The sequence below is a fragment of the Lissotriton vulgaris genome, chromosome 11, assembly GCF_964263255.1.
Source record: "Lissotriton vulgaris chromosome 11, aLisVul1.2, whole genome shotgun sequence".
NCBI classification, from domain to species: Eukaryota; Metazoa; Chordata; class Amphibia; order Caudata; family Salamandridae; genus Lissotriton; species Lissotriton vulgaris.
In genome coordinates this window covers 994,668,345-994,812,523 of record NC_141699.1, presented here as the reverse complement: position 1 = coordinate 994,812,523, position 144,179 = coordinate 994,668,345, and the positions used below count along the sequence as shown (strand labels likewise).

General features: G+C 45.8%; 1 protein-coding gene across 2 annotated transcripts; it reads left to right on the top strand.

Moving 5' to 3' along the window:
• Positions 1–49,447: 49,447 nt before the first annotated feature.
• PIGZ (phosphatidylinositol glycan anchor biosynthesis class Z (Gwada blood group)) lies at positions 49,448–128,936 on the top strand. Of its 2 annotated transcripts, XR_015300973.1 has the most exons (4): positions 60,650–60,754; positions 61,259–61,450; positions 125,479–127,922; positions 128,292–128,936. XR_015300973.1 is itself a non-coding variant. In XM_086944247.1 (3 exons), the coding sequence occupies exons 2-3, from the start codon at positions 61,330–61,332 to the stop codon at positions 127,116–127,118; spliced, it is 1,761 nt and encodes a 586-aa protein (XP_086800373.1). In that variant the 5' UTR covers positions 49,448–49,747; positions 61,259–61,329; the 3' UTR covers positions 127,119–128,936. The 2 variants fall into 2 exon arrangements, 1 of the variants encoding a protein (XP_086800373.1); XM_086944247.1 differs by lacking the exon at positions 60,650–60,754 and adding an exon at positions 49,448–49,747 and having other exon boundaries at positions 125,479–128,936.
• The last annotated feature ends 15,243 nt before the right edge of the window (positions 128,937–144,179 follow it).

Below are 144,179 nucleotides of genomic sequence, written 5' to 3'. Positions count from 1 at the left end.
TGTTTCCGGTCCAGGGAAGACATGGCTTGGCAGTTTGGGCTGGACTGTTCCCTTGAGGCACAGGGTCAGACTGATTTGCATATGGCCATGTCTGAACTGGGGTGGCTGAGTGAGCTAAAGAATGGTGATGGATTAAACCCAGATCAGTTGACTGGGGGTGAGTGCTTGATTTGCTCAAACGCTCCGTCCATCATCCCCTTTTGTATCGCTTTGTTCGCCCTAAGTTGGCAGGGTATGCTCAGACGTGAGTCCCTTGCTCACTTGGCCACTGGATTCAAGATAGCCTGGCTGATGAGGATTATGAATCCGAAACCGGTCCCAGGATGCTTGTTTCCGGTCCAGGGAAGACATGGCTTGGCAGTTTGGGCTGGACTGTTCCCATGAGGCACAGGGTCAGACTGATTTGCATATGGCCATGTCTGAACTGGGGTGGCTGAATGAGCTAAAGAATGGTGATGGATTAAACCCAGATCAGTTGACTGGGAGTGAGTGTTTGATTTGCTCAAACGCTCTGTCCATCACCCCCTTTTGTATCGCTTTGTTCGCCCTAAATTGGCAGGGTATGCTCAGACGTGAGTCCCTTGCTCACTTGGCCACTGGATTCAAGATAGCCTGGCTGATGAGGATTATGAATCCGAAACCGGTCCAAGGATGCTTGTTTCTGGTCCAGGGAAGACATGGCTTGGCAGTTCGGGCTGGACTGTTCCCATGAGGCACAGGGTCAGACTGATTTGCATATGGCCATGTCTGAACTGGGGTGGCTGAGTGAGCTAAAGAATGGTGATGGATTAAACCCAGATCAGTTGACTGGGGGTGAGTGTTTGATTTGCTCAAACGCTCCGTCTATCATCCCCTTTTGTATCGCTTTGTTCGCCCTAAGTTGGCAGGGTATGCTCAGACGTGAGCCCCTTGCTCACTTGGCCACTGGATTCAAGATAGCCTGGCTGATGAGGATTATGAATCCGAAACCGGTCCCAGGATGCTTGTTTCGGGTCCAGGGAAGACATGGCTTGGCAGTTCGGGCTGGACTGTTCCCATGAGGCACAGGGTCAGACTGGTTTGCATATGGCCAGGTCTGAACTGGGGTGGCTGAGTGAGCTAAAGAATGGTGATGGATTAAACCCAGATCAGTTGACTGGGGGTGAGTGTTTGATTTGCTCAAACGCTCCGTCCATTATCCCCTTTTGTATCGCTTTGTTCGCCCTAAGTTGGCAGGGTATGCTCAGACGTGAGTCCCTTGCTCACTTGGCCACCGGATTCAAGATAGCCTGGCTGATGAGGATTATGAATCGGAAACCGGTCCCAGGATGCTTGTTTCCGGTCCAGGGAAGACATGGCTTGGCAGTTTGGGCTGGACTGTTCCCATGAGGCACAGGGTCAGACTGATTTGCATATGGCCATGTCTGAACTGGGGTGGCTGAGTGAGCTAAAGAATGGTGATGGATTAAACCCAGATCAGTTGACTGGGAGTGAGTGTTTGATTTGCTCAAACGCTCCGTCCATCATCCCCTTTTGTATTGCTTTGTTCGCCCTAAATTGGCAGGGTATGCTCAGACGTGAGTCCCTTGCTCACTTGGCCACTGGATTCAAGATAGCCTGGCTGATGAGGATTATGAATCCGAAACCGGTTCCAGGATGCTTGTTTCCGGTCCAGGGAAGACATGGCTTGGCAGTTCGGGCTGGACTGTTCCCATGAGGCACAGGGTCAGACTGATTTGCATATGGCCATGTCTGAACTGGGGTGGCTGAGTGAGCTAAAGAATGGTGATGGATGAAACCCAGATCAGTTGACTGGGGGTGAGTGTTTGATTTGCTCAAACGCTCCGTCCATCATCCCCTTTTGTATCGCTTTGTTCGGCCTATGTTGGCAGGGTATGCTCAGACGTGAGTCCCTTGCTCACTTGGCCACGCGATTCAAGATAGCCTGGCTGATGAGGAGTATGAATCCGAAACCGGTTCCAGGATGCTTGTTTCCGGTCCAGGGAAGACATGGCTTGGCAGTTTGGGCTGGACTGTTCCCATGTGGTACAGGGTCAGACTGATTTGCATATGGCCATGTTTGAACTGGTGTGGCTGAGTGAGCTAAAGAATGGTGATGGATTAAACCCAGATCAGTTGACTGGGGGTGAGTGTTTGATTTGCTCAAACGCTCCGTCCATCACCCCCTTTTTTATCGATTAGCAGAGATGTGCCAGAAGTTGTAAATTTGCCCCTGTATAATTATGGTGTACATTTCGTCATTCTTGTATGTAATAATCTAGTGGTGCCATGTCACTAGTACACTTATATAGTACACGTCGCTGTCAAAGATTTTGTGCATTTGCTGGTTCAGGTGGCCAGATCAGTATGGGTTGATGGATCTACAGCCACCTAAGAGTTAAAGAAGCCCACTCACCAGGTCGAAGAGTCATGCATTGCTGTGAGACATGGTCACTTGCAGTTTCGTCCATGGCTTGCCAGTAGCAGCTACACTTGACTGTCCAAAGTCGGTGAGTGCCCCAAGCAGCAAGTTATATGTTTAGCAGGCAGCAAATTGCTTGAGGCGTGGCCAGGTCAATAGTGACAGTGACTATCAGTTACTAGTCGAATTGAAGTTCCCATTTCCTGACACAAAACCCTTTCTTTCTTTGAAGAGACTTTTCCTTATGGTAGCTTGGCAGCACCATTTATGAACTCACTCCTCTGGCTGTACTTCTCAGATGGTGGATACTTTCCTTCCTAAAAAGGCAGATGCTCCCCTCTTCTGTAGCTATTTTCTCTCACGACTGTCCTATCCATTGGTGGCGGCTGAACAGCACCACATTTGTGGGGCTGGCTCATTGCAGAAACAATTATCAGTTAATCAGTGCCTTATGAAGGAACTACTGTGGTCGCTGTCCAACTGGAGTTGAGCCTTAGACTTAATGCACTGAATCCTAGTAAAATCCTTATAACATCTTTAAGCCCTCCATAATATGTTGTATGGTTATGACTTATTAATGAATTAACATCAATGTTTATAGGAAAAACTATGCCTAACTGTTAATATGTCGAGCTGTTAGCAACATTACATTTGATACATATCATGATTCATGGTTTTATATTATAGAAATGAATATCTGCTACATTTACCATAACATAAGTTTGCGAATAGCTGAGTGGAAAGTCTTTAAGCAAAATTTTTGCATTTTTCTTAAATTGTATGTTAAATATTATGCTACTTTAAATACAAAAACAACTCAGATTTTGATATTTTTTGTATTATATCTTTAACAAATGTATTGTTGGATTAAGTCATCAGTGTATTGTTATATGCATGTAATTTTAGTGTAATATTCCTTACTTAAGATATGTTTAAAAGATGTATTGCTCCTTCCCTGCTCTTGGCAAGCTACCATATGCAGGGGACCCCTTTGTTATTTAAAATATCCTGCCATCACCAGGAAGTGATGTAAGGCTTGAGTCCCACCTATCAAGGTGTATTACTATCCTGCCGGAAATTAGGCGCTGCACCCCCACAAGGCAGGGAGAGAGGAATGCATGGAACCCACTTTGTTTACTCAGCTAGAACTGCGTGACAACCTTCAGTCCTCATGGTGATGTGGGCAAATTAATTAAATGAATTGGTCAAACCCAAGAGGTGTGGCTCACCACTGTGTGTGTTTATGTCACTCCCACAACGCTGCAATAGCTTCCAAGTGTTCACTGTGATTGTGTGTGGCATTTTTATATTTCCATTGTACCTTTGTGATGGCACAACTTCTTACATTCACGCTCTTATTGACACTTTATCACAACAGGAGTGAACAATTGTGAAGAGGAGCATCACAATCACGGATTGCAATTGGGGAGCATTGCATGGGTCTCTGGCAAATGATTGCTGGCACCTAAGTGTGTGCAGGCTACATCCCAAACATGGAAGCAGCCCTGTAGATATATGTTCAATAACTAAAATAGTTTTGTACCTCTTCTAACAACATTATTTTTAATTTGATTATTCCTGAACATATTCTTTAATTGTGCATTTATTGTACTTTTTTTTAGTTGCGTAACATCTCTTCCTGTGGTGTCATGAAAGGTCATGGGATCAAGGATCATTTTCTTTTATGTTGCAAGGTTGGAGATAATGTGATGTCACTTCCTGTGATGTAAACATGCACACAACATACATTTAAAAGCTTTTTTTACTTACCTTAGATGCAAAGGAGAGTCGTACTCCAGCTAATTGTATTCCATTCTTTATTACACTAATAGTGAATATTGTAATATAATATTATTCACTATTAGTGTAATAACAAATTGCCAGAAAACTAGGAAACTGGAGCCCCAAACAACGTCCATGAGGACGAGTTGCCCCTGTCTTCCTACACGGATTTTGCCACCTCTGAGTCCAGGGGTTGCAAAGGCAATGCCAGGGGTCAGATACGTGCTCAATTGATTAAATCAATCTAGAGACGTATTAAGGCTCAGTCAAAGTGGGCAATGGCCTAGGGCCCCCGCCTTCCAGGGGCCCCATGGAAAAGTGAACTTTTTCTCAACCTCACTTATGCATATTTCTGTATTTCAGTCTTTAATGTTTAATTTAATTTTGTTCAGTAACAGAGGGCTTGAACTAGCAGAAAATAGATAATAACATTCTAAGCTGTTCCAAACAGAGAGCCCCCAAAAATATTTTAATTGTGGATCCCAAAATCCTTAATGTGACTGATTGATTCCTGCAGATCTTTATGAACCACTGTTTGAAAGACAGGTGAGAGAAGAGATGCATTAGCCCTCTGAGCTGTTCTAGTTTAGATAAGGGTCAGGTAGGATCTCACGTAAAGGGCCAGGTTATTCTAGAATCTGAGGGGATGGGCATTGAATCCCTTGTCTGCTTTATTGACATATTTGTAAGAGGGTGGGTTAAGAAGGCGATGAATGCCAGAGAGCAGGAATCTGCTGAGAGCACAGAGAGTGATCCTGTTGCTGATGTAGGGGGAGGGGGCCTATGCTTGTCTCTTAGCAGACCATCTGTTACAGCCAGGGACATTAGTACATTGTTAATTTAATACATTTCCTGTGAACAATTTTCGAAGCACCAGCGCATGGACACCCTCATGGGTGACAAGAAGCACTTTACACATCTATTGATTGATTGATTGAAGTTCAAATAACTGTTGCATTGCTTGAAAGGCGTAGGAACAGTTCTGGGTCAGACACTGTCCACCGTCTCTTTGAGGTCAAGGGTATTTTTAGATGAACCTGCGGTTTCAGAGCACAGTTTCCGGTTGGGTGTAAACAGCTACCACAGCAGAGTGGTACTTATGTATGAGGCAGAGACATTCGAGTTTGATTGAGGCTTTAAGTAAGAGCCAATGGAATCAGTTCCATTTTATATTGTGTGACACTATATTGAGGTTGTCTGCCTGCCAGCCTATCTTGTGAAAGTTTTAATGCAAAGACCTCCTTGCTGATTTTCAAGTGTTGATGGTGTTCACTTGTATATGATCACTGATGTATAAGGGCTATTGTCTCAGTCAGGGGCTCTGTCTCGGAATGGTTAAAGTTTCTAAAAATTTTCTCTCTCATGCAAAGCTTGAATCATTTGAAGACACCATGCATTCAGAGCCACCAGTCTCTGACACGATTTAAAGACTTCCCCATCCGCCTAGGAGATCCTGGTTAAAACCTATTTGTGTCCAGTTAGATCTCAAAACGGGTTGTGAGGCAGTCAGGATTTTATGCACTGACAACTGCCAAGCCGTAGTTATAGCCTTAGCTAAATTTCTCCACTGGATGTGGATAATTCGGGCCCGTAAAATGAGCCTACAGTAATTTTGGCCTAATGATACTTGAAACTGTAAAATGTATATAGTGAGTAATACTCCTTGTGATGAATTTTTGAAAACATTTTAAAATACTTATGTCTTCTTTTTAATCCAGTTTATTTGATTGTAATCCATGGATTTTATGACTGGTGGTTGGCCAATATTAATATTAATAATTATAAATTGAGAGACGAAGTGATGAATTGTGGATTATACTAGCTGCCAAGGATTATACTAGTTGTTAAGGAAGGGTAATTTAAAAAACTTTTTCTTCTTCTTTTTTCTTAAATTGTAAAAATGTTTTTTGAAAATGTTTAAGGTTGTAAATGTCTTTTATGATTGAAAAAAATCGAAATAAAGACTTTTTTATTTGATTTGATTTGATTTGACTTCCCCATCTGTCTCGCTAGGCCTTTCTTTCATGCCTCGTGATTCCATCAGCATCCATTCCATAGATCTACCTCTGTGTGCTCTAGGATTTCTGGCTCCCTTTCATTAATATGTCTATTTTGCTTTAACTATTGTGCCTGTCTCTATTCCCTATGTAGGCCCATACAGGAAACCAAATCAGCCCTGGCAAAGATGTTCAAACCAGTGCCACATTACCAGAGATCATGACTAGAATGGGCCAAATGTGCATGTTTGGGTCACAGCATCCCATCCAGCTCTGGAAGCTGCTACTTAGCATATGAAGAAGCAACATTTTAAAAATTATAATACACAACACATTTACTATTTAAAGACACGAAACGCTGAAAGTGCACTTTGCATACGTTGGACACAGTGACACATGAAAATGAGACAAGTGTAGTAGAAGCATCGTAAAAGCGGTAAAAGCGTGCTTAAAACTGCAAGACGAAGGGAACATAAATACAAGGCAATACTAATACATATAAATCAGTTGCACTGATGAGAGTTTCTTATGAACATGTTGTTTGTTAATGTTTACTGATAAAAGTGGCCTAGTGTTTCTACTGCTGTTTGTTAGTCGGCCCATTTAGAAAAGGCGATGCAAAAATGTGTAGAAACTAGGTACGATCTTTAAATTTCACATAGTAATAATAGAGATTCTATAGTTCATGAAAAATGAAAATCTAATTTTATAATATGAACTTAACTCCTTAACCGCGAATTCCACCGCATTGCGGGGGTTTTAATGAGTGGGTGGGGCCACGTCGGCCAACGGACGTGCGCAGCACTAGCCAGGTAGTGCTTGCGACGGCCGTTGGCCGACGCGCGCACGGAACGTGTTAAAGAGTTATACACTTATATGTATGTTGAGAAAAATTGTGGTAGTAGGGTATTTCTAACATTAGCTATTTCCATGTATTAGGGCCCGATGTAGGAGCCCTAATACCGGTCGGAAACGGCCGATTTCGGCCGTTTCCGACCGGTATTAGGGTTTTCTAATGTAGGAGCATGCTTTACAGAATCGGTATTTTACCGAATCTGTATTTACAGATTCGGTAAAATTACCGAATCGGTAAATACAGACTCGGTAAAAATACCGATTCTGTAAAAGCACATGTAGGTAGCACATCTTTGAGTGTCGCAGGCCTTTCAGATTCGGTATTTTACCACCCAATCCAATTGGGTGGTAAAATACAGAATCCAGGTGTGCATGCACATCTGTGCATGCACACCTGTGTAATGTGACACATAGACATGCCCTTAGGGCATGTCTGTGTGCCACATGGCACACAAGTCCGGAATTGGGGTGCCAGAGGGTGTCAAAGTGACACCCCCTGCACCCTTGCAAAAATCGGAATTTACCGAATCGGTAAATACCGAATCGGTATTCACCATTGATTCCTATGGGCTTCAAGGCCCATAGGAATCAATGGGGGATACCGATTCTGTATTTACCGAATCGGTAAATACCGAATCTTACAGATTCGGTATTTACCGATTCTGAAATACCTACATGTGCCCCCTTCTATTTTACCACTTCTTAAATACCGAATCGGTAAAATTCGGTATTTTAGAAGTGGTAAAATAGAATTACCTACATCTAGCCCTTAATCTTTAGTGAAAGTTCTACATATTCTCGATTTTAATTGATTTTATTACAACTATATTTGATATGATCTCGAGTGTATTTAATTTAAAAACGTGTGATGCTAACTGAAAACCTTTTGGAAAAAAAATTCTCTAATGCTGACATTTCCCCAGACCTAATACAACAGACCATTTGAAACTAGTGAAATGTTACTTTATATGTTGTGTACACATATATATCTCAACATTCCTGAAAGTTTCTTCAATGATCACCGAGAAATATTCCAGTGGGAACAGGATTTCAGCTGTAGCTAAAGATGGATACTTAATATTTTTTTCTCCATTCTTTGGCCTATGTGAACTTTTAAATCTTTCGTTTCTCATGAGTAGGGTGGGTAAGCATCTCACTATTACAAGTTTCCTATGTACATTATATGAGAAGGGCTAGAGGGTTGGGGTATCTCTACCCTGCCCCCTTTTCGTGTTTTCCACTCTTGTTTTGGGCTCTCTTGTGCCTCAGTTCTACTGAAAAACAAGATGGTGGCCAACACTTCCTGGTTTGGACAGTTTGGAATGTTGACAGTCGACTGCCAGCCAATCAGAAACTCGCTCGCGCACGTAAGGTACGCGCACCGTACGCGTACGGTGAGCGCATATAGATATATAATTTGCTCGAATTCAATTTTCTCAACAACTACTGGAGGGATTTTCACCAAATATAGAAAAGGCACTACTGCATACCTGTCCCTACCATTTTGACAAGTTTGGTGTAATTCCGTTCAGCCGTTCGGGCTGTAGCCGTGTCTAGAGGTCCCATAGAAAATGCCATTTAAAAAATGTCAAATTCAATTTTCTCAAGAACTACTGGAGGGATTTTCACCAAACATAGCAAAGGCACATCTGCATACCAGGCCCTACCATTTTGCCAAGTTTGGTGTAATTCCATTCAGCCGTTCGGGCTGCAGCCGTGTCTAAAGGTCCCTATGGAAATTAACATGGGGAAAACACGTTTTGGGACCCCCCTTTCAGCCCCCGCTTGACGAATCCCCCCGAAACTTTCAGGGAATGAGCGGAGCGGAGCTGGACAAAATTCTGGAAAATTACACACAGATTCCTCAATTGGCGCCAACGTTATTCACAATAGAATGTTGAGCGCATATAGATATATAATTTGCTCAAATTCAATTTTCTCAACAACTACTGGAGGGATTTTCACCAAATATAGAAAAGGCACTACTGCATACCTGTCCCTACCATTTTGGCAAGTTTGGTGTAATTCCGTTCAGCCGTTCGGGCTGTAGCCGTGTCTAAAGGTCCCATAGAAAATTCTGTTTGAAAAATTTCAAATTCAATTTTCTTAAGAACTACTGGAGGGATTTTCACCAAACATACAAAAGGCACTGCTGCATACCAGGGCCTACAATTTTGCCAAATCTGGTGTAATTCCGTTCAGCCGTTCGAGCTGTAGCCTTGTCAGAATGTCCCCATGGAAATTAACATGGGGAAAACATGTTTTGGGATCCCCCCTTTTTCTCGTCCCCCTCTTGACGAATCCCCCCGAAACTTTCAGGGAAGGAGTGAAGCGCAGCGAGGCAAATTTAAGGAAAATTACAGGCAGATCCCTCAATCGGCGCCAAAGTTATTCCCAATAGAATGTTCGGAATTTCCTATGGTAACTAGGTCCTAACTACATATACCTACTGGCGACCGCCAGTAGGAAATGCGTGGTGGCCCCTGGGGTTTGGTTGCCCTGTGCAGGTGCACAGCTTGCACATGCCTAAGGCCGCCCCTGTTAGTGTTTTTGCAAAAAGTCACCCTGCTCTTACCTCCCACCTTGGAGCTGCTAGAGTGCATTGCAAATTCATATGAACATTTACAAGTTAACTACTGTGGTATGTTATTTGTTATTGGGTTTTAATAAAGAGCACAACTAATCAAAGAGCGTCCTGGCACTAAGAACTTGAAACCCCTAGTCAGAAGAAGCATTTCAGAAGGAAAGTTTGAACAGTCAAGTTTTGAGGCTGTGTTTGAAGGTACCTTCATCGTTGATAGCCCTCAAATTCAAAGGAAGAGCATTCTAACTAGAGGCGGAAAGAGGCGATATAGAGGATCAATGAGACTGTATGTGTGCAGAACATTTCAAGTAACTGTACATTTCCATTCAGTTAAATACTACGCAGTCTGCTAGATATAAGTACCTGACAGCCAGAGCTTAATTTGAACCAGTAGTTTCCGGTGCTCAGCACTGGCACTTTATTCTCATCATTTGCGCTAAAGATGGGTCACCACAAGGTTTCACTGTCTGCCTCCTTTTGAGATGGATTTAACCCAGATCTACTGACTGGGGGTGAATGCTTGATTTGCTCTACATTCCGTCCATCATCTCTGTGTCTTTTGGTTTCTTGCCCTAAGTGTACCGGGTATGCCCAGACGGAGGTCCCGGGCTAACTGTGCCACTGGATTCAAGCTAGCCTGGTTGATGAGGGGTGATGCCCCGAAACTGGTCCCAGGATGCTTGTTTCTGGTCCAGGGAGGACCTGGCTTGGCAGTTCGGTCTGGACTGTTCCCTTGAGGCACAGGGTCAAGAACGATTTGCATATGGCTGGGTCTAAACTGGGGTGGCATGGTGAGCAAAAGAACAATGGATTTAACCCAAATCTATTGGCTAGGGGTGAATGTTTGATTTGCTCTACATTCTGCCCATCATCTGTGTGTCTTTTTCATTTTGGGATGAGCACAAGATTGTTTAATAATTCAATATACATTAAAAAGGTCAATTCCGACTATTCCACTCATTCGTATAGCTTTAGATGGCCTGGAGTAGTCTGAATTGTGACACTTGTAGGAGTGTGATGGTTAATAATTGCGTTGGTACTGTTATTAGCTGTGCTAGTAGGGTGAGTGGATGGTTCAGGCTACAGCAGTCTTCTAAGGAGGGCACTGGCACTTATGATTTTTCTTTTTCCTTTTTTTAAAATTTTTTTTTTTACAAAGTAAGCACTTCTGACATCCAACCACTAACTCGGATTACAGCAGCAGAGATAAAGGAACCAGAAACTGGTCTCAGGAAAAAAGAACCCTGGACATGGGTACAGCCAAACACAGCAATTAGGGGACACAGGACCAGGTGAAATATGGCTCCGACTTGGAGATATGATTTAAAACCCTAATCAAGATACAAAATGCTATTAATCTCATATCTAAGGCAGCCGCAGTCCGTGCAGTTAAGAGCGGTGGGGCCAGGTGAGGGGGAATTTCGACGGACGATGAATAAAGGAAATTAATTATTTATTTAATCCCCCCTCACCTGGCCCCACCGCCCTACTGCTCTTACCTGCATGGCCACCGGCTGATCTAAGGAAAAAACAGATCACTTTACTGCACTGTGAACGCTGGGCCCAGCTAAAGCTTATTATCAAGCCCCTTTATTTAATGCGATTTTATATAGCGTGAACATTACCCGAAGGTGTCAGAGCGCTTTACATAAGAACTAGTTGTGATACATAAGGATTTAGGATTATATGAGTTACATAAAAGATGCAAACAGGAAAAAAATGTCAAATATACAAGTGGTAAAGTCACACAAGGAAGAGATACAAGCAGAAAAAATTGCAAATGTTGCTGCTCCTGAGTTTCAAAAAGAGAAGGCAAATCCAGAGAGAAACGACTCTCTTTAAAAGATTTCCCTTCCTCTACAACGCTCACCACGTACAGATGGATGTGCCTGCTGTCACCGCAGTCCGGGAAAAAAAGACGAACCGCCTGTGATAGAGACCCGTTTCGAGGCCCGCTGAAATACACTGGCGGTGCTCAGACGCGGCCCACTTGCCCTGGATGTACTTTAAATCTCAACCATGTGCTGCCTCGCTTCAATCCATCTGACTGTAAGTCCTAGCTTTGCCAATATTCGTATTGTATCTAACTGTGAATACCTTTGTTGAGAGGCTATGTAAAGCACTATGAAACTGGCGCGCGCCATGTAACACTACAAATACTTAATGGAGAGCGCAAATGCCTTGTGTGGTTCGATTTACGGAAAGACTTTATCCTGGTGCGCCACCACGCGGTCATTTGCAAAAAATGCAGAAGAAAAGTGTATTTTGAAAAGAATGATCAATGAGCCATTGGAATCGGGGCCACCTGGGGAGATTAATTTTGGTAAAGAGGCTTGAAAGCTATTTTGCTGTCTATAACTCCCTATTACTCCAACCCAGTGCTAACCTTTTCTGAGGGACAGCAATATGAAGCAATGTTGCCCCCTTGTGTTTGCAGTCTTCTGCAAAAAAGTAATCCGTGCACAGAGGGAAGTATTAATGCCTGTAATGCCTGCAAGGTTCCCCTTTTTTATTTTGTGGCTCTCTAACTTTCTTTAGTACATGTTGAATTAGGGCTTACGTCATTTCAAAGTGACAAAAATCACTGCCTCTTAGGTGCTGATTCACAGAACTAACTTAAGACAAAGTCCTAAACTTACTACTTTTGGTATTCACAGAAGTTAGGATTTTGTCTTAAGTTTGTCTTAAAACAAACTTAAGACAGACTTAAGACAGACTTAAGACAAAATCCTAACTTAAGTCTGTCTTACGTTTGTCTTAAGACAAAATCCTAACTTCTGTGAATACCAAAAGTAGTAAGTTTAGGATTTTGTCTTAAGTTAGTTCTGTGAATCGGGCCCACAATAACTAAGCTGCCATATGAATGAGTGGTAACAGCTCCCGTGAGAGCTGTGGCGTAGCATGGTGCCATGGGCCCCAGTGCAAGCAAGTAAACTGCATCTCTGGGTAGTAACATACAGAAGTAATCAGGGCTTAGTGGGCCCCTCATGCCTCTGTGCCCTGGTGCCACTGCACCTGCTGCACCACTGGTATCTACGCTCCTCGGGTGTGTGCATGGTGAGGAATCATTAATAGAGTACATGGAAGAGACAGTGAAAGGTGCACGTTTGAAGATGAGGCAGAACATTGAAATGTTTAGGCAATCAGAAATTATAGGTGGACGAACCAGGCAAAGGTTGAGGCTGGCTCCATCCCAATGCCTGGCCGTGGTGTGGCCTGTGTCCCACGTGATCAGCCAGAAAAGCAGAGCCTAATTTAGCATTTCAGACACAGCCCCTTTTGTGCCAAATTTGGCAGGGTCACGCGCTGACATTTTCAAAACGCAGAAATGCGCCGTATTCATAGTGTCAGCGCAGGCACTCTGTCGCCATGTTGCAAGGACGATTGTTAATGTGCAGGAAGGGACACGTAATTAATAATGGCGATTTGCACCTTCTATGTGGGCTGCAGAATGCAGCACTCATGGAAAGAGCAAAAAACAAGGAGAAATTGATCATTTACCCTCATATTGCCATTCTAACGCTTGGTATTCCATGGCATTAGATTTGGCGCTGCCTCAGCCTTGTAAATCTGGGACAGAATCAAAAAGCAATGGGTGTTGCAGTGGAATGCCGACAGCAATACCCATGAGCAGGAAGGGACACCTTCCTGCACATAAACAATCAATGGCGTTTTGCTGATTCTATATTTGCTGTACAACGCAGCACACATGGAAACAGCAAAAACAAGGATACATTAAACCTTTCTCCCCATCGCACCAGGGTAAGACCAGGTTTTCTCTGTATTTAATATTGTCATTACCCTATGTTTACGCCACGCTTGTAAATGTGGGGCAGCACCAAAATTAATGGGTGTTGTGGTGGAACCCCCACCACAACACCTATTCCCAACACCTATTCCCAGCCCCTTTCATGCTAAGTATAGCATGAAAGGGTGTCTTATTTACAAGGTGGCATTAATCCACGTTAAGTGGCTTAACGCTGCCTTATAAATAAGGCGAAGCCCCTATCGCCACCACAACGTTGAGAAAAGTGACGTCATGGTGCGATAGGGTCTAGTATATATGCCCCTGTGTTTCATTCATATGGTAAAAGTGGTAGAGCTCCTTTTCTCTTCTGTTTCTTTACCAACATTTAAGTTGTTTGGTTTTCCTCGGCAGAGGGGTTAGTCAAAGATAAGACATGTGCCATGTCTGGAATTCATCTTCTTTTCTTCCTGGAATGGGAAAAAACACAATGGATTCTAACTGCACCGCTGTGATCCCTTCATATGCTTCTTCCACGATAACCAGATCATAATCATAATCATTCTGGACCCTGTTAGAATTGTGAGTTGTTGTCCCTTGAAGAAGCCACGTGGTCCACAGGTCAAAAGCAACAAGAAGCAAACATCTGGTAAAGGAAAGTAGTACCTTGTCTCAAAAAATGTGAACAAATTATAATGAAGCTTCAACTCTTCAATTAAAGCAAGGGCACTATTTTTTGTGGCGAGAGAATACATATACAGAAATGAATAAAGTTCTCTTTGTGATCCTTGAGCTTCTGCGGATCCAGCACATTACCAGGGGCAGAACTTCCTGTGGGTGAGCGGGTTTGGGGATCCTGCTATCAAATGTGCAGGAGACAATATGGAACGTCCCTCACAGTGGGACATTATCGCTCGTTGCCTCATTGAGGGTCCTGGCCAAAGTTTGAGTCCTGCACACTATCAAAAGCAGTGCTCAATGGGCTGTGACCAAAGGCCAGAACATGTGCCATTCCCATCCCCTCAGTAGTGAAGCGATCCTGACGTCACCTGTGACGTCAGGTGTGAGGTGATGAGCAGTGCATTGAGTGTGAATTATGTTTGTATTCTTAGTTATAACTGGTGAATTTGTGAGATTTTTGGGGTGTAAATTATAACCACAAAGTCGCTTCACCTGTACTTTTTAAATGGGATTTTAATCTATTGTTAATTGCCTATCAATCTATCTATTTACACTGAATTAATGAATAAATTATTAAATGCTATCAGTGATGTCATGTGTGAGATCATGGACAGTGGAGGACGAGATTGAAGATTATGGTTTGCCGGGCTAACAATGTTTTTTTTTTTCTTAACCCAAATTTTTGAACAAACATCAATTGCACAAGTGTAAAAGAACTACACTGTCTGTGTGACAAAATATTCACTTTATTTGGTCAATGAGGAGGGGTGGGGGTGTTAGGGGATGCAGGGGCGGCTCCTCCATATGGGCGGAGGAGCGTTGCCGCACTGCTTTCTCGCAGTGCGAGAAGCAGAAACATAAAATGGTATTATAAATACTACTTTATGTTTCTGCTTCTCGCAGTGCGCGAAAGCAGAAGGGTTTGGTTGGGGGCAGGCGTTCCTGCTTGAAGACAGGGGAGGAGTGGCTTGCCCACTGTTATGGGCAGTGACTGTTTGGTCGGCCCTCTGAGGCCGACCAAACCAGTCATGCGCACTCTGCCATTTTCTCAGAAAATGGCCACCCCTGGGCGCCGTCCCGACCAATCACAATGCTGCCATTGCAGCGTTGTGATTGGCTTAGGGGAGGGGAGGTAGGCTGCCTGCGGCTGCTTCCTGTTGACTACGCGGGACCGGGAGGCAAAGGTACGTTCATTTTTATTTTAAATTAAACCTCCCCCTGCGAGGCCCCACCCACCCGTGAGTCATGCCAGCCGCGACTGAGAGGATGCACTACATACAACTCCAATGTTTTTATACTCAACTATTACCAAACATCCATGCTGCTAATCGTCTGTGCGCCCGCCCCACCTTGAGCCCAACCGCTGCTGCATCCGGCATTGGCCATGCATAGCAGAAGTTGGCCAGAAAGTGTGCCCAACCACGAGTGCATCGAACACCCGCTGCACACAGCCTTTAGCCATTGGCTGGATCGTAGGCTGCAGGGCTTAGGACCCCACCTCTTGAGCAACCAACATCCAGTACATGGTCAAAGGCCCGACCATGTACTCTACACCTATCCTCACTCTACATTCAGTCCCTGGTGCACAAAACCTTACTTGCAGCCAACACACCATGCAGCAAATCCTACTGTGCATCGCAGCCATACTGCGCCTTTGTAGGTGCCTACTTTTTTTAAAATGGCGAATACTTGAAGCTGTAGGGTCATATTTACAAGCCCCTGCCGCCACAGGAATGTCACTTTTAGGGGCGATAGGGGCTTCGCCTTATTCACAAGACAACATTAAGCCACTTAACATGGCTTAATGCCACCTTGTGAATAAAACAACCTTTCACGCTATACTTAGTGTGAAAGGGGCGAGCAATGGGTGTTGTGGTGGGCGTTTCGCATCAACACCCATTGATTTTGGCGCTGCCCATATTTACAAGGGTGGCATAAATATGGGGCAGCACCAAAACCTGGTCTTACCCAGGCGAAATGAGGAGAAATGCTTTATTTCTCCTCGTTTCTGCTGTTTCCATGTGTGCTGCATTGTACAGCACACTTAGAAACAGCAAAACGCCATTGATTGTTTACGTGCAAGAAGATGTCCCGTCCTGCATATAAACAATCCTTAAAAAAAAAAAATTACGAGTTGCACATAGGAGTTACAAATCGCCATTTGCACATAAACAATCCTTCCCCACAATTCAGGCACACTTTCACTAGGATGCAAGTGTGCCTGCATTGGCGCTAGGCAGCTGTAATTAGCGCAGGGGGAAACGCAGGGCTGCTTCGTATGCTTGTAAATACGGTGCAGCCCTGCGTTTCAGAAGTGGCGAAGTGCAGCGTTAAGCCAACAAAGATAACGCCAAGCTCAGCACCATCACTTGTAAATATACCCCTTAGTTTTTTCAGTTCTGCCAATTATATTGCATTGCTAGACACGGCACCATTTATAAGGTCACTAGAATTACTCAAATACAAATAATTATCTTTAGAGTTTATCTTTCTTTTGAAACTTGCTTGGGGCATATTAACAAGGGCTTTAGCTCCGCTTTTGTGGCTTTAAAAGCCAAAGAAGCGGAGATAAAACTATTGCCCTACCAACAACAGGGTGCTAACATGCAAAATCGCCTTTTAGCACCCTTTTTCACTAAGCTTCCCTTTGCATCTCTAATGAGATGCAAAGTGGGCGTTCCAGAGCAAAATAATAGGAGAAATGTCGCTAAGCGACATTTCTTCTATTATCAAGCTTCACGTTGTTGTCTGTTAGAGACAAAAAAAAGCAGCGCTAACCACTGTTAATGCAGCTTTTTTACGTCTGCTAATTTTCAGACTTAGCCATGTAATCCAATGGGAGGTGGATTATATGGCTAAATCCACCATGGGCTATCAACAAGGATATTCCTATCCTTGTAGTTGTTTTGCTGCATTACCAGCGATAACTTCCCAAAATGCCGCTATCGCTGGATTTTTTATCGCCTAGGCGGTTAGCGTTGTTAATAAAGCGATAACCAGGCGATATTATCCAGCGATAGCAGGCGTTAAAAAAATTAATGCTAAGCGCCCTTAGCGTTACTTTTCCCTGTTCCTTGTTAATATGCCCCCTTGTTCGATAACTCAACACACAAGCAGGAATAGGAATCCAGAGTAAATTTTCAGCACACCGCTTTCACACAACAATGAACACTCAATCGATTACATCTACTGATTTTATGTTTTTTCCTTTTGTTCGAATGTTTAAGGTAAATGTAGAAAGTGAAGAAGGACGAATGAGAATGAATACTGTATGGATGTGGCCTGACAGTGTTGTCTTGTGCGTAAGGGAACGTGATGATGATGATGACCTGTTACTTGCCGGTAATATTCATTACACTGAGTCGTAGACATGCCCGTCCCAGTACTTAACTCATGAGCGATAGCTCCTCCACACAAAACTCTCTTAGACCCATCCCTACCCTCCAGGCCACTCCCATGTTGTCCAGTGGCTCATAACCCCTGACCCACTGCAGCACATCCTGTACAACCAAGCACAAGAGGCAGAACAGGGAGGGAGGGATGGGAACCAGGACTGTGACGAGGAGGTCTAGGACTCGGGGTAATGACTATTACCGTAAGTAACTGGTAATTACCTCCTTGTCAGACCTCACAGTCACAGTCCTTAACTCCTAAGCAGATACTAAAGCAAGAATCAATTTCACCACAGAGAAGTAAAAAGACTTTATTATCACAAAGCAGAAAGTCACACCACCTGAACAGAAGGCAACACAGCGTCCGTAAAACCAGCAGACCGTGTCCCACCCACCACCAAATGATAATGGGACATAAAGGCGTGCAGAGTACTCCAAGTAGCGGCCTTGCAAATCTCAGCCATAGATGCCCCCTGAAAACAAGCCCAGGAAGCAGCTGCCTCATAAGTCGATCTCCTGTGAACCGACCCAGGTACCAGCACCCCACTAGACTCATAGGCGACCCCACCTCAGCCACCAACTGAGAGTCGCACCCTAAGGCCTCAGACATTGACCCACCAGGCCAAAGGTCACAAAATGAGAACCCACCTTAAGAAATGGTTTAGTACGAACGAAGTACACCCCAAGAGCCCGTTTAACATCCAAACAGTGCAGTCGCACCTCATCCTCCAAAAGAGGACCAGAACAGAACACGGGCAGAACCAGATCCTCTTAGCAGTGAGACGAGGAAGGGACCTTGGGAACAAAGGAAGGATTAGGCCGGAGAATGACCCTGTGTAATGTGTGTATGTGATATAAAGTATTCCGACACCCTACACTGGTATGAGTAGCGCTATAAAATAAATTAAATGCATGTGAGAGGGCTTATGGAGAGATGAGGCGGAACTGGCGGAGCATGGTAATGAGGGAATTCCTTGAGAAGGAGGTTTTTTGGGGGGCGTCAAAGATTATCACACTGGGCACCACCTGGGCTAAAGCTGGCCCTGAGCGGCACTCTGCTATGTGCCCTTAATATACCACCCCAAAAGTCCATGCAGGGAGTGGACAACATCCAACAACTCATGCAGAGCTGAGTCTGCAGATCAAGCTCTGATAGTACAAGTCTCAGTTTAAAGAGAAGCTTGGCCTTTAGTTTGACCTCCAGGTGCTTCTTGATAAACACAATCATCTGTGCTATATCATGCTGGTAGTCATCCATCTTCAACTCAGCAGAAGCAAACATATCAACTCCAGGCACCCAGTGTAATGAGCTGAATACCTCCTAGCCAATAAGTTCCTACTCTGAAAAGGTGTCTCAGTAACACAAGACAAGGGAATACTTTCAAATAAACTAAAACCAATGAAGCACTAGTCAAATGTCTTTGGAAGAGAAAATACAATGCACCCTGCCTCAGAACACAAGACATTGGCACAAAAAGTATGTATTACCACAATAAACTAAGTGGAAGTAGATTAACTAAACCAAAAAAAAACACATTACTTAGTTTGTCTGTGACTCCACAGTGTACCTAAACTAAGAAACCTCTGTAGGCTATGAGCTGAATAAAAATGCTCCTCCCTGGAACCAGATATGTCTGAAAAAGCACTTTTTAACTGCATTCTCCTCCAGTGCATGGTTGCTTATACTGCCAAAGGGGGTGCTATTAAGACTGTATCAGAACATCATAATGTGAACCTCCTGCTGCAATAATGGAAAAGATACACTCAATGTGACCAGCACTAAGGATTTTGTTTATCTACCCTCTCTAACAGAATCATTTCGGATGATGGTAGCAACAACAAGAAAATACTTCATTATTGTAATCAACTTTAATTTAATAAGGTTAGACAATTACCCACTCTCCTCACTTAAACACTAAAGGGCAAATTTACTAGAAAGACACTCAGGTCAGTAACATTGGTGGTTGAGCTGTATTGAGAGAACAGGAGAGAGCAGGACAGGTGCATATCTAAGATATGATAGTGTTGCTCTCTTCTCTCTCCGCCGGCTCGCTTTGGGCTGCCTTGTGCTGCGCACACACCCCTGGCACCAGAGTTCAAGAGTTTGTGTGTGTTCATACATCACAGCACACATTCAAAGTTAGAAAAGATTTGAGGAAAGAAAATATTTCTCAAACCTTGCACCTGCTTTGAGGCATACATTTTTGGAGCAAAACCTTGTTTCCCTTTTTTTACCAGACCGGGCTTTTCATCAAAATCCATTGGTGGTTGCGTTGGAACACCCATAAACCGTCCTTGGGACGCCCTTCACACAAAGCAATGCAAAGTAGCACAGTGTACCACTTTGCCTTACTTTAGAGCTACATTCTGTCACAAATCAAAGTTTGCACTGGAAAGTAAACCCCAATTCAAGACTTTGCACTGATTTCTGTCCCATTTTGGGACAGAGCACCTGTGGAAACCCCAGATATATGTGGTCCCAAGAACACTACATAATAGACTCAATTATTGTGAAGGTGAGAATCGTGACCTGATACATGGTATCAATAGACTCACTCAATAAAAACATGTAAAGTAACTCAAAGCCATATAACAGAAATCTTCCATCAATTAGAAGAACATAAAAAGGCTGTAAAAAAATTCCCCAAGATTCCAAGATGTAAAAATCCCAGCTCCTGGAGACTAATCAAAAGCATAAAAATGTAAAATGAGGAATAACTTTCGAATGTCTTATCAGAAGGTACTGATAGAGAAGATTTGTGATGCACGCCTCCCTCAAAACATTTCTCTTAGAAGTTATACATCTCCAGCAAGAGTTCATTCTTAGCACCTGCAATCAAAAACAAAACTTAGATGAATCATAATGTCCTTCCAGGAATTTGTGTAAGCAATGGCGAGTCTAAGGGGCAGATGTTTCAAGATTCCATTTTGCGATTTCTAAATAGCGATTTTTAAGGAATCGCTATCTAGAAATCGCAAAGTGGAATGTATGTAGAAAATCGCAATTTTTTAGCGATTTCTTAATCTTCCTTATTTGCGAATTCGCATTTTGCGAATTCGCAATTAAGGAATAATTTCCCATGCATTCCTATGAGCCAGGAGGCTCATATGAATGATTGTGAAAATATTCTCAATTTGCGATTCGCAATTTGCTAATCGCAAATTGAGAATAATTTGAAGGGTGCAGGGGTGTCTCAAAGACATCCTGCTGCACCCCTGAAATCTACATGTGTGTGCATATGGTGCACATACATGCCCTATGGGCATGTATGTGCATCACATGCCACCTTCACAAATGCCAAATAGGGCATTTTTAAAAGAATTCGCAAATTACCACCAACTACAAGTTGGTGGTAATTTGCGATTTCTTAACCCAAATTCGCAATTTCGAAAACCTACATACATCGTATTTAAGGAATCGCAAAATTTGCGATTCCTTAAATGCTTAAGCAAAATAAGGAATCGCAAATTTTTGCGATTCCTTACTTTACGATTTTTTGATACATGTCAAAAAATGCTAATAAGCCTTTTGCAATTCGCAAAGGCCGGAATTCGCAAAAGGCTTGGTACATCTGCCCCAAAGTGTAGCAAAGAAGAAAAAAAACGGAATTCAATGGAACTCTCAACAACTCTTCTCTCATGATTTAGCTGAAGCTGCCCCATCTGCACACACACAATTTCTAGACCTGAGACACATGGACAACACATATTTAATAATTTACCCTACAAGACACATATTCATCTACAAAGAAGAATAACATATCTCTAATAGTCCCCTAGAGCTAAGACATTTTCCAGACACTCCAGGCTATCAAAAGCCTTCTCTAGGTCCACCGATAAGACAACCGGGGACGGGGCATCCACAAACGGTTCCCCTAGCAAACGGAACAACCTGCGAATGTTCATAGTCGTGTTACGCCTTGGGATAAAACCCGCTTGGTCCTCATGCACCAGGGAACTCATGTGTCCCAGCAGCCTCGAGGCCAAGATACTGCTCAGTATTTTATAGTCCACCGTCAGCATCGATAAGGGACGGTAAGACCCCGGGTCTGACGAGTCCCTTCCTGGTTTGAGGAGAGGAACCACCAACGCCTCACACATCGAGCTCGGGAGCCGCCCCAGACTCTTCACCTCTCTGTAGACCACCAATAACCTAGGGGCTAGGAGGTCAGCATAAGCTGCATAAAACTCCACGGGCAGGCCGTCCAGGCCCGGGGTCTTATTTCTCGCCATCCGTTTAATGGCACCGCGGATCTCCCCCAATTCTATGTCGGACCCCAGGGCTTTCGCCACTTCGCGTTCCACTGTTTGGAGCTCCAGTGGGCGTAGATAATTATCGAGCCGGTCAGGGTCTCGGGCGGAGCGACTGCGGTACAAACTTTCGTAATAATGCCGGAAGCAGCTGAGTATCTCCGGTTGAGTGTATACCTCGGTTCCGTCCGCCTTACGCATACTTGTCGTCAATGAGGACTGACGCGTAGGGTTGGCCAGCCATGCCAGCAACGCGCTCGATCTGTCCCCCTCCGCGATGGACCGGACCGTGTAGGCCTTGTAGTCAAAACAGCGAAGCCGTTCGACCTCCGCCGCCACCTTCTCCCTCGCCTCCGCCGTGTGTACCTGCAATTCCGGGCGCCCGGGGCGGCGAATTTCCAGCTCGCGGAGTTTCCGGTCCGCTGCATCTAGGTCAGCTAGGATAACTCGCCTCATGCCCACCTTTTTAGAGATGCAGTAACCCCTCACCACTACCTTAAAAGCGTCCCACTCTAACGCTCTTGTACTCGCGGTGCCGCTGTTGGACGCAAAATATTCCGATACCTTATCCCCCAGGTCCGCCCTGAAAACACTGTCCTCAAGAATCTCGGGTCGTAACTTCCAGGTGGGCACCGCCGGCGCCCCGGGGAGCCAGCGAAGGTCCAGCAGGAGGGGGTTATGGTCTGAAATGGTTCTGGACAAGTACTCAGATCGGACCGCTGCCGAAACCAGTTCGGGCGAGCCAAGAAATCCATCCAGTCTGACATGCAACTCATGTAGGCTCGAGAAGTATGAATAATCCCTAGATGTGGGGTGGTGTGCCCTCCAGACATCCGTCAGACCCCAGTGGGTCTGCCAATCCTTACGACCCTTAGCCGTGCGACGAACCGGAGAATCGGGAAGGGGTGGATGTGAGCGGTCAGTGTCTACGTCCACTACTGAGTTGAAGTCTCCCCCGAGCAAAAGGGGCCCGGAGAAGAAGTGGGCCAGCGAGCCTGATAACCTGGAAAGGAAGGCAGTCTGGTCTATATTAGGAGCGTACACACAGCAAACGTTCAAGTCCCTCCCTCCTAAAGTGCCCGAAATGGCCACGTAACGCCCCTCTGGATCTATCACTGTTTTCGTGACCTGGAAGGGGACCCCAGCTCTAACCCATATTAGCGCCCCCCTGGCATATGCGGAGTACGATGTGTAGAAGACCTGCCCCCTCCATCTACGCTGTAGCGCCGCCCCTTCCGCCTTGTTCAGATGAGTTTCCTGCAGCAGCGCCATTTGCACTCCCCTACGCACTAAATAAGCGTGGACTTTGTGGCGCCTGGACATAGTATGAAGCCCCCTCACGTTCCAAGTAACACATTTCAAGTTAGCAACATCAGCCATTGTCCCATATTGTTCTCGCACAGTCTCCCCATCCGGGTCCCCACAAAAAAAGTACATCATTCATCCCAGCACTGATGGCGGCCATTTTCCCCAACCAAAGCCAAACAACCCAAGAACGAACCAAACCCCCACCCACCCTCCCCAGAACAGGACCCAAACAGCACCATCCAGATCCCATCCAAACCTTGCCCTCCAACAACCCAATAACCCCTACTAATCCTGCGGTCGCCACCGTAGGAAGGCCTTAAGGGCCAGGTGCGGGCCGGGCGGAGGCAGTGGGCCCTCGACGCTCAGGCTACCAGGACTAAAACAAGCCCATAACAGTATCAAAGACCCTCGGGGCAAAAACAGGGGCACCCCACCCTCCCCGCCCTCGTTGTCAGCATCAATTGACGGCAACCGCCTCCCCCCTGCCGGGCCCCCTCCCAAAATGAGGTAGCTCACCCCGTTACCCCTGTCCATCCAGAAGGTCTTCCACCGACTTCGGTGTGATCACCGGTGTATGGGCGCTATCAGTCACTGAGTCCTCGGAGTCCGATGGTGCCCCCTCGTCACCCGGGTCCGCTTCCTCTTCAATGGCATCGTCCCGTGCTCCAGACAACTCAGATAACACCTCCAGCACTCCCCTCCGCTCCGTCGACGTCTCTGCAGTTGAGGGCCCCCCTGAGCGGCCGCGGCGATTCCTAATCCTCCTGGATCGCCGTCTCTGTTCCGCCTCCTCCGCCTGTTGGGATGAGGAGCCGAAGCCATCTTTCCCTGCTCTGTAAAGCTCGAGCCAGGCGCAGACATCTTCCGGGGTGTCGAAGAATTGAGTTTTGTCATCGACAATGATGCGGAGCCTAGCAGGATAAAGTAGCGAATACTGGATGCCCTCGCTCCTGAGCTCGCGCTTGACCGCCAGGAAGGAGAACCGCCTGCGTTGAGTTTCGTAGGTGTAATCCGGGAAGATGTTCACCTGACTGTTCGCCACTTTGAATGGACCATTATGCCTGGCGGCATTGAGGATTAAGTCTCTGTCCCGAAAGTGTAATAACCGCGCCACAACTGGTCTCGGGGCACGTCCCTGCTGCGGCGGCCGCGCCGGGACTCTGTGGGCACGCTCCAAGGTGTAGAAGGAGGATAGCCCCTCCGGGGCCACCGTGTCACGGAGCCAGGCCTCCAAGTATGCCACCATGTCGCCATCCTCGATCTTTTCCGGAAGGCCCACCACACGGATGTTGTTCCTCCTGTTGCGGCCTTCCGCATCTTCCGCTCTCTGCTCTAGGGTCACAATCCGGGATAAGGCATCCTTCGTAGTCGCAGCCAAGGTTCGCTGCGCCGGCTCCAAGGTTTTCACCGAGCTCTCCACTTCCTTGACCCGGTCCGAAAGTTTGCCGTGGTCCGCTCTAAGGAGACCAAGGCTCGTCGCCACCTGGGCAATGTCCTGTTGGAGGGCCGATCGCGTGGTCGCTATCGCCTCCAGGACGCGGTCGAACTGCTGTTGCATCGATGCACCACCAGAACTCCTTGGGTCCCCATGTTCCTCTTTGTCCTGGGTCTCCGAGTCTGAGGCGGTTGGGGTAGTCCCCTTGGCTCCTCTAGGTTTCCCCATGTCGCCGGGGGCACTCCGTGATGGTCCAGGAGCAGGCGTCTCCGGGTGCAGATGCCGACCACGACCCTCCCGGCTACTGGACCTCAAGTCGAGTATCGGAGACCTCCTTCTCCAGGGCCTGTGGGAACTTCTCCGCTTTGGCTCGCGCCACCACCACGGCGTCCGAGGGCACCGATAAGGGGGCGGAGACAACCGCCGCCAGGTCGGGCAGGCCCGCACAGCCGCTAAAGTCCCGGGGTGAGGGTCACCAACTCCACCGGACGATTTGTGGCGCCAGAGTGTCGCGCCTCCCATGGAAGTGGACTGGCCAGGAAAATGTAGCTAGGTGCGGTGTCGTGAGTGGGGCCACCGCCTGGATCACCAGACGTCCGCTCACGGGATCCACTATAACGTGGGCATCCGCCCAGTCACCCAACCGAGTGCATTCTCGTTGAAGAAAGTCCGATCTGCCCGATATCTAGTGCACAAATCAGCAGGGGATGGCAAAGCCGGGGGCGAAACGCCGCTGGCGACGCTCCTCCAGTTCAATGGATCCGGCTAGGGGGACAATGAAGTCCGGGCGCCATGTTGGGTCGCACTCCGCAACTCCGCAAACTTCGGTTTTACGCCGGATCACCACTCGTCCGAGCCACACCAAGGGCCCTGGCAGGTCGTCGTCGGTCCGTTCAGCAGAATGCGGGGTCCGGGGTGCCCCGCAGCCTCCGATTTACAGGATAATCACGGGCTCAGTCCCGGAGCCAAGCTCTCAGGCGACCATCGCCATTGGCGCCCAAGCCACGCCCCCCTGCCTTAATAACTTGATTACGCCTAGAGATTCCCTGAGGGGGCCGGCGACTTTGAATGCCCTAGAGCACCATGCAACACATGATGAGTTTACAAAGTTTTTTGACCAGAAGATGGCTGGGGTAGGCGGGGGGAATTGGGCAACAAGATACCCTTGTCAAATAAACCCTGTACACCTGTGGAACACTACACCGGCTCCCTCGCAATTTTCATCCCTGTCTGCCCCGTTTATGTGGCTCACAGGACCCAACACTGGTCCTGGCAATGACATATTAGCTTTACAAAACTGTATTTGATTATTTAAACTGCCCTCGTTTTTCTAGACATTTACCGACTGCTGCCTCTATCAAAGACTGAACCATAAGGAGTGTCACGTGTGTCGCTAGAGACATTGTTGACATCTTTAAGTTAGCATGAGTCCAGTAGCCATGATGCTGCTTTTGTGCACGTTACTATATGCCTTTATTTTTGCAAGACTGTTTACGCCTTTCACATGAGAACTCTCTGGTGTGCTTGTATTCTGTTTGTTCCTGGAGTTTAGTCTGAACATTGTGAGCAAGGTCGATAAACACTGCCTCGTTATTCTATTCTGGTCAGGCCCTAGCATTTTTTTTTTTTTTTTTTTTAAATATATTTTTATTGCAGGAATTAGCCAAAATTACATATCGGACCAGCAATACAGGCACAATCAGAAAAAATTGAACACATCCCATCCCCCTTTGGAAAACGACATGTGTACACAGCCATTCAGCCCACAACCCGAGGGTCGGGCGGCGAACACCAGAGGGGATCTGATAGAAGGTCGAAGTTGGTCCGGATGATCCAATGGTCTTCATCTGCTTTTCTAAATCATCCTACAAAAGGGCAAAAGAAACCCCCCCCCAACAACCCAATAATTCAACTAGTTCCCCCTCCAACCCCGCCATCAGTGTGTGTTGTAGTGCATGTAGGAAAGCCTATGGAAAACCCCCCAGAGGATTCTATAGGTATCTGAAGTATAATTGACTATCGGGACTCGGGATGTGCTGCATCTTCACTCTCGGAATTGCTGGAAGCGCAATAATCCCTGAGGGCCTGCACTAATGTCTCCCATTCTAGTGCTGATTCCAGCGCTCTCTCGTTATGCTGCCGCCTAGCCAATTGGTATCGCAGAGTGCTCTCCCCCGCCGCCCATTTCAAAAGTTCGCTGTGCCACCTAACCCCTGTTGGACCAACTCTTGCCTTCCAATTCCTGGTCACCTCCCGTTTAGCGAGGAGAAGCCCCAGATCAATAAATTTACTTGAAATGTTATTCTTGGGGGTATGCGGGAACCAGTGTAGGAGCCCCACCGCCGCGTCGACCGATAAGGACCTCCCCGTTACCCTATTCAGGGTGTCTCCTACTCCAAGCCAATAGGAGGACAGCGCCGGGCAAGACCACAACATATGGAGGAGGTCCGCCTCAGGCGCTCGGCACCTGGGGCACTCTGCAGAATCCGTGGCAAAGTACTGTTGGATCTTCGCCGGGGTCAAATAGGCCCTGTGGAGTATGTAGAAGTGGACCAGTTGGAAGCGGGCATGGCTTGCGCCCTTCCAGGCCCGTCTCATGAGTTGTGACCAGGTCGTCTCCGGTATCTCCTTCTCTATGTCTGCCTCCCAGCGGGTTCGTAAAGTGGTGAGGGGGGCCAACCCCTCGTTAACCAATCTGCTATACAGGCACGTGACCGTTTTGACCGTCCCCGCGGACATCATAACATACTGGCACACCGGGGACGTAGGCGGTTCCTCCAACCCGCTTTTCCAGTGCGCCTGAATCGCTCGGACCAGAGCCGTGTGCAAAAGGAAATCGCCTCGAGGAACGTCGAAGCGGTCTATGATCTCTTGAAAGGGCAATAACGCCCCGTCCTCATAAAGGTCCCCCACCAGCTGCAGTCCCGCGTCCTCCCAGTGCCCCAGGCGTGACAAATCTCCCCCGTGAGGTAGGGCCGTCAGCATTCCTAGTGGTATTTCAGGTGTATATGAAAACCTCAACTGTCCCCGGGCGTGGGCGCGATTCCAACATAATCGAATGGTCTTTTCTTCGAGCGTCAGGTCCTGCAAGGCCAAACGTTGTCGCAATGTGATGAAGGAGATAACATGCCTAGGCATCCCCGTGCCCCTCCCGGTCTCCGGGCCACGAAACTCTCTCGCGACCTCCTGGGTGAAGGTCTGTAGTTGCGCCGCCAAATAATATTTCTCAAAATCCGGCACCGCAAGGCCACCCTCAGATTTCGGCCTCATCAGGGTCTTAAGGGCCACTCTCCGGCGGCCCGAACCCCAGAGGAATCCCACCACCATGGATCGCAATAGCCGAAAGGTGGCCGGCGGGATCCAAATCGGCAGCGCTCGAAAGTAGTAGAGCAGCCGGGGGAGTGCCACCATTTTCAACAGAGCGATCCGCCCTGCCACCGAGAGCGGCAAGGTAGCCCAAAGGTCCATGCTACCACGCAACGCGCGAGTACAGCGGGCTATGTTCCCATCCAGGAGGTCAGTTGGGTCGTGGTATATGTATACCCCCAGGTACTTGAAACAGTTAGGTTCCCACCTAATTCCCCCACTGATGTCAGGTCTGGGCGTTCCCCTGCGAACCGGGAACAGACAAATCTTGGCCCAATTTACCCGAAGGCCTGAGACCTCCCCAAAAGCCGTTAGCGCCGACGCAGTCCCATTCAAGGCAGCAATCGGGTCCTCAAGGAAGAGCAACAGGTCATCAGCGTAAAGCGAGATATGATGCGGACCAGATGGTGTCCGCAAACCGTTAAAGGAGACCCCGGACCGGATCAACAGCGCCAGTGGCTCCACCGCTAGCGTGAAGAGTAGCGGGGATAGTGAGCAACCTTTTCTCGTGCCTCTCTCCACCGGATATTGTGAGGAAATCAGCGGGCCTGCCCTTACCCTGGCCGACGCCGAGGCATATAATACCGTGGTCCACCTGACAAAGCCCTCTCCCAGACCGAATCGCAGCAGTACTCTGCGCAGGTAGTCCCATTCCAGACTATCAAAGGCCTTTTCCAAATCCACCGAAAGAACCACCGGGCATGGGGCTTCTATGCGCGGTTCCCCCAGCAAGCGAAACAGCCTGCGAATATTCATGGTTGTGTTTCGCTTGGGAATGAATCCAGCCTGGTCCTCGTGTACTAAAGAGCGCATGTGCCCCAGCAGCCTCGATGCCAATATGCTGCTCAGGATCTTATAATCGACCGTCAGCATTGATAAAGGTCGGTAGGACGCCGGGTCGGTCGATTCTCTTCCAGGCTTGAGGAGGGGAACCACTAAGGCCTCACACATCGAGCCGGGGAGGCGACCCAACCGCTTCGCCTCTCTGTAGACTATCAACAGCCGAGGCGCTAAGAGGTCAGCGTAGGCGGAGTAGAATTCAACCGGGAGGCCATCCAGGCCCGGGGTCTTATTCCTCGCCATCCCTTTAATGGCACTACGAATTTCACCTAGTTCGATGTCGGAGCCCAGAGCCTTCGCTACTTCCGGCTCCAGCGTTGGCAACTCTAGGGGTTGCAGGTATTCGTCAATCAGGTCGGGGTCCCTGGCAGAGTTACTGCGGTACAGTTGTTCATAGTAGCGCAGGTAGCAGCCCAAAATCTCCGGCTGAGTGTGCACCTCAGACCCCTCCGCCGTGCGCATGGACGTCGTCAGAGAGGTCCGGCGCGTAGGATTGGCCAGCCACGCTAACAGCGCGCCCGACCTATCCCCCTCTGTGAGCGACCTAGTAGTGTAGGCCTTATAGTCGAAGCAGCGCAGCCGTTCGACCTCCGCCGCCACTGTCTCTCTCGCCGCCGCTGTGCGCTCCTGGAGTTCAGGATGACCGGGGCGGCGAAGTTCCATCTCGTGGAGCTTCCGATCAGCCGCAGCCAAGTCATCAAGGATGACTCGCCGCATGCTCACTTTTTTAGAAATGCAGTAGCCCCTGATCACCACCTTAAAGGTGTCCCACTCTAACGCTCTCGATCCCGCAGTACCCCCATTGGACGCAAAATACTCCGAGATTTTGTCCTCCAGGTCCGCCTTAAAGACTATGTCCTCTAAGATCTCCGGGCGCATTTTCCAGGTGGGCACATTAGGAACCCCGGGAAACCAACGAAAGTCCATCAGGAGGGGGTTGTGGTCCGAGATGGTCCTGGTCAAATATTCAGAGCGGACCGCTGCGGATACCAACTCCACCGATCCCAGAAACCCATCCAGTCGCACGTGCAACTCATGTAGGCCAGAGAAATAGGAGTAGTCTCTAGTGTCGGGGTGCTGTGCCGTCCAGATATCCATGAGCCCCCAGTGCGTCTGCCATTCCTTCCTCCCTTTTGCCACTCGGCGGACTGGGGAGTCTGGGAGGGGGGGGGGTGCGAGCGGTCGGCCTCTACGTCTACTACTGAATTAAAATCACCACCGAGTAGGAGGGTTCCCGAGAAGAAGTGGGCCAACGAACCCGATATCCCGGAGAGGAAGGCAAGCTGGTCCACATTAGGTGCATAAATGCAGCAAATGTTCAAGTCCCTACCCCCCAGCGTGCCTGAGAGAGCCACGTAGCGACCCTCCGGATCCACCACTGATTTCGTAACCTGAAAGGGAACCCCAGCCCTGATCCATATTAGCGCCCCCCTTGCATACGCTGAGTACGAGGTATAGAAGACCTGCCCTCTCCATCTACGCTGTAGCGCCGCCCCTTCCGCCTTGTTGAGATGAGTCTCCTGCAGCAGCGCTATCTGCACCCCTCTACGCACTAGATAAGTGTGAACTTTGTGTCGTCTAGACATAGTGTGAAGCCCCCGTACATTCCGAGTGATGCATTTCACATTAGCAATATCAACCATTGTCCCATATTGTCCGTTCCGGGTTTCCCCACCAAGGCCCCAACAAAGAACGAGCGACAGTCAATTCAACACTGATGGCGGCCATTTTCCCCAACAAAAAAACAACTCCCGTTTGAAACAAACCCCTACCCACCCTCCCCAGAACAGGACCCAAATAGTGCCATCTAGTTCCCATCCAAACCATATCCCCAACAATCCCACAATCCCCGACTAATCCTGCGGTCGCCACCGCAGGGAGGCCTTAAGGGCTAGGTGCGGGCTGGGCGCCGGTAATGGGCCCTCGATTCTCGGACTGCCGAGACTAATTTGAGCCCAAAACAAAAAGCTACAGCTCGATCGGGCCCCCCCCCCTCTCCACCGGAGTCTGCAACCAATCGCCTTCCCTACCACATCCGCCTCAAACCCCCACCCAAATGGAAGTAGCTCACCCAGTCATCCCTGTCCATCCAGCATGCCCTCAGCCGAGTCTGGAGTAACCACCGGCAAGTGGACACTATCGGTCTCTGATTCCTCCGTGTCTGTTTGCGCCCCCTCGCCTCCAGGTTCCGATTCCTCGACAATGGGGCCACTTTGTGAACCAGATAGAGTAGACACCATCTCCAGCACTCCCTGCCACTCCGCCAATGTCTCCACAGTCGAAGGCCTGCCTGGCTTGCCGCGGCGGCTGCGAAGTCTTTTGGAACAACGTTGTTGCCCAGGTTCCACAGCCAGCTGAGACGACGAGCCGAAACCATCTTTGCCAGCCCTATAGAGTTCGAGCCAGTTGCAGACTTCCTCCGGGGAATCGAAGAACTGGGTTTTGTCGTCAATGATAATGCGGAGCCTTGCAGGGAAAAGGAGCGAATATTGGATGCCCTCGCTCCTGAGCTCGCGCTTGATCGCCAGGAAAGAAGCCCGTTTGCGTTGGGTCTCATATGTGTAGTCCGGGAAAATGTTCACCTGGCTATTCTCCACCTGATAAGGGCCGTTATGCCTGGCGGCATTGAGGATGAGGTCCCTGTCCCGAAAGTGCAGCAAACGGGCCACCACCGGTCGCGGGGCGCGGCCCTGTTGCGGCAGCCTCGCCGGCACTCTGTGTGCCCGTTCCAGGGTGTAGAAGGAGGACAGACCCTCTGGGGCTACTGCGTCCCGGAGCCATGCTTCCAAGTAGGCCACCATGTCGCCATCTTCGATCTTTTCCGGCAGGCCCACCACCCGGATATTGTTCCGCCTATTGCGTCCTTCAGCATCCTCCGCCCGTCTCTCCAAGGCCTCGATCCGGGACAGGGCATCCTTCATTGTCGCGGCCAGAGTCTTCTGTGCCAGCTCCAGGACCTTCACTGAGCTTTCCACCTCCTTAACCCTGTCCGAGAGCTTGCCGTGGTCCGCCCTGAGGAGGCCCAAGCTCGTCGCAACCTGGGCGATGTCTTGCTGTAGGGCCGAGCGCGTGGTTGCGATCGCCTCCAGGACCCGGTCAAATTGTTGTTGTAAGTGGGGACCACCAGAGCTCTCCGGGTCTCCTCGTTCATCCTTATCCGGCGCCTCCGTATCCGAGGCGGCTGGGGTGGTCCCTTTGGGCCCCCTCGGTTTTCCCATGGCGGTTGAGTCCCGTGGAGGAAAGTTCGTCAGAGGCACCACCGAGTGCGGGCGTCGACTATGGCGCTCCTGGCACGCAGTCGTTGTGCCGAGGGTCGTCGATCGTCGTCGCCAGGGCCCGCTGCTCCTCCGAAATCTCGGGCCGTGCCACCGCCGTGTCGTCGGAGGCCAATGAGGGGGAGGCGGGGACGATCGGCGCCAGGTCGGGCAGGCCCGCCTGGCCGATGAGGATCCGGAACGAGAGTCACCAGTGCCGCCGGAGACTCTGTGGCGCCAGGTCGCTGTGCTGCCCATGAAGTTCAGCCACTCGGTGGGGGGCAGTTGGGTGCGGCTCGTGGGACCGTCTTCCCACACAGGGCCTCCGGTCGTCCGTGTTCTGATTCCGACGAAAATTCAGCTAACAGTTCGTCTGGGGACGGCCACTGTGCTCGGATCCTTCCAAATCGTCAACCAGACTAACGTGTCTCGGAGAGATAGGATGTAGAGAGGATGCGCTGAGCCCTGCTATGCTCCCACAGGTCTAGGGTCTCGACAAAGCAATCGAGAAGGTCTGGCGCCATCTTGGGTCCCGCTCCGCGGTCCCCTGAACATTGTTTTTTCGTCGGAACAACCGATTTTCGAGTATCACCGGGCGTCCCAGCAGGTCTCCACTGGTCCGATCGTCGGTTTGCGGGGGCCGGGGTGCCCCGCGGACTCCGATCTGCAGAATCAAAGTGGGCTCAGTCCCGGAGCCGAGCTCTCAGGCGACCATCGCCATCGGCGTCCAAGCCACGCCCCCCCCCCCCCCCCGGTCAGGCCCTAGCATCTAGACAAAACATACCAATGCAGCTGTTTTTTGCTGGAGACTCATACTTTGATATTATGGGGATAACACACACTTGGAGAGGGATCTTTCTAGGCAGAAGAGCAACACGCACCTGTGATGTTGAAATACGATCTATGGACTGATGTATGGGGTCTGCTGACAAAGCCCAGAGATCTTCTAATATATAATAAAACTTATTCTAGCCAAGGGGAGGGAGCATAGGCATTGTAGTCCTTTCTCCATAGTCTGTGTATAATGATGTCTCCCTTTATGATATATGGCCTTACTGCAATGCTAACCATAGTGGTGTTAAGCATCTTTATTTTTGTTGTGGCAAGTATACTGCATTTTAGAGCACGTTAGTTAAAATAAATACTTTGAACTATCTACGTGTCTCTGTCAGATCCTATTTTAGACAAGTAACAGAATGTGAGCGAAAAGGTGTGTCTTTTACCGCGATTTCTGAGAGATCCAGGGGTGTTGTGTTCTAGGGTGTCTAATCATTTGTTCCTGCATGTGTGAGTAGGAGAGTGAGTGAGACTCTATAGTTAGTCGGTCCTGGACTCGTGGGCAATAAGGTGGTAGGAAAGCACAGCCCCTATACACCGAGGTCCCATAATCCTGCGCATAGTTATGTGTATGTGCAGAATCCCTGCAACAGGAGAAGCTCACTGAGATTAGTGCTTATGGCATGATCTCCAGACAATTTCTGACCAATGTCCTTTGTGGAAGACAGGGAGTTAATCTGCCCCTAACTTTAGTCCCAATCTGCATCAGTACTGCATCAACATTTTCACCTTCTTTCTGTTTGGATGCCGGAGGACCACAGTTCACTGGAGAATTCCTAATCAGTGCTTTGTGAACATCCACGATAACAGTTATGTCAATAGCCCCATAGATTGGAACACACAAGTCTCCCGTGTGGGGACATTGTTCCTGGTATCAGAGCCAGTCAGAGGAGAAGCCACAGGGGTAACTACAGGCATCATAGGGGCTGATAGAATACCCACCTTCTACTCCACTCTGCTGATTTCATTGTTAATTGCTCCCACTGCTGTTGTTAAATAAGAAAGAATTGAGGACTTAGAGATGCCTTTGAAGACAGCGGACTGTGAGCTTCCAATGTCTGTTGAGGTGCTTTTTACTCTAGCCCATCCTAATTCAGGTAAATTGTTACAAAGCTAAGAGAGAAAGGAGGGAGCTAGCACAGCTCAACCACAGTCCGGTAATAACAGCAACGTGGTAGGTGCTGGTGCCTCCTGGCATGATGGTTCCTGGGGGCTGGAATCCCCCGCAAACAATGCCACAGACATTAGGGGCCACTCCAGCAGATGTTCAAGCATGCAAGAAGTCTAGACTGGGGAACGAGGTCCCACCCCAACAAATATGCAAAAATGCACAGAAGAAAAACTGGTAAGAAACAGAGCCAATGGGCACTAGGTATGGTCACACAATAGGTTGAAGCCAAGGAATAAGGACCTGTCCCAGCCAATATACAAAGGTGCACAAAATCGTTACGTGCAGTAGCAGGAGACTTGAACATCCTGTATTGTAATTACAGTACCTGACATGAAGTTAAATTGTTGAAGGAGCACCCATTTGCAGAGCCTAGGGGGTGGCCCTGCCCTGGTCTTACTGATGCCACTTTCCAAGGCTTATGGCATGGGACGTTTGCAGCAACCCCGACTACCTAGGCTCGAGCATTTGTGGGAATTCGATTCCCGAAGCAGCAACAGGGCAGCAGGCTATCTCCCAGTATATCCTGTGCTACAGGAGGTGGCATGCGCCTTTCAAGCTTGCAGCGGCTCGTCCTTTCCTGGGGTTAAGGATTTGTGGGACTTTGAGTCCCAAAGCAGCAGCAGGGCAGCAGGGTATCTCCCAGTATATCCTTCACCTGGTTCCATTGCTGCATTGCAGCTGCATCCCCGTGAGAATAGCAGAAATTGAATTTTCCATCTCTTAAAATTTTTAGATGAGCCGTGTGTTTCAGACAGACCTAAGCATCAGCCTTTTTCAAAGACTCATGTGACATAATCGCCAACCCAGTTGTATAATGAATTGACAGAAGTCTGAACATCCAAAAAAGGAGATTGAGCCACTTCTCAAAGGTACAGGTGGGCACACGTTTAAGTAGATAGTCTGAAGTAGCAGATTTTCCTTATAAAAATCATAAAGGGATGCTATCTATTAATATTTCAAGAGACTTGGCTGTCTAACCACAATGTGATATGATGAGCATGTTGAATTTGACTTTCCAGATGCCAAGTAGCAAACTCAGGGAATGTTTGCTGTAATAGTCTATGTATTTACTGCGCTCTCCCCCTTCAAGCCTTCTGGAATCCCTATCAATCTTAGATTATTCAATCACTGATGGTGCTCCATATCCCTGAGCTTATGTTACAAGCTTTGCATTTGATTGCAAATAATGACAAATAACACCAGTCACTTCCTCTTTAAATTCGGTCACCCGAAATTTTTCAAAAAAGTTAAGCTGAAGACTCTAAGAGCAGCTGCAAAATTATGGTACTGCATTAGGTCGACTGTGAATATCCCTCTTCATAGCGATAAAGCCCCTATTTGGGACTCACCTAGTACTCCGGAGTGTCTTAAAGATTCTTTGTCGTTCCCCCTAAAATCAGCAGGAGTAGTAGTATGGGGCAAATTCTATACCAGAATAAAATCTTAGACTGGGAAACATTAAATGAAATCACAAACCTTTCTCTAGCTAAGTTTAAATATTATCACCTTTCAAGTTGGGCAAAATCAGTGAAAGAAACCAGAACAGGCAATACAACCCTAGAAAGCAAAATGTTGGAGAAGCCCTTCAAGAAAGAGATATCATTCTGGTACTGGGCCCTCATAACATCATGGGAGGAAGAACTTTGGATTCCGGAGAAAATTTTGGGGAAAGATCTGCCAATGCTGGATACAAACCTCTTATGGCAAGTATCTATGAGCAAATGCTGGTCAATAGTAACTTCTGCGGCTTTAAAAAGAAACCACTTATATACAACCCACAGGGCTTATTGGACGCCGGAAAAACTGTCAAAATTCAGCGGATCTACGGTGAAGTCCGGTCCAAAATGCGGCTTACCGAAGGCCAATGACCTGCATATGTTCTGGCAGTGCCCCCATCTCGAGGACTTCTGGAAGGCGGTGGGTAAGACCATAGAAGAGGTTTTGGGAAAACAGCTAACAGTGAGTATGGAGATGGTCTTTTTTGGGATTTCCGGGTCTACATCAGCAAACAGATTAACAAAATGGGAAGAGAGTCTGGTGTTTCTTTTAATCTTATTAGCCAGAAGAGAGATATGTGTAAAATGGTTCATGCCAATAGCTCCGCTTCTTGAGGAGTGGCTATCTTCAGTGCTAAGAACCTATAACTTAGATTAAAAAAAAGAAACCATTTTCAAAAAAATTTACTTTCTGGGAACTGTGGGAAAATCACTTTCGGGGTATATAAGTTAAGAATGTCTGATGGTTTTATTCTGTTCTTTCTCCTGGTCTTGTCTTCCTTATAAGTACGTCCTATGATTAAGTGCAAGCAACACATAATAGGATTGAAGGCCTATTAGAGTAGCCATGATGGCTAGCTCAATCCACCCAGAATTAAAACCTTCTACAATAGTAATGGGAAGTAAGGGGCCCCCAAATTTTTTCCAATAAGGTCCACATATGGTGATAGGTACAGATTACATTTCGAAGGGAAAAAAGGGGCAACCCCGATAAACCCTTACTATAAGTGATGCACAATGAGGACTAAAAATAAATAAATAAATAAAGCTTTGCCTTTGATCTGTTTGTCCACTCACTACTTCTGTTACACAAGTGGTTGCCTCTTCAGCATCAGCAATCCTCTTTTCTCACTGTTCTATTTGAACCATCAACATGCAGATATTGCATGCAACTTTAGCCAGAGACCTTTGTGTTAAGATATTATCAACCTTGACATCAGCATAATGAGCAGATGTTTTTGCTGGTGTGTCTGAATTAGTTGAAATGTCTAGGCTAGAAAGGGTCATGAATTACTGTTCTGCATTTTAGTAGTGCAGTATTCATTCTCAGATATCTATGACGAAATGCTCAGAGTTCTCAGTGTTTCTAGTAGCGAGGGAGCTGCGCAAAGGCATGTCATTTTCAGTGTCTACACCAACAGAAGCTTATTGGTATTTGTAGCAGAATTTGAATTTCTAGTTCCCTGTAAATTATAGGACTCCTGCATTTTATTGCCCTTAGATGTTACTGTGCCCACCCATAGTTAAAGGTACAGCTTTAAGAGCTCCATTATATGTACCCCCATTAAATAAATTATATATATAGTATTCAGTTTGTTGTTCCTTTTCTCCCAGGGTGTTATAATCGTCAATTGTTCAATCAGTGTGCCTTTTGGATGACCACCCATAACTTTTGTGCTGGGTTTAGGTGCTTGTGTTTGGTAGAATTGAGTAGCTAGACAGAACATCGAGTTTGTGCTTCCCATATACTTGACCACTTTGATCTAATTCCCAGAATCTTCCATATTTTTCTTTGTTATATAAATATGCTGCAATAGTAAAAGGCAAAACTTTATGAAAATATAGTTCCACCAAAGCACTTGTTAACAGTGTTTCGGTAGCAGGAAACTGATAAGAGAAGCAGATGAGGAGCAAGCATTGGTAAATGCAGGAAAATATGCTACAGCCAATAGAAATGGAGGAAAGGTAAGTGGCATTCACAGGATCCAATGAGAAGCTAGGTAAAAGAGGAGGCGGGAAGTAAGTTCCTTTTAAGTTTATATTAAAAATAATTGATTTCTCAAACAAAGCGCAAGCGCTGTGCAGGCGAAACTAAAAGGCACAAAAAAGGAGCTTTATTGGACAGCAAAAATGTTAAAACTTCACAAAACCAACACTCTGCAGGACTCTAGACAAAAGAAAAGTATAATCAAAGTGCAAGAAAAATACAATCAACTTTAAAAAGTAACTAATATAAATATAACCTTACTTATTAGCAATTAAATAATACTAACTGGTAAACTTTAAACTAAAAACCATTTTAATATATTTATTTCTATTTCCCTTTCATTGAAACAGCACACACAAAAAAGAACACTAAAAGAAAAACTGTACCTTTCCAAACTGCACACTCCACAAAACAAATTAAAAAGTAAGTAAATAATATTAAGTATTACACAAGCAAAATCACATTAAATAATATAAATGAAACATAAATGTAGCCCTAAAATTAGACAAACATTTTTTTACATTTAATTATAACAAACATTTATTTTTTGAACAGGTAAAAATCAATCACAGATCCTTCAACTCGGCACAAATAAAGAAAACCTGAAGAAACAATTCCAGAATATAAAATGGCACCAAATATGAAAATACAATATGAAAAAAAATCCAATGTACATTTAAATACTTACCTAACAATATAATTTTAAAACCATTTTAATAATGTATGTCTCCAAACGTTACAGATAAGATGGAAGAAAGAACCACATACATCACTTCCCAAAAGAAAAACAAATATTGTCACATATAGGAAAATATACAAGGTTAATGTACAAAGTAGTATGCTAATTCTTCTTATGGGGGAGCTACCCCTAAACCACTGTAGTAACTAATGATAGAAAGCATAGTCATGCACTAAACATGACAGAAATAGAAATTAGAAATGTTTTACCAGACCTTAGTTCTGAAGAATCTACAGGAACAATCCTGCAAAAATATCTTACCAAACATTCCTGACTGCATGACTGGATGTCCTTAATTTAAAAATACTCATAGCCTGCAGTTGAGAGGCTGTAACTGTAACCCCTGCTGCTCCTAAAAGCTCTCAAGGCAAAAATGTTCCACAGAGTATAACTACTGAAAATAGTGAAGAGGCCCTTCCTCATGAATGATAACAGGAACAATGACCGGAGAATAATAATTTACACTACATAAAATAACCTGATAAGGCTAACACAAAGCCACTTGTGAATAATGGATGGCAAATTTAGTGTTTTTATTCTCCCCTTACAGCACTGTTCCTTGACTAACTGTAACCTGGTCCTGATGATGGTCTAACATTGTATATAGGCCGAAATACCGTCGACTTTCACAGCGTAATTTATGGCGCCTCTCTCGTGATTGCCTTGAAAATCATTTTGTACTGACTGCCTTCATTGTATGGGCTTCACTATGAATACACACTGTATATATGATTTGCGTTGTTTGTACCTTTTCCACTGTGTATAATCCTTCACTGTCACCCGTGCCGTTCACCCCTTCACGAGCACTTGTGTACAGTATAACACAGGTTACATAACTTCAGTACAACACAATGCCTTTTGACTGATTAATTAATTATTTTTCTTGCCTTTGAATATATGACTAAATATATGAAAAAGTCTTTCCTCTACCACATGTCTCCTGAATTGTTTTGTCTCCCTGCTCCTCCTTCCCTTGTTCACAGCAATTAGTTGTGCTCACTTAGAAATTGCTTTTTAAACAATACCCCTGGAATGTATACGACAGCACTGTGGCTCCACAAGTCAAAACAAACAAAGCTGTTAAACAATGGCACAAAGCCTTCCACACTAGGCCAAAGTCACCCTATCCTCTATCAATTCCTAAAAAGCCAAAATAAGCAAAGCTATCAACAACTTAAAATAGAACAATTTATTAATAAAATAAAACCTAAAATATCCAACCAAAACAAAAGAAATGTATGGAATTCTACAAAGCAATGTACACATGTTTATTAATAGCAAAGGCCTACCTAGCACTAAAAAAAATATATTCCAGCTACAACTAAAAACCAACTACCAATTTTTACTATGCAGTATACTTTATGTATAATATTAAAACCAAAATACCTTAAGACTAATAAATAATAATAAATTAAAATGACATTGCTAAATAAATTATTACATATTAAATATCAACATATACCATTGCAAGAAAACGAAACACCTGCTGACAATTACCGATAAAGACTCACAATACATAACATTTGATCAAGCATTACAATAAAATAAACAACTGGGAAACTAATAAACATTTCCCACAGATTAAAAATATAGTAATATATCTTACAGCTTTGTAGTTGATGTCCATAATCTTCCACGAATCCACAGAAAATAATTCCACACAAATTAATTGAAATAAACCACAAATAATTGTAAAACTTAAATATATGTAATTATAGACACACAAAGAAGCATAGTCCTTGAAAGCAGTAAAAACCCAAAATATCAAATAAAAAAATGCTCCATGAAAACTGAAAAAGTAAGAAAATGAAAAATCAATCAATATAAACTTTATTTCGGCAATTACTGCCATAAAAGCACAATTTCATTAGTGACATCGAAAAATAAAATAACCTACTAAAGTTAAAAGCGGAGGGGATTGGGAACAAAGTGGTAATACATTTTTCATGGGGATCATAAGGTGCAATAGGCAGAGAGGCAAATGTTAGTTTAGGGCAGCAGATCACATCTTGTGGGGGGAGAACATCATGGGGGCCATTTCATTAAAAAATATAAATAGATAAGCTAAAAAGCATGATTGAAACACAAGCATCAGTTAATAACATTTAAGATCTAGGAGAACAGTATTAAATAGGCAGCGTCTTTGCATTTCACAACCTTAACTTTTTACTAAACATCTGCGCTTACACCACATTGCAAAGAGAAAATTTGTTATGGCAGCAACAAAAACTGTGTGTGTATCATACTTAAATAGCCTAAGAACATCACTAAAGTTTCTAATTCCTAAATTCCTCCTGAGTTGAAGGACCCACTTTATTCTTGCTGCCTTATAAGCATGGCAAACAAAGATCACATGGGCCTCTGCCTCTGTTTCTTCGGTCTCATTGTACCCGGGACATAATAGTTTGTTAGCTCCAAACCAATTATTATAAAATGCATATAGCGGGAGCATCCCATGTCGAAATTGGAGAAACAATTTCTTTGCTAGAAATGGTTGAATGAGGTCTAGGGCCGGCTCCATTTTGTAGAGTGACTTAACATCCAGAAACCTTGTAGTTAAACTTTATGTCTGTGTCACCCTGTAAGTAGACATAAGGTGGTTTTCTTTACTAGCAGAGTTTAGGGACTGTTTAGAGGTGGCAGGGCATGATTCCTCAGGTGAAGACCACAAATCACTCCTTCCAATTTGGCGTAAGGTATTCCGAATATAGGATAACCATGGGATTTTCCCCGACCCCAGAGTGAACATGACTGATTTTAATTCCTTTCTATAGTTGGCCAGCTCAGGAGTACTCCATAGCCGTCGCCAGTAAGGTGACGGACGAGAGGCAATCACTTCGGCAATGAGGAGGATACCTAGGTCCATCCGTAAGGGGATTAAAGGGGAACTATTAGGAAGACCTAAGAGTTGCCTTAAAAAGTTATTCTCAATCGCTGTCAGGGTTTTAATCTGGGAATGGCCCCATAATTCTGCATCATACAAAGAGGCACCCTTTGCATGAACTTTAAAAATTTCTACAGGGGGGCCAATAACCTTTACTGCACAACTCCTGTGAATTTTTAAAATCCCCCCGCTGACCTGGATGAGTTTTAGATACGCCTTGCAGATCTGTGGCCACCAGTCCATAGTATCATTTAGGGTAAGCCCCAAATAGTCGAAAACAGGCCCTTTCTCAAGGGCAATTGAATCCATTTAAGGGTGTGGGCAATTTGTAGTATCTGCATGGAAGACCATATACTTAGTTTTCTTTAAGTTCACCTCAAGGTTCCTTTTCTTACAAAACGAGCTGAATGTCTCTAGGACACGCTGCATCCCCATAGGTGTTTTAGATAGGAGCAGTGTGTCATCCGCAAACATTAATGCTGGTATTTTGCGATTTGTAAGTTTAGGAGAATCTATGTCCTTAACTGCTAAGAGATCCGCAATCAGCCCATTTAGAAAAAGGGAAAAGAATGTTGGGGCAAGGACGCAACCTTGTCTTATGCCCTTCTCTATGGGGATCGGAGCTGAGAGTTCCCCTCTATTCCCTAACCTGATTTGAGCAAAAGTGCCTTCATGGAGGTTTTTTAACTGTTGGCAAAGGTAGACAGGTGCCCCCATTTCTTGCAGGAGGCCCCACAGCTGGTCTCTATCTACCAAATCAAATGCCGAATTAAGGTCAACGAATGTTAGGTAGAGTGACCCTCCCTCAAAGATGATCGTTTTCCAATAGATCAGTTGGAGTCTAAACACCTGAGCTAAGGTTGAGGTTTTAGATCTGAATCCGGCTTGAAGAGGGGTCAGTATGTTATGGTCATCCATCCAATTCTGGAGTCTTCCCAAAAGAACGCGTGCAAAAATGTTTGTGATACGTCAATAAGGCTTATAGGCCTGTAATTAGCCTGTTCGAGGGGACAACCTTTTTTAAAAATTGGAATAATCTCAGCCCCCGCCCACATTTGGGGGGCTGTCAAGCCCTGGAGGATTGCTTTAAAAAGGAACCTCAGATAAGGAGCCCAAACTACCTGCTCGGATTTATTTAGATCTCCTGGGACCCTGTCCACCCAGGTGCCTTGTTAGGCAGAACTTTGTCCAAGGTCACTGATATCTCACCCAAACAGTAAGGAGGGATGTCAGCAAATGAAACATGAATAGATTCAATCACTAGTAGCCCCATTACAACAGTTCCCACTTGAGACTTTGAATATAACTTTTCAAAGTGGGAATGCTAGACTTCCTCCCCAAGGTTTCGCTCAATTGCATTCTTACCCTCTGATTTGCCTGTCTTCAACAGGTTCCAGAACCCTGTTGTGTCCCTATCATCTAGGGCTTTCTTAATAGACTGCCACCTCTCAATCTCCCATTCAGATTTTGCATTTAAAATGATTTTCTTAAAAAAAGCTCTAGCCTCCCTAATGGGTGCGACGTCCCCCTCACGTAGTTTGATCAACAGATCAGTCCTTGCTTCTCTACATGCCCTATTGTGCCAAGGACTGTTACCTCTTTCTTCCTTTCTTTTCTTGGTTGAAGAAGTGTAGAAAAACTCTGACAGTGTTCCAACCAAGTCCTGGTGGTTTACCCCCAACTCCTCTAAACGATCATTGTCACTACAACTATCTGAAGTAAAACTAGCCTTTTCCAAAAAGGGTATAATAGAATTATACAAAGAAGCCTTTGCCTCGGGTGTTTGTAAAAATGTTGCCCAGCGGACTCTTCTCCCTCCCTCTGTAGCAATTAAATTAGGGGTAGGCTGAGCAATCTCAGCGTGCCTTGCTGCCAAGTTACACCAATCCAAGGTAATGACTAGAGGATTATGATCGCTTTCAATACGAGACCGGACCAGGAAATTCAGCATCCTGTGCCAGAAGCCCACCTTCACCAAAATAGAATCTATTGTGGACACCTGGCCATTTCTTTCAAATGTATGTTTCCCTGGATTGTCCGCAAACAATCGGCAATTACACGCTCTCAAGAAATGGTTAAGGGTCACTGTGGTCAGCTGCAGAGCTAGAGGGGTCCAACCCCTCAAGGGGTAGTGAATGCACGCTGGGATCCCCCACGAAGCATCCTCATCACTTGTTATGGGGTGGGATAGACCATTTAGGGGTTCAAAGTGGGAGTTGAAATCTCCACCAATAATGGGGAAGATTTGCCAGGGTAACGTAGAAAGAAGGGCGGACAGGCAGTCTAACGTCTGCGCGGTCTGCCCATACTTAACAGGGCGTGAATATACGTTGATAATAGCCATCTTAGGGAAATTATTACGGGAAAGTATAATGCAAAAAATATCGGGAGAGTGGGTGTCTATCGGCTTAACTAAACAACCAAGATGTGTAGCAACCCAGATACCCAACCCCCTGAAAGGCCTGCCCCTTGGCCCCTGAGTGGCCGCTTTGCTATAAGTGGCAAACCCAGCTCTGTTCAACGACTCTAAAGCCCAGGTAGCTTGGAATAGGGAAATCTCGTGGGAGTTGATAAATTCGTCCCACTCAGGGATGTCCATTTTTGCTTTCAGCCCAGCTATATTCCAGGACAATATCCTTAAACCTGGTATTAAGGCTGCGCTGGCTCTCTGCGGACCCGTAGTTTCAGCCTTAGAATTGTGGTGGCTCACTATTTCCCTTTTGTCATTCTCTGTTTGGACCCAATCATTACTTCTCAACAGGGAGTTATAAAACACCACCACTTCCTGACCCTTATTGAATCCTATGGCGTTCGTGGAAAAAAAAAGTTCTCCCTGGGTAGCAGTAGTAGCTTGCAAGCTCTCCGCCCTGCCAGATGGACTGCAGGTTGTAGCCCCCTCAGTGTCATCATTGGCTCCCCTATAGGTATCTTCAATTATTAAACCCCTCTTCAGGATTGATGACTGATCTTTAAACGTGTCTCCCTCAGCAAGTCGAGAAACTTGACTGCAACAAGTCAGTCAGTCAACTTGGTATAGGGTGCTGAATCTATTATTTAGGGGGAGAACAAAGGGGGGAACATCATGGTTAGTATAACTAATGTTTTTGCTTCTCACCTGTGGCATAAATTCCCTGCCTACCCGTTGTTGACCCCAGCAATCTGAAAAGGGATAGAAGGAATAGGGGGGATAGAAGTAGGTTAAGGAAAGTGACCTTATCCGTGATGCCCCCTTATTTGGTGCCAGTCGCATATGTAGTTAACCACCTGGCTATCTCTGAAATTAATCAGGATACAATCACCCTCGATGTCCTTCTTGCTCTGGCCCACCCAGCTAACTGTCCGGGCAAACAAGATTTCACTATGTTCCTGTGGTGGGAGTGGTCTATTGAGGTTTAACCAATGTGAACACTTATTTTTAAGGTCAGAATATAATTCCTCCTTACCATGGTCCAACCCAGGGACACCGGCCAAGACAACAACGTACAGGATTGATTCAGGTGGCAGATCTATACATGGGGTCTAGAGATTTTTAAATCACGGCCTGGCACAGGTCTCTGGAAATTTTCAGCTTTATCATTTCTCGTAGGAACCAACATTAAACCACCCTCCCGGGAAGAGATCGCTTGGTTTGAGGTCACGTTAGGGTCTCCCTCACCATGAGGTGGATTGCCCGAATTCTCTGGGGGCTCAATTCAACTAACCCCCTAGAAGTAGGTAATATCGGGTCGCCTGGAAGTACAAGTGGTAAGCCATTGGAGACTGGAGGATTATATATTGGAGCAGAAGTTGCGTCAACTGACCCAGACTGACCCCACCCTGGCAAGTTACTGGTCAATTTGTTTAGTACCAAACAAGATTCAATATGCACAAGTTTGTCCTCTATTAGAGAGAGTCTGTCAAGAAGAGGCCTAAGAGATGAAGTAAAGAGGGCTCCCATTTTTACCAGTAGATCCTCTCCAGCTCGTAGGGAACAAACCTCTGTTGAATCTAGGTCTGACAGCACCATTGAGCAGGTTGGTGATCAAATCTCCGCCCCTGGTGAAGTGTCAGTGGACTCCCTCACATCAGTTCTAGAATGTTTTTGGATTTTAGGGTTTTTGTGATTTTTGTTCCTCTGCAAAGCCCCACCCCGCTTTCTCTTCGTAGCTGGAACTGGAGGTTGGGCCGCAGTTTGCTGAGCGGGATTGCAAACAGACCTTGTCAAGGGACGGGAAGGTGAACTACTGGCAGGGTCTCTAGAGGGCAAAACAGCAGGCTCAACAGTAAGTGCAAGTCCCAATGAAGAAGGTACATTAACAAGGTTCTTTGGGGCCGGCGGAGGCTGATGGCTTCCTCCTTGCACTGAAGTATAATTATCAGCCATGACAATGTGCTGCTCTGGTGACCTTGCGTGCCTTAGGTCGCCCAGGGATGATTGTTTCGATGCCATGGGATCCAGCGATAAGCGCCGCTCAGTCAGGGCGATTTCATGTGCCAACACCGATGTAGCTCTTATCAAGAACTGGTCCAATGTGCCCACCACTGACCCCCCTATAGCGGGATTCCTCCGCTTTCCTCCATTAGCGGCCATCAAAAGAGATCCTGCAGTGCAATTATATAGCAAAGCCAAACGATACAAATACCAGAGCTGAATGCCAACTCAGGAGATCTGGACGGCTAAACAGCACTAACCTTGTGATGAAGGTCAGGTAAGAGGGGGGGCCCGGCTCGGCCTCTCACGGTCTCGAACGGGCTAAAACGGGCCCGCCCTTGGCCCGGGCTTCGTCCGGCGCGCACCCACATGAGTCCCGCGCAGCGAGTGCCGCGAGGAGCTAAGTAAGGGGGCGGGGAGGGGCTGGTACTCTCGGCGCCGTGGTTGTGGTTCTCATAGTCCGCCCCAACGCTCGGGCTCTTCCCGCAATGCTCCAGCTCTCTCTTGGCAAAGGCTCCCACTACGAAGCGGCATCCGCGCAGCGCATGCTGCGAGGAGCTAAGTAGGCGGCGGGGGGGGCTGGTACTCTCAGCGCTGTGGTTGTGGGTCTCGTAGTCCGCCCCAACACTCGGGCTCTTCCCGCAATGCTTCGTCTCTCTCTCGGCAAAGGCTCCCACTACGAAGCGGTAATGAAAAATTTATGTTGATTCAAATATAACCAGCCTAATTTCCTCTAAAAACAAATGCAAAAGAAAATAGGACAAATCCTCCTCCCTGTTAAAAAACTGGTAAAATAAAATATTATATACCATCCCACATAAACCAAATAACCCATAAACATTAAAATACAATACATTTAATATAAAACAGTAAACATACCATTCAAATAATGAATGTTCTATATTAAACTACACATAATACAATAGGACCTACTGAACTACATTATAAAAACAAAACACAACACTAAACTAATGTAACTCACCCTAAATATATCTGTTGTACCCCCATCACCTAAACATTAACTTTAAAAAGTCTTACCTGGTCTGTAGAATAGCAGCAGAAGACTGTGACAAACAGGAACTAGGGAAATCCCAAAACTAGGTAAATACACTAAAATATAAGGGTAGCATTAAAAAAGTTTGGCTGCTAAATGAAAACTAAGAACAAAAAGCTGCTCATCCATCAAAAACAGTGGTTCTTGAAAAATAAATATTAATATTGTTATCTTTATTTTATAAAAAATTGTTTACATGCTTAACAATCTTATTAAAATGTTACAACATATACAAAAATGAATATATAATATATTAAAAAGTACTATAACATGATATTATTAATTTATAATATTTATTAATATATACTAAGAATGCATGTGCTTACAAAAATGTATTTTTTTATTAAAAATGGTTTTGAAATATTTGGAGAAAATACAACAGATTGAAAAGTAAACTGTCTACATAAAATGTTTTGTAAAAACAAAATAGAAGTAAACCATGCATGGAAAATGTAAAAACAAATGTATAAATGTGAAGTAAATGCAAATAATGTTACAATAATTTGTAGTAAAAAATAAACACTGTAATGCTAAATGTTGAATATTTTCTAAATATTTAGTATTACAGCTCAAATATAAGCTATATTAGAAAATGTGTTGGATATTAAAGGGGTTAGATGTAGTATTTTAGTTCAACCAAAATAAATTTTAAATTAATGAAAAAATAAAGTAAAAATATACTCAAATTTACATTTGAATATTAAATACAAATAAATAAAATGTTATGTATTGTAAAAATTCTTTAAAAATTAAACTGGATACCATAATTCTATTTCAAAATTAAAAAGGTAAAAGTAATATATTTTATAAGATATAGAAACAAACAAAACAAATAAACCAAACTACATACTAAATTCTCCATTTCTTAACAATAAAAAATTAAAATGAACAACTCTATCCATAAAAAATAATTATTTAAGAACTTAAAATAAAAACATACTATTTTAGTAACAAACAAATATATTACATTTGTTTACATTTAATTGTTGTATACATTATTTAAAAAATACAGTCTTTTACATGACAAATAAAATAAAAATGAAATGAGATTGTTAAAATAAAATTTACATTACCATTAACAGTACAGCATATTTTACAGCATATAAAATCTTCAATATAATTTAAAAAAATTGCTACCCACCCTTTTCACTTACAAAACCTACATCCTTCTACTAAAAGAAGCTGAATAACGAAAATATTACAAAAACAACCTAGACTGATGCATAACAAACATTTCACTCCTAAAACATGTAAACATTGTAGGCCAAAAACATTAAACATGACACCTATAATACTACAATATTGAAAAAAACTACTATGTTCTTTTTAACAATTGTTTTTATATCTATATTAACAACACAAAAAATAATAGTTGTACCTGTGATATTTCTGACAATTATATTTTACATGTTAAATTATACATTATATTATGGTAAGATGATATTTCCAACTCAATATTTTTGTCAAACATTTATGAAATACTATGTGGAAAATAGGAACCAAGATATCAGCGCAAAACAATTTCAACCTAATTCCGAATCAGTTGTTTCACTTCCCTTGTTCACAAACAAGATGCATGGGTCATTGCTTCCAAAGTATCCTTTGATGCCAACAAGCATTTTTACAAATGTTGAAATAAATAGGCACATAATTAAACTCAAGGATGCTGTCTTCTATGATGCCCTAAGAAAGGTTGCTCAGAAGTCTAGAAAATCAAATATTACTACTAAGGACTCGATTTCTATGTCGTTAGGAAACTGTCCCAAACAAATCGGTTCCAGAATAGTTTCCAAACGAATTGGGTCCTATGAGACCGGATGACTAATTACGATGCTTCCCAACATCGTTCGGTCGGACTCGTATTGACTTCAATGGGAGCCTGTGTTCTGATCGAGAACACAGGCTCCCATTGAAAAAATGTGTGGTAGGGGAAAACCTTGCACCCTATCGGGGCACCCCATTGTGCCTGCCACATTGTGCATGGTTGGGAAGACGGGTCCCTTGGGTACCCCCACGGGCTACATTCGTTGGTGTCAGTATGAAGGGGGTCCTGCAACGGGCCCCCCAAGACAGATTCTGGCAGCCGCTTAGTCTCGGGCAAACTGAATTAGTCGGGCTGTCTGAATCGGTCATCGTAATTGCACGTCCGGAAATCATATCCATAAAGCTGTACGAATCGGCTCTAAAAGAATTGGGCTGTCTGGATGCCTTTCGGAGCCGATTCAGTCTGCTCGAATGGTTTCTAATCATCGTAATCGGTCGTTGGGAAATCTGTACGATTCGGTAGGAAACAAGTGCTCCAAATCGAATTCTACAATACCGAATCCCATCCTGAGCCTTTCCTAATGACATCGTAATCGTCCCCTAAAAGGGAATCTGCCATAATGATCTCATATGTTGTAAAATCTACCTCCGGTTACCTTAATGCCGCAGGTCACCTTCTACGTCCCAGGCGATAGTCCTTACCAGACACAGTGTCCTTTAGATTTGAAAAGAGGACTTTCTTTGTCTAGAAATGGTTGAAAATACAAAGCCATTAATGCCACAGTTATGCATAGCCGTTTTTAATGCCCTGCCTTCAACAAGGTTCAGTTCCTACAGGCTACAACTTGTTGAATATTTTTTATTTAAGCATCACATCTTGTGTGGTCTCATCTATAGTCATCTCACAGATAAATCACCTCCAATCACCACTAGATATAATGTTAACCAATCATTAACGTTCTAGAGGAGGGTAAGCATAGGTAGCAGTTCTCCCAGAGCAAGACTGAACCACCAAATAAACCCACAACCAATCTTTCTCATTGCACAGGAACATCAAAGCCCCTTCCACCTTTAGCATCATATACCACAGACATAAAAATGTGGTATTTCTTTCATCCGGATGCTTCAGTTCATGGAAATAGACGTAGGACACGCTATAATTAAGCAGGACCAGTCATTCACTGCCGCAGACTGCGTCTGCGTTGGTCGAGGATGCTTTAAAAACAGGCTGCTAAGCTGCCGCGAGGACACCTGTGCGCTACATCCATGTGCGCCAATCAGGGAGGCTGTTTTCTTTTCCATTTATTTTTAAGGACCGCAATAAAAAAAAACGAGTACAGTCGGACAAAGGGGAATTGTTGCGAGAGACCGCAGTAGAAAAATAGATTTGGTGCCATGACCTGTGCAATAAATGTGCCTCGAGTGGAGCGTGACAGCCGTGCAGTGCCAACAGCACTAAAGGAAGGGGAGACCTGACAGGCAGTGCGGTGTGCGTGCGGCGCAGTACACCAAGGTAAGTGCGTGCCTCATTTCAGTGTGCGTGCGTGCGTGTTTGTGGTCATTCACTCGACTTGGATGTCTGCTTCTTGTGCTGTGGAATCCGAAGGTGGTGTCTCGGGGCTGCCGCAAATTATATCGGCGATTTCGCAGGCATTTAAAATAAGCATTTACACAAAAAAGCCGTTTGTGCAGAGAAGTTGCATTCATGCCAGCTGTCATTAACGTGCATAGCCCTTTTCCCCAAGGGGCTCCGAAAAAAAATAATTTGCATTTTCTCTATGATGTCACAAAGGCATGTCTGGTCTGAAATATGCAGCTATTTTTGCAGGCATGATTGCGTCCAGATGCATTAATCGTTGGTGTGCTGCGTAATCCCCTGCTGACCTAGATTGAAACTGCTGCTACCGTACCGCCGTGCGGTTTATTAACTGAATTTCAGACTGAATGGTCATCATATGACAGACTGTGTGATTTTTTATTTATAGATAATGAATTCCATTAGCCAATGTCACCCTCTGAACCCCCACTTACGAGCAAAACGGCAATAAAATATTGCAATTTTATTTTGAAAACCGAGCTGCTTTGTATCGTTTTTTCTTGCCACTCCGACTGGGTTTCAAATGTGTGTGTGTGCTTTTGCTGCTGTACGAAGTGAAACGTTTTACACGCATCGACTTTTAAATCCAGATTAGGCGAGTATAATTCGACCATCTAATCATTGTGTGTAATCAGATTACAGTTTGAAAGTATGTGTGAAGCTAGATTGTCTGACCTGACGTTTTGCTGTAATTAGAGAGGCGTGGATGAATGGTAAAACAACATTGCTGTACACTCTAATCACAGCGTCTCAGTTTGACCAGGTTGTGTGATCTTGCTCAAATCACTTTATGTCCCTGTCTCTGTGAGAGCCTTTGTTTGCTAAAATTGGAGCGCTCACGAACATGAAGCGCTACACAACTTCCAGGCATTTGCATTTTACTGCAGTCCTGTAAATGAAACTGTACTGTCACTGAATAATTTATTTATAATCCGTACATCTTTTATTATTACAGTTGGACACAGTCTATCATTTCAGCGAAACAAACAGCAAAATATTTAGGGGCATATTATCAAGAAACGGCGTTACGATTATCGCCACTTTGGTGATAATGGGCTTGATAATATGCCCTTGTGAATTCCCATACAAGCCCATGTTCTGGTGTGAACCTGGGCTTCTATGGGAATTCTCTTCTCCAGGGCATATTATCAAGCCCATTATCGCCACTTTAGCTGCAGTTTTCTGCCGCTAAAGCGGGGATAGTCGTAACGCCGTGCTTGATGATATGCCCCTTAGTCCCGTACTTTGTATCAATCACATTTTATCCAGTCTACACCGCAGATTGTATTAATGAAATTCCAGACAATACAATTTGTAGCCGAAACGCGTTGACAGTGTCCTCTTGTAAATATAGCTTTTTCACAATAAATCCTTCTGTGTGTCGGCATCTCCATGTAAGTTATTCGTGGTAATGTTGGAGTTAATTTTAAACAGTAGCAACAGTTCCTGTCTTGCTGAGATCCTCTCAAGTTTGGTGCATGTCACCAATCTATTTTGTTGGATTCTGCACAATAAATGTCACGTATATCTGTTAACGTCTTCCAGTCCGACCCACCGCACTATGGGGCATATGTACAAGCCACACAAAAAAGGTAAGATAGGGTCAGAGGCCAGAGTTTAAAGACCAACTGGAATATGCAGCTCCAAACTAACATGTAAATACAGAATATATACCAGCGTCTATATGATAAGAGAACAAAAGAAGAAAAATTCCTAAGAAGACTCAAAAATTTAATATGGCAAGGTGACATAAACGTTTATGTGTGTGGATTCCCATCATTCACCAAGCCTGGTGATTAGCTTCATCATTTGGGTATCCTTTTGTATAAAGTGACATTCCATCTCTATATATATCAGAGCTCTCGAGTGTCAAAAGGTATAGTTACCAAGATGAGCAAGATAGAATATGTGGGAACAAGTTATTAAGTGCAGTGCAAAATGTGAAGTGAAAAATATAAAATTGATGCGTGAACAGACTGCAGTTTTAACAAATAGCTGTCCTCAACAGAAGTGGACCATTTCTGTTGAGGACAGCTATTTGTTAAAACTGGTCCTTGAGTTGTGTTTTTAACCCTTGATCGCGACAGACACTAATAAAATTCACAGTCTGTTTACGCATCCATTTTATATTTTTTAGCGTTTCCTTATTATTCTTTATTTGCGAATTCGCAAATAAAGAATAATTTCCAATGCATTCCTATGGCCCAGGATGCCCATAGGAATGATAGTGCAATAATTCTCAAATTGCGAATTTGCAATTTGCTTATCGCAATTTGAGAATTATTTCAAGGGTGCAGGGGTGTCTCAAAGACACCCTGCTGCACCCCTGAAATCTACATGTGTGTGCATGTGGCAAACATACATGCCCTATGGGCATGTATGTGTGTCACATGCCACCCTCACAAATGCCAAATAGGGCATTTTTAAAAGAAATCGCGAATTACCACCAACTACAAGTTGGTGGTAAATTGCGATTTCTTAACACAAATTCGCAATTCAAAAATGTTTCATACATATCATTTAAGGAATCGCAAAATTTGCGATTCCTTAAATGCTATGGCAAAATAAGGAATCGCAAACTATTGCGATTACTTAAATTGCGATTTTTTGATACATAAGAAAAAATGCAAAAAGGCCATTTGCGAGTCGCAAAAGCCTTGATACATCTGGCCCTTTCTTCTGTTGTTCTCTTATCATATAGACGCTGGTATATATTCTGTATTTGCATATGTACAAGCCCCTATTGCCACCACAACGTCACTTTTATCGACGTTGTGGTGGCGATAGGGGCTGCTCCTTATTTTCAAGGCGGCGTTAAGCCACTTAACGTGGCTTAACGCTGCCTTGTAATTAGGGCCCCCTTTTATGCTGTAGTTAGTGTGAAAGGGGAAAACAATGGGTGTTACAGTGGGCGTTCCTCAGCAACACCCATTGTTTTTGACGTTGCCCCCTATGTACAAGGGTGGTGTACATAGGAGGCATCGCAGTGCCAACACTAAGACCAGGGAAAACCTGGTCTTAAGTTGGCAAAACAAGGAGAAATGCTTTACTTCTCCTCGTTTTTGCTTTTTCCATGTCCGCTGCCTTGTGCAGCACACATAGAAAAAGCAAAATGCCATGGATTGTTTTTGTACAGGACGGTCCTCCTTCCTGTACATAAACAATCCTTTAAAAAAAATCATTTTGTGACTTTCGTGTGTGCTGCAATAAGCTGCACACGTGATAGAATGGCATTTTAGGATTGTTTGTGTGCAGGAAGGGACACCTTCCTACACATAAACAATCCCCCCCTACACGCATAGTGCAAGGGTGCCTGCGTTGGCGCTAAGTTGCTAAACTTAGCGCCATCGCAGGGGTAAACGCAAGGCTGCACCACATTCTTGTAAATATGGTGCAGCCTTGCGTTTCAGAAGTGGCGGAGAGAGGCGTTAAACCATGTTGGCTAACACCAATCTCCTCCACTTTCTTGTACATATCCCCATATGCACCTAATCACAGGAGTCTAAGTTACTAATTCCTTCTATCTTCTACGCATATACCAACAGCACCGATAAGCTTCTTATTGTGTAAAACACTGATAGTGGTGACCACCTCCAACTTTGCCTACTAAAGCAGTCTGCCTCTTGGGCTGCCATATTAACTTTAGGGTGTGCAACAACACATTTCTGGAAGGCATCTGAAGAGGTTTACTACCTGAATATCAACATTTACCTAACATCCTGCCAACACAATAAGGCCAAGATATCTACTACAGTGAAGGTAAGTCTACATAGGTACATTTAGGTTTACTATAAATAACTCCGCATTTAGGTCCCTGATGATACACATATATTCATGGTATGTAGAGGTGCAGTGAAGAATAACAAAGATATACTTACCTTTGTATACTCACATAACAATATTCCGGGAACCGGATATTTTGTCCATGATAATTTGGCTTGTCGACAATATTGTCCTTGTTAGTCTGACATACAACCCTAAAGGTGTATGCCAAGCGGACCTCCCTACACATGTTCTAACCTACCTCCCAATAAATCAGGGTCAAGAGTGATTTGCATGTAGCTGGGTCCAAACTGAGGTGGCATGGTGAGCAAAAGAGCGATGGGTTGGAATGCTACCCCAAGCGATTACTAGTGGTTAGACTTACTACAAGCTGCGTCCCGTCACCTTTTGCGTGTTTCATGTACAGCAAGAACTACTCCAGAGTCACGATTCAAATGTGAAAACGTTTAATCGACCCAATAATGTCTCTTTGACTCTGCGTGCCGCTTACATTGGGAAACCGCCTCGTAAATTGACTTTATGGATTAGCTCTATTGATTGGAGATAGTGAGCTACAAAGTCAAGAAGTGAGCTCTGCTAACATGATCATGTACACATCATGACCTGTATATATATGCACACAATTGAGCATGTTTTCAAATCAGTTTTAGGGGCGTGGTACATAAAGGCCTTTTACAAAAGCACAGGCGTTGTGGCTGCGAAATACTTTTTTGAAATATACAAACCTGGTTTTGCAAGCCAGACAAGTCGTTTTGAATCACAAAAAGCAGTTTTGAAACCCCTTCTGAATCTCAGACAGAAGAGGCTGTGAAAGAGGTGCCCCCTTTTATTTGTGAGTTGCAATGGGATGTATCCATGGTTTGTGGTTGTATTTGACGACACAACCCAGTTATCAGTTTCTGACACCCATGTGGGGTGGTAATTGATTTGCAAAGGTGAAGCTGTTCCCCTGGGACAGCTTCCCCTTTGACAATCCTGTTGGGCTACCTCTATGGGAACAATCAGTGGTCCAGGTCTCCATTGCATACTCACCCTAATGTTTTTCCAGCATATTTAAGGAACTTACACTGGTTTTACATAGTTGGTATGTTGTCCCTCACATGCTTTGTTAACAGTTTGAAAATAATACGATTGTTTGTTACCCCTGAAGAAGGGTCGAAGTAGACCCGAAATGCATTGGGTGTTCTTGAGTTTGTAAATGTTTTAATACCATCTTAATTTGCGATTGCTAGTTGTTTAAGACATATCGCAACAGTATAACTGTATACAAATACATCCTGTTTTCATGTGTTTAAATCTTGGAGAAAAAATGAACTGAAGTGGTTCAAATACAATATTGAAAGTCACACAGTTTGATGTTGATTCTATTTTGGATTTATAATCATTTTTTAAAATATTAGGAGTACATGGTATATTGATTTTTGAGTTCTTGAAACCTTAGGGACAAGGGTTGAGCATCTCATAGACCAGGTGACTCCTGGCCTCGACAGTCCCTCACATGCCTCCATTCCTGCATTCACTGCTATTCGTATAAGGCTGGTAAATGTGTTCTGCCTCATTAGCATTCATGGGTAGAATACAGATTGCATGTGACTAATTACGACACCAGTTGCATCACAAATTATAGATAAGTTTGCAAACGACCCACTGTGCAATTTGCATATCATGGGTTGCAAATTTGGGGGCATATTAATCAATCTTTCAGGCACTCAAGCTCCACCAATGGAACGCCTCCCTGGGGCAGAGTAACTCAAGGCAATGATTTGTGCTGCCTTGCGTTACTCCAGATTATTGAGCCATGCAGGGCCTCGAAAGGTGGCCTTTTATTTGCCACGATAAATCCAACTTAGGTTTCGCATTGCACATTTGGGCCCCCTTGTGTGTTGCAATGGCGATGCAACACATTGCTAAATCTGGCCTTGGAGTTTGTACATCAGGCACATATTTCTGTCACTTTCTTGTTTTTTGAATGCGCCCATGGGCTTTTCTGTGGCATAAACCCAGCTGGGGGCAATGGAACCACTTCAGTTCATTTTTTCTCCAAGATTTAAACACATGAAAACAGGATGTATTTGTATACAGTTATACTGTCGCCATATGTCTTAAACAACTAGCAATTGCAAATTAAGATGTTATTAAAATATTCACAAACTCAAGAACACCCAATGCATTTCGGGTCTACTTCGACCCTTCTTCAGGGGTAAGAAACAATCGTATAATCGTGCTGTATATTAACCCTTTGTGTGCTCGTGACGGAACCGTTCCGTCACGAGCCTCGGGTGGGCTGGGCTGGTGACGGATTTCAGAGCGCTTTACAAGATAGACTTTCTTAAACTAAGGAACCTATCGTAATACAGCAGCTGCTTGTTAACGTACAAGTAACAGAAACAGGAGATTTGACGCCGGGGGTAATGTTTGTGAACAACTAGCTTCTTATTACACCTTTTGTCAGTGGGCTAAACAGTAATGGAAGCTGGCGCTGCAGCCAGACGTCATGACCTAGAAAAGCAGTACCCTATTCAAACATCTGCCTCGGGGAAGCATATAATACATCTTTTTATGTAGTCCTGCTTAAACGTTGTTTCAAACCTCGCCTTTGATAAATATATTAAATTTAAAACAAATATCGTCCAACTAACAAAAGATGCTGAAAATTCATATTTCAAGCACGCCAACATATTCTGCTATAAGATTCTAAGATGTATATTTCAGGAGTTCGCACTTTTGTTGAAGAATTGTTGTTTCGTCTTCAGAGGGGATCTGTTCGATATCTTTTCAACTACAGTATGTCACAATGAAACGTCAAATATTCAAACTAGGATCAGTCTTCCATTGAGCATGAAACTTCACAGTCATTTTTCACGAATTGATGGCAAGCAAAGATTCAAAGGGGCAGATTTGCAACCCCCCTGCGCCACCACTACGTCACTTTTTGTGACGTACTGGTGGCGCGGGGGCTACTCCATATTTACAAGGAGAGAAAAAGCCACCCTCGTGACTTTTCCTCTCCTCGTAAATATGGCCCCTTCACGCGCAGCACTGTGTCTGGAAGGGGCGTTCCGTGGGTGTTGCTGTGGGTGTTCCCACGCAACACCCATGGAACAAGACGCATCTCCAGATTTACAAGAAATCTTAAATCTGGAGATGCGTTGGAATGCTACACCACCCATGTTTTCATTTCTCCTCCTTTTTTCCTCTTTCAATGCGTGCTGCATTTTACAGCACACATTGAAAGAGGAAAAAGCCTCTTGTGATTGTTTTTGTGAAGGATGGTGCCCTTCCTGCACAAATACAATCTCCCCACAACACAGGCATCCTTGCACCATGGTGCAAGGGTTACTGCGCCGGCGATTGGCTGCAGTTTGTACGCCAGCGTAGGGGGAAGCACAGAGTTGCGACATATTTTTTGTTAATATGTCGCATCTCTGCGCTATCCAAACTAACGCTTCAGAATAGGGGGTGGTGATGGACAGAGTATCTGAATTAAGCAGAACACTCCTACCCAGTCAACAGATCAGGGCTTGATCCATCGCCGTTTTTTAGCTCACTGCACCATCCTAGCTCAGAACCTGGCTACATACAAATTAGTCTGTCCCTGGCCCAGTGCATCATGGGAACAGGGCAGACCAAACTACCAAGCCAATTCTTTTACTGGAAAGGAAACAAGCTTCCGGGCACCAGTTTCTGGCATTACAGTCGTCTTCGGCCCGGCTTGCTTTAATCCTGATGGTGCAGTGAGCAAGGGACTCATGTCTGAGCATACCCTTCCACGCCTATGGTGGACAAAACGATTCAGAAAAGGGGGTGGTGATGGACAGAGTATCTGAATTAAGCAGAACACTCCTACCCAGTCAACAGATCAGGGCTTGATCCATCACCGTTTTTTAGCTCACTGCACCATCCCAGCTCAGAACCTGGCTACATGCAAATTAGTCTGTCCCTGGCCCAGTGCATCATGGGAACAGGGCAGACCAAACTACCAAGCCAATTCTTTTACTGGAAAGGAAACAAGCTTCCGGGGACCGGTTTCTGGCATTACAGCCGTCTTCCGCCCGGCTTGCTTGAATCCTGATGGTGCAGTGAGCAAGGGACTCATGTCTGAGCATACCCTTCCACGCTTATGGTGGACAAAACGATTCAGAAACTAACGCAGCACGGCGCAGCAAAATAACTTGCTGCACCGTGCTGCATTACTTTGTTGTAAATCTGCCTTAAAATATGTAAACGTTCATTATACGACTTACAGTCTAACCAAAAGGAAATTTTAAAAAATGACTTATTCCTTCAAAAACACAAACAAGCTTAAATAAAAGCCTTGCAATCAACAATTGTTGTGCAAAAGAAAATGTCAGCGCGATTGTAACAACAAGGAATGTAAGGAAGCTTGAAGGCTGGTGAATGGCATTGCGCTGCATTAACTGATGCACTAAGTCAGATTAGAGTGGTTTGTAAATGGAAACAGAACCTTGAGAAAGGTTATATAGAACAATATTACACGCTACCTAATATCTTTCTTTTATAGTGTATATGTATTTGGAAATAGCTTGAAAAAGCTGCTTATTCCAGATGCAGGTACAAAGGGCTCGTACTGAAATCAGAATGTTTAGGTTTTGTTTACCTTTAATGAATACTTTGTAGTAAAAAAACAAGTGACAATAATGAGAGTGGATTTATGTGGTTCTGTGGCTGTAGTGTTTACTACAGACTAATGCATTTGCTGCATTTGCCCATATGGTTTAGATAATCTGCAGATCATATTTCATGAAAAAGTTTTCTAGACCAAATATATGAAAATAATATTACCAGAAAAGGTAACACGTAATTTTGCTCAAATGGATGCAGCAAGCATGAAGCAGGAAGTCCGTGCAGGCGTGATTTCTTTCAATAAACAAAGCTATACTTGCAGAGTTCAGGTGCAAGGCAACCAACTTAAATTCTACCATTCATCTACATGTGGATAGCAGCTGCAGCAGCCTAGGCATTATCCAATTCTACCACAGTCCATAGGTGTGCTTGCCAATATGTAAAATGGTATAACTATGCTAGTGCCGCACATTCTACCTTCATAAGGAGGCGTGGGATAGTATTCTGCTTGCTTTTGGTGTAAAGCTTCCTACACAAAATCCAAGCCGACTCAGTGCAAGGCAACAACCCAAACCAGCATTGGCCGTGCGCGCCCGTGAGACGCGATATGTGGTGGGGGAGGGGAGAAGTAGGAGTTGTGTGCACACACGGCCAATGCTTGAGAAAACAAAAAGGACGCGAGCTTGAAAAAAAAAAGGATGCAAGTGGTGCGCGCACGTGATGTCGAGTGGTGCACGCGCGCAATGTCGCCTCTGCTCGTACATGGGCACAAAACCAACCACACGCCTCATACCAGCAAAAAGAATGTGGTAGGACTTTTCAAAGCCCACTACTAAATGTCTCTCAGGCAGCGCATGCGCTGGCTCAGCGACACCTAAAAAGTTGTGGGCGGGTGAAGGGGGCACAGGGGGAGCGTGGAACGGGAGCACGGTTGTTTATAATAATTTTAAAAAGGAACTTACCTGAAGCTGCCGGCCGCCTCCCGCCGTGCCTCGGTGTTCTCACTGGTTCCAGCACGCACTGGGACAGCATCACAGACTTCCTGTGCAATCCTGCGCTGCTCTCATGCCATGAGAGCAGTGCGGGGATTGGCCTGAGTCGGCTGCTTTGGCACTCTGCTCAGGACAGGGAGTCTGTGCTGTTTCTCCAACCCGGCTGTTCAATGCAGCTTGGTTGGAGAAACTTAAGTGCGTATGCGTGTTTGGCCGCGTGTTTGGCCGCCCTAAGACAGCTAGCCAAACACACATATCGCACTTAGAAGTAAACAAACCAGTCCACCTCGCCTCTCCCGTGGCTGCTGCCCTGCCCCTTGCTGCACAAGCTGGCTCAGCCAGCAGGTTAAAAACAAAACAATGAAAGAATGTTGTTTAATATTTCAGCTGCTGGCTCTGAGCCAGTGAGGCGATGCACCTCCGCCATTGCAGAGGAGCCGCCCCTGGTACTAAATGCTCACCTGTTAATAAAATAACTCTTCTTTTGTTAATAGACAAAAGGACTGACTGGACATTGAAGTTATTGAGTGTTATCTATTGCGCCACATTGAATTGGGGCCTCTTGACCCATAAACCTCAAAAGCAGGGCTCGAGACAGCTCCCCCCACTTATTTTACCGGGAGCTCGATAACTGGAGCACATGGAGCCACACATTCACTCTTTGGCCTCTCTGGGGCGAGTTCGGAGCTCATTCAGAACGCTGCTCACGCACTGGCTTCTCTGATGCAATCGCATCTAAGGGGTGCGCGAGGGGAGGCAATGAGTCTGATGGTGCAAGCCACCTTTCGTGACGTCACTTCCTGTTGTGACGTCAGCGTCCCCCCACTTCTTTTTTTTTAGTACTCGTGCCCTGCTCCTAGGGGAAGCCAACACTGCTCACTCTCACTACTCTGATAAGAAGTTAAATGTCAAAAGGCAGTGCACAATCACAGCAGTCTTTGGACACCAGGAGGAAACAACATGCGCGATACCGGGCACTGCCCAATAACCGTTGACTGTCTCTGGTCCCCAATAAAAGATATCACCCCCCACCCAGCCATTTTGGAGGCATACCATATATGTTACTCCAATGCATGTGTCCCTTGCTGTCCCCCGTCCCCTGCACTACTGCCACTTTTGACACAGGACCTCTTTCTTACCACTAACTGTCGAAAATTCACCATTTGTGCGAATTTTCTGAAGGCTTAAGTCGAAAGTGCCATCTGTGGCCGAGTTTGTGAAGTAAGAACTGTCTTAGGCGCCCTGGCCACTTTTGGTCTGCCCACGCATAAGTTGGGAGGCCAAAGAATGCGTTTTTTGATGAGTCCAAGGCGTCCGCAGAGCTGAGCAAATGGAAGCGGAATGGTGAGAGCCGGAAGGGCAAAGGCACAGCGCCGAAGGCGGTGAAGAAAGATAAAGAGGGGTGTTGGAGGGGGCGTGGCCTAAACATCATAATGAGAGCCACATTGATTTACTGGCTGCAGATGATAACCAGAACAGCCCAGTTTGTGTACGAGGAACAGACTTCCAGATTCATCTAGAAAAAAGCCTCACACCCCACGCAAGGAGCGACCGTGCAACTCAAGTATGAATCCCTGCGATATTTTTATTTTGCAGAAGTGTGTTTTTTCACTAACGCCGGTTTTTTTTCTTCGGTCGGAATCATTTCAGCTCTTTTTCATTCTCATTCTGTGGATTTATTGTCTGAGTTAGTTTCCTAACTTCAAACTTCACATTTCTTTTTGTTTTGAGAGGATGAGTTTTGCTTGGTTTTGGAATGGTTGAATTCTGTGTTGATTTTGGTCGATTTGATTATTTGCTTTCTAATGCTGCATTATGTGTTCTGCTTTGCGGCGTGTGGCTGCGTGGGTTTTCTATTCTTCTGAAAAAATGTTTAATGAGTTATTATTATTTTTTAATCAGGCTTTCTTTCGCATTGGCGCCAAATTAGAAGAACCCTGTTGTCGGCCTGCCACTGCCTTTCAATAAGAAATAGCTTAACAGAATGCAATAAAGTGAATATTTCGTAGTTTTCCTTAACTGAGTAAATCAACTCATTGCCTTCACTAACCCTATGTCACTCTCGTAGGAGGCTGGTTGGACATCATCCATTGACGCCAATGTCTGCCGGGCTGACTTGGGCCAACTATAGATGAACCCATGGAGACCACACAGATACTCTGGGCAGTGCTGGCCCTTTTCAGAATTGCCTGGTGCCTGTTTCCTCAAACGGGCTACATTCACCCAGATGAGTTCTTCCAGTCACCTGAGGTCATGGCAGGTAAGCATCTTTCTTCTAGTTTGCTACCTTATGTCCCGGTATGTTTTGTTGACTTTTGTTTAATATGGCACTGGTGTGGCTTCCTAGTGCTTGTGTGTTTTGTGCAGTGCTGGAATTAGAAAAGAAAATACTCCGGGAACCCATAAATTGGGGGGGTCAAGGTGTGGCAGTGGAAAGGGGTGGGGTCTCAAGGGGCAGAGCTTGAAAAACGGATGTACGTTGTTACAACGCATGCTTTTACCACGCATGCCTTTACAACGCAGGTTTTTCAACGCAAGTTGTTACAACGACTTGCGTTGGGGGGGCGCTGATAGTGAATAGTTTAATTTACTATTCCAACTCCAGTCCCCGTGGATAGTAGGGAAGGTGTTGGATAGTAAATTAAACTATTACCTATCCTAGAGCGCCCCCCAGCGCAAGTCGTTGTAATGACTTGCGTTGAAAAACCTGCGTTGTAAAGGTACTGCGTGGTAAAAGTTGCGTCGTAAAGGATGTTTCCCTGAAAAACACACACACGTATAATTTTTTATCTGCTGCAAAGAAATTGGCAACAAGGTCATATGTACAAGTAAATCTGTTCTAGATTACTTAATTGATCCTATAGAGGCTGCTTTTTAAAATATCTTACCAGGTTAAGACACCTGCTGCAGAGGTCATTGTTTGCCCAGCAATTTTGGAGGGATTATGTTATGTTATGTTATTTTGATTTGTAGCGCGTGTGGAAACTCACAAGTGTCCCGAGATGCCAGAAAGGGTGGGGATTATAATAGTTGTGATTTAACTCTAGCATTAAACGCAGTTCTAGGAGATTTCTGAGTTTTGCCCAGTCACACTTTTGACTACTAAAGTAAAATAGAGGGTTAATGTGCCTGCTGCAAAGAACATTGTGTAACATGCACATCAAAGACTGATATTTTATTTAGAGAGGTAAGTGGGCTACTGCTTTTGACACTCAGATCATTTTGTTACTACCAGTTCATACGTTGCAAGCCTTCTAATGTAGCACAGTGATCATGGAGCCTCGTGCAAATTGTAAGTCGTGGATTTGGATACATAGGGGCATATTTACAAGTTTAGTGGTGCAGGGCAGCACAGCAACTCACCTTGCTGCACTGCCCTGCATCACAGGGAAAGGGCAGCAATGCGACATATCTTTCCAATACGGCACATTCCTGTCCTTTCCCCTTATTCTGGTGCCATTTTGGCCGCATAGCGCCAAAGCAGATGCAAGGGTGCCTCCGTTGTGTGCAGAATTATTTTTGTGGAGGAAGGGGCACCTTCCTGCACAAAGGGGCTCCTTTCTGCACAAAAACAATCCTAAGAGGCTTTTTCCTTTTTGTATGTGTGCTGCAGAATGCAGCGTTCGTATGAAGAGGAAAAAACAAGGAAAAATGAAGATATTGCTCCTCGTTACGCCTCATCTGGGGAGGCGTAACATTTTGGTGCATTCCCAGGTTTACAAGTCCTTGTAAATCTGGGAATGTGTCAAAAACCACGAGATTTTCTGGGATACACCCACCACAATGCCGATGGAACGCCTCCTATGCGCAGAATAAGGCAATGCAGCGATTTGCGCTTCGTTGCCTTACTCCAAATTTTTTAAAGCCATTCAAAGGAAAGCAAATTGACTCTGTGTCGCTTCATAAATCTGACTTAGAGGCTTGCGTCACGCATGTACCACTTTGCGTGGTGCAAACGTGATGCAAACCTCTCATAAATATGCCCCTTTTGTGTTTCCTCCAGATCTGTTGTTATTCTAAGATTACGAAGAAGGGTTACTTTGAGAAGTAATAACGTCTTGTTATTACAGACAACAGCAATCACGGTTTATATCCTGACTTTGAGTTTCTCCTGACCATTCAGTCTTAACATATAGACCCTCATTACGATTTTGGTCGGAAAGCATTCCAACCGACTCCTTGCCAGAATAGTTTCTGACCGACTCGGGTTTGGGAGAACGGACGACCGATTATGATGGTTCCGAACACTGTTCAGTCGGACTCCCATTGATTTCAATGGGAGCCTGTGTTCCCAACAACACAGGCTCCCTTTGCAAAAAGGGGTGGTTGCAGAAAACCCTCCACCCTGTGGCAGGCACCCCAAGGTGCTTGCCACACTGTGCATGGTTTGAAAGAGGGGTCCCATGGGTACCCCCACGGGCCCCAACCGGAAGCCCTCAGGTGAAGGGGCCCAGTTAGGGGCCCCAAAATCAGTTTCCGACAGCCTTTTTGTGTCGAACAGACCGAGTTGTAAATGCTGTCGGAATCTGACATTGTAATCGGATGAGTGGAAACGCTGTCCTCTGAGCTGTACGAATCACCTCCGACCGACTTGGATTCTCCGAATGCCAGTCAGAACCGAGTCGGAATGACCAACCGATTTCCTTCTATCGTAATTGGTCATTTGGAAATGTTTCTGAATCAGTGGGAAACATGGGTTCCGAGACAGGTTAGGAAAATCCGAGTACCATTCAGAGCCTTTCCCACTGACATCGTAATGAAGCCCATCATAACTAAAAGTATGGATGATATGTGATTCCAGCATCTTATAACCCTCATATTCTTATGTTACATTTCATGTACATTGATTTACACACTTGTATGATTTATTGTACCTCTGTGCATGATGTAAAGTGCCTTGGCATCCTACTCTGAGGTAAGTAACGCTATAAAATAATGAAATAAAAATAGTAGGTGCCATTTAATTAATATTTGTGTAATCACTCACAAAGTCAGATAAATCTTGCATTCTTACAATACAAGCACATCTCTTACATAGGAAGTTGAATAAAGTTAAAAACATAACACCAATAATTTCTTAAGTACTTTCGAAGTGTCAGCAAGCTGTGCTCCTTTGTTTCCCTCCATCACATTGGCATCTAGAACAGTAGTGACTACCACTGAGTAGCACAGGAGAGGGGGTGGGGGGATAGGAAAAAAATGACAAAATTACTTACCTTTCTGCCGGATTACCGCCTCACCTCGTCCTCTTCTGTTCCTGCTTGAAGCTGGAAGCACACCCAGACTCACCTAAGCCAATCACAACGCTGCATTGCAGCGTTGTGATTGGTCTGAGTGCCATGGTTTGGCGCTCAGACAGGCAGTTGGAGCATGTGCATGTTTGGCACCAGGTGGTGTATTACAGGCTGGTGGGGAACATGCAAAGTATGCATGACTGTTTGGCTGGACCAAGTCGGCCGACCAAACATTCATGCGCATTTAAATGCCCACCACTCCTCCCCATGCTGGCTGTGGCGACAGCCAAGCCCCGCCCGCAAAACTGCCTGACAATGCAAAAATAAAATGATAATAACATAGTGTTATTATCATTTTATCATTTTTTTTTCCACTGCGCAAAACTCAGTAGGGAGGCACTCCGCCTTAGCGGAGAAGCCTCCACTGGTCTAGACGTAAGGCTCCAGGTTGCTCCCAGCCAGGATGTTATATGAACAAAAGGAACTCCTATTACTTACAGTTGATTGGCTTCATTGTCATTCTAACTTTCTTGCTTCTTATTAGCCCTCTGCTGTAGGCTTTCTTCCTGTTTGTGTGTTTGTCCATCTGCTGGAGAGTGGGCGCATTACTTGTGTCCTTCAACTGCTCACTTTTTTAGGTGCTACTTTTTTCTTTGTGTTTAAGCACTCTACCAGAGTGTGTCTTTTTAAACTGGCTCCCTCGTGTACTTCTCTTCGGCCATGTTCCCCTCGTCTATGTTGGCTTTGACACCACCCTCCCTTCCACAGTCCATGTTGGCCTTTCAAGCAATCTGTGTTGTCCTTGCTCCCGCGCTTCCTCCCTCTTGCTGTTTGTATTGTCTTTGCCCCTTCCCACCCTCCCTCCTGTCCTATCTCTGTCGCCTTTGCCCCTTCCCACCTGCTGTCTGTGTTGCCTTTGCCCCCTAACACCCTCGCTCCCACTGTCCATGTTACTTTTGCCATCCTGCTGTCTTTGTTGCCTTGCCCCAGCCATCGTCCCTCCCGCTGTCTATTTTGCTTTGCCCCTAATTTGTCCGTGTTACCTTGCCCCTTAGCATTCTCTCTCCCACTGACTGTGTAGCCCTCCCTTCGACTGTCCATGGTGCCTTGCCCCAGCCCGTTCTCCCTCCCACCCATTTGCATTGCCCCCCCACCCAATTAAAAAGCAATATGACACAGACATAGCTGGCAACGTCATAGTGCTTTTTGCCCCTCCACCCGCTCTATATGTTGCCTCTCACCCGCCCTGCCCTCCCTCTTGCCAGCAATAAGAAAAGGGCTAGGAAGAGGCCACGTTATGGTTTTTTAAATTTTATTTTTTACTTTTAGCCATGCTAGATAGCAGCCGTGCAGCTGTACAACATGGAAAAAACATTGACAAAGCCAATACCTTGCGTTGACAAGATATATTGGCTGTGCCAATGCTTGTTTTGTTTTGTTTGTCGAAAGCAGCAATACGTTGCAATTTGTATTGGCCTAGATTCTGTGTTTCTTGTTTGCTTTAGAGTTTAGTGTTGGCCCATCTTGCAAATTCCCACGCACTACTAGTTTTGGGCGTGGAGCTTCAAAGTAGGTTGGTTCAAGCTCTGAATGTGGTTAATGTGGTTACTTTTGGGAGAACTGCATGCCAACGTAGGGACATGTTAATACACCCATACATCAAGGCAGTTTCACAACTGGCACATTTAAAATCATTTTGTTAACATATTTAATTCTATATCTTACCATATGGATGAAATCAGTAGGTTTTAGATTAGTAGGTGGGGCTTTGAGTTACTGCCTGGGCGAGAGAAAGCTTGCTGCAAAGCAGTTTGGAAAGTTAAGGTTGACTAATAAGCAGATGGCATCTTATAGCACTCTGACATGCATCTTTTATTTCTATCCATCCCATCCATCGCCTTTGGCACCCAAGGTCTTTGGGGGCCACAGGCATGTACAAAATGCAATCATGATTTTTCAGGTATTTCATCTACTTATTTATTTAGGGTCCAAAACACACAAACCCAAGGAAGTAGCCAATACCCGCACTTGAAACATACATCTAGTCACACTGAGTGTGCAGAGCAAGCAGACCCAACCCTGCGTAAAAGAGTTCCTTTCAACTTTTCATCTTCCTTCCAGCAGTCTGTCCATGCATTCACCCTTCCATCTATTTATCCATCCATTCCTCTGCTATCCATCCGCCTACCCATCCATCTATCCATCCATCCATCCATCATTTCATATATACATCTACCTGTTCACATATTCACCCATAAATATTTTTTGTATCTGTCCCAGCCATCCATATACTCTCTTCCATATGCCCATTCTTCTGCTCTTTCGTCTTTTCACTTGTCGATCTTTTTTAATACTTCTGCTCAACCGTTAAAACTTCTATCCATCCATCCTTTAAGCCTTCCGCCAATTCTTTCACCTTTTCTTCCTTCCTTTCACCTTTTACCTTCTTTCCTTTCATGTTTTCTTCCTTACTCTCATCCTTCCTTTTTCCTCCCATTGTTTGCCCCTTTCTATCTATTCAACTTTTTTTCTCACCTCCTGGCTGTGTCTTTCTCTCTCATGCCAGTAGCTTTGCTATCTGTTCCTCTCTCTGGGCCCGATTCACAGAACTAACTTAAGACAAAATCCTAAACTTACTACCATTTTGGTATTCAGAGAAGGCACTTACTCATTTTGGTATTCACAGAAGGCACTTACTCATTTTGGTATTCACAGAAGTTAGGAGTCCTAACTTTAGGACTCCTAAATGCCTTCTGTGAATACCGAAAGTCTTAAAATTAGGATTTTTCTCAGTTTAGTAGTAGTAAAGTTAGGACTCCTAACTTTAGAACTCCTAAATGCCTTCTGTGAATACCGTAAGTCTTAAAATTAGGATTTTTCTCAATTTAGTAGTAGTACAGTTAGGACTCCTAACTTTAGAACTCCTAAATGCCTTCTGTGAATACCGAAAGTCTTAAAATTAGGATTTTTCTCAACTTTACTACTACTAAACTGAGAAAAATCCTAATTTTAAGACTTTCGGTATTCACAGAAGGCATTTAGGAGTCCTAAAGTTAGGAGTCTTAACTTTACTACTACTAAACTGAGAAAAATCCTAATTTTAAAACTTTCGGTATTCACAGAAGGCATTTAGGAGTCCTAAAGTTAGGAGTCCTAACTTCTGTGAATACCGAAATGACTAAGGGCCAGATGCATCAGGCGAAATGCGCTCGCAAAAGGGCCAGATTCTCAGAATCTGGCCCTTTGCGAGTGCAATTTTTGCATTTGGGATGCATCATCCCAAATGCAAAAATCGCAAATAGAGAATTCGCTAAATTGCGATTGTTTGCATTTAAGGAATCTCAAATTGAGATTCCTTAAATGCAATGCATGAAAGTATCAAAAATAGCGAATTCGCTAATAGGGCACGCAAATTACCACGAAGTACAACTTCATGGTAATTTGCAAAAACTTTGAAAAATGCACTTTTGTGCATTTTTCAAAGTTTCATGTTGCGCACACACATGCCCTAAGGGCATGTGTGTGCGCAACATATGTGTACAGATCACATTCAGGGGTGTAACAGGGTGTCCTTTGGACACCCCTGCACCCTTGAACTCGCAATCTCAATTTGCGAATCGCTAATTGCGATTCGCAAATTTGAGATTGTCTTCCCATTCATTCCTAAGGGCCTCTAGGCCCATAGGAATTAATGGGGAGGTATTCATTAATTGCGACTCGCAATTTGCGAGTCGCAATTAAGGAATTCTAAGGAATCGCTATTTTTATAGGGATTGCTTGATGCATTCCATTTTGCTATTCCTTATTAGCGATTCCTTATTTTTCGCTAATAAGGAATCGCAAAATGGATGCTTGATGCATCTGGCCCTAAGTGTCTTCTATGAATACCAAAATGAGTAAGTGCCTTCTGTGAATAAGAAAATGGTAGTAAGTTTAGGATTTTGTCTTAAGTTAGTTCTGTGAATCGGGCCCTCTGCATTGCCCTAGTTCAATTAGTCCCCTTTCTGTATTTCCTTCCTATGCCTGACAGCCTACATCCTCTTACGTGATATTTATAAGCACTTTGTCTGTAGACCTGTAGACAGAACAGGAGGCCCACAAACAACTCATCACATTTTAGGTGGAACCCATTTCACCAGTCCATGCATGCTTAATTTGAGCCGGTGGATCCCCGTGCGCTGCACCAGCACTTAATGGGATTCTAGTGCTCAGCACCCGCACTTAACTCTCATCATCACTTATGATACTCTGCCACATGGTGACACTGCTCATCTAATTTAGACATGAGAAGAACAACACTTGTTTATGAATATAATATACAAATATACATAATATAATACTAATACCTGCCCTCCCAGCCATTCCTTTGGCTTTGGGGACCTGGAATAATCTGAACTGTCGCACTTGCAGGTGAGAGAGATGGTAGTTGATTTGGCACCGTCATTAGCAGCAGTGATTGCGCAATAGGTGGTGTAAGCTGCAGTCAGCGCCCTGGTCAAATTAAGCTTAGTCCATGTGCCCAGTGACAGTCTCCCCTCCTCTTTAGCTTCTACATTGGGGGGGTTCTCTATGCCACTGCACAAACCCTAAAGATGTTGCGACCAAGCATGGCTGGCTTTAGCGCTGGCGGTGCTGGTACGACAATCTTTTTTGGTGTCCCCCCAGACCTCCTCCTCAAATTCCCCCACTACCACTGGCAAAAGTGCTCTCATCTCTCAATAGCCCCTTTCTCACATCCATTTTTTTAGGCGATGGTAAAGGCTGGCCTTAAGTGGACATATCACGATCATTGAAAATGGCTAGTAATGTTTTGTTCAATGGATCATTCAAAAGTCAATATTTCATGTCTGTTTTCGATCTATATTATACTCCATCTAAATTAGCGAAATGGCAGGTATCAAAAGGTATTAACTGCAGTCGTTGTGGATACACGGCTGCCAATCTAGTCCATATGCTATTTCTGTGCCCGAAGTTAGCTCAGTTTATATGAGAAGTGCAAAAACTTTTTAAATAATATAATGGAGTCATCACCAATACTATCAGCTGAATTAGTGATATTAGGAGTTCAAGCTGAACAAATGGATGCTGTAACGATTGAAGAGGAAGGTTTTTTATTTATAGCTATGTCCGTCTATAGATATTGCATAACATCTCGACGGCTAGAAACTGATCCTCCAGCTTTTTTGCACTGGCAATCCAAAATATTAAATATATATCAACTAGAAACTGCGCTATACCAATTTAAGGGCCGGAAAAATAAGATGTTTGGACAAAAATTATGGGCACCCATCAGCAACTGGATATAATTATTTAGTCTGGAATTAATTTCATGTATCACAAATATTGTATATTTATATTGCTTCTTTTGCTGTATTATTTCGCTTGTACTTCTTATTGTAATAATCTCAAAAATGTTTTTTTCTTTCTGTGATGAACTAGTCAATGCTGATATAATTCTAATTTTGTACCAAATAATCTTCCACTGACATAAAAACTCAATAAAAATATATTTTTAAAAAAAAGGTAAAGGCTGGCCTTACTAATCCACTCAACTATCCACATAAAATCCAGATCTGTTCTTTGCAACAGCATATTAACCCTCTGCGCTACTTTATGCCAAGTCAAGACTGCCACTAGACAAAACTTGGATCTCTCTCTCTAGCAGGAACATTAATCACAAGAGTTATCTTGGCATTTTCATTGCTTCCTGAAAGCTGGACGCACAAGGAACTACGCAGCAGCTGTTTTTAGGTCGAGCCTGGCCAGCGCATGCGCTGCAAGGCATGCTGTTTTGAGGTAGGGACTTGAAGCTCCGCCCACTCTCTGCCCATATTTCTCATTGAATTGTGTCATTGTCCACTGTAAACTGTGGCTGTTCATTGGGCAAAAGGCTTAGCAGTCACTCCTTAGAACGCCTTGTCTCATTTTGTAACCTCTCATGGCGACACCCCCTGTTACGTGCGTTGTTACTCGGTAGGCTTTAATGACAGCCTCCGAGCACTATTTTCTCAAACAGTTTTGTCCTACCTACTGTTGCAGGCAGGACACGCTCTCTCCTAACGCTTTAAAAAACATTTTATAGCATGCTTTTGGAATGCCATAGGTCTCGCATATACGAGAGTTTAAGCTGTTGGCATTGTAAATGACAATGCCTTTTATTGATGTGTTTTAAAAACAACTCTGGCGGCCACACTGATCACAACACCCTATTAGCATCACCAAGCACCCCAGCTCATGTTTTTTATCATGTTGTTAGAGATTCGATGACAGACACTAAAAACAGATTCGAATTTTATTAACCCCTTCGATGCTGTTGACGGAACGGTTCCGTCATGCACGTCGGGTGAGCTGTGCGGATGACGGAACCGTTCCGTCATGACTCCGCCCGCGCAAGGCGGAGTCAGCATGGGCGGGGAATTCGCGCCGCAGCGATGCGGTTAATCATTTTTGGTCAAACCCGAATAAATGATGTTTGACATTCTTTGTAACAAGCTGGCGGGCATGAATCTTGGTGATATGGCTCTGGCCATGCCTTTTAGGAGTTAAGGCCCCCTCTTCAAGTCAGCAGTGCAAAAAATACTATATTTTTCTGTTCACAGGTACTTCCTTATACACTACAATCTGTATGTGTATTCTGCCTGAACAGTTAACTACTTATGTAGAAAAATAGGACTGTATTTACTCAACTCAATCAATTATTAATCTTCTTTTGGAAATAATAGTACTTTAGATGTCAATTATTAATACATGCTGTGCAATTACAAATGGAGAAGCACTGTTAAAAGCCACAAATGACCCATGCCTCTCCCGATAGAGTAAAATTAAATGACAAGCAAGCCGCACAAGCAGTGAGTGATAGATAGTAAGATGAGCAGGTTAGTTTAATGCAGCGATTGCGCTTTTTATAAGTCTGCAGTCACTTAATATTTCTGCTCAGAACTGACACGCCGGCAACATTTTTGGCACACGGAGACAATCTTGTGTAATTCTGGAAATTTCACATTATGCATGTTTGCGAAATTCCAGAAATTATCCAATTAAGTCACTTTGCGTAAATTTATGCTGTATGTCGCGAAAAATTTACAGCAAACTCACAGGAACAATAGAAATGTCCGAAAAGGCAGAAGTCTGCTGTTTGTGGCGCGGGTGTTTTTTTGCAAGGAGAAATGTGTCATCTTGTTCAAAATGGAAGCAAAGATGCATTTCACACTAAATGTAGCGACAAACACTGGCTTGCATTTTGCATAATTACATGTTATTTCACATGCAAATGCAAATTATGTGTTTTTCGAACACCCCTATCCGTTATCTGTCGCTATACACAATTCATGATACTTGATCAGCTCTTTGCAAAAAGGATGAATATAATTTAACAACACATCACAAATGTGTAGATTTTGGTGTAACCACTTTATTGAGAAAAGCCAGCAGCAGAGCACCAAGTGGCTTTGTACCGTAGTCTTAAAGAGGTAGAGTGAGCATGTTTAACTTAGGGTTTGGTTGTGCATATGCATTTGTTGACGCATCACCCCACCTATGCACAAGATACCTTGGGGCTTATTTACAAGCTCCTTGCGCCGCAGGTCTGTCACTTTTTCCCATATTAAAAGTGACTCCCCAACGGCGCAGGGGGTTTCTAAATTAGCCCCCTTGTATTGAGGTGGTCTGTATTTTTTACATAGATGGTTTTGCCTTTTTTAGGTTGAGCATTCAATACCTCTTGTTAGGTCGAGCATTGGAGACCTCTTGTATATACTTTAGTATATACTTATATATCAGTATATACTTATATGTGTATGTAGTTTGTGGGCTCTGGAGATCAGCCCTAGGACTTGTCTGCTTCCGCTTAGGGACTTTTTTCTATTCTACTGTCTCTATTTAACTGTCTTGATAGAAAACGACCAGCAGAGGTCAGTACAATAACAGAATCACTTTAGCATTCTCTAGATTCCAGCCTGTAGAAACTCTCTTCAATGAGCACCCATGGACAATAATATTTTTTTCAAATCTTGTATTTTCAGTGATATGACCACCGAAGGCCCCGATTTTATAATAAAAAGAGAGCTGTGGACCATACCATTTCTCACTGAAAGGCAATATTTCTCTCCACGTGTTCCCATACCTGGCGCGTCGCACTGTTTGGCGCTTACTTTCCACCATATTAAAGAACAGTAGATGTTTCAGCACCCAGGCTAATGAGCTGCATAGCTAAATACGTTTAAGGTCCCAAAGGCGAGACTGATTGCATTGCAAGTGCTTGTTTGAGGAATGCAAGGTGCAGAATCCAAAATGGTGCTTCCTTCATTAAAGCCCCATACACAGACAAAGTCAACTTCGAATTTACATAATTCGATATTACCAGAAAGACAGAAACGTACATATGCTGTCTCTCATTATAGCCCAGTCAGATGGAAAGAGCAACCCAGCACTTTGGTCACCACCAGGAGAAGAGGGACTTTGGTCTGCTGAGTCTTCCAAAAGAGTGGTATATAGGTCATCCACAAATTGCTTATATATTAATAATATTTTTAGCATAATATTAACAAATGCAAAGTGTTTTTAAGAGTAAAAAAGGAAAGGCTTCCTCAAAGACAAAGATTGGTCCTCTTTTAAAAAAGACAATAGATAGTGGAAAGATTCTTGCAACCAGGGGTCTGACTGCAATTTTAAAGAGGAGAAGATGGGATGGTTTGTTGTCTATCTTCCCAAGCATCATTTGCAGTTTTGATAGCCCTACAAATTTCTCAGACCAGGTTTTCTCTTCAGAGGAAGACAACTGGAAAACATAGAATTCCATGGCCCTGAAGGACAAAGCTGATACAACTCCAATATTAAGTCTAGTGCTGGTGACAGCGGAGTGGTGCGTCATTGGGGAAATCCTCTGTTTAATCCAACATGATGACACATGCCATAAGTACTGATTGTGTACCTGTTCCCCCTGTAGCCGATTACATGAATGTTCAGTTCAGAAAAACACTTTTATTGAGGATGGAATATCCTGCACCTTGTATTTTTATGATAAAGTTTGTCAAGAGACCATAACGATCTGGCAAGGTAAATAAGATTTGCCGGTATGAAGTTGTATACATGTTGAGTCCTTTGGCTGAAACGTTACTTCGTCAGTGGGCGCATTGTGGCTGTGTAGACTTTATTGGTCCTCCTAGCTTGAGGGAATAAGCACAGGAGCAATTATGTTCTTAGACAATGCTACTGCAGCCCTGCCAACAAGTGGCCCTCTGCTGCAAGAACCCTCAAATATCTTTGACCAAATAGTGCAGTTCATAGTCTTCTTGAAGACAGGGTCATAAGAGACATATAAAATTATCTAGGACTTTATAGTTCCCTAGGTAAAACATAGGTCTATATAATTACAGCTCTTGGATCAAAACGTTTTACACATACTTGGAGAGGCAGAGCTTTCGGCCGCTGCTAGGTACACCAGAAGCCTTTCCCATAAACCATCCCAATATTTAGCATGGCCAAGCCTCAGTTCTTCAGAACTCCCAATTTCAGGAACACTCAGCGTTCCCATTATCAAAGAGGTAAGACTTCATTCTATTCTTTCTTTCCCAAAAAAAGCCTTTCTGGAAAATATTAACATGTCATCCATGCACCGTACAGTCTGCTCAGGGTTTATTTTACTGATCTACATAGAAGATCAGAAAGACCTTCCACCTCCCATGCTTTTTTCCAGGAAGATGAAAACTTTGTTCAGCAGGAGTGCATTGAACTTAGTTTGAAAGGCACAATATTTGTGATTCCTATGAGCACCTTTAGATATTTTAGGCAATGTATATGTGGCACAGTTAGAAACTTTGCACATTCAGTGACAGAAGACAGACTATGTCACAAGGGCAGAACCACAATAAACATACAATACACCGTTAATGTCTTGAGATCTGTTTCTAGCTTTCGTGCATGTGTTTATAGAGGGCAGGCTTAACCCTTAGCTTCGATCCACAAGGACATTTTGCACCTAAGACAGGGATAGTAGTTTAGCTACACAGAGGATGCTTTGTCTTCATATACCACCAGACTTGCGGAGGTGCGGTGGTGACAGTCCAGCCACCACCGCACCGGTGGTCAGACTGCCCCATTACAAGTTGGCCATTTGGACTGCCATTGCACTGCCGGTGCCTCCAGGATACCGCCATTCCCTGGCGGATGCGCGGCAGTCTGAGGGCCAAAATATGCTTGGTTGTGCCCTAAGGTACAACCAAGCATATTGCAACTTTCCTCACCTCCAGCACTGCCATGGAGGTTCTTCCTTCATGAAAAGGCTGGCAGTGAGGAAAGATAGAGGCCCCTTTTTCCCCCTATGCATGGGGGTGCATGTTGGGGCCACATGTTCTGCACAGGAAGAAAAGCACAACATGGTTCATTTCTTCCTGTGCAGGAATGTGCACTGGCCGTTCTATGGTGTTGTTGTCTCAGGCTCATAATGAGCCTTTGAAACAGCACCGCCATGAGACATTCACACTGTCCGCCCGCCAGACCACCAAAACCTTTTTATCTTGCAGGCTATTCAGCAGCGAATCTTGGCGGTGCAGAAGCGTGGTGGTGGTGTGCCGCCCGCTCCTCTAAAATTTTAAAAATTGCACTATTTTATCCTGGGGGGCTTTGAGAATAAGGGGAATTAAATCATAGGCACTCTGACACCTTAACAAACTTCCTAACACTTGCCCAGCCGCTTCTCAGCCGATACTCGGCGGCGGTGGGCGCCATATTGAGTGAGGCGGGGACAGCACTCTAGTCGCGCCGTCCTCCCGCCCTCTTCTCTCCCTCCCCTTTATATCATGTGTCAGGTGGCCAGACGGCGCAGCGGGCTGGCGCAGCGGGCGCGCCGGATGCGCGCCAAAGCCGCGCCTAAGCCAAGCCCGTCTGCGCCCGTCCGCGGCCGACCGGGGTCAGGGGCCAGGACCCCTGCCCAAATCATGGGTAAGATGCCGGACTCTAGCGGGAACTTCACTTATACACGCCGTAATTTGCTGGATCTGGCTGGTACGACGGCCATAAATACATCTGACTGTGCCCACATGGGTCCGATGGATACTTACGGCCCATTCAGCTGTTATAATTGTAGATGGGAATGCACCCCCACGCTGTCCCCCGTGACACTAAATTTACCTACAGTTCCCCTTAAATGCCTATACACGAACGCAAGATCATTACCCAAACATTCCACCTATATCTGGGATCTTCTTAATGAACATCAACCCGATCTATTGTGTTTATCGGAAACTTGGCTAGATGACCATAATATCCCTGATATAGTCACAGCCCTTCCCCCAGACTATAAGATATTGAATGTTAATAGAGTTGATAAAAGGGGTGGTGGTGTAGCTCTATTGTTCAGAGACCACCTCTCATGCAGGCAAGAGACTATCGTGCCGGCTGAAAAATATGAAGTCCTGGCATTTACTGTGTCCATGAACACCAATGTACTATTCGGAGGCTTTTTAATCTATAATCCCCCAGGTTGCACTTTAAATTTTAGTACACAACTACTTACACAAATCATGCCTGTCTGTTTGAAGAATAAGAATATCCTCCTTCTTGGAGATTTTAATATACATTTGGACAACAGTAGTAGCTCCCTGACGAATCTACTAGTGGAAGACATGGCTATCCTGCAATTATCTCAGAGAGTCCATCAACCAACTCATATTGCAGGACATACATTAGATTTGATATTCTCTAATATTGAATCTATAGACATCGACCCTTTAATACCACTGTTATGGACTGATCATTACTTGATTACCTTTCGTATTAATCTTCCTATCCCCCAGACTAAAAAACACAATGTTTTCACAGTAAGCACGAGAAACTGGAAATCTTTCACAATTGATAAATTTAGAAATCATTTCTCACACCCCTCGTGCACAAGCACCAATATCCATGAGGAGATAGATCTCCTTCACAAAAATATCAAAAATGCTCTTGAATATTGTTCGACCACCCAATCTCGACATACACCAGGCAACAAAAAATCAGAGAGATGGTACGGACCTGAACTTAAGCTTCTAAAAAGAAATTGTACTTCCTTTGAGCATAAATGGAGATTATCCAAAACAGATGAGACCAAAGATAACTTCAGGAAAGCTCAAACACTCTATCACAGGGCAATCAGAAAGGCGAAAAAGGAATACTTCACACGTAGAATATCTGAGAATAAAAATTCCTCAAAAGAACTTTTTAAAATCGTCAAAGAATTATGCAACCCAACCAATCTCTCCCTACATCTTACCCCCTCACAGGAAAATTGTAATAAGCTCAATGACTTTTTCTGCGAAAAAATTGATACCATCTACGCCTCCTTTCCAAATCACCTGACCGAAATCTATGAACAGGATGTACCAACCGTTGCACACACCAGCTGCCATGGTTTCGGCCCGTTTTCAGAAGAGGAGGTAGAAAAGGTCATGCTTGAGGTCAAGTCGGGTTCTCCACTTGACCCTTGTCCACATCACATTTTTTCCCAGTTAACTCCTGTAATATGTCCAGCAGTTACTAGAGTACTCAATCTCTCCCTTAGTTCTGCTGAATTTCCTGATTCATGGAAACAGGCCCTAGTCACCCCTTTAGTAAAGAAGGCTGGAGCAGACGTAAACAATCCGGCCAATTACAGACCAATATCCCAGCTACCTTACTTATCAAAGGTTCTGGAGAAGTTAGTCAACAGAAGTCTGTCCACATTTCTGGAAGCAAATGGCCTGCTGGATGATTCACAGACAGGGTTCCGGACAAACAACAGCACCGAAACTACACTCTTAGCGGTGACAGACAGTATCAGAACCAAGGTAGATCAGGGTAGAACAGTCGCACTGATACTTCTTGATCTATCAGCGGCTTTTGATACTGTACCCCACAATCAACTGTTGAACATCCTGGCAGAGAAAGGAATACTGGGCAAAGCATTGGGATGGCTACAATCGTTCCTAGCGGATCGAACCCAATCAGTACGTTTGGGTGACTACACATCCCCTCCACGACTCATAAAATACGGAGTTCCCCAGGGGGCGTCATTGAGCCCAACTTTGTTTAATGTATTCGTCTCCTCGCTGGCAACCATTGGCAAAAAGTGGGGCGTAGAAATGTGCTCTTATGCTGATGACACTCAGCTGATGGTCACCATTGATGGAAATGATGACTCCAAAACTAGACTCACAAACTGTTTGACCGAATTAGCAACTTGGATGCAGGACCACTGTCTTAGACTAAACGCCGACAAATCCGAAATCTTACTGTTCGGCAGAGGCACACAGGCCTGGGACAGCAGCTGGTGGCCAAGTGACTTGGGTTTGCCTCCCAACCCCACTGCTAAAGCAAAAAACTTAGGTATAACACTGGATAGGGATTTATCCATGAAATCCCATGTTTCTATAACTTGTGGAAGGAGCTTTGGACTTTTGAAGTTGCTTAGACGTGTCTTCCCCTGGGTGCCAACGGATTGCAGGAAAACCTTAGTCCAGTCACTACTGATGAGTAGGCTGGACTACGGTAACTCTCTGTTTGTAGGAATGGCGGATTATCTCTTTTCTAAATTACAGCTGGTTCAGAATGCCGCTGCCAAAGCCATCTGCAATAAAAGAAAATATGATTCAGCTAAAAGTTGCATGCGTGAGCTTCATTGGCTCCCAATGCGGCAACGAGCCATCTTTAAGCTGTTGTGCATTTCTCATAAGGTACTCCACGGCACAGGCCCCACCATCCTACATGACAGGGTCAGATTTCATAAACCCTCTAGACACCTACGATCTATGACGTTAGGAAGAGCAGTCATCACCCGAGCTCGTACTGTCAGGATGGGAGAGCGGGCCTTCTCTCACATTGCGGCAACAAAGTGGAACGAGCTATCCCCTAAAATTAGAACAAATGACTGCTTTGTCTCATTTAAGAAACAATTGAAAACATTCCTCTTTCCCAGGCCAGATCAATAATTTTCAATCAGAGCTGATGTCAAATCACTTGCAACTTTCTTCAGCGCCGTGATGTCCTTTCAGGATGAATGTTAGCGCTTTACAAATAAATAAATACAAATACAAATACAAATAAAACTTGGAATCAGGCCCTATGTGTTCACCTCATTCGCTCTTTGGATGGTTGAGTGTGTCAAACAAAGTCATCCATAGATGGCAGCTGTTAGGACGTGGTCATTGCAGAGCAGGAGCTATCACCTTTTCATGCTGCCCTATCTCACATTGTGCCTGAGTAGGCTGCATCTTCTTTGGTCCTTCTGTGGACTCTTGTCCTGGTGGTCCCAAGTACTGAGCTTGTCTGGGAGATAAAGAGAGAGGGCAATATGGCCCAGCCCCTTTAACTCCCAATTGATTGGCAGATCTGAAACAGAGCACAGGAGCAGGGACCGAGAATTTATGAAAGCATGTTGGGATTCACTGAGGGAGGTAGGGATCATTGAATACCTTCAGATACACAGTAGATGATTTATGTGAATCACTTACAGAATATCAACGTCAAAAATATCGACGTCAAAAATACCGGAGGCAAAATATCGATGTCAAGAATATCGAAGTCCTCTCTACATTATGATAAATACAAAAATATCGGAAAAAAATATCGTTGTCAAAAATATCGTTGTTAAAAATATAGTTTCTTTAAATGATTAAGAATAATGTAAAATAGAGTAAATAATGCGTATATTTAAAATAAACATAGGTAAAAATATGTTTAAAATTATAAGTAATACATATGGGGCCGATTCCGATTCGAGAAAATGCCCTCCGAATAGCCGCACAGAGCTTTTTTCCCGTACGATTTGCATGGAGTACCGTACCCGTACGTACGACCTAGTACGATGTGTACCCAAAGCAGTTCTCCGTACGAATCATACCGAAGACCGTACAACTCACTGATCTGTACGAATCGCATTCGAAACGCGCAGTACGCGACGTCCATACGGATCGAAGCTGTATTTTCCGACCCAGCAAGTACGAATCGTATCGACAACACTCCGTACAAATCTTTTTCTATGGGAGCTCAAAACATCTGTAAAAGCATATTTCGCCTCGAAATGCGTACGAAACGGACTCCCCTTGGTACAGTGCGCACACCCCATGATAGCAGGAGTACGGTGCGTCGGGGTACGGTGCATACACCCCTGGATTTCAGAGGTACGTGCGTATGTCCCCGTGCGTACACCCCATGAATGTTGGCGTATGGCACGTAGGGGTCCGGTTCGTACCCCCAAGACGTAGGTGTACCGAGCGTACACCCCGTGCGTACACCATTGCGTTTAGGGGTACGGTGCGTATGTGAATGTGTGGCTCTCCGTACGAATTGCCTATATGCGACGTGTTCCGTACGAATCGCGTACTCATTCCCCGGTCCGGATCATACTTGGCGGGTCGTACGGCATGATTACGAATCGTACGGTTCACATGAGAGTCTAATTCGTACGGATTTAGCCTTGTATTTCGTACGGTTCACACTGATTCAGACGTATTTCTATCCTACGGATCGTACTACGCGATTCGGACGGATTTGTGCGAATCGTACGGAAACGGCTTCGAATGCGAATCGTCGTACGGATTCGGTTCCCGAATCGGAATCGGCCCTATAATGTAAATAAAAATATACACATATACATATAAAACATAATATATATACTTACTTAATAATATTTACAAATAATTATTGTAATAACTTATAAATTGTTAAAAAGCATTTTATAAATTATAAATACATACATACACATACATAAATAAAAATATTAAAAAAAATATATATAACAAAAAAAATTGTTAATAAATTATACACTACATTAACTAAAATAGTAAGTATTGGATAGCGTAGGGGTAAAAAACACTATTCCAACTCCACAGAGTGCAACAGTAGGGAAAGTGTTGGATAGCGTAGAGGTAAAAATTACTATTCCAACTCTAGAGAGTGCAACAGTAGGGAAAGTGTTGGATAGCTTAGGGGTAAAAATACTATTGCCACTCCAGAGATTGCAACAGTAGGGAAAGTATTAGATAGCGTAGAGGTAAAAATTACTATTCCAACTCTAGAGAGTTCAACAGTAGGGAAAGTGTTGGATATCTTAGGGGTAAAAATTACTATTCCCACTCCAGAGAGTGCAACAGTAGGGAAAGTGTTGGATAGGGTAGGGGTAAAAATTACAATTCCCACTCCACAGAGTGCAACAGTAGGGAAAGTGTTGGATAGCATAGGGGTAAAAATAACTTACAAATAAATTAAATAAGTTGTTTTAAATAAATAATGATTTAATTAATAAATAACAATAAATAATTAATAAAAAAACAATTAACAATTAATAATGATTTAACAAATAAAGTAATGATAAATACCAATAAATACCAATTATAAAACATTAATTACCAAATAATAATTAAATAACCAAAAAATAATTTTATACCAAAAAACTATCATTATTAAAAAGTATTTATCAATTAATACTTAATTAACAATAGATTATTGATAAATGCCAATAAATAATAATTAATACAAATTAATTACCAATTATTAATTAATGAACAAATACATAAATTTTCAACACAAAAAATATTAATTATGAAGATTGTATTACCAATTAATAATTAATTACCAATAAATTAATTATCAATACCCAACAATAAAATAAATAATTACTTAATTAGAATTAAATTATTTCCCACCCTATTCCCCTAGAAACTCACAACATACTTCAATAATACATTAATACAATAGTACAATTACCAATTCATCAATTAAAAACATGAATTACCAATTAATAAAAATAAATTACCAATTATTAATTATTTAACATAAAATTAATTATCAATACCAATGAATAAAAATAATTAATTACTTAATTACAATTAAATTACTTCCCACCCTATTTCCCTATAAACCTACAAACCGCTACAGAACTAAAATGCAAAATGTATTTAAAAAATAATTACTAATTCCTACATTTTTAAAATTAATTTACTATAATTAAATTACTTCCCACCCTGTTCCCCTATAAACCCACAGCACGCTACGATACTAAAACGCATAATATACTTATTTTTTTTTTTTACTAACGTCTAAAAATGTTATACATATATTCTGAAACTAGCACAATAATTAACAAAAAATATAAACACAAACATATAAAATACATAACACTAATATACATATTGATATTAATAACATCAATATTTTTGCTATTGATATTCTGTCCCTACGATATTTACAACTCAATATTACTGTAGGTCGGAAAAAAAACTTAATATTTAGACTGCACCGATTTAAGTCTGTATGCATGTGTCTGCATAAATCTATGTGCAGGCCATATACATGTCTGTGTGGCATGTGGGTGTGAGCTTGTGTGTGTGTGTGTATGTGGGGGGGGGAGAATTAGAGAAATGCTGGCTTTGTTGACACATGTTGGAATGTTCTGGTGTGTATGGGGATAACAATGGTACATCATCACATTGTTTGGCATAAAGGGTATCTTAGGAAATAATCTTGTGATTTACTAGCAAATGTGAGATACTTCGACAACAGCATTTCATTGTCTGGCAAATGAGGTATAGCTGGGACGTTTCAAGTCAATAACCTGCTTAGGCAATATATATGGGAAAGTTATGGCAGTGTCCAACATATGGGAAAATACCTGAGGCACATGATGCCATTTAGTGACATTCGACAGAGATAATTTGTTGCATAAAGTCAATAGCTGCCATATGATAATGCATCTGACTGCATGTTGACTTAACCGGCATACGGTCGGGACACCTGGGAACATATTGGCAATGACTTAAATATATGCAATTATAAAATGAGTGTGTAGAGAATGTATTTTCAGAAAATGACAAGCTGATGTTTAGCAATGAAGTTTGGGTATATTTAAGCAATGATAAGCTAATATTTGAGAAAAATGATTGGGAAGAGTAACAAGAACAAGCTACCAACCTATGGCTGAAAAAGTTAAATGCACCAAACCTATCACCATAGCCTTGTTGAGGAAATACTGTTAAAAACCATAATGGATACCATAGCCCCATATATTGTTTAGATGCTAAACTGCTTCGCACAGCCAGGATCCATCCCATAACCTTCCTGAATAGACCCACATCAATCCCCACCACAAAAAGCTCCACTTGCTCTCCATTCAGAAGAGATGCCAATTCAAGATTTTGAGCCACACCTTCAAAGCCCTCCACAACCAGGGATCAGCGTACATCAACCACTGACTGAACTTCCACCTTCTCTCCGGATACCTGCACTCCGCTTCACTCTGTCTCGCCCACACCCCCTGCGATCGTTGTAGCATCTCTGGGGGATGCTCCTTCTCTTACCTCACTGCAAAGCCTTAGAGCAACGTCTCACTCCACCTACGGACCTCAATCTCGCTTGCTGCTGGAATTCAGTAAAGGGCTCAAGACCTGGTTGTTCAACTGAGCCCCTTACGGCAGCACTCTCAGTGCCTGGATACCCTCACAGATGATTAGCTGTGATTTACAAACCCAGATTGATAACAAATGATACCAAGAAAAAGGGGTCCACAACTGCACCCTGAGTATAACAAAACATGATCATGGAGGGTAAGATTACACACCAGGTCCAAAACTATGTCATAGCTCATACTCTCCTCTATGGCTATTATCTGGGTTAATGCTGCTCAGGGACACAGTCTGCTCTATCCAACATTACAGAGGATTCCCCCTCTTCACACAGACGAGCAGGAATTCCTGATCCTACATGACAAGTTGCAGCATATGGCAACGTGAACCACAACAGCTTTGTAGTGGGATGAAGAAAATGTGCTTTGATCTTTGGCCCAGCCCTTTAGGGGTTTCACTTCTTGGGTCAAGCTAGAGCAAATTAGAATTTAGAATGCAAACTCATCAATTGAACAGGTCACTGCCATAGTACCCCAAGCGACCTTGATATCCTTTCACCTGTTTATTATGTACATGTGCACCATGGAGTAAATAATTATACAATGCCAACTGCAATTACAGGATATATTTGACACACATTCCATGAATAGTTGTGAAAAACTCCAAGGGCATTATTTATGAGGCCTTGGCTGTTGAGTCACTTTTTGCAACACAACGGCGGCGTAAAAATGCGCCACGTTGAACCCCATTTATAAAGTGACGCATCTAAGCAGATGCGTCACATTGTAAAGCCCTGTGCTACATTATACTTGCATCAGGTATAATGTATGCAGGGTGGGCTTTCCCCCTCAAAAAGCCTCATAGAAGTGGCGCATTGAAATCTTGCGAATTTAATTTAGCCACTTCTAGGACGCCACAGTATCACAATCTTACGCCTGCCTCACAGCAGGCGTAAGACTGATGCAGGCCCTTTCAATTGCGACTTGCCCCATGTGATAGGACACATTGCTTGAGTTGCATCTGTTTTCAGACACACCCCAGCAATGCGTCACTTTTATACCTACAGATACGCCAGTAACACGGACGTATCTGTAACTCCTTGCGACATCCATCACCATACATTAAATATGGCGCATCCATCATGTCGCAAGGAGGGGGCAGTGAAAACTGTTGCATCACTGTTCTCACTCAGCGACAATTCGATGTCAACAGAGTCAGTCAGAAATAAAACAATAAATTATTATATAAAAAGTTCTTTAGTTTTTATTAAATTCTGTTTACAATGATCTAATTAGTGTTAAAAACACCACCATCAATATAATACATCACAGAAAGATGAAAAGTGGACAAAGAAGAATATCTGCTTTATCCAACACATAAATCATACAAACAATCATAAAAAATCAAAAACAATAATACACTTATTATAACTTAAAATCTTCATGTAGTAATTGAAATTATCGACGCGCGTTTTGGCGTATAACATGCCTTCTTCAGGGAATTACCACACCCTATAAAAAAGTGAGTTAACAAAAAACAAGAGTTAAAATATCTATCCAATGTTTAAAATACTACTATCTTAATCATTTATCCTATTAGTTATTGAAAAACTTGAAGATTATCTTAGTCCATGATAATCCACAGTTCTATTTACAAATACCTGCACTTAAACAGGCGGTATGAGAAGAATTTTTTTATTTCTCCTCGTATTTTGCTCTTTCCATGTGTATTCTGCAACACACATAGAAAAAGAACATTGGGGAGGAGCCAAGATGGCGACCTGAGCGGACGTGCAGCCTTCGGCTCCGCCGGCCCCGGAATCCCGCACCACGATCCTGCTTGCCCGGCTACCCAGTTTTTGTTCCAAAAGGTGCGGGTGACGGAGCTGCTGCTGCCGGTGTTCCGCCGGCCTCTCCACCCGCCCGGATTCCGTCGCTGTGGACAGACGCGTCCTGGCCCGAGACCCAGCTTGTTCCACAACGCCCTGATGCCCTCGCGCCCCCTCCCGCAGTTGCTCTGCAGCGGGGGTGATGCGACTTGACGGCGCTTCCTTCTGGGAACACGACCGGCACACTGCTTGCCGACGGGGACCGCTGTACACTCCCTGGACTGAATGGTGACAGACGGCTGAGGCGCCTTGCCAGCGGGTCCTTTGTTCTTGGCCGCCATACTTTTGCCCCGTTCCACGAGTCCCTCTGGCTTACGACGGCGAGCCCTAACCGGATCTGTGTGCCTGTGTGCCTCCTCACACACTTGTTCCATTGAGAAGGGCGGATCATTGCTAGCCTGTGGGTGATCGATAGCCGCCTGATCGCGTCCCGCTGCTTCCCCCTGTCTCCCCCCGCACTGCCGCGCTGGGCAGGAATCAAGATGGTGCAGCAGACGGCTGGCCGCTGAAGGACACTCTACACAGCCTCCCTTCAAAGCAGCGAGCTCCCCGGCGCGAAAAGGATCGGAGCAACTCCTCCCCACGGGACTGAGAAAATGGGGTCTCTGGAGCCTGCATTCACCCTTGCAGACGTTGTGGCAGCCCTGGGTGAGTTGCAATTGGAGATGAGGAGCAGCTGTAGCACGCTGGGGGCACGACTCGATGCCTGTGCCCAAGCTTCCAGCCTGGAGCAGGGGCATTGTCTTTTACAAAACTCCGGACGGGAGTTGTTGCAGCCTGACACCGCAACATTGTCTCAAGGGGACGCAGTGGATGATACTGTAACCATCGCTGGGGCTGGTAGTGGACTGTTGCCACTTATTAGTACAATCACCGAAACAGTGTTTCCCCCTTGCTCCATGCTTGACTGTGTGCAGCTAATCGAGAGATCGTGGATCTGGCTACCAGTGGTTTGCCCTCCTGTTTCATCACCAGCATGCTCGCCTTGGATTCGGATTGCTTTGATTTGTGATTTTAACGGCTGGACCATGCCAGAGAGGACTGGGACCGAGGTGGATTCCTTTCCTGGGACCGGACACCATTCTTCCTTCGGCTGTGCACCTTCCCCCTCCCCCGAGCGGCCATTTTCCTTGTTCTCCTGCACTACACTGGACTAACGAGCGGAGGGGGAGAGAGACTGAGTCCCAGGTCTGGCCAGGGATAGGGGACTTTCTTTGTTTGGCACCCGGGCGGGTGGGTGGAGGTAGGGTGGACCTCGAATTCGGCTTGTTTCATCGCTGATTGTGCATTGCCTCTCTCCCCAATTGATTGCTTACTGCTGCTCTATTTGATGTTGCTATTGGGGCGGGTAATGCTTATTGGGCCGGCGGAGTTTGCGCGTATGTTTAACTGGCCCTCCTCCCGGATCTTCTCTTAGGGGGTTTAGGGACGGGTTTTCTGTTCCTACTCCCTATGTCATTGGATTATATTCTTTATTTTTACTTTCACTTTTGCTTTCTCTTCTTCCTCTCTTCTCTTCTCTTACTATATTTCGGGTTTATGGGGCGACAGACACTCTGCTAGGGGGGGGGTAGGCCATAGCCTCTGCATGTGTGTAGGGTGGGGGGTTAATTATTAGTTCAGGTTTTTTTCTATGGTGCCTTTCTTTGCTCTTCTATGATTTTTCCCTTCTTTCTTAGGCCCGTGTTAGGTATGCTGGGGGATGGGTGGCGGCGCAAATGAAGGTGGGTTGTTGAGGCAGCCTCTTGTTGACTGACTATTATGTGGCCATCCTCTGGTCGGGACTTGCATGTTGTGAATTGCTCTGCCAGAAACTGCTGTCTCTTGTCAAGTCCCGCCTACATGGACCTCGCTTTTCCCTTTTTTCGTTGTTTAAGTACGGAGTAGCATGACCTGACCTTAATATTCGCACAAAAAAGATTTTAAAATTAACCTACATTGCTCCTGTGCCTGGGTATGGCGGCGCTTTCCAGTCTGTTCTCGCACCGTAACCATTGCCATGCCGCATTACCTTGGCGCTGTATTGCTTGCACTAGTGCTACATGTGAGATCGTGGCCGGCCGGATGGTTGTAGGCCCGTATTTGTACTGTCTTTGTGCACAATAAAGGTTTTCAAAAATTTTAAAAAAAAAAAAAAGAAAAAGAACATTGCCGGTAAAGATTGTTTATGTGTAGGATGGTGTCCCTTCCTACACACAAACAGTTCCCTCTGCAGCGCAGGCACCCTTTCAACATGGCGCAAGGGTGCCTGCTCTGGTGCTAGGCTGCTTCTTTAGTGCCAGCGCTAGGGGAAATGCAGGGTTGCGCCATATTTTTGTAAATGCGGCGTATCCCTGTGTTTCAAAAGTGATGGAGCAGGCATTAGCCTTCTTTGCTTCACGCCTCACCACGTTGCTCGTAAATATGCCCCTATAATCTCCTACTCTGCTCTTAGCTGCCTCAAAGAAATGTCTAATCCACTCTGCTCATTCCCTGACTCTTACCTACATTGCACTATCTTAAATCATACAATTCTAACAGTGATGCACGTGCACACAGTTCTCATGAAATGGTCCAATCAGTTTAAAGCGAGTTGATACAATGATATTCTTATCAGGGCTTTTCCCAACACAGCTTCTCTCAGCATACTCCAAACTTACATTATCTGTAACAAGATAAGATACTGGGACCAGGCCGTACTCTTAAAGGAGCTACTCATTAAAACATTCAATGATTATCACAAGAGAAAGAAAACATTTCCCATGGAAAAGCAACCCAAAGAACATTGCATTCGATAATTAGAACTCCATCCTCAACTACAATTTTTCTCCACATATCACATAGCAAAATGGCAATCAGAGTTAGCCATTTTACAATGCAGGTCTACATTAGCTATGGTCAATCCAAAAGTAAATGCCCATGTTTTCTCTACAAATAGTAATAGTTTTTAGCTGATCAATGCAGCTGCAGGGACAGCTTAGCAATGTTATGGGTGACCTACTGGTGTTCCCTGCTATCTCAGACACTAAGGGGGTCATTAGGATGGCGGGCGGATCGGGAAACGGGACCGCCCGCCATAAGTCCCGTGGGGGCAATTAGGATGCCCCCGCCACAGTGGTGGGCGCATCCTTCATTCTTGTCATTGTGGCGGGCGTTGCACTCAGCACCGCCCGCGCGGTGCCCGCCACAATGCCAGGAAGGCATGTTGTGCACAACATGGCTGGCAACGCGCGGTGCCTGCCATGTTGTGCATGGAACTGCTGGGGGGTACCATAGGTACCCCCCATGTGCACCTCCACCCCCAAGAGTCCCTGGGGTGCCGCAACGGGCCCTCAATGTCTGATACAGCATGCCTTTCCGTGGCGGCAACGCCGCCCTGGAAAGGCATGCAGTATTAGACATTGGGGCATTACTATGCAGGCGGGGACATGCCTATTCTTTTGTGCAGGAAGGTGATCCCACCTGCACAAAAACAAGCATCCCTGCAATGCAGGCACCCTTGCACCATGGTGCAAGGGTGCCTGCTTTGGCACTAGGCAGCCAATTGTGCACCAGCACAAACACAAGCACAGGGATACATCGTATTGCTGTAAATATGATGCATCCCAGCACTTTCCTAATGAAGCGGCTCGGCACAGCAAGATGGCTTGCAGCGCCGAGTCATCGTCATTTTCTAGTAAATAGTGACCATGAAAACTGCACTACAATACCAATGTAGGTAAGGTAACCATGCATTGATTCTAGCAATGCCTGCTAATGTGTGCCCTTAGAGTTTACTACCCAATCTAAAACGTAGCACTGTAAAATGGAGCATCACAATCATCGCAAACCTTTGCTGTATATAATTCAACTGATCATGATCACAGAAAACAAGCTAAAACAGACGTAAACACAATGGCAGTCGATAATGAATCAGAAAACTGCAGGTGAAATGGAACATGCTTTGGGCCTCTGTGTAGGAAAGGGTAGAAGTAGGACAGGCCAACATAACTTCCAGTGGGCCTTCAACCTAGGGGCATATTATCAAGAACGGCTTTAAAATTATCGACGGTTTAGCGGCAGAAAACGGCTGCTAAAGCGGCGATAAGGGCCGTGATAATACGCCCTTGAGGATTCCAATAGAAGTCCATGTTCTGGTGTGAACATGGGCTTCTACTGGAATTCTCCAGGGCATATTATCAAGCCCATTATCGCCGCTTTAGCAGCAGTTTTCTGCCGCTAAACCGTCGATAATTTTAAAGCCGTTCTTGATAATATGCCCCCTTGTTCCTAGCCTAGGGGGAATGGGCACCACTCTACCAAATGCTCCAGAAGCACCAACATCAGCAGGCCCCATGCAGGTCTAGTGCCAACAGGTGGTAAGTAAGTGGTGGGGAGATTCACGGCCTGAGTTAGAGTTCAGCGGACGGGCTTACTCCCCGTCACAAACGTGACGGATATCTCTTTCACTGTATTACAAGTGCCATTGGACATAATGCACTTGTAATATGGTAGATAGAGTATCCTTCACTTTTCTGACAGAGTAACCCATCTGCCAAAGTCTAAAACTGGCCCTTAGTTTCAATTGCCATGTCCTGCAGTTGGGCCCCAGCAGATTACTCAGTGAATCCCTAAAAAGTTCAAAAGCCCAACTTGCTTGGTTGGAGCAGTTTCCCTCGTCAGGGTGTTTTTTGGAAAATACACCTTTTGCCATCCTCCCATAATGCAGCGGGGTGCCCGCTGCCTACATGCAGCTGGCCATATACAATGTTCTGGGGCTTTTTTTGGAAGAATGACATATTACCCACAGAGAGTTCCTGGAGACATAACACAGGAAAGGGAGAAGGCGACAATGAGTTGTTCCTGTTGTTCCTGTTGTCCTCCATCTTGCAACAGTTTGTGATTATCTTAGAGTAGCACTAGTAGCAGAGGCACCAATGGTGACTATATGTAAATGTTGCAATGTTCACATTCACTATTGCAGAGTAATGCACATACTGGTCATTAACAGTTCAAACATACAAGACACATGAAAGGACCCCCCTCTACCCTTCGCCACTAGACCTATTTTAAATCAGAGCCAGGTGGTCATCACCTCTGGGTGAAGGAAGTGCACCTTAAATCCTACAAATACTGCCCCAAGTCAGGGTTGGTGCAGCCTAGTTGGAGAGGGCTGCCTTTTGAGCTGACAAGGAGGGGGTGGACAAGGAAGAGTCTTCCCATCTCCAGGCACATAAAATAGTGTCCATGAGGAGCACCAAATATGCAGTTTAAGGTATCGAAGGCACCTCAAACTGTTACCAACTGGACAAAGATAGAATCTTACAGGGATAGAAGGAAAGGTGGTGAGATGTGCCGATGCACAATGGTTCTTGGTTTGTTTACAGAATCATTGATGGTCTTGGTCTCAGTAACCTTGGCTATTAGTAGCTGCCAATTTTCTGTTAGACTGCTGTAATAGGTTCTACTTTCCTATGCACAGAGCTTCTGACAAATGGCTCCACTGCTCCCAGTACATGGTTCAGTGCAACTACTGGTCCAAAGCACCAAAGGACACATCTAGCACTCATGAGTTACATGATCAGCAAGGCAATGCAAGATGACGTGGTCTTGGGACATGAGTGCCTGCAATTTAAACAGAGTATGATCAGAATAACTGCAGTGTGCACAGAAAGCGTTGTCTCCCCCAGCACCTCTTCTGGTTTGGACTTAAATATGTGACTGACCTTCCGTTTAGGGTTTGCCAAGTTATTTTTAACTAGCCGTAGGGTGATGTCTCGATTAGTGGTGGCTGGCAAGTCCCAAGGATGGTAGGACATTAAAAAAGAAGAATTAAATTAACACAACTTACTTGCGAGCACGACACAGTGCCCTCCTCCTCCTTGATGGTCTTCTGTCCTCGAGGCAGACAGGCAGGCTCCAAACTCCCTTCACCAATACTGGTGCTGCTCTCCCCAGCATGAGCGCCATGCTAGGATTGGTGGGAGTGGCCTCACTTGGCACTCTACAGCTCTCTGGAGGCTTTGGCTTTCTCTAACCTATCTGTCTTAAGACAGCTGGGTTAGAGTGACTTAAAGTACGCATGTGTGGCTGGCCGTCACAAGATGGCCGATTGGCCGGCCAAAAAGACATGCGTACTTTAAACTGAAAGTGCCCTCCTCTGTCTGCTGCTGTCCTGACCCTCTGTTCGGTACGGGGCGAAGAAAAATAAAATGGTAATGAATTAACTTAATTTCCCTTTTATTTTTCTCTCTGGGGCATTTAAGTGGGGCGACACTCCTCCGCTCAAACGGAGGAGCCGACCCTGGCCCATGCTCATATTATTGAGTTTGTGCTCATAGGAAAGCTACTGACCAGCTAATCTGTTACTTATTGATTTAATTTGTTTCATTTTGTGCCAACATGGCACTATTTCAACATAACATTCTGAATGCACATTGACCTGAGGTCTATCAGGCCTTCTCTAAGCTTTTACTCTTGAATTGCAAGTTCTATGCAACAATAATTGTACGGATGTGTTAAGTGATGATACCATATGGTTCCCGAAATTTTGAAAAGAACCACTGAAATCATAATTAGAAAGTCAAGCAGGGAGTTTTCAAATCTACTTAATGTTTATAATGGATTGCACTCGCTTTCATAGCCACCAAAGCAGCTGGGAAGGACATTAGGTTGTGTGTAGATCTTAAGGACCTCAACTTAGGTACATGGGTGGACAGACACCCTTCCTGGGATTCACAAAATATTTAGCCTGATATGAAAAGGAAGCTGTTTCAGCGTTATTTGAATAATCATCCTCATATCAGTAGGTTCAAGACCACCTTGAATTTAGCTTTCTTACTATGTTCATAAGGCCTACTGGAGGATATATTGTGGTTCCTCAGGATGCCGTCTCAGATGGCTTCCGCTGCTGAGGCGTTCCTGCAAATAATCAGCCTATTTTGAAAGGTCATCATGCTTTTAGGGTGATATCTTGGTTTACGGCGTGTCTGAGCAGTGCCACTATGTCACTTTCAGAGATTGAGGGATGAATCTTAATCTTGAAAATGCCATTTCTTATAATACAGATTTGCTCAGGATAGATCTAATGGAGGTGGTAACGAAAGCTCTTTCCTTTGTGAACAAATATGAATTGAAGTCGTGCTTAGGGCTACCTGAATTATACTCAATGTTTACTAAGAATTTTGCTGATAAGTTGGAATCAATGCAAACAATACTAAAGAAGTGAGTGCAATACAATTTAAGTGAGTTGAGCCAGATTTAAAATGCCCCTTCACTAGGTAACTTTCATGTTGAAAGGCAAACTATTATTGCCACTTGTGCCAGTACAAAATGCTTAGGAGCAACCGTAACTCAATAGTTTGGGGGGAAACAATGTATGGTTTTGTTCCATCCCAATTTTTGATGGCATCTGAATGCAACTATTCCATAGTTGAAAGAGATGATGTAGCTTGCTGTGCATCTATTTATTTATTTTATACCGAGAACCAATCACAAACCTCTTACACATTTGCCATTAAGGGATCAAAGCGTACCAGGCCCATGATAGCCAGGTGATTTTGGGGGCTACGAGACTATAACTTTAGAGTCGAGTACTTACCAGGCTCCCGCAACCAAGTGACAGATTGTCTATGCTGTTGCCTTCGCACATTTATTGTTGTGAGGAGGAAAAGTTGGGATAGTTGCTGATTTCTGTGGATATGACATTACTGTACATAAAAGAGTGAGAAGAGGGAAAGAGCGGGGATCTGGTGATAAAGGTGGTGTGAGAAAAGATGCAGGGGGTGGTGTGTAATTTAAGCTACCTTCTTGAGGTAGTCAGTGGTTATTGGGAGGTCTTAGAGGAGTTGAGTGTGATTGGAAACAAAATGTTTATAGGAAGTCAACTGATTCTTCCTATTAATCTATTAGACAACATAGTTGATTTAGCACATGACGGCCATTTAGGCATAAGACTTCCCAAAAACAAAGCTAGATTCCAGTGCTAGTGGCCAGCAATGGATTTGATGGTGATTAAAACTAAAATTGTTAGGAGAACCTTGCTTTTGCCCATTATAGTTTGGATAAACCATGGATAAAATTAGACCTTGACATTAATAGTACCATAAATCATGTAGGTTACAATGGGAAGTACATCTTGGTGCATGTGGACTATCACTCACGATGGATAGTGACGAGTTGTAAAGAACACCACCATGTCTGTAGTATTTAATTTCTTCCAAGACACCTGTTTGACCGAAGGCATTCTAGAAACACGAATAGTGTCTGATAGAGTGACCACCACCAAAACTGATGTGGCTGCATTGCAGTCTGATGTCAAGTCCCTTAGTGCCACTATCGTTGAATTAAAAAGGCAAGTAATAAAGATCAATGAGAGGGCAGAAGATTCAAAAGGGAGATCATGGAGAAGTAACTTACGCTTTGTTGGATTTCCCAAAAAGGCAGAGGGCCCCTCCACTGAGCTCTTCCTGGAGTAGTGGCTCACTAGAGTGATTGCTCCTAAGAAATTCTCAAAGGTTTTTTAACATTGAGCATGCACACAGGGCAATTGTCCAGCCCCCCTAACCGGGAGCACCGTCAAGGGCCATTATTGCGAAACTGTTAAACTATAGGGACGAGGACTTCCTGCTACAGCTTTCCCGCAATAGCAGTCAATTTCTTTTTGAGGGACACTCCAGCTCAATATAGCAGGATCATACCCAACGTGTGCAAGATAAAAGAAAATCCTACATTGTGGTTAAAAGAAGATTGTGCGAGTTGAACTTGAAATACAGCCTTCTGTTTCCCGCTAAACTAAGGGTTGAACATGGAGGACACACACTCTTCTTTTATTCGCAAGGGACACCACAGACTGGCTGGACACTAAGGGACCAGGGGGTCGAAACCTGGTTCCTTCCACAGAGTCTTCTGGGAGCCATACAGGGTCCAGGATACTGCAAGATCGTCGGCGATCGCAAAGACAGCAACAGGTGGAGGCACGAAGGGACCCCAGTAGGATTAAAGTGCTACAGGATGGCACCTTGCATGCGTCTGACACAGAGACGGTCCTGGAATCTATTGTAATGACACAGGACCCAGAAACGGACATTGATGATCACGGGAGTGAGCAGGAATGATGGTGCCTTGAATTGAAGAGATTGAGAAAGCAGATAAGTGTTACGAGTGGTGGACGCACACAAGTGCATCGACATAAAGGATGGAACTATTGGTTCATAAGGATTAAAAGAAACTTACTGATGAGAACTTTTAATAATAATGTTTTTTTTAACAAAAGGGCAAACGCGGGTGGCGACTCCCCCATCAGAGTTAGGGCTGGTGAGGGACGCTTAAGAGCAATCTCGCTCCTTGTCGGGTCGGTTCTCTAGCACAGCACTCAGAGTTTCAGAGCCGTGGCTCTCCATGTTATGGACTAACAGACATTTTGTGGGTAGGGGGGAGAGTGGTTTGGGGTAGTACGTGTTGAACTTTGCACTGGTTTTACTGCTATTGGCCCAACTCACGCGACTGCCCAGGGGGAGTGAAGGGGAAGGGGATTGTTCTGTTTATAATGTTTTAATGTTTCAGGGATGTTACTTATGGTCATGGGCCAGATATGATGTTGGATATAGTACTGGGGGCGAGAGAAAAGGGTTAAACAGGGAGGATGCAGTATGCGATATTTGGACATAAGATCTTATAATCATGGCGTCACAAACACTGAAACTCCTTAGCTGGAATATAAGGGGTATGGCGGAGCTGGTGAAAAGACCTAGAGTTTACACCTTTCTGAAACAGTATAAAGTGGTGTTATGGCTGGATTTTCTGCTTAGATGAGATCAGCCCCCAGGGGCCCCTATGACCCAGCCAAAACGTACTCACCTTCCCTCCTCAGATCGTATTCACAATGGATAGATATACAGATATATATACAGGTCGCACCTAAGGATGGGGAATGACAATACACATGTATAGATTTTCTACAATATCTTATTCACATCAGTTGGTCTCGCGGCCACCCCGACCCAGACCGTTCTACCCTAGGGCAGATAAGACACACAATCTGGTGCGTCTACACATGGGCCTGCAGAACCCAATGCTCCCTTTTCCAAATGGTTCGCAATCCGGCAAACCTACACGCCAGTCTCCTTCCTGGCGCTCTCACTTATTCAAGCCACAATCTTGTGGGTATATACGCTGGTCTCCCACCCAACGCTCTCACTAACGCCGCATATCAACGACGACCACATTCCTATGAACAGTCATCAGGATAATGTCTCAGTTACCTACTCGGGATAAAACTATAATAATGACTTTTGATACGGTTCCCAAATTATATAATGTACCTCCTATTCTTGGCATCAAAGGTCCACTCACTCCCTCTTTGTTCGATCACCATTTACCTGATCGGGATTTCACATCCGTTCACATAAACAACTCTCGACTAGAAGTTGCATTTACCGAGATTGAACAGGAACACGAGGCACACGATAATTCTATAAGAATTAGGATATTTATTGACAATAGATACAAATCACATTACTATGCAACATAATTTCTGCAAAGAAAAGGTAAAGATTAGAGTGCACGCTATTTGGGAAAAGGACGGAGGTCACCTGGTTAATATGAAGTCTGGACTCGGCAGTCATCTAGGTTCCCTTCTCGTCTCTGTGTCCTGGCTCGCCTTGCAGTCACACCCCAGCCGTCACAAGTACACGTCTGCACCGCTAGGCTCAACCTCGTCTGCTTCCCTCCAGGGCACCGGAACCTTGCTGGTTATTAACTACCGTCTCTCTCTCTCTCTGTGTCAGTGCGCTCCGCGCTAATTCTCCTTCAGTCTTTCTCAGAGAGTTTCGGTCTTAAATCTTTCTCGGACTTCAAAGATGGCGACTGTCCGCCATGAGATAATTAATGGCAGAGATGCTAACGGCTAGATGCCGCCTACGGACTAACTGACAAACTGACTAACACCTTTGCTAAGATCAAAGCCCGTTCCTTCATGGAAAGCTACGGCCAGTAACCTGCCGCCCACCAAATTCTTGTACCTCCCCGTACCAAGGACACGTTCCCAGCCGGCCGGCCTGAAGTTGTGTCTTCGGAGTGGAGAAAAATACATTCCTTCGATAAGGGCCAGCCTGAGCCGGTTCTCTCCAAGCGAACAACAGCTTAAAACTAAACATTACACTTCACCTAGAAAGCCTTCTCGAGCTACCGGGCAGAAAGCAAAATGGAGTCTGTCTCGTTTAAGGCCTACGGGGCCCACAATATGCGTAACTCCATGGAAAATATCCTAGCATGTTAGCAAATGGGCAAATCATGACTAATACTTATATATCTATCCCCTAACTTGAATTCATAAGCCCTACATTAAGGAAAGTGACACGAAAATGCCCTAATATATGTAAGACAGGGGCCCTGTCTATAGTCCTAATCCCTATGCTATGGGGATGATAGGCTGGAGTCACTCTCCATCATTCTCCCTCTCAAAAGAGCCAGAAAAGGGCAGCCATTACATTACACCCCTTGACTCCAGTCTATTAACCACAAACTAAATAGAACTAACATCAGTAGAAGAATAATAGGAAGCAAAATTAACTGATCTATGTCTCTTACCAAATCTAAAAAATTGGAGCAGGGAAGGGATGCACTGAATAAAGCAACAAATAGCTATTAGGACACAAATAGCAACAATAACTCCCCCTAAAATCTGTTGTAAGGAATGCAAGTCAGGCAGCCAATTAAAGAGCCAATCAAAGAAACCCTGATCTATATGTTGTCTAATTTCTGCAGTCAAGTCGTGGAGTTTGTCACTATGGGATTGGATAGATTTAGAATGGTCAGACAAATTAAAACAGCATAGACCTTCAAAATCAGAACATTCGTGTCCATGTTTTAACAAAAGATAGTCAATAGCAGCTCTATTCTGTAAAATAGCTCTACGTTCGCCTTGGGCATCTAATAAAAGATCAGATAAAACAGTAGATGTCTGATTGATGGACTTAACCATCCAACAGGCCATTTTGCCGATTGTCTTGGCATTATAAACAGCCAATGCAGGCACTCCAATAATAGAAAAAGCCAAACCAAGGTATTCTGATTTAGAGTAGAGGTGAACAGAGGAATCGCAATCTTCATGCAATGACATTGAATCACGTACAATACGGGAATGTGAAGTAGGATGTGAGGAAAACATTAATAGGCTCAATCTGGTGATGGCACATGGGCCACCAGAAATATTCGCAGGAATATAGGGCCAAGACGAATTCCCGCAGGAAAACAGCCATCCAGCTGGCAGCAACATTGAACGATAAGGACTAGGGGCAACTAATAAACGTTGACATGTCATGTTGTTTTTTACAGAAAGACAAGAGTTCGGAAGTCTCTTCAAACACAGCAATCGTTGATGAGCTGAAAAAGAAGTAGCAGCCTGTATTTTCAATTTTAAGCATTCAGTAATAGCCTTAGGGTCACATGTCATTATAAAGCATAGATCTCCAGGGGTAATATTAAAAGTAGTGATTCGGGAATGAATAGGGATATCAAGGTCTGGAAGAGCAGTACATGAGGGACAAAACTCATGGGCCGCGAAGTCGCCCAGAATAACATTTGGTCGGGCATTCGAGATATTAAAAATATGTCGCAAAGTCTCGGTAGATGCAGGGACAGCAACCAAACAGGTTGCTAAAATGTCAGTGACAGATTTCATTGGGGTAAGACAGAAATGCGGAGAGTTCGTCACCCGCTTTGCGAGTGTGATCCAGAAGTTGGACGATGCAGCCCACGCAGACCGCGGGGCTCGGATTATCCCATCAACCGGCGTCGGTGGATCCTCTCCTCTCCCGGCGTAGCAGGCCAAAAGGAGTCCAGCGCCGACACATCCTGCAGCAGCAGTCCAGAGAATGATCTGAAAGAATACAAACACAGGCCTTAATCATTCTCGTAAGTAACATTTATCAGCTGGGACAGCTTCCCAGCCATCTTTCCCTGGCTTCATCACCAAAACGGTGTTGTCATGACCAGTCGCAATAATATCAGCCTGTTCAGGAGCATTTTTAGGCGATTGCACCCATATCTTAGCTCCAGGAAGATCAGATGATCCGAAGCCTTTTTGTCCTCGCACAGTTAGCAACGTTGGGGCAGAGCCTTTTTTGATCTCACCACTGAAGACAGGCATAATCAGTAACTGAGCAACACGGTCAGACTTTTTAATAAACAAATCAGTCTCACTGCTATTAAGCAGGAGAACCTTAATCTCTCCCTGATAGTCACTGTCAATTACTCCTCCGAGCACTTGTACACCTTTCAGGGCCAGGCCAGATCTAGGGGCAATTAATCCAAAACTACCGGCAGGTATACAGACACCAATGCCAGTTTCAACAATGATTCGATCTTTTCCTGGAAATTTTGCATCATTTAAAGCATGCAGGTCGAGGCCTGCGGAACCTGGGGTCGCTCTACATGGAGCCAAAGCACCGGGGGTAATTTCCCAATACATGACAGTGTTCGATAAAGAATTGGGTTTCACATCAACATTCGGAGGAAACAAACGCATTAAAGGGGATTCAGCATGTAACAAAGGGCGATTATTCAAGATCAATAAAGCTTGAAACAGGACATCCCTCCACTGGCTGTAACGGTCATCAGTCAGCTTGCGCAACTGTTCTTTCAACAAACCATTCATTCTCTCAATCAGTCCTGAAGCTTGTGGGTAATATGGAATGTGAAACACCCAATCAATATTATTTTCCGCACAGAATTCCTGCATCAATCTTCCACGAAAGTGGGATGCGTTATCTGATTGAATTTGGAATGGGACACCATAATACAGAATAAGTAGCTCCAGGGTCTTAATGGTATTCACTTGGGTAGCGTTCTTACAAGGGAAAGCGACCAAAAGGCCACTATAAGTGTCAACAACTGTACAAATATATTGACAATTTCTGCTCATAGGGAGCGGACCGATATAGTCAATCTGCCAAATTTGAGCGGGCAATTTACCTCGATGCAAGTGGCCTCGAACAATCTGAGGCACCTCCTTTTTCCTAGAATGCTGACAAATGGGACAATGTAAAATGACATCTTTTATTAAAGAAAAAGGAATATGAATTCCTCTATCGGCAGCCCACCTGCTAGTGGCTTTTTCTCCAAAATGTCCTGCTTTCTGATGGGCCCACTTCGCCAATCCCGCCAAATCAGAATCCTGCATGTCCACCACTGCCTCAGCAATTTTAGACTTTTCATCTGCAATGTTATGGAAAAATTTGTCAAGGGAGTCAATTGGAGTGTGAGCATCCACGTGAAAGATTGTTACAGTACTCTGCGGGAGCAACTCCCAAATTTCTTGCCACAATTCCTTTCCCCACAATTCTTTTGAATGCAATTCCCAATTATGAGAATGCCATGTTGGTAACCACACCGCCAGTCCATTCGCAGTGGACCAGGAATCAGTGAAAATATGACATGTGCCAGGTAGTTCCTGCTTCAAAACTTGGTAAACTGCATAGAGTTCAGCATACTGACTACTCTTACCATCTCCAGTTGTACTCAACAATTTCTGCGTGATCGGGTTATAAGAAACAGCTTTCCAATGTCTTTTGTCACCAATGAACTTCGCTGAACCATCGGTAAACCACACATGTTTTCTATCCTCCACGGACAGATCATCAAATGATTTACCCCACTTAACGGGAGACTCCTGCACCACGGGAACCGAACACTCACTGTCAGTCTCATTGGAGGGCGCCTGCGCCACTCGTTCATGTAAAACCGCCACACCTTTCGGACCCACACGTGCCCTGTCCTGAATGTACCATTTCCATTTAATCACACTAGCCTCCTGAGCATGTCCAATTCGATGGGACTTCGGTGAACTCAAAACCCACTGCATAATGGGAATTTCGGGCCTCAAAATCACAGCATGGCCCAGGGTCAGTTGCTCGGTATCCACCAGAGCCCAATAACAAGCAAGTAACTGTTTCTCAAAGGGTGAGTAACGCTCACCAGCCTCGGGTAACTTCTTGGTCCAAAAACCTAATGGCACTTTTTGTCTGCCCTGCTTTTGCCACAGGCTCCAATTGGCATACAGGCCTTCCACGGACACATTCAGATCCACATCACCTTCACTCACGGGCCACAAATCCAAGGCATACTGAATAGCTTCTTTAGCCAAATTAAAAGCAGTCTGTTGAGGCTCACCCCATTCAAACGCATTCTTTTTACGAGTGACTCGATACAGTGGAGCCAAAATCTGACTTAAATGGGGAATATGCTGACGCCAAAATCCAAACAAACCAATGAAGCATTGAGCCTCTTTCCTGTTTCTGGGAACTGCAAAATCAAGTATTTTTCGCTTTACCTGTGGGATCACCTCTCTGTGACCTTCATGCCAATTAATACCTAAAAATTTTACATTCTGGGATGGAGTTTGTAATTTGTCAGGATTAATTTCCCAGCCTTTCGCTCGCAAACAGTCAATGATCTGATCTAAATGGGACTGTACCTGGTCTTGCGTTTCACCTTGAATCAAAATGTCGTCAATATAATGACAGACTTGAACTCGTGGATTCGTGGGCACTTCAGACAAATGCTCTGCCACCAACCGGTGACAGATCGTAGGACTGTGTACATAGCCTTGAGGAAGACTCCGGAACGTCATTTGACGTCCATTCCATGTAAAACTGAACTGTTCCTGACATTCGGGGGCAATCGGGATTGAAAAGAAGGCATTAGCAATGTCAATAGAAGCATACCACGTACCTGGATGCTTTTGAATTCTCTGAATTAGCGTGACAATGTCAGGCACTGCAACAGTCAATTTAGGTGTGTTTTTATTCAGTTCTCAATAATCAACAGTCATGCGCCAAGAATGGTCACTTTTGCGCACGGGCCAAACGGGATTATTCCAAGCAGATGTGACCGGAGTTATGACTCCCGCGTCAACCAAATCCTGAATTGTAGCAGTAATCTCTTCATGACCACCTGGGATACGATATTGCTTTTGAGAAATCACTTTCGTGGCTAAAGGGATTTTAATAGGTGGCATTCGTAAACGGCCAACCCGTACGGGTCTGGTCGAAATGTACTGTCTAGTTCCAAATTGATAACAACCATCATCCAAATGCAAAGTCATTCCTTTCAAAATGTCAATTCCAATTATAAATTCCAAAAGTGGTACAACCAACACAGAGTATTCTCTACGAGGAATCCTACCAATTTTAATTTCAAGTGCAGTTTGAACTGCGGGTGTTTCTTTACCACCCAAACCAGTAATCGTAAAAGACTGTCCATGAAATTTTTTCGACTTACCATGAATTAAAGTGGCCTCCGCCCCAGTATCAACTAATGCTCGGGCCCTTTGGATATTACGATGTTTCCAAAAAATCTCAATATCTACATAGGGTCTGTTATCTCTGTGAGCCCACTTGTGTACCGGAGCTTGACCTATTTCCTAGTCATTTTTCCTGCGTTCCGTCAACCAAGACAAATCAGGGTAAATGCTCTCAGTTTTCTTTGGTATCAAAATATCTTGTTCATATCCGTCTCCAGTATGAAACGGATTAGTGTCATGTTCAAAAAGTTGTGAATTACGGTCAGAAAGTCTGTTACGATCCTCTCTCCTTCTCATGTCAGGGGAATAACTCCTTTCATCTTTTCGTCTGTTGGGAATACGATCATCTCTTCCCCTCTCACGGTCATCCTCTCTCCCCCTCCCGTCATTACGATGAGGGGATCCATCACGTTCATAACGCCGATCATCACGGCGATCAAAATTCACACGTCGCCTCTCATCACCACTGTCATCCGAACCACGTTCATACTCATTCTTTCGCACACGACGGGCACCCTCCTTTCGATCCAAACCACGCTTGCGAAACATGTCCCATAAGCGATTATTAGGCTCACCGTCAATGTCTTACCTTTTGACACCATCAGCAATGAGAGCAAGAAACATGTCACGTCTAGAGAACTTATAGTCCCCACCAGTACGACCCTCAGGTCGAGAATGTCTTTCAGGTTTAAACCATTCACCCAGCTCACCAAGCTGACGAACAGACTCAAGCACAGCAGACAAAGGATTGCCAGTTTGGTTAATCAATAATGTCATCATGACCTGCTTGTAAGCAACAGGAGAATAACGGATAATGCGATTGCGCACAGAAGATGTTAAAAGACCATCCAACAACCTATCAGCAGTACTAAGAAAGATAGCCGTTTTCATGACTTCCTCCTTTAAACGTTGCGACGCATCGCGCAAAGTGTACCATGGTTTCTCATCAGTGGGCCAATCAGATTCAGTTGGATATTTATGATTACAGCCGTCAGACGCAAGCTGGAGCAAAGTAATTTGACCAGCACCATTATAGTTTCGAAAATGATCCTGAATCGTAGAATCAGAACTTAAAGAGCAAAATCGTAAGCAATCAACAGCATCGAGCATAATACCGGCAGCGCCAAGTTCATAAAGACGCACCATCCAGGTAAGCAAGGCCTCACCAGGCCGTTGTCGAAATCGTTGTAAAATGTCACTAACCTCCTGCTGAGTAAAATCTTCAATACAATCTAGAGCTATACCAGCCGGGTTACCAGGGGCTTGTTGTAATTTACGTCGAAAAACAGGGTGAGCAGAAACTTCAGGAAGAGCCTCCGAGGAAGCCCGCATCTTAGATTTAGTAGCACAATCAGGGCAAGCTACGTCATCCGAACGGGAAGAACGAGCACGGTCGTTGTCAGGACCTATATCAGTACATGAAGCAGATTTACAATCACGTCCGGAGCGAGAAGACTCGCGCTTGTCACCCTCCTCTGCCGAGGAGTCAGAAGTATGAGAATCCCAGATATTACCGTCCCACTCATCGGGGTTCCAATCCATTCCAGCTTTTGCTACAACCATACGCACTTTGCGTGTAGATACACGACCACGTCTGTGTTTATACTTGTATCGTGCAATACGGACCGCAGCTCTTTCGGCAATGGTCTGATATGTTTCAAGTTTGTCGGCAAGCAATTTATTTTGACAACGCAACAGAGTATGTGCATTTTGTAATTCAACACACTGTCCTTCCATATCTTTAAACTGCTTCTGTAGCTGAACAAACTTCTCATGCAATATTCTGTATGCATTAAGAACAATCCAACCTCTGCGTCCTAAAATAGGAAGCTCATCACCTTTCACTACTGGCGCTTTCTGCAAGCACGATACCACGTCAGCAGGCTCCGCCTGCTCCAAGCATGAAGACCAATTTTCACTCAAACCAGTAGAATCAGCCCACTCCCGGGCCAAGGCCTCGTAAGGGGTACATTCCCAGCCGGGAATCTGAATCGGTAATTTGAAAACCGACGATGATTTTTTCGCAAACATATTAACACAAAAAAAGTATATACACAACTATAAACAAAAATTGAATACGTATAAGCCGAGCGCAAACCAACAAGATTAAATCAACACAATGCACACAGGCTTCGTAAACAGTTCGTGACGCTAGATGTTATGGCTGGATTTTCTGCTTAGATGAGATCAGCCCCCAGGGGCCCCTATGACCCAGCCAAAACGTACTCACCTTCCCTCCTCAGATCGTATTCACAATGGATAGATATACAGATATATATACAGGTCGCACCTAAGGATGGGGAATGACAATACACATGTATAGATTTTCTACAATATCTTATTCACATCAGTTGGTCTCGCGGCCACCCCGACCCAGACCGTTCTACCCTAGGGCAGATATGACACACAATCTGGTGCGTCTACACATGGGCCTGCAGAACCCAATGCTCCCTTTTCCAAACGGTTCGCAATCCGGCAAACCTACACGCCAGTCTCCTTCCTGGCGCTCTCACTTATTCAAGCCACAATCTTGTGGGTATATACGCTGGTCTCCCACCCAACGCTCTCACTAACGCCGCATATCAACGACGACCACATTCCTATGAACAGTCATCAGGATAATGTCTCAGTTACCTACTCGGGATAAAACTATAATAATGACTTTTGATACGGTTCCCAAATTATATAATGTACCTCCTATTCTTGGCATCAAAGGTCCACTCACTCCCTCTTTGTTCGATCACCATTTACCTGATCGGGATTTCACATCCGTTCACATAAACAACTCTCGACTAGAAGTTGCATTTACCGAGATTGAACAGGAACACGAGGCACACGATAATTCTATAAGAATTAGGATATTTATTGACAATAGATACAAATCACATTACTATGCAACATAATTTCTGCAAAGAAAAGGTAAAGATTAGAGTGCACGCTATTTGGGAAAAGGACGGAGGTCACCTGGTTAATATGAAGTCTGGACTCGGCAGTCATCTAGGTTCCCTTCTCGTCTCTGTGTCCTGGCTCGCCTTGCAGTCACACCCCAGCCGTCACAAGTACACGTCTGCACCGCTAGGCTCAACCTCGTCTGCTTCCCTCCAGGGCACCGGAACCTTGCTGGTTATTAACTACCGTCTCTCTCTCTCTCTGTGTCAGTGCGCTCCGCGCTAATTCTCCTTCAGTCTTTCTCAGAGAGTTTCGATCTTAAATCTTTCTCGGACTTCAAAGATGGCGACTGTCCGCCATGAGATAATTAATGGCAGAGATGCTAACGGCTAGATGCCGCCTACGGACTAACTGACAAACTGACTAACACCTTTGCTAATATCAAAGCCCGTTCCTTCATGGAAAGCTACGGCCAGTAACCTGCCGCCCACCAAATTCTTGTACCTCCCCGTACCAAGGACACGTTCCCAGCCGGCCGGCCTGAAGTTGTGTCTTCGGAGTGGAGAAAAATACATTCCTTCGATAAGGGCCAGCCTGAGCCGGTTCTCTCCAAGCGAACAACAGCTTAAAACTAAACATTACACTTCACCTAGAAAGCCTTCTCGAGCTACCGGGCAGAAAGCAAAATGGAGTCTGTCTCGTTTAAGGCCTACGGGGCCCACAATATGCGTAACTCCATGGAAAATATCCTAGCATGTTAGCAAATGGGCAAATCATGACTAATACTTATATATCTATCCCCTAACTTGAATTCATAAGCCCTACATTAAGGAAAGTGACACGAAAATGCCCTAATATATGTAAGACAGGGGCCCTGTCTATAGTCCTAATCCCTATGCTATGGGGATGATAGGCTGGAGTCACTCTCCATCATTCTCCCTCTCAAAAGAGCCAGAAAAGGGCAGCCATTACAAGTGGGGATCGCAGGTTTGCAGGACATGCATGTATGGGGAGGCACTATTGCAAGTATCCATAAAATATGGAGAGGGCGGTTATATGCTACCTCTTATTCGGGATTTGCTCGGGGAGTGATGATTTGGGTGGCCCCGGGAGTACCATTCCACCACATGAGTCATGTGTTGGACCCCGAAGGACGATATCTTATTTTCCATGGGAAATGGGAGGGCAGGGAGCTGTGTATTATTAGGGTGTATGCCCCAAATGTAGATTGCCCTGACTTTTTCCCCTCCATTGTCAAAGCAGCAACCCCATATTTGGGGGCCGAGATTGTTCTTCTGGGGATTTTAATTGCGTCTTCAATGCACAGTTAGACAAAGAACCCCCTTGGGCCCACACTAAACCATGTATGTTACAGTCTCTGGAGTTACAGCTACAGTGTATGCAGCTCAGAGATGAGTGGAGGGCTAGGAACCCAACAACAAAAGCGTTTTCTTGTTACACCCCGGCGACAAATGCACTTAGCTGCATCGACCACTGTTGTCTCACGCCTTGGTTGTCGGCAGACATGGATGGTATCTCATACCTCCCCCGATATATTTCGGATCATGCTCCGCTGTTGCTCACTTTGAAAAAATGTCTGGGACTGTCCCGATATTCCGCTTTGGAGGCTCAGGGTGGAGGCACTATCAGATCCAACTTACGCTGCTGTGGTATCAGAGACTCTACAAAATTATTTCTGGGAACACTGGGAGTCTGCTTCTCACAGAGTTACTGAGTGGGAGGCCATGAAGGTAGTTATAAGAGGAGTGTGTATGAAGACCACATATGGTGAGAAGCAACAACTAGAAAGAGACATTGCAAAGCTTGAGCGTCAATTACACAGTCTGGAGGGCACTATACGAGAGACACTGGAACATCTGGCCGATTGGACCAAGATCCATGGGGAGCTGCTGGATGCTTGGGCCATGCTGGATACATTTACATATACTTCATATAGACAGAGGCTACATATGCAGGGAGATAGATCGGGGGCATTGCTTATGACATTAATTAAAACGGAAAGGGAACAAATGCCCATTCTGCAATTACAAATTAGTGAGGAGACCCGACTTCAAACACAAGGGGAGATTCCAAATAAGCATGGGCGAATTTTGCGGATCTCGCGTTCGCGAATTTTGCGGATTTGCGGATTCGCAATCCGCAAAATCCGCGAATTCCCGCGAATTTGCGGATTTTTTTTTTTTGTGTTCGCCCGTGTTTCTGCCAGTTCGCGAGGGTTTTTACAATTTCGCAATTTGCGAACTTACCTGTCGGGTCGCAAGTTTTGCGAACTTGTTGTTTCTACGTGTCCAGCCTGTTTGGGACACTCTTCTTCATCACTGCCACTCTCTGTCACCACTGCCACTCTCTGACTACTCATGCCACCCTCTGGCCCACCCATGCCACCCTCTGTTTCATCACCACACCCTCTGGTTGTCCAGTGTACATTATTTTCGGCAGAGCAAAGCACACCTTCCCTGCCTCAAGTGACCTGAATTAATTTGGGGCTGATTAATGTGTCACAGAATATTTTTTTAGCTGGCACCTGCTTCCTTAGTGCGCCCTGATTAGTGATCTTTTGCACTTGCTAAGTGCTTTCATTGTTGCAAAATTAGTTACAACACCTGCCCTGCCCCAACTGACAATAATGAATTAGGGGCTCATTAATGGATTTTAACTTCCAGCCTGGCTCCTGCTTGTCTCCCTTAGCTGTAATTCAGGACCTTTGTGGCATATGTGTAACTATTCTGAGGTTCAGAGCAGGGTCACATAATAGTTGCAACTGGCAACTGAACTCTGGAGGGGCCCCTCAGGAAGCACTACAGGAAATGGCTACTAATGATGAGCCTGAACTTTTGAACCTGGCAAGTAGTTTCAGTTTTGCTAAGATCGTATTTCTGCAATTTAGCACTTATTCGCGGGGCGCGAAGTTGTACTGGGAAGCCGCGAACTCACGCGAACAGTGCGAGCAGTGCGAGCAAAATCCGCTGCTCGCGGATTTTGCGGGAGATTCGCGAATCTCGCGGATTGCGGATTTCCCGAAAATCCGCAAAATCCGCGAGCGGAACGGATTTTCCGCCCATACCTAATTCCAAAGGAATTTGCATCTTACCTGGAATCTACTTGTACAGGGGCCCAGAGGACTGATTTGGGGGCATTGCAAGAGGTTCTGGGGGGTGTGCCTCTCCCAAAATGAGATGAAACAGAAGAGTAGGCCCTCGGGCACCAATTTCACGAGAGGAAATAATAGCACCTATACGGCGTTTGAAGCTGGAGAAATGTCCGGGCGGAGATGGGTTCAAGGCGAGTTTTACCAGAGATATGCCCCCGGATTGGTTGATCACATCTGAGAGTTATTTAATGAAGCCATGGATAGGAAAACTTTGCCAAATACAATGTCGGAGGCAGTTGTATATGTGATCCTTAAACCAGACAGGGATCCCTGGCTAAAGAGTTCTTATAGACCAGGGGGGGCGGAGCTTGCTGGCGTCCATGCCGGACGTGTGAGCTTTGAGCTCCTCGCTGTTGCCCCAACAAAATCCTTACAACCTATCCTAACAGTGCCAGAACTGCCTTATTAGTGGTGGAGGACTTCTCTGCTCCACTCGGAGTGCCCCGACACACCGAATTCGGGCGTCTTGGTGGCCGCGAACAGCGCCGCGGAAGAAGGTCCTGGCGGTGGCGGACCGGGCATGAAGCCGCGACCTTTCTTGTGAGGAGCGCCCCGACGACGTCGCTCTACGTGTGGATTGAGAGGCCCTGTGCGACTCGGACGAGAGGACCCGCAGTCGGCAGGGGAGCATCCGCTTTTCCGAGACCCCTGCGCACCCCGCAGAGTGTCACAGGAGTGAGGCGGACCAAGACTTTTTCTGGTGAGAGCCGGGTGGCGGCTGCATAGCTCCTGGGGGGCTGCTGTCGGGTGGCACTGCCTCGATCCCCATAAGTGCGCTGCTACTAGCGCTTTCTCCGGCCGTGGAAGCCCCTTGACCGCCGCGGCCAATTGCTGGGGGCTCGGAGCCCTGAGCGCTCCGCCTTGCCTGCGCTGAGCCGGTGCCTGGACTCGGGGCGCCGGCAAACGGAGATTGGACCCGGGGGCGCCCTGTGGGAACTGCGAAGCGGGGGAGAAGCCTTGCCCCCCCTGCCGATCCTACTCCTTGACACTGCGCCCCCCCGACCTTCACAGGGAGCAACGGCCTTACTGGTCGTGGTACTGGGGGTCGCCCTGAGGTTACAAAGGCTGGTGTACTCCAGGACAAGTGACGACCGCCATTTTGAAACTGGGTCTGCCCCGGAGGCGGCCATTTCACACAGCCTACAGTCTTGCCCTTGGCTGCAATACAGGACTACTCACCCAGAGGAGATTTGCAACGTCACGGTCGGTTGTGGAGGAAGTGATTGGCTTGGGGATGCATCTACTAACTCTGGGGGACTGAGAAGGTAACAGACGCCGAGAACACCTTGCTGGGGATCTGTTCTGTGCCCGCACTGGGACGTGCAGCGCGTAATAGAGACACTCCGCACAATCACGGCAGTGTGTTCACTGGCAGGGACACGTGGTGTGCAACTGCTACAGGTGTCTGGGGGATGCACATTTTTATAGCGACCCTCAATAATCCTGGTATTTCGAGGTAACTGAGCGCTGCTACCTGGGGATAGGAGTCTGCACCGATATTGTGAAGAACGCTAGCACGCTCCGTCGAGCTGTGGACGCCAGGGGTGTTGCTCGCCTGCATGTCCACTAGACTGACCATGGGCAAGAACGATAAGACACAACCTAAACTCACATTTGAGCAGCGGCGGGCCAAGGGGTCCGAGGTGCCTGCCCCGGAGACGTCCCCCAAAGTAGCGTCAACGGCTGGCTCCATGAGCTCGGATATTCGCGACATGCTGGTTGCGATGGAGAAAGGAATACAGGACAGTATAGCTTCGGTTGGGACCAAAATTTATGCCTTGTCCTATCGCATGGACCGCATGTCGGAAAGAGTGGACAAGCATGCCGAGCGTCTCGACATAGCGGAACGCCGGCTGACGGAGGCGGAGGAGGCTCAGACGGAGTGGGACAAGGACCGAAAGCAAATTGGACAGCTCTTGCAGGTGATCCAGGATAAGTCGGAGGATTTGGAGGCGAGGTCACGAAGATCCAACATCCGTATTACTGGTGTGGCGGAGACTACGCAAACCGGCAAGATGGAGCTCTTTGTGGAGAAACTCCTGAAGGTCCTACTCGGGGGTGAGGCCTTTTCCCCCATGTTCATTGTAGAGAGGGCCCACCGCTCTCTGGGCCCCAAACCGAAGCCGGGCGCAAACTCGAGACCCATCATAGTGAAGCTCCTGAACTATCGGGACAGAGACACCGCACTTCGCTTAGCCAGGGACAAGGGCAAGCTACAATATGAGGGCGTGGACATCTCGCTCTATCCGGATTTCACTGCGAAGGTCCAGGAGAAAAGGAGGCAATTTGCGCCCTACAAACAGCAGCTGCGTGATCTTGGTTTAGACTACGCGATGTTATACCCGGCGAAGCTTCGGATTAACAGACAGAGGCACTCGCATTTCTTTACTGACCCAAGGGAGCTGCAGAAATCACTGAAGGTGTGGACCCGGGAGCGCAGGAATAGCCCTAGTAAGGACCAGGAAGACCTCGCTTCGTCCTCGCTGTTGGAGGAGCAGGATTGAGCGCCCTGCCCTGTTTGCACCGGACGCGGCCTTGCTGTAACTGACAATACGCCGCTGGGTGGATGCTGCCTGGAGTCTTGCAGCATACGGAGTGATGATGGTGTTGAATGCCATTGACTCGGTTGGCGCCCTGGCTTAGCGATTGGAACTTCCAGCTGGGTGAGATCTTACTGATTTTATTCTGCACTGTGGGGACCCAGGGCGGGTTCCTCTTTCAGATCGGCTGGGACACGATACAGCTTTTAGCTCTTTGAAGGGCGGGGCCGCTCCGCAGCTGTTGTACGGGGGGCGCTGCACTACCGGAGGCAGAGTAGAGTGCCACTGAGTGTTTGGTAGACCAACCATTATATTGGCATTGAAAGTTTGCAAGGGGCATGGCACTGGAGTACGGAAGCAAAGTGGTTTTGAACAGACAACTCATTGCTTTGCTGGCAACGTCTGCCCCTGTGCTTTTGGCTTACAGACTCCGGAGAGAGTCACTTCAGGGATTGTATCGGTTGGGTCACAGGGGTGATGGGGGGTGGTACTGAGATCTGTCTGACCAGGTTGGGGTGGTCGGCTTTGGGTGGGGGGAGGGGAATTCTTGTCTGCTCCGGTTGGGGCGGTTAGCTTTGTTGAGTTTGGGAAGTCAGTTTCAAGGGGGGAGTATGCCAGGTGACAGGTGTGTAGTGGCGAGTGCTGTGGTCTGGACTGTAGAGCCCAGTAGGGCTAGGTATCTTAAATGGGACTATCAACCAGTACGGAACACTAATGGAGGATGAAGAAGCTCAAAGTTTGAATGGTGGCTCGGGTCTTTTGAGAGCGCTGTCCTGGAATGTGAGGGGGCTGAACGATTACAGGAAGCTACGGAAGGTTATAAGTTATCTGCACAGGCATTGTATAGATGTAGCCCTACTCCAGGAAACACATCTCCCGCTTTCCAGTAAAACGTTAGCTGCTAGAGGTCTGAGCGGCTGCAGTGTGGCGGCTGGTTTCACTACTCACTCAAAGGGGGTGGTGACGTGGGTAAACCCCGGATCGAATCTAAAGCTGACTCCTCTATCTGTGGACCCGGAGGGCAGGTACTTCATTGCCCGTTGCTCGGGTAAAGGGCATGATCTGTTGTTGGTGAATGTATACGGCCCAAATTTTGACAATCCTGCTTTCTACTCAGCGCTGGCAGATATGTGCAGAATGTATGTTGGTTCCAGAATGATGTGGGGGGGTGATTTCAATTTTGTGATGCACCCGGAACTGGACCGGTCAACGGGGCCAGTCCGCAGCCTTGCGGCGTCTGCCGCTCTCATGCACTCAGAACTAATCAAGTTAGACTTGGTGGACACATGGCGGCACAGGCACCCAGGGAAGGGGGGGTTACACGCATTATTCAGCCTACCATGATATACACACAAGGATTGACTATTGGTGTGTGTCGACCCCGCTATTGAGAACGGTGACGAATTGCACGATTCTCCCCCGTACATTGTCAGACCACTCACCACTCCTTTTGACCCTCACTGCACCTGCTAGGAAAATTCCCCCATTCACGTGGCGATTCCCCCCATACTCTTTACTGGACGAGGTATTCAGAGGGGAGTTAGCTGAGGACATAGACACGTTCTTTGTTACCAACTTGGGATCAGTGGATAGTTTTCAAACGGTGTGGGACACTTTTAAGGTTTATATCCGTGGGATGACGATGGCTAAGCACTATGGGGTTCTCCGTTCCATTAGACATAGGCTCAAACAGCTTGAAACACAATTAGCAGACTTGGAGAAGCAGCATAGGCGCACTTCGGACAAGGGCATGGAGGAACAGATTAAAAAGTTAATAAGGGAATTTAATGAGGAGGCGGACAGGGAGGTCAAACATATGGGGAAGTAAGCTACAGCCCGAGCATATGGGGAGAGGGATCGCCCGGGGGCTTTGTTAGCCAGATTGATGCGGAATGGCAGACCCCAACTTGTGGTGGAGGAGCTAGTTACGTCCTCGGGTACGGTAGTCACGGAGGAAGCTGACATAGTAGCGGAATTTAATGACTATTACTCTTGCGTTTCCAGGAAAACGGCACACTGACCCATATTCATCAGGACTTTTTTGTACGTCATCTGCCCCCTGGAATAACATTCTGACCTATGCAACAAACCTAACATCTTTATGTTACAAGTACCAGGACTACATGAGTGAATGAAAGTTGAATGAAAAAATACTAGATTGACTGAAATGGAATGAGTGAGTTTGAGAGTATGAATGCAGTGTGGTATGTTACTGGGTAGGCCATGCTATAGGATTAACCCTCCTCCTTTTTATCTTTCCCTCTATCATGTGTTTTTTGATGTTATAAATATAATGTGGATTCAAACAATGTAATCACCTTTTGTACCTTTTGTTACATAAAACCAAAGAAGATAAATAAATAAAATATATATATATAAAAAATATATCTTCTCTGAGTATATCTGGATTGACTTGCCTCTTGTCTTGTGCAGTGCTGGCTCCTAGATAAATCACCCCTTTAATACTGGTTGGATCCTCTCTGGGACCACTATATCGTAGGGCAGGGTTGCTCTCTTGTGTTCTATTCATAATTATTACTCTAAACTCTACAGCTCTAGAGCTGGGCAGATGGAGGATGAAATAGACGACTACCTGAGTTATATCAGGATGCCCTTCCTAGAAAACTTCCAAAGAGAATTCCTCATGATGCCCTTCCAGCGTGACGAAATTCTAGAAGCGCTGGAAGGTATGAGGTCATCCAGTGCGCCGGGCGCCGACGGTCTCACAGTAGCCTTTTATAAGGCCTTCAAGGATACTCTCATACCACATTTAATGTCCCTCTTTGACGATATATGCCAATAGGGTAGTATGTCAAAGTCCATGCGTGAGGCCCTTCTTGTCACAATCCCCAAACAAGGGAAGTCCCCGAGGGAGTGTGGCTCATACAGGCCGCTTTCGCTGCTTAATGTGGACGCCAAGCTGTATGCGAAAGTGCTTGCGGCAAGATTAGCTATAATTGTCCCGGAAATGGTTGCCCCGGAACAGGCGGGATTTGTGCCTGCTAGGAACCTGACGTATAATCTCCGCACGGTTCTCGGCACCATTCAACATGTGCGGCAGGACACCAAGGCACTGGCAATATTCCTGGACATGGAGAAAGCCTTTGACTCCGTGGAGTGGCCCTTCATGTTAAGGGTATTGCGGAAGTATGGGCTGGGGGAACCCTTCTTGCAAATGTTAGGTGCCCTTTACTACAAACCCTCTGCGCGGTTAAAACTGGGAGATATTGTCACAGACCCTATTGAGATCAGCAGAGACACCAGACAAGGCTGTCCCCTGTCACCGTTACTGTATGCACTAGTGGCGGAGCCCCTGGCGTGCGCGATCAGGGAATACCACGAACACGAGGGAATCAACTTCCCCGCGTACAAGATCGGTATATCCACGTATGCGGATGACACCTTGCTCTATGTCAGGGATCCGGAGACTAATCTTGCTTCAGTTCTGCGAGAGGTGGTGAAATTTGGAGCGCTCTCCGGTCTGAGGGTGAACTGGGACAAATCGGTGGCACTCCCCCTCACTCCAGTCACTGCCCCGTTCACGATGGAATATCCGCTGCAGTGGACCTCGGATCCCATACGGTATCTGGGAATCCGTCTACATACTGACCCCGAACTATTGGTTCGGGAGAACTACGGGAGGGCATACAGCAAACTCGAAGATGACGTGGAGACTTGGAATAGATTGCCGCTGTCCCTGATGGGGAGAATAGCGATAATGAAAATGGTGGTGCTACCTAGGTTTCTGTTCCTCTTTTCCAACATACCTGTGGTTCTGCCCAAATCCTTCTTTCAACGACTCACGCAGACCCTTATTAGGCTGGCGTGGGGTGGCAAACAGCCTAGGGTCCAATGGAAGACACTCCTACTTCCCTACGAACAGGGGGGCCTGGGAGCGCCGGACTTGGAACTGTATTATCGGATTGCGCAAGCGTCGCATCTTCACACGTGGATTCACGGGGCCCCTGACATACCACACGTAAAACTGGAAAGGCTGTTTGCGGAACCGGTACCTCTCCCGGCCACGGTGTGCCAACCGGTGGACCGCAGGATGGGGGTCTTGGATTCCATCACGGTTACGAATCATGCATGGCATGAATTACTGAAAAGACAGGACGGTGTTATGCTGTACTCCCCTCTTATGCTTGTGGAGTGGGCGGTGTGGGTACTCCCGCTTGCGGACAAAGGGGTGGTGAAGGTGTTGCAGGAACTCGGAATTGCAAGGTTAGGGGATCTGTTCTTAGATGGTACTCTGAAGACGCTCCCACAGATCCTCCAGTCGCAGACGGGGAAGTCGCTCCTACACTCCTTTCAATACCATAGGGTGCGCAGCACCCTGCAGGGACTCCTTGGCCCGGAACTGGCAGAACCTCAGGAGATGCCGGAACTCACCTATGTGATTAAGAACCAGAGGCATACCTGCTATCTCGCCATCGGGCAGAGCCGTGAGGGGAACGGCGGCAGTGCAAGACGCCGGAAGGCAGACCGGACGAGCCGGACCACACTCCCCAGCAGCCTCTGGGGCGGCAGCGCGCCCGTGACGCGCCAAGAGCGCCCGGAGGCGCCAGTAAAAGGCTGACCCCCCGGGAGCCCAGGGGGGAACACCAGAGGCATACCTGCTATCTCGCCATCGGGCAGAGCCGTGAGGGGAACGGCGGCAGTGCAAGACGCCGGGAGGCAGACCGGACGAGCCGGACCACACTCCCCAGCAGCCTCTGGGGCGGCAGCGCGCCAAGAGCGCCCGGAGGCGCCAGTAAAAGGCTGACACCCCCTCTCGCCCCGCGAGTCGCGCGCGGGAGCGACCGGGAGAAGCCCTGGACAAGGGCGGAACAGTCTTTGGCAGTCGTTGGCAGGAGGAGGCAGGGCAGGGCCAGAGACTCTGCTCTTCGCAATGGGAAAACGCAAGCTAACAACGAATGGCGGAGAAGGTAAGAAGGCCCTAAGAAATCTGAGACTATTATTTCATATTTGACATCTGCAGTAGGGGCTTTAAATGATGAAATTGCTAACGCGGAAAAAGAACTGGGCCTTGACCACTCGGACACAGAGGCGAGGAATTTAATAGACATAGTGGTTCCTGAGCACGCATCACATATCCCTCTGGAACCCATTATAGAAGTTACGGCTCCTACTGCCTCCTCTGTCCCCAGGGCCATTACCCCTCCACATGCCCTGGATAGCGATATTGTACATCTGGATTCTACTGTAAACACGCGACATAAGGCCAAAAATACACGAGGCAAGAAACCCCATGAAGTACACGGTGCAAAAGCGGATAAACAGACATTCCAGGGCCTCCGGGACAATTTGGTTGGGGTAGTGGAGGGCTTAATCGAATCTCGTCTGGAACCATTACTGGTGAATTTGGCTAAAGACATTGTGGACACTCTCAAATTATGTGTAGATAACATTATGAAAAAATGTGAAAGGATTGACAAATATCTCACGGAGCCTAACACACATTGCCCACACTGTCAGTCCTACACCAGAGGAATAGTGGCCCCTGAACATGAGGGGAGGGTTAAAACACCAACTCCGGCCTTATCCAGTTCACTAATGGAAGTGCACAGCTCGCAGCATTTACCCGCATCTGTTTCACTTGATAAAAATACTGGTTTAGCACGGGGGCCCCAACCAGCAGGGGTCGAGGAGATAAGGAGGGCGAATATGTTACCTACCCCTAGACCACAGGAGTACCCCTTCAGCGAGCCCAGTAAAAGTCTGAGCCGCCCAGTGGATCTCCCCCCGGAGGCAGCAAGCCTAGTTGTCATTCTAACTGGGATTCCGCGCCTTAAATCACAACAGAGGGAATCCGAACTAGACTTGCTAAATAGAACTAGGAGATGGTGTGGGCAGTTCAGCAGTGGAAGCCTGGATGTGGGTAAACATATCATAGCTGCACGAAGGGTAGATTGGGTGGGGAGGAGGCCCAAATCCATTGCTGGAGATTGTGTGATTGTTAACTTTAATACACCCAACATTGCAGATTCCCTACTCTGGGATGGTTCTGACCTAGGGAGTGGAGGTATCAGACCGCTCCCATTAGGGTACTTTTATCCTCCCCCACCTACCTTCAACCCAAAACAAACTTTCCTTATGTCCCAGCCTCTTTAGGCAGTGTGGAGGGATTGGGAGTGAAGCCTCATGTATCCTATCAAACCCAGCAGGCATTATTGCGGGCAAGACCAAATAGCGCACTAGTAACAGCATCCCAAGCCGAGCATACCTTCAGTCAGGGGCCAGGGATTACACTCAGCAATAGGTTCCACCCTCTTTTAAATATCTCTACGCTAGACACTAATGATTGACAACCACCCATCGTCTCACCATCCCGGGATGTCACTACAGTAGCTAGCGGGTGCCATGTCACTGCAATGAGTTGGAACATTGCTGGGCTAAAGAAGAAAGTCTCTGATGAAAGATGGTTAAATCTAATCACACAATATGATATCCTGGGTTTTCAGGAAACTTGGGATTCCAGTGATGAATTTTTCTTAGATGGGTACCGGAGTTTTTCGATTAAAACTACCCCCGGGGAGGGTGGCAGACATAAGGGGGGTCTGTATATATTTTTCTCCATAAAATTGCGGGGTTCGGTACGGAAAATTGCGCTCTCATCTGAAAATATACTAGGCATAGAGTGGGCAAGACCAAATTCCCCTTTAATCTTGATAATCAACTTCTATAATGCACCCGATAGAGATAGAAGCTGTTCACAACTGAGTTCCCTATCTTCTTTTTTAACAACATATAAGTCACAGCAATCTGCTTTATTCGAAACCCTGTTATTGGGAGATTTTAACGTTCACCCGTGTAATTGGGGATATCAGAATAAGGAGTTATTGGGCCCCCCAGGAGCTCTCAGCACTCACTTTGAGCACACCCCACAGGGGGCGGATTTGGAGAATCTACTAGCAAACCAAAACTTGTACGAGGCACACGGGTCATGGGAGGATGTAAGAACACCAACCTTTGTTGGCAGGGATGCTAGCACGGTCATCGACTACATTTTTATCACACCAGGGTTAATCGATATAGTGGTATCTTACGAAGTGATTTCCTCCCCATTTAGTGATCACAACCCAGTGGTCCTGCTCCTGAACATGGGCCGCAATAGCGTCACCCAGGTTGAGCGTCTGGGGGGACGTGGCGATACCCTTGTTCCTAAGGATCAGGGCCGCAGATTAAAATGGGCAAAGGTGGTGGCGGATTCTTTTATGGATAATCTTGTGCAGAAGTCCCAAGACGATATGTCAATATGTATGGATAGTACATCTGAGGGTATTGCCATTATCAGTTCCTTTACTACTATCTGTTCTAACATTAACAAGGATTTAACTTGCACTAAGAAGCAGGTAGATCTCTCCACCCCAAGATGGTTTGATAAAGAATGCTCAAAGATACACAAAGACCTTCTTGAAGCCCTGAAACAACAGCCAAGAAATAAAGACCTTGTGGCAGGGCTTAGGAAAAAATATAGACAGGCAATTGAAAAGCGGAAAAAGTCAATCAAAAGCGAGGCTTGGGATAGTCTAATATCGGCCAATGTCTTGAAGGACAGCTCCAAATTTTGGATGGTTATTAACCATCCCTATTTTTCTACATCAACCAATACTGCTATGGATTGTGTAATTTCTGAAGACCAATGGGTTGATCATTTTAGTAAGATCTATAATAGTGATATGCTTCCAGCACCCAGTAGATCCCACCAGCCCACGACAGAAACCCCCCCTGTTGTTTTTAACGAACTGGAGGTTAACAAGGCAATAGTTGAGATGACCAAACACAAGGCTCCAGGACCCGACGGTGTCCCGGCAGATTTATATAGCTCAAGTCCACTCTTTTGGGCCAAAATACTCACTAATGTTTTTAATGCAACGGTTACAGCGGGGTTCCCTAAATCTTGGGCCACCTCAACTATTGTCCCAATATATAAGAACGGGCCAAGAAACGATCCGGCCTGCTACAGGCCGATATCGTTAATTGACTCCGCTGTCAAGATCCTCGGCAGAGTTATCCTGACTAGATTGAGCAACATTACTAAAGAGAAGGGGGTGCTCTCGGAACTCCAGTACGGCTTCCGTGAGAAACGGGGCACAATTGACAAGTGCCTGAATTTACATATGCTGGTTAGCAAATATACTGTGGCGAAGGAGGGTCACTTATACCTTGCATTTATGGACCTTTCTTCGGCCTTTGACTTGGTCAATAGGACCAAGTTATGGGCCATTTTAGCTGGGATAGGGTTTGATCCTCCTCTTATAGATTTCTTGGCGGCACTTCATGAAGACTTATCAGCATCCATCAGAATAACTCAGGAAGGCAATACCACCAGACCTTTTAAATCCAGAAGAGGAGTGAGGCAAGGCTGTATTTTAGCCCCACTCTTGTTCACCCTATACATTAACTCTCTGGATAAGGCACTGGAGGGGTCCACACTTGACATCCCGTACGTGGGGGGTTCCGCAGTGCCTGTTCTGCTATACGCAGACGATGCAGTCCTCCTTGCCCGTACGGGAGTGGGGCTACAAAAACTTCTGGACGTGTTTGGTGATTTTATGGCGAATCTCGACCTCCTGATCAATAATAAAAAGTCTCATGTCATGGTGGTCGGGAGGCGGCAAAGGCCGAAAAAACTAAAAAGTTTTATTTGTTGTGGTGAGGGGGTCTCAAGGGTACAGGTCTTCACCTATTTGGGTGTGATCTTTGAGGAGAAGGGCTCATGGAAACCGCAGGTGTGCGCCAAGTCACTTGCCGTAACCCGTTCAACCTCAGCCTTGCTAAGCTTTGCAAAGCGACTAGGCTCACGACCAATGGAGGCACTACTGAAAGTGTATAAAACGAAATGCCTATCCATAGCCACCTACGTCGCAGCGCTGTGGGGTTACTACTCAATCGGTGATTTGCAGATTGTGGAAAATCAGTTTCTTAGAACCCCACTAAGTGTCCCACAATCCACTCCAGTTTTTTCCCTACACACAGAGCTAGGCTTGAGCTTTATCACTGATCAGCTTCTCTTGGAACCATTGGTGTGTTGGGCCAAAATCTGTCTGAATAACGAAATTAGGCTTAACCACATTATTCTTAGGGACTGCATGGCGCTGGATAATGTTTTAAAGATCCCGTGGATGGCTTATGTGAAGGGCGCCCTGGAAAGTCTCGGTAGGCCCAACCTTTTTAGCCACCCTAATACAATTTGCAAGGGGGACGTGAAATGGATCAAGGATAATTTCCTGAGGAGGGCATCGTTAAAGCGGGAGAGCGAGGAGTTGACCAAACCCAGAGCTAGAGCAAATTTCCTCCTCCTGACCACACCCTCGATTGAACCTTATCTAATAATTGTAAGCAATCCATACCACCGACACCTTCTTATTAGATTTAGGTTCAACATCATCCAGTACTCTTTAGGAGTCTTCCTTGTATGGGGGGTGCCAGATGAGTCAATTCCTTGCAGCTGCGATAACTTTTCAGAGCAGTCCCTTATACATTTTGTAATGTTCTGTGAACACTTCAAGAAGAGTAGAAAACTATACTTGGTCCCTATTATAAGGGAAGCAGGCTTTATGCAGGTACGCCCAGCATTACTTTATTTACAGTTACTAGGGAGCACCAAGATAATCTTTGGGGTTGCTAGCTTTTGGTCGCAGCTATGCACACAAAAAACAGGAAGCTATCCCCGAAGGACTTGGAAGGGCGCCCTCACCATATTGCAGACTGTTAATATTTCTTAATCAACTATTCTTCTTATGATTACATTGTGAATTAATTGTTTTTGTATTAACATCTAAATTATTGATTGGATCTACATATCACTCCGACTGATTTTTTAATTGTTTTAACTATATGAATTACACGATATGTAAAATAACCTTTTAATAATTTTTTATAAATTGTACTGTATTGTTGCTTTTTTGATTTTAATTAATCGAATAAAGCTGGCTTTTGACTTTGACTTTGACTTTGATTAAGAACCCTGCAACCGGCAAACTGGTGTCCAGGCTCAAAAAAATGGGGGACAAACATAGGACTTGTCTGCAGCCTCCAGCTAGGGTGGCCTGGCAGACTGATCTTCAAACGCAGATCTCGGATGAGATGTGGGGCTATTGCTGCTCTAACACCAGGAAAATATCTCTGAACAATAGACATAGATTGATACATTTTAAATACTTGCAGCGGGTCTACTACAACCCGGAGAGGCTGCATAGATATGGCCTGAGGGATTCCGCGGCTTGTGAGCGCTGCCGATTTCCAAACGCGGATTTCATGCACATGGCTTGGGCTTGCCCTGGCGTCCACAGGTTCTGGACGGAGGTATTCGCGGAATTGGGCCTGATTCTAGGCATTGACTTTCAGCCTGATCCTGCCATGGCATTGCTGGGTTATTCCAGACCTTTCCCGGTGGCGATGCGTAGATTGGCAGATATTGCCCTACTGACTGCCAAACGAGCGGTAGCAATGTGCTGGATGAGAGGGCCCCTTCTGACGAAGAGGAGATGGGAGTCCGATCTGCTGTACTGCAATACGCAGTCGATGACTTATAGCGAACTGCTTCCCCCCAGGAGTCGCCCTAGGGATTTCTGGGGGCTGTATAGGGCCTACCTGGACGCTAAAGATGACACCGACCAAGATACGGATCCAGAAGACGCAGAGGACGGTGATGCTCGGGAAGAGGAGACGGGGCACCTGGAGTGCGATATCGCGCTTGATTAGGGAAGCTGCCGGCATTCAAGGGGGGGTCTGTCCTGCAGGGAGCCCGGTGCTACACAGGGGGAGCCTGACCTGCAGGTGAGCGGGGGTATGACGCTGGGAGGGGGTGATGTAAACTGGGGCATTGGTACTACTCTGGGCTCGTTCTGTGGAGTGGATCACTAGGACTGATACATTAGGCGCACGGACGACTCGTCCATTGTACACAAGCTGAGGACTCTGGCATACCTTGAGCGGGACGGTCTACTGGGGAGGGAGCGGGTGTTGAGTTATCGGGGGGGGTTTGGTTTTTCGTACAGTTTCTTTACGGTACACTACCTCCTGGCCTACACACTCAATGGTTTTGTAGTATCTGAGCACCAATATTGGCGAGGCCGGTGAGGGCGCACACATCATGGACACACTATATAACATCTGGGAGTGACTGTTGTGGTCCGTCTTTGGACATTAAGGTACTAAGCATTTATGTGCTTAGCCCTTGTTGCCGCCAGGCCCCCGGGATGCTGGCATACAGGCTGTGTAAACTCTAACTGGTTTGAAGTACTGTGATGGAGTAGTCTGCTGCCGGCCTCAGGGTTGTAGGCTGTACAAGCTGTGTGCCAATTATATATGCAATAAAGTATAAAGTTAATAAAAAAAAAAAGAGTTCTTATAGACCAATATCACTCCTCAATGTAGATAAAATACTGAGTGGGATACTGGCGGCCCGGTTACTGCCTTATATGACTCAAGTGATTCACCCGGATCAAGCCGGGTTTATCCCTAACCGTAATACCACACACAATTCACGTCAACTGGCACATGTATGGCATGCCCGAGTCTAGAGTCCGAGGAATGGGCGCTGTGCCTATTGGACATTCGACAAGCGTTTGACTTGGTGGAGTTGGATCATATGTGGGCAGTGTTGGCTGAGATGGGTGTGGGACAACCATTTAAAAAATTGGTCCAGATCATACATAGTACACCGACCGTGCACGTGCTGGGACAAGTCTCGGAGAATTTTGCCCTGGAGCAAGGTACTCGGCAGGGGTGCCCCCTGTCTCTGCTCCTATTTGCCATAGCAATGGAGCCGCTGGGTATTATGTTACGAACGAAAATGGAGGGTTGGGGGATATGTCTAGGGGAAGCGATCGATCCATGTCCATGTGGTCTCTATGTTTGCCGATGACACACTGGTTTACTTGCGTCAAACGGTAGAGGCAGTTCCCGTGCTCATTGACGACCTGTGTGGTCTGGCTTGTGGCTTAATCTGGGAAAATCCAAATTCTTTACCGTGGGTGCATTAATAGGAAAATTTAAGAACGATTTGCCTAAACTAGGAATGAGATGGGTTCTGGAGGGGTTAGAATATTTGGGGATCACACTGACACATACAAGCACTGCTTATCTCGTCGATAATATAGGGATGAGAATAGACGGGGTTAAGAGTTCCCTGTGTATAGCCCCACAGAAATCTTTCTCACAGTTAAACAGTCTGGTCATAGAGTTGCTGCGGGGTCCCAAACGGAAGAGGGTAAAGCTGAGCACTCTGCAAAGGTGGTTGGAGGTGGGGCGGCTGGAAGTCCCTCGTTTGAATTTGTATTACATGGTCGCACAATTACAACATGCGGTGCACTGGTTTGACAAGCAAGACAACTGGGAGAAGTGGTGTATTCCTCACAGAACTGTTTATGATGGGGTCGGGGTCCCAGGATCTTTTCCCTATGTCATACGTCACGTTGCGTCAATATGGGAAACCGCGGTACAGAAAGTAGTCCGAAAGGCGCCGTATGCCCCTGAGACTCCACTGTGGGTGGTGGCTCCCATCAAACGGATAGAACAAGTAATGAACGTTGTTAAATGAGGAGGGTGGTTGCCTTTTGCTGGGGGACTTATACACTGCAGAGCAGTTCATAACCAGAGAGGAAGCACATTATATTTTTCAGTTGGGCAGGAGGCAGTATTTACAGTATGTTAAGATCTTAGTAGTGGTTAGAGAGTTGTGGCCATCGTTTCCACAAGTGCCGCAGGTCACATCAGTGCTCCAGACAATAACCACCCTAGCAGTGGGACGAAGATTGATCTCACACATATATAGAGCATTGCGGGAAGATGTCCCCTCTGCTCCTCTACGGGTGCAGACCAAATGGGATGAGGTAGTAGGCGAGCCCCTTACAGAGACACAATGGCAGAGTGTGTATGTGGGGGTCAAACAAATAAGCTCTAATGCACGTTTCAAATTAATCCAATATAATGTGGTACACCAGACATCTCACTCCCGACTACTGCATGAAATATACCCGGCGCGAGCGGATATATGTCCCAGATGTCAGAGCTCGGATGCACATTTTATACACATGTTATGCGACTGCCCCGAACTGGCACCTTACTGGAGTGAGATCATAGAGATTTTGCAGGCTGTTACGGGATAAACTATACCAGCCACTATTAAGGAGGTGGTGTTGGGACTACTACCCGCGCCTAAAACTAGGAACCTCACTAAGAGATTTATACAATTGGGGTTGGTTCTAGAAAAACGGCAAATCGCAATCCACTGGCTAAGTCCAGATTCACCCCAGTACAGAAAATGGAATAAGGATATGTTAGAATGGGCCACTGCAGAGTCTGTAAGGATGAAAAAGGTACGGAGGGATGATAAGCTCGAAGATTATATGAAGGCCTGGTGCTTACTGATCACTGATTTAACCAAAGCAAAAAGGGGAAGATCCCTCAGTGGGAGGACAAGCTTCACCTCACCACACTCAGGAACAGGCAGGTTTGTTACCGGTATTAGAGGCCCCTCGCACAGTAGGGAATAACACAGACAACGAAGATACATGACTGAATAGCTGGTCTTCAAACCCCGTAGTGAATATTGATACCCATGATCATAGGGGCCGGGAGAGATGGGGCGAGGAGGGTATTAAGTTTATATTAATGTTAAGTTTAAAGGGATTAAGTGATATCGACATCGAAGATATATGTTTTTTTCTTTTCTTTCAAGCTGATGTAGTAATAGTGACAACAGCCTATGTTGCCAAACTATGTATCCAGATTGATTGCCATCAGGTTCATAGCAGCAAATGTACTATGCTTGTTTTGGAAACGTAATGTTGTCATGAAAATGTCAATAAAAACATTTAAAAAAAATATATATATATATAAATATATATATATATATATATATACACCTGTTAGTTCCGAACACCAGCACGCCCTCAAATCAGGAAACGCCGCAATATATACAGTGAGCAAGGACGTCTTGTCCGAAACGCGTCTGTTCGGCATTTTCACCCTGCACTTGAAAGCTTAATAAAGCGGAAAATAACCAAAGACTGGCTCTGGCGTATTTCTGTGTCTACACGCTGGGTTCTGTGCTTGGATGTATGGCACGGCTACCGGATGGATTGTGATATATATATTTTCCAGGAACTTCGTTGTATCCCCCGCTGTAGTCAGGATAAAAAACGAACCGGACCCAGTCAGGTAATTTTGCCAGATATTTATTTGTGCATTTCTCTCTCCGCCATGACGCGTTTCGGGCCCTTGAGCCCTTGATCACATTTCTAGGAAGGTATTTATCCTATACCATTTTCCAAAAATGCATATGCAACTACATATGCAAGACTTATCTATGGTTCAAGTAACCTATCACTGGCCATTTCTTTCATGTTACGCAGTTCCATTTGAAATGGCAAATTTCTCGTTAAAGTCTTCTGTAACAGTTTTACAGGCCCAGACAGCAACATCCATAATACAATCTTCTTTAGAGCTGACTTAATTTGATAGAGTGGAAAATTTCAGGGTACCAAATTAGTTTTGAAGCTCTCATCAGGCATCATCTGCTCCCAAAATTCCTAGAGGCTATCAAACAGTCTGAGACTTTTGGGTGGGTCTGTGAAACTTGTCTAGATATAAGTAGAGTACCCACAGAGGTGCAAAATCATATTTACTGCCCTTTTTTTTAGGTAAAGGGCATTACATCTATGAACCTTTGCAGGCTCATAGTTATGGCTAGTCTAAACTTTTTTAGGAAGTCTCAGTAGGTGCCCAAGCTTATCTGAAGAGCTAAGGTTTTGGAACGTTTGTGAACTAAACATAATTTATTATGGGAGCAAGAAACTGGTGCGGGAGCACACTGCTTCACCTCCCAGCAGAGTCGCCCCTGGGCATCATGGTAGATGCAGTTCAGATCGACAAGCGAGTACACTTGGAAAGTCTTGAGTGTTTCACCAGGTGGGTGCAGATTAGTGCTGGCATATGGGAGCAATTCTGGTTCTCAATCATTTAAATAATTGGCCTGAAAACGAATTGTTGACATTGAATCAGATTTCTGATTGGTGCTGGTATATGGTGTTTGTGGTGTATGGTGTTAACAGCATGTGTGGCTGTGTCCTCTATTTCTTTTCCACATGAAGCCAAGCTCCATTGGTTGGTGGTGATGGTTTCCAGTAAAACAATCAAGTGTTAAATCTACTCTTGCATGATCAACTGATTTGAATTCAGAGTTGGTATTTGAGGTGTATTGTTAGACAAAACACACCTCACACATCTAACACTGCACAGATGTGCCAGGTACTTGGAGATTACTCTAGCGACAAATGTTTACCCCCAAACAACACGGCACTCCAACGAACAACAGAACACAATAACAAGTCCTACCATTGAGTCATTAAAGTCCAAACAGAGCTGCAGATGGATATTTTGGCTCAACAACATCATCCACTACACACTCAGATACTAAAATAAGGCCAATGTGCAAGCCGCATAACCAAGACTAATCTGTTTACTACCATCAAAACCTTATAATCCATTATACTATCAGTGATAAAATATATCTACTACAAACAATGAGAGAGCCTGAAGTACATTGATGCTTACAACTCAAAACTAGAGTTCTATCAGTGATGAAATTCTTGAAACCCGGGAGCAGGAACTCCGTTAGTTTTGCAACACCAACTAAAGGCAGCATACTCACTATATATGTATGTGTAACAACATAATATCTAGACCTCTGCATCCGGGTGCTGGTAAGGTTTAGTGACCGTTTTCAATATGCCTCACAAAGATAAACACTTTAAACTAAGCAACCAGTGGATGTGATGGGAACAAACAGGTCATGTTGGGTGGTACTCTAGAGAAAACATACTCTTCCTAATCAATTTGTTGCTGTCCAATTAGTCACCTACTGGGAATTTAGTATTATAAAGTGTGTTTATTTCTGTTTCACTTTCCTAATTCTCTTCTCTCATTTGTTTTTTAAAGGTGATATTTTAGACCTGCAGGTCTATCGCCCTTGGGAGTTCCTCTCCAACTTTCCCTGCAGAACAGCGCTTTTCCCGTTAATGACGTCTGGTGCCACGTTCTGGATAATGAAGTCTTTGACACATGTGGGCTTCCTGAATGGCTTCATCAACAGTTACAGCCTTCTGGTGCTTCCAAGGCTATGCTTGACGTTGTTTTCCTTCATTCTTGACTACAGCGTGTATCAGGTTGCGCCCGTCTGGAGGGTGGATCGATGGAAGGCCATGGTCCTTCTTGCTGGATCATACGTTACTCTAGTTTTCTATACTAGAACCTTCAGCAATGTGATCGAGGGGGTTCTGTTTGCCCTGCTTCTGATGCTGGTTTCATTGGAAGCTCCTAAAACTAGTTTAGCAAGAAAATCCATTGCCAATAAAACTAATTACAGCAGCCAAATTGGAATCATCTTGGTTGCTGGATGCTTCAACAGACCAACTTTCCTGGCTTTTGCTGTCGTTCCAATACTGTACTGGGCTGCCAAAAATACAATCTCGTCCCACCGTTCTACAACAATCACCTTGCAAGTGCTAAAATGTGTGCCAGCTGCTACTGCTACGGCCCTTATTTTCATTGCAGTAGACACAGTATATTTTAGCCATGAGGGTCCCGTGGACCATTCGTCGTTGGACAAAGTCAACCAGCCACAAAGCTTTAAGCTAGGGCCACAAAACCTAGTATTCACTCCGTTCAATTTTCTAAAATATAACGTAATTCCCCATAATCTTGCACAACATGGCTCCCACTCTCGAAGTACTCATTTTGTAATCAATGGAGCGATGCTTTTTGGAGTCCTTCATTTATCAGCTGCTGTTGCTGCCGGTAAAGTACTAAGGGGAGGTGTATGCAGGATATTAGAAAGAAAGCACTCGAAGGCAAGGGATGTCCTCCCACTGTTCCGCCATGTTCTGCTCTTGTTTTATTTTGTACCTTTGGCCCTTCTTTCCCTCTTTCCCCATCAGGAACCACGATTCCTCATTCCCCTGATCTTACCACTGGTCCTGTGGAGTGCACCTGAAAGCCAAAAAATACAGTGGAAATCAATCATTGTACTATTCAATTTACTGGGATCCATTGTGTTTGGCTGCTTGCATCAGGGTGGATTAATCCCATGCCTGGCCCAATTAGAACATGTCATTCATACAAAGGAGTCCCTAAACAACCCTTCACATTACACTCTGCTGTTTACACACACCTACATGCCGCCAAGATACCTACTCAACATAAAGAACCAGGAGACGTCGGTGGATGTCATTGACATGGCTGGAACAGAAGAAAAGCAATTTTGTCAGAAAGTGGGAAACATTGCAGGAGATATGTCCTCTAGAAATTCAGAAACCACACAGGACAGAATCCATCATTTTTACATCATAACTCCAGGGACCTTCAAGCCGGCACTTCAAAACTGTGGATTTGTTGTTAAAAATGAAACTCTGTTCTTTCCTCATTTGTCCATGGAAGACCCACCACACATCTCTGTGCTCTTCAGTGACAAGTGGTTAAGTCAGCTTGGGCTGTACATCCTTCAGTTAGAATTGCATGCCTTGCCCGTGGATAGAGGCAATGCACATAGGCTGCAGCAGCCGGATCAACCATTCCAATAGAGCAGTCTACAACATGGCCATGTTGGAAGAAGCACCATTGTAGATCTGGTTCTATCCCAAGGTTCTGCCAACGAGGCAGGGACCATGCAAATGTTTTAGGATACCCACTGACTCCTAATAGATTTTGTTTAAATGAATATATCTCCTATAGATAGCTGAAATGTCTGGCCTGGCTCTGGCCCTTTTGGACATACCAAGGTCTTGATCTGGAAAAAAAAGTCAACAAGCAGTTTTAATCATGGACATCAACAAGAAAGTATCAAAAGAGAACTTCTCACATGGCCTTTGAATTTTTTGTTGTGATGTACTATAATGTAAGATTTCTGTAGAGCACTTAAAGCCTGATTCTCAACAGATTAAACCAAAGATGCTGTGCAGGTCTCGCAAAGGCCAGATTGATTACTCAAACAGAGCTCTCTGCCGTTAGTTCGCCCCACTGCAGACACAGAACTGTCACACTAAGATATTATATTTCAGTTTTTGTTGAGAAGGTCTCTAGATCATGGTTTTGCAAGACAAGGTATTAGTGCTTAATTTGTAAAAAAAAAAGTGCCATGGCTATAGTCAGCAGGTCACTGCCTCTTGCCCTACCCATTGCGGCTGTCAACTACAGTAACCACATAACTAATAAGTCACACTCTTACAAGTGTTACAATTCTGACAATTTCAGGACCCCCAAAGATAAGAGAATGGTTTTGGTAGCAGGTATTAGTCATTCTTAATGTATATTGAATTAATAAACAGCAGTTGTTTTGCTCATCTCTGTATTAAAAAACAGCACTACCATGTTGCAGACTGTCACAGGTAATGGCAAAGGTAAATACCTAGGCAAAAACAATGTAGATATCTGGCACAAATTCAATATAAAAATATAAACACAAGAAAAAAAGATAATATAACAAAATATTATGATGACATATAAAATGTAATGATATTGATAAAAATTGATATAAACATGTTCAATCATATAAGAGAAATATACTAAAAATACAATAAAAGAGAGTTAGATGTTAAATTATAGTAGTGTCTAATGTTCAGGGGAAAATTAAAACTTTGGTGGTTCCCAGAACTGATTGTCGGAGCTGATGTAATGTATATTGAATTAATAAACAGCAGTTGTTTTGCTCATCTCTGTACTAAATAACAGCACTACCATGTTGCAGACTGTCACAGGTACAGGTGCTGACAATTAAGTGCTGGTGCCGGGCACCGGAAACCACCAACTCAAATTAAGCACTACAAGTAAGGAAATCCTGCTGTCATGGTTGGTACATTACTAGCTGAGCAGGTTCATGTATGTACCTGGCCTCCCCATTCCTTCAGTGCCATACGATCCAAATGTCATCCCTGCTCCCATCACAAGTTTGTCAAATAAATAACCATAGGGTAGAAACATGTCTCCTGGTCATTCAAACCCCATCCTCTGGGACGAAATATTGTCTCGTGACCAGGGGTGGGGTTGTAAACCAGTCGGTGCATTTTCATCTAGTGAGCAGGGTTAGGGCGTTGCGACCCGCTGCGTCTAGATATTAATAATGGGTTTAAAAGTTCCTGCTGCAGAGTTCCTTGTTTGGCCAGAAAAAAAGCACAAGAAGAGGGTTGAGACAAGAGTCCGCACCTGTCACTACAAGTGGCTGGCTGGTTTGGTGATGGTGCAAAGAAACCAGGAAGTGCATCCCTCTACACTTCCTGTTAGTGAAAACCCCAAAGACAAGCGCAAAAAAAGTGGAATCAGCACACATCAATTTAGATTATTGATAAAAGTTCAAGTGAAATCAAGTGTCCATGATGATTTGAATACATTTGCAAGGTCCAAAATTTGTATTTGTATTCAAAAATATTTTCTTTATTAATCAACGATTATGAAAATCCAATATTCACATATTTCATTGAGCCATTTAGCCAACACATTTTGTCCCATAGGCAACTTCTTCAGGGCTCTAAGTTGTGTTCTTTCCAAAATCCAATACTAATCAAAAGGACTTTTGCAAAAGTAGGTAAAGTTGTAATGTCACTGTTGGACTTGGCCCTTTTGGCAGGTTCACCCCTGAACTTTTTGCCTTTTAATATGACATAATAGTAGTGATTTCTGGTCTCTGCGTAGTTTGGCACTGTGGGCCAGTGTAAAGTGCGTGCGCTCTCTGAGTGCGTGTGGTGAGATTGGCCTGCCCTCCCATAGGAATGCATGGGGGAAATGTGTGTCCATGGTAATTCTGGATGTGAGAGGAGTGCAGGGATGAGTTAGGTATGTGCGAAATCGTGAAATTAAATGTTGCGCGATGGTGTGCGCAGATTTATTGTGACTAGTGGAGAAGTGCCACTTTTAGAAGTTGGCATTTCTGTGTGCAGTGTCTGCCTGCCTGAAGTGAATTGTATGTCTGGCTTGTGATTGACAGGGGCTGGCTGGTGTGCTTGGCTCCAGGAGCCAGGATGGGTCTGCCCGGTGGTGAATAGGGAGATCTGCATGGGAGGGAGGAGTTGCACCTGGGACCTGAATAGGGCTGGGCCTTCCCTCGACAATGCTGGCTCCACCCCCTGTGGTGCATCTGATGTCCCTGGCCTGTCCTGTGAATAGAAGAAGAGGAGCTGAGCAAAACAAAGTGCTCAGGTGCTCCCAAAACAGTTGCATCTGGTTTACCCTAAACCCTGTGCTAGGTGACAATGGAAATTACTGTATAAAAGAAGGTGCTGTGACCCCATGTAAATGTTCTTGTTTGCTACTTGAATCTACCAGGGGTGTGCTGCTGCTGGGGCCCAGGGGAAGGCTTGCCTCCCTGGGCCCCAGGCTTGCCTCCCTGGGCCCTGCCCTGCCCCTGGATACCTGGAGAACGTCTCTTTGGGACCCTTCTGCCCTCTTCTCCTGTGAGGACCTTGTTGCTAGGACTTCTTTTTGCTTCAGAGACCATTCCTGGGGACTTTGTGGATTTTGTGATCCCCAGCGCCTCGTGAGCACTTTATTTTTACTTCCTAGCAGAGCGCTGTCTTTATCCCAGGGGGAAGCGCTTCTGCAGTTCACTCGCAGCGCTGCGCTGCAAATCACCTTCGGGGTGGATCCCGACGTAAGGATTCCCATGCACTTTTGGGCCTAATGCGGGTGCCCACACCACTTATTAGAGCGTTTTGCGGGTGCCCACCCCATTGAGGTATTATAGTATTCGAGGGTGCTTACCCCTCATTTCTGCTGCGATATTCCCGCCGCAGCCGCAGGCAAACAGGAAGTCAGGCACCGTAGTGCCTGACGGCGGGTGGGACTTCCGGTTTTAATAGGAAGTCCCGCACCCGCCGCCACAAGAGAAGGAGAGAAGCTGTCCGGGAGAAGAATGGCGCCTGCCGGTGCGGGGCTCCCATGGTTAAGGGAGAACCCCGCAGGCCCCACCCAGTAAAGCCCAAAGGCGGAGGGGGCACGAGGCACATTGCCGGTGCCTGCCCCCACCGTGGGCGAAGTGAAGAAATCGCCGCAAACGGAGAGGAGTCCCCAGAGAGCAGCCCGGTGAGTTGAGAAGGGCTGAGGGGCTCCGTGGGGGCTAATGTTGGTGCCTGATAAAGGTACAGTGCCAGTGTTGCATTCAGAGCTGCCCCGTATGGCAGTGGGCCGCTCCAAAGTTGATAATACACTTCCTGGGAGCCTCCGTGGGCCCCACAGTGCTCGGGGCCAAGTTCTGCTTTGGCCCGGAGTTCTTTAAAGTCCCTGTGAGGGGCTTGGTGCCTCATTTGTTCCACAGAGCCCCATAGGCCTTCCCTGCTTTTGGCCCCATTTCTCTTAGAGCCTAGATGGCTCCAACGTGGGACATAATTGTTTAAGGGCCACTGAGGACCCCTGCCTCATTTTACATTTTATTATCTACAGCTGCCCAGCAAGTAGTGGGTAGCTGCACCGTTTAGACGCAATTCTTAAGAGAGTCCCTGAGAGGGACAGAGGTGGCACAGAGGTGCGAGGTCTTCCAACGCTGCGCAACACTGAGTTCCAGCTGCATCGTTTAGGCCCCCATGTTATTGTTCACAGCTGTCCAGCAAGTAGTGGGCAGCTGCAACGTTTAGGTTTTGTGCAGTGGCGCACCCTTGACTTTCGCTGCTTAAGCAGCATCCCTGACTTTGGGACATAGGGCATTTGAGCCCCCCCCTATTGGAGATGGCCAGTTGGCCAGGGGGATGAGTACATTGATAGGGCACAAGGCCCTAATGTGATTTGTGTGCTAACTATGATTTTGGGTGCTAGGAAATGTATTATGAATAGTATGTTTTACGCACCCTCTTTGATGCCTCTAAATATGGTTTATGATTATGAGGTTGTTTTACTTATTTTGGGTTGTGTTAGTGAGATTATACTTCACTGTGTGATTTACACCCCTATTGTGATTTATACTTAGGTGGTTAGAGTCTAAAGTACTTAGACTAGTGGGATACTGTGCACAATGTAGTTTATGTCACAGACTGATGCAAAGTACCGTGATTACTAGTGTTTACTGGTTGTACGTTTTATGACCTATTTTTCTTTTACCAAGTTATCTTTTTGACTTTTACCAAGTTCACCTTGTGATGGCTCTGACAGTGATCCATGTGGCCCAGTCAGATGTACATAATCCCTTGTAAATATTGCCCCATGCTAGTTTGCACAGTGTACATTATGTGTTTACTATTCTGTGTTTTAAGAATACAAAGGCTATTTTTGATATAACCTTGGGTGGAGTTCCTTTTGTAGTGTACCTGGGATGTTGTTGCTGTTGTGTGCGTGTGCAAATGCCTTACACATGGCCTCCGGTATAAGCCTGACTGCTCGTGCCAAGCTACCAAGAGCGTTAGCAGGGGTTATCTTTGGAGTGTAACTCCCTTGCCCTAACTAGAGTGGTGGTCTCTGCATGGCTTTGGCGCAAGCCTTAGCCAACCAGAGATCCCATTTATAAGAGTCACACTATTAATCTTAAAATGACGATGGTGAAGTAAGTATCATCAATGAGTGGCAAGGTGGCCAGCAGCAGTGTGCTCAGCGTATATTCGCAAAATGAATGAATATTGGCCAGCAGTTTTCAGGTAACAATTACAAGATAACGCTGGTGATTAATGCTCCTGCTGGAGAGAGATCAGAGTTTTGTCTAGTGACAATTTTGACTCAAAATACAGTAGCGCAGAGGGTTAACCGTGCCTGCTGTAAAGAAAGAGCACCATGCAGATTACAGTAGCTCAGTACATTAACTCTTTTGTCACAGAGATCCTGTTGTTGCTTGCAGTTCATAAGTCACAATCCTAATATAACACAGTAAGCTATGAACTGCCATGAAAGAGATGCATGCAAACTGCAAGATATAGGTTAGAATGTTATGATTTTTCCCCAGGTTGTAATGCTCCTAATGTTGCTAAAAAGAGTGTTTTGGTTATCGATACATTTCTATTAGTAAAACCAACCCCAAAAAGTGTGTTACGATTAAATCCTGAGCTGGTGCTTCTCCAGAATAAACACCATTAAAATATAAAGCCTAGCCGTATGAATGACATGTGACTCCTACACCTTGTGGTCCTCTTTGTGTTGTGTAACATTTCCAATGCACTGATTGTCACATGTATGATTCATTGTCTCTGCATAATATGTGTGTGACGTAAAGTGCTTTGACACCCTGCACTGGTATGAGTAGCACTATATCTCAAATTAAGTACATGTGAGCCAGGGGCTATGGAAGGATAATGGGCACAGTTAGAGGTTGGCAGTGAGAGAATCTGTGAAAAAGCAGGTCATTGGGGGTGAGAGGGGGCGCCAACAAAGTTTGTCACAACAGGTGCCACCAGTGCTTACAAACAGCCCTCTTGGTGTGTGACTCCTACCTTTAATTTGAGACACGACAAATGCACTAACTAGGCAAATCACAAGCTTCCAGTTTGCAGGGAATTGCACAAAAACACCTGCCAATATTTACGAGGCAGGAGCCCTTTGACCCCCGAATATCTGTAATGCTGGGATGGAGGCCTGTGAGGGACAGCACAATACTGGCTGCCCTCCCTGATTGGGCAACCACCTTTCACAAGATGAAAGCCATCCCAGTGGTTCTGAACCATAATTGTTGCTAAAAATCATTGATCTCTTACATACCGACGCGCAAGGAAATGGGGGCACTCAGTACATGCCCCTATCCTTTGTAATATGGTATGGGTCACAACATGTACTTTGTGATCAGAAAAGTAATTTTAACCCACAAAGTTCACTTTGTAATGCACTGCTTTGTGGTATCCCGTATTAGTCTACGATTTTATGGCATGACACAGAGTCTAACATTATGCAAATCACCTTCATCGCCTGCTCACAGCAGCAACAATTGAAGAACCTAGAACTTTAATAATATACTAACAACTTATAAAATCCTCCAACTCGCGCAATCTCCCTTCTTTGTTGCTACTGCTCAGAGATAAGTACATCTCCTACCAACTACTTTGTTGTGAGCACTGCATGCCAATTGAGCTATTTAACCATACAGATGTCAGCCCACCCTAGTCCCTAACTATAATATAATAATAATAATAAAGAGGTTTATAAAGCGCCTGGTGACGCCATCTCGGCGTGTCCTCGCGCTGTGGAGATGAGATAAGTTCCGTGTAGGCTAGACTCCGCTCTATAGATTGTAGAGGTGGGTTTTTAAGAGTTTTCTAAACTTAGCTTCTGTTTCTACTAGCCTAAGGCCAACAGGGAGTTGGCCTTAGGCTAGTATACCCTTCCTCGCGCACCTCTAAAGTAGTGCAAATGGGGGCGTGGCCAAGATGGCGGGGTGAGCGGACGCTTCCTCCCGTAGCTCCTCCGGCCCGACTCAGCTCGAGCCCCGATTTCAGCGCTTCTCTCCCCCCGCGGCTGCTTTGCGGGTGAGAGGAATGTGTCGGAGTTCCTGGCGCACCTATTGATACTACTTTGACTCCTATCGCCCCGGGGGAAGTACCCCGAAAGCTTGCTTAAAGTTCGGAGCACGAGGAGAGCCTGGGAGGCGGAGCGTATTGCAGTGCTGTCCAGGCGCCTCGGCTGGGCCTGGTGCTGAAAGCTGGTGATCCCGAGTGTTCGGTCCCGACGTGCTCCGGAGAATAACAGCGCTCCCCGGCCAAAGCCTACGTGACCGGTATCACCGACGCGCAGCAGGCCCTGGACCTTAGCTGGCACTTTGGCACTTTGGCCCCTCGCTACCGACAACGGTGCATGGCACGGCGTGGGCCCCGGACCTGGCGGAGAGGGACGGAGACATCTAAACGGCAGCCGACCTGGGCGAACCCACTGGCGGAACTGTGAGACATTGGCTGTGGACTTTCCTTGCTTATTATGCCCCGGAGGTCGCCGACGGTCTCGCCAGCACAGGCCGCTCTGTTGGGCCCCGCCCTGCCGCCATCTTCTCCCTGAGGAGCTGGAGCTGGCGACCTCCACCCGTGCCTTTGGCGGGCAGGTGCCCACTTTCGCATTGGCTCATGTCCTGATCACCCAAGGGGTGCACTTCTGAAAGGCCCCGACTTTGGCCCCCCTGATTGCCACCTTGGTCGGTACAACGATTGTCTCGCCCCGGCCAGAGCCGCCATTTTGTCGCTTGTGACGCAGCACCCTTGTCCTCGGCGGGGTCTCACATCTGGTGCCCGCAGGCGACTGAACGCATCTACAGCGGCCAGCCCTGAACCTTGCCCATTGCAGCGGCCACGATGACTGGGAGAGGAGGCTCGAGAAGGGGCGATCGTACTCTGCCGGACATGCTCAGCAGAGCCCAGCAGCTAAGGGACAGGACGCAGCCGTCGCCGGGGTCCTCCCGGGCCTCGGCAGACGCAACCGGCGGCGAACCACCGGTCACGAGGTCCTTTATGGAGGACTTATTTAGCTCCCTCAAGGACGACTTCCAAACGCTAAAGAAGGAGGTGGCCAGCGAGGTGCGAGAAGTGCGCAAGGAGGTGGAGGGCCTTGGTGAGCGTGTTGACACGGTGGAAACGGCGGCCCAGCGCCGTGACGAGGAGATAGTCCATCTCCAGCAGGACGTTCTCCGTCTCCGAGAGCAATGTGTCGAGCTCCAGGCCCACTCTGAAGACCTCGAGAACAGGTCCAACATCCGGGTGCGGGGTGTCCCATCAGCGGACGAGGGGACGGACCTGGTGGCCTATCTACAGGACTTGTTCCGGGAGATTCTGGGAGAGGACGCAGAATTCCCGATCCGCAAAGACAGAGCGCACAGAGAGGGCCGACAGCGCCAGTCTTCAGCACCCCCACCGGACATCCTGGCGTTCCTGCCTGATTTACCCTTGAAGGAGCGCATCATGGCGGAGGCCCGCAGGAAGCAGCCTTTCACTTTCAGAGAGCGGCCTGTGGCGCTCTATCAGGACCTGTCCGCCATCACGCTGCAGAAGCGCAGGTCCTTCCGGATTGCTACAGACTTTCTGCGGGAGCACGAGACGCCCTACTCCTGGGGTCACCCCTTCCGCCTCATCTTTCGATGGAACGGAGTGCTACACCAGCTGCGCTCCCTCCAGGACATCTGTGGGGTGTTGGGACTCACGGCCACGGAGGAGGACGGAGCGACGCCCACGTGGAGGCGCTCGGAGATACGGACTCGGAGGAGATCGACGAGGAGAAGATCGTCAGCGACTGTGAGTCGCCCTGATTCCCCTACCATCAGGGCAGATATGGAGGAAGCCCTGAGAACGGCGGCCAGGAACTTGCCTGACTCCGACAGCGTGGCCTTGACGGCCTGATTTCACTCCGGGGGGAGAGATGCTTAGCTTCTACGATGCTGGGTTGGGGCTGGGGGTTGGGAGGGAACGGTTGGAGGTGAGTGGCTGAACGTCCACTTGATTGTTTTCTACAGACTTGCCCGTCTGGGCTGGACTGAGACAATGGGGTGTTTTTATTTGTTCGTGGTTTTGTCTAGTTGCCATGGGTTGGTTTTGGGAGGGTGTAAGAGTTGTTTTGTTGTTGGTGGGGTCCCGTCTGATAATGCCCAAACACACGTGAGGCCGGTCCTGGCCTTCCCTGCGCTCCTGCCCCGCGCGCCCCCTCCACTGATCCCTCGCTTGCTGCATAGCGCTTCGATCCCCTGGGAGCGATGCCGTCCTTGAAGGTGGTGACCCTTAATGTTAAGGGTCTGAACAACCCTGTGAAGCGTAGGGCGATCCTTTCCCTGCTAGAGGGGACGCAAGCGGACATTTGCCTTTTGCAGGAAACTCATTTACTTTCCAAAGATTGTCACAGGCTGCGCTCCGCCAAGTTCCCCACCCAATTCTTCTCTTCGGCGGCGATCAAGACTGCGGGCGTAGCCATTCTTTTAGCCAGCTCCTTCAGGGGCGAGGTATTGTACAAATATGCCGAGCAGAAGGGGAGGCTCTTAGTGTATCGCATGCGGCTTGGGGGTATCGCCTTCACGGTTGGCTCCGTTTACAGCCCGACTGACCACCAGGATCGTTTCCTGGAATCAGTGTTGGTGGACGTCACTGCCTCGCCCGATCGCCATGTTGTCCTGGGGGGAGACCTAAATATGGTCTTCGACTCAGCTATGGATAGGTCTGCCCAACGCTTCCCGCAGACGGGGGAGCTTTCCCGAGCGGTGCAGGACCGGATTGCAGAGATGGATCTGCATGATCTCTGGCGCACTATGCACCCCACCGATCGGGACTATTCATACTTCTCCCATGCGCACCGCACTTATTCGCGGTTGGACTATCTCTTGGTGAGCGGACCGCTTTGCTCGGCCGCCACGGCAGCAGACATCGGGGTTTTGTCCCTGTCCGATCATGCACCAGTGTCCGGAGTCTTTGCTTGGCCGGCAGCCCCCCCTCCAGAGGGATGTGGCGGCTTCGGGATACTCTTCTACATAAGAAGTCGGTGGTGAAGCGAGTGGGGGAGGTCAACCAGGAGTATCTGGTCCACAATAGCAACTCCGACACGTCTCTAGCGACGCAGTGGGCAGCCTTGAAGGCGGTCCTCAGGGGGGAATTTATCTCCATTTCCTCGGCGGAGAACAGAGAGCGGCAATGTAAGAGGGACGAACTGACGGCGCAAGTCAGGGAACTTGAGCAGGTTCACCGCCGAACGGGAGCTCCTCGAGTTTGGAGGCAGCTGAAAGCGGCGAGGAAACTCCTCTCTGCGCTAGATCTAGATCGGGCGGAATACGCAGCGTTGCGTCTGAAGCATGCCTTTTATACGGGCGGGGACAGATGCGGTAAGCTCCTGGCCCATCGGCTCAGAGCTGCGCAGCAACGCAATGTGGTGAAGGAGCTAGTGGGTGCAGATGGGGTTCCGGTTACCGATGACGCGGACGTGGCGGATTCCTTCCGTAGCTTTTACGAGGCGCTATACGCCACGGAACCCTCCCCACCGGAAGAAGCTGAGGCCTATCTGGAGTCTATGACCCTCCCGGCTCTGGAGCCCGCCCAGGCGGACCACCTAGAGAGGGACATCCATGTGGAGGAAGTCATCTCCGCTATTGCACGATTGAAGCACGGTAAGGCCCCAGGCCCGGATGGCTACACGGCCTTGTTCTACAAGACCTTCTGCTCCACTGTGGCGCCTATCCTGGCTCGCCTGTTCAACTCCTTCTCTGAGCCGGGGGCTATCCCGCCGGACCTCCTTTCCGCGACGGTGTCGGTTATTCCGAAGCCCGGGAAGGATCGGACCCTGTGCGGTTCATATCGGCCTATTTCGCTTCTGAATGTGGACCTTAAGCTCTACACGGGGATCCTGGCGGCCAGACTTGGCCTGCACCTACCAGGCCTGGTGGAGGCGGACCAGGCTGGTTTTGTGCCCGGTAGGCAGACAGTCGACAACACCAAGAGGGTGACGCACGTGTTAGAAAAGGCCTCACGCGTCCCGGGGGAACGGATGTTACTGTCGGTCGATGCGGAGAAGGCCTTTGATAGGGTTCATTGGCCGTACCTTGAGCTGGTTCTCGGGAAACTGGGGATCGGCGAGAAGTTCCGCACCATGGTCTTTAATTGTTATAAGAGACCGTCAGCATCGGTGCGAGTCAACGGACACAGCTCTAGTAGTTTTGCCATTGAGCGTGGTACGAGACAGGGCTGCCCCCTCTCACTGCTCTTGTTCGCCCTCTATATGGAGCCGTTCGCCCAGAGGATCCGCGACAATCCGGACGCTATTGGGGTTAAGATGGGTCAGTACACCCATACTGTCAGCCTATATGCGGACGATGTCCTGCTGACCCTGGATGACCCCAGGCGGTCGCTCCCTGCTTGTGTCCAGGAACTGAACGCCTTTGCACGCGTGGCCGGCTTTAAAATGAACATGTCCAAATCGGCTGCCCTGGATGTGTCGCTCTCCGCGGACACCAGGCGAGACCTCCAGCGTCTTTTCCCTATGCAGTGGTCCTCTTCCACGGTGCCGTACCTGGGGATCCTGCTTGCACCTTCGCTGCCTGAAATGGTCAAAGCCAACTATTCTTCCCTTAGCAAGAAGATTAAGGAGGAACTCGGCCGATGGGGCAAGGGCCTGCTCTCGTAGCTGGGTCGTATCGCAGCGGTGAAGATGACGGTACTGCCTCAGATCTTGTATCTTTTTCGAGCTCTACCTCTCCAGCCCCCTGTGGGTTGGATACAGCAAGCGCAGGCTGACATCTCCCGTTTCATGTGGCAGGGCCGCAAGCCTCGGATGAAGCGGGTTCTTTCCACGCTTGCCCCGGAGGCGGGGGGTCTCGGAGTTCCGGACCTCCGGAAGTATTTTCAAGCGGCGCAACTCCGGTATTTGGTGGAATGGAGCAGGTGGGAGTCGGACAAGCACTGGCTCTTTCAAGACCAGGCGGTTGCAGGTCGCACCCTTCAAGAGGTTCCATTCCTGCGGCGCGCACATCGCCCGGCTAATCTCTACGCCTCCTTTGTCACCCGGGTCCCACTGCGAGTGTGGGACGCGGTTTGTGAGCTCCGCGGCCTAACCACTTTCCCATCACCGTTTACACCCATAGTTGGTAACCCAGACTTTACTCCGGGCCTAGAACCGGGAGCTTTTTCTCACTGGGTGAGTGCGGGTTGCAGGGTGCTCTTTCAGATTTACGGGCCAGAGGGCGTGCTCCCTTTCCAACAACTCCGACAGGAATTTGGTCTGATGGAGGTGGACAGACTGCGTTATATGCAGGTCCGTCACTGGGCTCTCCAGCCCCAAGTGCGCGATGTCGCAGCCCGTCAAATCACACCTTACGAGCGGTGGCTGGTGACTCGGACCTCGGATGCCAAGCTTATCTCCGATCTGTATAAATTCCTCCAACCCCCGCCGTTTCATTATCACAACCCGGGGAGGGAGCGCTGGCACAGGGAGCTGGGCAGAACCCTGAGCCACAAGGAGTGGGACAAGATCGCATATCGGGCGAGGCACTCTGCGTATCACACTGGGCTGACGGAGACCTTCACCAAGGTGTCCACCTACTGGTATTACACCCCGGAGAGGCTCTACGAGATGCACAAACTCACCCACAAAGGTTGCTGGCGAGGCTGCGGACAGGAGGGTACTCTATTGCACATTCTCTGGGGGTGCCCGGTGCTGTCTGCTTATTGGAAGGAGGTCTTAGATGAGGTGGACAGGCACTTTGAGGTTGAGCTCCCGCGCTTCCCAGCATACGTCCTGCTAGGCCTTCCCAATGACTTGATGTACCCGCTGAAGTCCCGCAGGGGTAGGCAGATTGCTATTGCGCTAGGCTCAGCGGTTCAAAATATCCTTGTACACTGGCGCACCCCCACTGCCCCCTCTATCACTGGCTGGTTACATAGACTCTGGCAAGTACTGGGTATGGAGAAGATGTCGCTCACTGTGGCTGGAAATGTAGACCAGTTCGAGGAGCTCTGGCACCCTTTCTTGGCACTGCTGTCCACGGAATTTCGCGAGCTCACATGTCCGAGGTACCTGCGCCTTCTTAGGCTGACGCCGCCGGAGGCTCCAGCGGATTAAGAGGGATGGGATCAGGGGGACTGGGGGTTGGGGGTAGGCGGCTTGGGGTGAATGTTTCTACAACGGGCTATTGGACGGGGATGTTGGGGTATTGTTTTCTTCTTTTTCTTTTCTGGGGACGGGGGGCTTAGAGGGACTGTGTTGTTTTCGCTGTGTTGCGGGATGCTACTCATGCTTAGCTTTGATTGGGAGGTTGGGGACTTTTGGAGGGTTTTTCGCACTACCTTATTGCCTTGTAGCATATGCCTCTTTTCCCCTCCGGGACTGCCGACCTCCCCACTTTCCGCCAGAATTGCTGCAACATGTCTCTTTTTGCACTGTATGTAAACTTGACCTCCTACTTCCCTTCCCCATGTTTTTTATGTTTTAATAAAATGCTTTAAACCTAAAGTAGTGCAAATTAACATTTATATTAATTTTGTTTATTTTAACTTGAGGAAGGTGGGTGGCGCCTTTTGAGATCAGCCACTTTAAATCATTAGCTCGGGACAGCGGTCTTCCCACCCTGCTCCGAGCCCACGCAATGTCTTTTTTGGCCCTTTACGGCTGAAAACAAGCTTTTACCCAGTGCGTCGGTCTCCCCTTCGAGACCGATCTTGCACTTGACTTAGGCCTTCGGAAATAAATAAAGGCTGCATCTGTTGCACCTGCAAATGGACTTCATCCCACAAGCCGACCTGAGACCTACTTGCGGAAATCAATACCCCAAGGCCAACGAGTGCGAGAGCAGCGAACGTCAAACACTGTGTTGCGCGCCTCGCCGGCCTTAATAATAATATAGTTAAATAACAATCCTTACCAGTCAGTCCCAGTGGCGACTAATAAGTGGATCTCCCTCACCCGTGCAACCCATAAGCACCGCATGCTACACAGCCCCAAAAAAAAGAAAATGGGAGATAGATCCCAGCATAAAAATAAAGAAAGAACTTTAGGGAGAAAAGCCCAGAGAGACATATGTCAGCCATTTTAAGAGATGGTGGCATTATATTAAAAATACAACTGCGATTTGGATAGCTTGGGAAACCAACTGAACTCTGGCAGTTGTAGTCAAACCAACTGACATCAGCTGCTTCCTCACATAGAGCCAGATAACATTGATACTCATTTACCTGTCATCATGTCCCTTGACCCCTCGGTAAGTACCATGGAGGATAGGATGGAAGGGCTGATACATAAAGCTATAAATCAAGTAATTGGGTCATTAGAGGAAACATTCAATAAAAAATTGGAGGCTCTCTCCCAAAAAGGCTAGCCAGCTGCCAGCACAAGACACCCTGAAGGGGCACAAGGGTCAAACAAGGCCCAGAGAAAAAGAAGCGCAGGGAATAACATAACAAAAGGGGTTACAAAATGAAATCATCTAACCAAGTGAGCACGCATTTGCGGTGAAGCAGACGGTGCCTCGGCACTACAGACGGGCAAGAAAAAGGTCCAGTCACTGTCCCCAATGACAGTGATAATGATTTGGAGGACGAAATTAAATTAACATGTCCTATTCCTCTGACTTGGTATAGACAATGAGGAAATTGAGCAAAGGAATATTGAAACTAGCGACAAGGTACCAAAGGCCTCTGGGTCAAAAATGGGCAGAGTTTGTTCGACCCACTCCTCATTAAACATCCTCTATCCCCAGGATGGACCCCTGCTCAACATATTGCGGAGTACATCTCCTTCTGGCTTTGCAAAGAAGTACCAAAAGAAGTCAGGTCTCACTTAAGATCTGAAGGCCCACGTTCCCTCCTTACCAGACAAGGTTGCCTCAACGTAGAATTTGACCCAAAGGTAATAACAGAAGAAGAATAAAATGGGGGGTAATAAAGCAATCACCTAAGAAGTTGAGTGCACTCTATGCAGTTGTAGTCCCAGTCCTTCTAGAACTCAGCGATGTTCCTGCTGAAGCGGGTAACCTAACTTATATCAATAAAGTCACAGAACTCCATGCAAGCCTGCCATCCAAACTGGCTGATTTATTCTACCCAAAGTCATTGTTTAATGATATTTGCAGAAAGGCAAAACGGTCCCTGATAGCAGCCATTAAAGCCAAAAAGAAGTTACTAACAAGATGCAAGCGGGTCTTATACAAAGAGGCTATCTGCCAAGCAAAGCAGTCCTGGGAATTAAATAAATGGGAGGACATAAAAACTGCCCTATTGAATAAAGATATGAAGAAATTCTGGACCATAGATAGAACAGGCAGCAGGGAAGGTAATCCCACCATAGAGCTGAATATACCAGCCTAAAAGTGGGCAGACCATTTTCAGGCGCTATACACAATGAAGCTAGTATCCGGCTTCCACAATGACATCAGCACTACTACCCAAAGGGTCTCGTGTGCAGACACAGGCCTGATAGCTGAAGTAACTACTTCCTTACCAAGGTACACCAAATGAAGAAGCTGTTGGGATCACTCTTCTCGAAGTTTCAAATACAATCAAGAAACTTCCCGCAGGCAAAGCACTGGGATTAGATAAGCTTCCAGGGGATCTTTTCCGAGACGAACCAACAATATGGGGCCCTTATCTGTGGGTACTATTTAATGATATGATGAATGGTATGCCGATCCCAGAAACTTGGGCAGGGGCAGAAATTGTCCCAGTTCTTAAAAAGGGCTCTCCACTACTCCATGCAAACTACAGACCGATCAGTTTGAACGATGTGACACAAAAACTGTTTGCACGGGTACTTCTAGACCGCATTCAGGGCTGGATGGAAGATAACGAAATTGTAAGCCCATACCAAGCCGGATTTAGGAAGAACACTTCCACTGTTGATCAAATATATAGACTCCAACTTATATTTTGGAAAACGGTGAGAATGGAGGGTGGCAGACTCTACCTAATTTTCATGGACCCGAAAACGGCTTTTGACTTGGTGCCCAGAGACAAATTATGGGGAGTACTAAGAGATATGGGGATCCCTTCCTACCTTCTAAGCATGCTTATCAAGCTGCACGATGCCAACTACACCCAAGTAAGATGTGCCAAAGGGGGAGAACTAGTCCTACGACTCCCAGTTGACAGAGGAGTGAGGCAGGGGTGTGTGCTCGCACCCCCCCTGTTCTGCCGCTTTGTCAACGCATTGATTGCCCAACTCAATGAGATCAATGATAATGATGCCCTTAAGCTAGCAAACTCAAAGGTCCCAGCATTGATGTTTGCTGATGACACCCTTTTAAGTCGCTGATGGGAATACAGAGGGTACTGGACAGCTTTGACATCCTATGCAACATTAGGGGGCTAGAGATAAATACCTTGAAGACCAAGTTTATGGTCTTCAACCCAGCCAAGACAACACGCCCTAATCCTCGTTTAGATGACACTGTGCTGGAAAGGGTCTCTGTATTTGTATATTTGAGTGTCACCCTCAAAGAAAATATGGAGTTGGGGCCACAAATTGCCAAAGCCAAGCTTAAGTTAGCTCAGACTACTGGAGGAATTGCAAAACTACTTAGGGATTCTTCCTATAAACCTATTGGGTCAACCATTGAAATATATATGGCACAAGCTAGGGGTGCTACAATGTATGGGGTCGAACTCTGGGGGCATTGCTTTTGCAACCATGTAAGCTAAGTTGAGAACAGCTTCTTAAGACAGATTCTGGGTCTCCCTTCCAGCACCCCCTTAACCCCCCTGCCGCTGGATTTAGGTATAAGGCCGTTCGGAGATGAGATTAGCCTGAGACCCCTAACTTTGTGGTGTAGCTTGTGGGTGACCCCGGAACTGGCAGAATATCGGATGGAAACAAAAGAGTTACTGCAGTAGGATAGGCAATCCAAATCTTTGGAGTAACCCTTAGGAAACATGTTCTGCAGTTTCACGTGCTGAACTGGTGAGAATTTATCAAACACATAAATTGGCAGTCATCCATGAGAATCCAGATCCAGGCCATCTAACAGCTGAATTCTTTACTGTAAAAGCAGAGTATACATTTGAATCCTTCCTGGATGACATTCTACCTTTCGCAGCAAGAAAACTTTATCTTCAGTGTAGATTTAGTGCTCATCCACTGCAAGACTTTACTTGTAAATGGTCTGGAACTGCCCAACGTGGGTGCCCAGCCTGTAACCATCAGGAGGAGTCAGAGCTCCATGTTTTATGTTTTTGTCTGGGCTAAAAATCTGCAAGACGGCGCTGGCTCATACAGTTTTGCAGCCATCTAGGGTTTGTGTACTGCCAGGA

What these genes read in the sequence shown, in the direction of transcription:
- PIGZ (XM_086944247.1), top strand. Translation starts at nt 61,330, where the DNA reads ATGGAGACCACACAGATACTCTGGGCAGTGCTGGCCCTTTTCAGAATT. An exon ending in GTCACCTGAGGTCATGGCAG is followed by an intron (nt 61,451 to 125,478) that starts GTAAGCATCTTT and finishes TGTTTTTTAAAG; the next exon opens with GTGATATTTTAGACCTGCAG.